This window comes from Zosterops lateralis (genome assembly GCF_965231275.1).
Source record: "Zosterops lateralis genome assembly, chromosome: 3".
In the NCBI taxonomy this organism is placed as follows: domain Eukaryota; kingdom Metazoa; phylum Chordata; class Aves; order Passeriformes; family Zosteropidae; genus Zosterops; species Zosterops lateralis.
Window position 1 is genome coordinate 36,378,799 of NC_139764.1, and position 140,023 is coordinate 36,518,821.

Here is a 140,023-nt window from a genome sequence, read left to right on the forward strand (position 1 = left end):
TTCCTTCTCCCTAGCTTCCCTATGAGCTGCAGGACATGGTGAATAAGCATTTGCACAGCGCACAGGAGGCTGCGGGCCCTGGCCAGGAGGCAGCCCACACCTTGGCTCCATCTGATGTTGTGCCCACCTCAGTCATCGCCAGAGTCTTGGAGAAACCAGAATCTCTGGTTCTGAATTCAGCAAAGTCTAGCAGTGGCAGCTGTCCCATGGCTGAGGATGTCTTTGTGCACGTGGACATGAGCGGAGCCCTTCCTGATGCCTGTAATAGTGCAGGGCAGATGGGGAAGGAGGGAGGAGATGTGGCGAAACAGCAGAACGGTGGCTGCAAGCCGCAGAGTAGTGTGGAAAGTGTGCCTGAGGAGGTGCCTGCCTTTGAGAAGCTAAGCCCATACCCTACTCCCTCACCTCCCCATCCTATGTACCCAGGGCGTAAAGTGATTGAGTTCTCTGAGGACAAGGTAAGGATCCCAAAGAACAGCCCCCTGCCCAACTGTACATATGCCACGCGCCAGGCCATCTCCCTCAGCCTGGTACAGAGTGAAGACGAGAGCTGCGACCGGCACCGGACACTCCCCAGCAGCCCTGCTTCAGAAGGGCACCGTTCAGCTTCCAGCTGTTCCTGTCAGCAGTCCCCCAAAGCAGCCAGGGCTCATGGCTCTTCCCAGAGCAGCCCATTCAGCAGCCCTCCCCAAATCCCGAGCGCCTTCGCCAGCTCTGCCAGCTCTGAGGAGGACCTGCTGGCTAACTGGCAGCGTATGTTTGTGGATAAGGCACCCCCCACCTCGGAGCGAGTGCTGATGAACCGCACGGCCTTCAGCCGTGACACAGCCCCCGAGCTCCAGAAGAGGTTCAGCCGCTCCATGCAGGAGCTGGGTAGGGCAGCCTCGGCTTACTCGGATGGTGAGGAGTCTGCACAGAGCTACAGCTGGACCGTGAGCCGGGACTCGAGCGTGGACACAGACAGCACTGAGTCCAGAGCCCGCAGGAGCCATTTCTCCTCAGACTATGGTACAGATTTCTCCCAGGATGAAGCCCAGAAGCTGTTGCTTGAAAGCGGTGGAGGCACTGCTGAGCCTGAAAGCCCCTCACCAGAGAAGCACAAGGACTATGTAGACCTCGGCTTGCCTGAGAGCCCGGCTGAGGAGAGAGAAATGCTGCTCCAGGGAAACAAGGAGAGCAGCCAAGGAGGTGTCCAAGAGGAGAGCGGAGAAGGCAGGGTCAAGCCTTCTTTGGGTCGGCCGCACCGCAGCCCTAAGAGGATGGGGGTGCATCACTTACATCGCAAGGACAGCCTGACACAAGCCCAGGAACAGGGCAACCTTCTCAGCTGAGGCAGAGCAAGAAGTAGCCACACTTAGCGGAGCTGTCGGATGCCCCGATCAGTCCACCTGAGGGAGAAGCCTCCCTTAGTACCCTCCTCCCAGGGGAAATCTGCTCTGAGATTTTATATTTATTCTCTTCTTTTGCTACCTGGAGGAGCTGGGATCTCCCTTCCCTGTCACCTCAGACCCACAGTACAAGCACATACAGTGTGCAGCAGCACACCCACTGCCCTGACACACTCGCAGCTCTCTTCACAGCCTCACACTGGTGCCTGTACCAGAGCTAGTTCTTGGTACCCCTCGTCCTGGTGCCTGTGCCTCTTTTTGCTCTCATCCCCCTTCCCACTCAGGTACCTGAGGCCCTGGGTGCTCTCCTGTTGTTTCCCTGCAGCTGCTCTGCTCTCTTTTAACCTGTGCCAACAGGGCAGAGTGCCTGTGTGGTGGTGTCTGATTCCCTGGGAGCCCCAGGGGCTGTGAGTGGGGCACAAGGACTCTCCCAGCAGATGGCTGTGTGCCATGGGGATGTGCTGGGATCGCTGATGTCTCCTTTTCCTGCTGGGTTTTGTTCTCCCCAGCTGCCTACTGGGTGGGTCTCCAGAATCTGCCTCCGCAGGTCGCTGTCGTGTGTCTCCCGGGCTGGGCTCAGCACTTTCCCCACTGGGGCAGTGCACAGGGGCCGGTGCTGCAGTGTGGGGCACGGGTGCTGCCTGCTGAGGTGGTTTGGGGAGGCAGTGCCTTCTGGGTGCTGGGGTTTGTATTTGTGTGTCTCCTCCCTCACACCTCTTCCCCTGGTCTCTGTGCTGTTGTTTTGTTTGAACAGTGCTGGTGCTTTGCTCTTGGGTGGGCTTCTTTCTTCTTTCCAAGCCTTTGGTTTTGGGGTGTATTGTTTTTTCTTTTCCCCCACCCTGCATAAACAGACACAGCGGTTGGCAGCCGGTCTGATGCCTGCACTGAGGGTGTGTTGAGGAGTCTCAGCTATCAGAGCTGTGCTTCCCTCTGATCCCAGTCTCCAGCCTGCAGAAACCCCTCCAGATTTAAGAACAAGGTCTTGCCCCAGGCAGGCAAGGCATGAAAGATGCTACTGGGCTTTTCTGGGAAGGGCTTGGTGCAGGGCCAGCAGGGATGTGAGGACAGCATGCTGAAGAGCTGCTCCCTGCAGATGCACTACCTCATGGCTCAGCAGCAGCCCTTCACCAGGGTCTCCTTGCACGCCCCCTTCTCTGGGAGGCTCCAGGATCTGGTGCCTCTCCGGGGCCTCCCTTTCTGGGTAGAGCTCTCTGCGTGTTTTTCCTAGCGTAGTGTGATATTGCGTCACTTTTCTTCTCAGTCTTGTGTGCTCAGTGTCTTGTTGGGGGGAGGGAAGGGGAGAGGTCTGTAGATGTAGGTATTTTTTTGAGGGCTTACAAAGCCCAGGCCTCCTGTTTTAATTTTGTCCTGTGCCCTTGTCTGTCTGGTGTTTCTTGGCTTCCATGGGGGTGCGGGGCAGAGAACAGCCCAGTTCCCTTCACCATACCCCCTTCAAACCCCAGCCTGCTGTCTGGTTTTTGAGTTGGGTTTGTGTTGTCCTCCCACCTACACCATGCGGGCTCTTGATTTGGTCTGGAGGAGAGCATCCTTCTCTCTAGGAGGCAACATCTGTTCATATGCTTACATCAAGATTTGCAGTCAAGAGCTGTCAGGGGGCCCTGCTCCCCTCCCCAAACCCCTGTCTCTGTAAAGGGCTTGCAGCTTGTAGCTGGGGCCAGCCAGGGCTTTCAGCTTGAGCCTGGAGGCTCCAGGGCCAGTGAAAGGGAGCTGCAGGCCTCTCTGGCAAGCTGTGTAGGTTGTTTTATGTACCCTGGGCAGAGCTGCTGCCTTACACGCTCACCTTGTTTCCCACCTGGAATAGTTGTGGATCTGGATGCCACCCTCTGGTGGGGAGGTGGGACTCAATATTTCACTGCAGTGTTTCGCTGTGCAGACAGGCTGGTGCTGAGAGTGGGAGCCTCCTCTGAGCCTGCAGAGTGTTTATCTTCCCTGTCCCAGTTGTGGAGGGGGAAGAGGTGTCCTTGTGTTTGCTGCCATCAGCCACTTCACTGCTGCATTTCTTTTGTTCTGCAGCGCTGCTGAGGGTTTGCATCTGCAGCAGCTGCCAGATCCTGCCTCACAGATGTCACCTGGGGTTGGCAGCTCACTGAGGGAGCTGCTCTGGCTCTGAGGCTGCTGGTGACCTGCAGCAGGGGAAGCATTGCCCCCCCAGGGCTCAGCCCCATCTCCCCTGAATCCTGGCATGCTGGTCAGTGGACAAAACTTTTGCTGAGGCAGCTGGTGCTGATGGTGCTGAACAGAGCTGGCCTTGCTCTGCTTTTGGTCAAGGTAGACTGAAAAGCAAAACAGTGAAGTGGAGGGGTGGCAAAGGTATGCCTAGCACCTCACCAGACACTTGTGCTTTGCAGCATTAGGCTGCTGGCAGAGCTTGAGGGGGAGTGGTGGCCTCAAGCAGCAGAGCGCTCTATTTCCCTGTGGGCAGTGTCCTCTGCACTCCTGCCCACCTCCAGCAGTATTGGCTCTGGGGCCTTGAGCCCATCCCACTTCCAGTGTCCCAACTCCAGACTGTTAATCTGTAACTAATGTGTTTTTTTCTGAGATTTTCAAACTGATGTATATTTTAAGACCAGAAATAAACTATTTTAAAATTAGATAGCAATGGCTATATTGTACTCAATACAAAATAAGACCTGGACTGTAAGGATCCTGAGCATGTGAGGGTGTAGAGCTACTCATGGTACAGTGTCTCAAGTTTGTTGAACTGTGTGTGCCACCCATTGTCTCTTCCAGGAAGAGCGATCCTGTGACCTGTAAGTGGTGCTGTACGCACCCCTCAGTGTTACTCCTAAGAAACTATATTTTGCTGGCTGTACTGGCTGATCTGTCTTGGCAGACCTCCACATTCTCATTTAGTGTAGGATATGGTGTAGCTAATCCTTTTAATAGTTGTTCTTTCTTGGAGTTCCAGCTTTTGGAGTCTGAGAGTATCACTTCAGAAACTGAGTGCCATGGGACCATGTAACATACCCCCTTTGCTGGGTTTATAATTCTAGATTCAGTATTTTGTGTGAGGAGAGAGAGGATTGGGGGTGACTGGACATACCCCAGACAGGAAGCCCTCCAAGCATGAGGCAGAGGGTTCCTGCAGGATGCTGATACAGACGATTGGAAGTGTTTCCCCTTCATGTTGAAGGGTGCTGCAGAGGTCAGCGGGCTGTGATGAGTTTTCCTCCCTGTCCCAAGTTAGGCTGCCTGTGCCTTTCTGACCCGGCTGCATGCAAGCCTAACACTGGAAAGAGTGTCTTGTTTCTTTGTCCCCGTAATTAATGATTTTATTCCTTGTTCCCTTGAGTAGCAGCTGCTGCCACAATTTAATCTTCTAGCCTAATTTGAGCCTTGAAACACGATCTTCCTCGTCAGCAGGGGACGCTTGGCCAAGCAGCGCAACCCACGGTGCTGGTGCGGGCTGAACCCTCCACCGGGGTGGGCACGGCTCGTGTCAAGCTCCTTGCAAGCTCGATTAGCTCAGCCCGCTTCCTCCCGGCCCGAGGGAGGGCCTGGGGGACAGAAAATGGGGCTGTCACTGACCTTTCCCCGTCCCCAGGGCCGGGCTGGAGTGGAGCCTCGGGAGCGCCGGGAGGCGGCGGGCGAGGGGCTGGCGCCCCCTGCCGGCGATGCCTGCCCGTGCCCGGCCTGGACGGGCCCATCCGTGCTGCCGCTCCCTGCCCTGCCCTGCCCTGCCCTGCCCTGCCCTGCCCTGCCCTGCCCTGCCCTGCCCTGCCCTGCCCTGCCCTGCCCGTGTCTGCTGCTCCCTGCCCTGCCCTGCCCTGCCCTGCCCTGCCCTGCCCTGCCCTGCCCTGCCCTGCCCGTGTCTGCTGCTCCCTGCCCTGCCCTGCCCTGCCTTGCCCTGCCCTGCCCTGCCCTGCCCTGCCCGTGTCTGCTGCTCCCTGCCCTGCCCTGCCCTGCCCTGCCCTGCCCTGCCCTGCCCTGCCCTGCCCGTGTCTGCTGCTCCCTGCCCTGCCCTGCCCTGCCTTGCCCTGCCCTGCCCTGCCCTGCCCTGCCCGTGTCTGCTGCTCCCTGCCCTGCCCTGCCCTGCCCTGCCCTGCCCTGCCCTGCCCTGCCCGTGTCTGCTGCTCCCTGCCCTGCCCTGCCCTGCCCTGCCCTGCCTGTGTCTGCTGCTCCCTGCCCTGCCCCTGCCCTGCCCTGCCCTGCCCTGCCCTGCCCGTGTCTGCTGCTCCCTGCCCTGCCCTGCCCTGCCCTGCCCTGCCCTGCCCTGCCCTGCCCTGCTCTGCTCTGCCTTGCCCTGCCCTGCCCGTGTCTGCTGCTCCCTGCCCTGCCCTGCCCTGCCCTGTGCCCTGGCCGTGACTGCTGCTCCCAGCCCTGCCCTGCCCTGCTCTGCTCTGCCCTGCCCTGCCCGTGACTGCTGCTCCCAGCCCTGCCCTGCCCTGCTCTGCTCTGCCCTGCCCTGCCCGTGACTGCTGCTCCCAGCCCTGCCCTGCCCTGCTCTGCTCTGCCCTGCCCTGCCCGTGACTGCTGCTCCCAGCCCTGCCCTGCCCTGCCCTGCCCTGCCCTGCCCGTGTCTGCTGCTCCCAGCCCTGCCCTGCCCAGCCCTACCAGCGTCGCACAGTGGCGGAGGCGGACGCTGCCGAGTGGTGCCACCACATCTGTGACCTTTATAAAAGTCTGATGGCGACAGCAGTACAAGCGATAGAAAGGACATCTCTTATACACATCTGAATAAATAGAGCCGGCGCCCCGCGGGCGCAGCCGGGCTTGGGGGTGGCAGGGCGGCGTGAGCTACACATGCGGCGACGGGGACAAGCACAAGCGGCTGGCGAGGCGTGTGAGGACACAGAGGCTGTGTGGAGATTCGCTGGGCCCAGGCTGCTGCTCGGAGCCGAGGGAGGCATCGACAGGAGGTGAGATGTGTGAGGAGAGGGCTGGGGAGCCCGGCTGGGGCTCTCCTCGGCAGAAGCAGGCAGGGTAGCCCAGCTACATCTCCGTTTCTGCTAAGAGGCTGTCACCAAGGCCGGACGTCATCAGGACCATCTGGGAGCTGGAATCTGTGTCGAGAGAGGGAGAGAACCATCAGCCATTTGGGCTGCCAGAGAGCACAGGGCTGCGCTCCAGATCCAGAGGTGAGGATAAGGAATTAAAACACCGCAGGGTGGGAAGAGCCCTGCTAAGAGAAGTGCGAGATTAAGTAGGAAGCAAGCCTGCTCTGGCCACACAGCAGAACAGAACTGATTTTTGGGGAGGGAGAGAAAGCAGAGACAGCAGCAAGAGGCCAGAGGAACACCAGGTCTAAGTACCCCAGAGGTGCAGGTGATCCTGGTTGCGCTGGCCCAGCTGTGCCCTTCCCCAGCCCTGCACAGGCCTTCAAATCTGCCCTCATCGAGAGTTTTTCAGTAGAAACAGTGTCCAGGTAGGGCAGGCTTCAGGCTGCAAGCCAGCCAACGTGACACAGGCTGGTGGTGTTGCCTTCCATGGCAGGGAATGCCGTGGGCAATCAGCCACGTTGCAGCAGCAGAGGCCTGGAAATACTGACTTTCTGCACTACATGAATGGAGGGTTTGTGCAGCCCTCCCCTGCCTGCCTTGGGGAGGTGAGGGCAGCTGGCTGGCTCTGCCGTGGCTCAAAGCAACAGCCAGGAACACTGTGATTCTCCCCACAGCAAGTGAATCAACTGCAAGGAGAATGGGCACGCATAGCGAGTAAGAAACTTAGCAGGGTACCAGCTTCCCATCTGAAAGCCTTTTGAAACTAGGAAAAAAAAAAAATCTGTTTTTTACTGGATGGGAGGGAGGAGATCTCTAGTGGCAGTCCTGCACATTCAAAACTACTGCAGTGGAATCTCTATTTCAGGAATCAGTTTCTGGAAACTAGATCCAAAACTTGGCCAAACTGTCACTAAATGATTTTTATGGGTTTAATAGATGAGGATCCAGATGTTTTGAGGCTCAAGGATTGGTTGTACTTGTCTGCTGGTAGTATGATATAAGAACTGTGAGGGGTGAAGGACAAATGAAGGTAAGAAAAGCAAACCCTCAAACCACCTGGATCACTAGGTAGGCATGACAAAATACAGTATCATATACGCAAACTACACAGAACAGGCTACTGCTATCTCCATAATACACCTCTTTTCCATTACAAGCAACAGACAGACAGTGGCACCTGGCTAACCTTTCACATGTTTGGGACGTAGAGATAGGAACAGCTGATGCTGTGCGGATTGCAGGGAGGTTCTGGAAACAGTGAGGAATGATACAAGTTTTGGCTAGGATATCTGGCAAAGGCTCCCAAGATCTTTAATATTCCTGCCCTTGAGTTTTAAGACTTTCAGATTTTGTTCCTGCAGCATCAGGAAAAATGCCTCAGAGGTACCGTTTCCACTCTTTGCAGCAGCTGCATTGTCCTTGGAGGCTGCCTTTCCAAGAGCGGTGCAGCCCAACGCTGTTTAACGTGAAGATCATGCCTGTATGTATTCCAGTTCATGGGGAGAAGGGACAGACACATTCACCAACCCCACTGCAAGAGGCCAGTGGCACTGGAAACATCCCAGATACCCCAATTCATGCCCCTCAGCTCCTGCCCCCCAGCCCAGCTCCCAGAGCTCTTACTGTTCTGGCAGATCCAGGGGTTCTTCTCCCTGGCTGTGACTTCATGGGCCTCTGTCTCCTCCTCTTCCTCACCCTCTGAGAGAAGATCAGAGATCTGCTGCTGCAGCTCGGGGCTAATGTTGTTCTCTGCCAGGATGAGTGTCCGTAGGGCTGTGGGGTAATTCTCTACCATGTCCAGCAAGGTCTGGGAGGAGAGTGAGATAAACAGGCTGACAAGCATTACAAAAGCTGAGCAGAGTGTTAGTGTCTCTCTGCAAACTCCAGCCCTCCTCTCCTTACTTCTACCTTCCCTTGGCCTTGACCTCCCTTCATCAGGCTTTATGAGAGACTGAGGACTTTCCATCTTCCTGTGGGAAGAGCCAAGCTTGGATTTTCTGGCTATATCTAAAGAAGGGACTGCTCTACACTGTTACTGTCACACATCCAGGCCCATTCCCTCTTACCACTGGAAGCTGGAGATCTGAGAGGAGAGTCTGTGGAACTGAGCCTTGACCTTTATTTGTCCACAGAGATTTACTTCTGATTCTCAGTCAAAATTCCAACCTCATTTCTTCCAAGAAAACAGCCAGGGGAGGGCAAGAACCCCCGCCCTGGGTACAGGGAGGGTGTGTGTGGACTCCAGCATGTGGTTGGAGGCAGGTGTGGGTCCTGAGGCCTCTGCAGACACCCAGACCTGTGTCCTTGAGGTGTCAGTGATGCTGTAGAGTAACTGTGGGCTCCTGTACCTGAGCTGACTGGTTGGTAAGTCCTGTTCCCTCCAAGTCCAGCACTTCGAGGGTTCGGCTGGAGGCCACAGCGACAGTGAGCATCCCGGCTACCTGGTCACCTGTGGGAGGAGCAAACCAGGGCTGTCAGCAGTGTCTGCCTCCCCTCACGTAATGCCACAAGCCCTCATGCGCCTGGGGCTGTCATGGGAACATCCTCTGTGTATTTCTGCCATCAGACAACCTTCCAAATCTGTTCCCTCATGGTGGAAAAAAAGCTGTTACCTGAGAAAAGAGACAAGGAAATGTGCACCATTTTGTGGTTATGGGTTATGGGTCACTGATTATCAGGGGGAACACAAAAGAACACTGAAATTGGTTTTATTCCCCAAGGAACCATAACTTCTCAAATCTCCTTCCTACTCAAGGAGGCAAGGTCTTTAACAGTCCCTGTAGGGCATCCCAGACACAGAATAAGAGCTGAATACTTCAGTCTAGGGAAAGGCTGGAGTCAGACAGAGGACTCTGTACCAGCTGGCAGACTGCCTCCCTGCAAAGGGGGTAGACCTTGAGGGGGGATGCAGCAGGATGAGGAGCATTGAAGATTGATATTGGTGAAGAGACAAGACTCCAGAATGTGTTCTGACATTCTCTGTCGAGTGCCACGATGCCATACAACCGTGACACCTTCCCTTGGAACAAAACCCAGACTGCTGTCAAGTAACACCCTGGGGCTTTTCCTGTCCAAGAGGTCAGCAAAGAGGGCCTGGGGGAGGCTCTGCTTGCAGACAGGTTGAGGAGGGGAGTGTCATCCTGATGCTCAGAGAGGCATGGCCCGATCTCCTCCTCACCACCTTGCAGTGGAGCGGGGAGAGAGTTTGTTTCTATGGCAACGAGTGCCAGGCTGTCTTCCTCCTCCCTGCTCCTCCAGGAAGATGAAGGGGGGAGCGTGGGGACATACTGCATCTGCCAAGCCAGCTTCAGTGCCCAGGCCTTCAGGAAGAAGGGAGACACGGAGGGTCAAACGTGACGACAAAGGCGGTGGAATGGGCAAGGCAGAGCCTCCTTTCTGCCCTTCCCCACAGGGCATGTGGTCCCCTCACACAAGCAGAGCAGTGAGGGTGGCTTCCCCTACAGCTGAAGGTGCCTGGCAGGGTGAACCTGCTGCTGGGGAACAGAGGGCACCTGTGCAAGGAACTGCCCCATCCTACTGTTGATGCTCTACCACCTTTCCAGAGCTTGGTCCTGGCCACCCACTGGTGCAAATCACACAAACACTGAGAGGCAGGAGTGCTCCTCCTCCCTGGCCCCAGCTTACCTAGGGGGTTGTAGTCCAGGTTCAGCACGCGGAGCTGTGAGCTGTGAGCCACTGCAATGGCTAGACGTCCCCAGCCTTTACTTGTGATGCCTGGGTTGGCACTCAGTGTTAGCTCTTTGAGGCCTGGAGAAGAGAGAGAAGCCAAAACAGAGCCTTAAGGTCCCCAAAGCAGTCACAGGGGACCAGAACAGCTTTGGGTTGTGTCCCCTGTACTCTGTAGGCTTAAGGGCTTGGTTTGCTCTGACAACTGTCATCACATATTTCAGCGATCAGTGAAATATTTCACTGCCTTCAGCTGTGGCCCTTCATTTAACTGTGCTGCAAATGCCCCATTTATCTGCTCTCCCAACCTGCATCCTGCCTACCCTAAATAGGAAACACAATGGAAATTAAGGGATGTGTGAGACAACTGACTGGGTGACAAAGGTGGCATGAGGTGACAGGCTGGAGAGAGGATAACAGGGACAGTAGACTCTGCACCTGAGAGGGGTGGCCAGCAGAGATAACAGCATCAGTGGCATTGTGCACACACAGAGGAGGAGGTGCTGGGAAAAGGTGGAAAGCACTTTGAGAGTCAAAAAAAAAGGAGTGGTATTACCTCAGCACATGCCAGCTCTCAGATTGAGTGGGTCACTGGCCTCACCACCAAAGACCATTCACTCCAAAGACCTGAGTCTTGGCATGAAGGCTGTGACCATACAACTACAGTGGAGTGCACCCGCAAGCAGGGACAGCTCCCAGGCACTGATAAAAAAAGCTAAGTGCTGAGGTAGGGGCACACAATATATTTATCTGTGGTGATTATCAACACACAAATGCAAAATAATAAATTCAAAGTCCAAGCTGTCCTCTCCTCCAGTTTCAAATGCTGCTGACATCAACCAGAAGCAACCTGTTAATGCCTGAGCTCCAAACTGCCAGCAGGACAGACTGGTAGCAGAAAGCCCAAACCTGCCCAAGGGAGCCCCTCATCTACTGCTTGGCTTATCTGCTTTGGTTAAGTTAGGGGAAATAAATCCTTAGCCCTGGCAAACCATAGAGCTTGCCTCCTCCAGGGCTGAGGGTTTAGTGCTGCATACATCTGATCTGTGATCTGTGTGAAAGCTCCAGCAGTCACTGAGCAGCCCACAGCCCCTGATGCTTACCAGACTTAGCCCCATCAGGCGGCAGGAGCCCACAGATAAGGTTGATGCCTTCATCACCCAGCATGCAGTCTCCTAGATCCAGAGCCACCAGCGAGGGGTGGATGGAGAGAGCAGGGTTGAGGAGTGCCAAGCCTGCGTCTGTCAGGGGACTCCCATGGAGGCTGTGCGGGCAAAAGGGAAAATTACCACAGTGCCTTCTTCCTGGGGGCTAACTAACCTGACAGGGAGGAGGAAGCAGACAAAATGAGGTGGATGACAAATATTAACCCCAAGTGGGTACGAGGCTTTGGGAAACCGCTGTCGCTGGGGTCGGCTGGCCCCGGCCGGGACGAGGGGGGCAGAGGATGGCAGCGCTGGAGGGGCAGCCCCACCACGGGCTGGGGGGCCGGGACTGAGGGGCAGGGCGGGGGCAGGGGTGGCCCCCTCCCAGCCAGGGGACGGGCAGGGGCTTATCCTCCGCAGCCTCAAGGGCATTTTCCCTCCGACAAGACTCGAATTCAGGGGCTGGCCCCGAGCTGACAGTCCCCTGAAGAGCCGGGGCCCCTCGGCACCCCCGCCCCGCTGTACTCACAAGAGGGACTGAACGGAGCGGTTGGTCTTCAGGGCCTCTGCCAGCTGCTTGACGCGGTTGATGTTGGAGACGATGCCCAGGTTGAGGTTGAGCTGCGCGAGGGAGCGGGACTCGGCCACCCCGCGGCAGACGTGCCCGAAGTCCCGCTCGGAGAGCTGGCAGCCCCGCAGCGACAGCAGCCGCACCGAGTTCTCCCGCAGGCTCTCGCAGATGTCCCGGATCTCCGCCCCCGACAGCGTCTCCCCGGAGATCTGGATGGAGCCCGGCAGCATCTTCCCCCGGCTCGGAGCGCCGCCGCTGCCGGGGCCGCCGGGGCAGAGCCGCGCTGGGGGCCGGGGCCGCCGCCGCCGCCGCCGGGCAGTCCCGGCCCGGCCCACCCGGCCCCGGGGGCGGCACCGCGCTGCCTCACCGCCCGCCGCCGGGCCCCAGGGCGGCCATCGGCGGGGCTGATCCGCACCGGGGCCGGGCCGCCCCGCCCCGCTCCGCCCGCACCTGCCGGGCCGCCCCGCCCCGAGCCCTCCGCCCCGCCCGCCCGGCGCCTCCCCGCGGGACGGAGCGCGCCTGGAGGGGCTCCGGCATCCCTCATCCCGCCCCGGCATCCCGGGCCCCGGGGCCATTCACAGCCCGCTGCCCCCAGGAGACGGCGGGGCCGGGCCGGGTCTCCAACGCTGCGGGTGCAGGAGAGGAGGGAGGGTGGAAGTGGCGCCTGGGAAAGGCTCTCGGTGCCAGCCCCGCTCCCAGCCGCGGGAAGGGGCCCGAGCCATTGGCTCACGGCGCACTCCGGGTGCTTGGGCCGGGGAACTGCGATGTTCCGTGGCTTCAGTGGCGTTTAATACTTAAACCTACTAAAGCTGAATCCTCGGCTCGTGACTTAGTGGCGAGGTCAGTCTGAGCTGCTCCTCATGGCCCAGAGCTTGCAAGAGCCAACGCTTGGAGGCAGCAGCGTGGAGGTGAAAGGTGGAGGGTTGGGGAAGGGCCACAGCCTTCCTTATCCCCGAGCACAGAGCGGTGCCCTCTGCCTGACCTGAGCTTTGTGGGGCACACCCCACGTCCTGCTAATTCACAGGTATGGATCGCAGGGATTTGTCCCCTCTCTCCCCGTTGAGTAATCCTGTGCTTGGAGAGAAATAGGAAGCAGGGCCCCTGCGTTTTCAACTTCACTGAGCCGAAAAAGGAAGGCAGTGATGTGGAAATTAGGTTAAACCGCCTAAGTAGGCAGCTTTCTGCACGTAACTAATCTGGCTGCTGCATATAGCAGTGCTCAAGTGAATTCCAGCCCAGTGGGTAACACTGGGACAAAACTAGGCTCCTCTGCTTGCTTTGCAGGCCAGGGCCTGGGAGAGGAGATGGAAAGTGAAGAGAAAAATAGGGTGTGGAGGAGGATATAGAGCAGATGAAATGGAGGAGCAGATTACCTGAGCTGAGGATGCATGTTAGGTCCTGAATGAGGCAAGGGGAGCAGCAGCTTTAAGACTTTGGCTTAAACTTCCAATGTGGGTATTACCACGCCCTTTGAGTAATCCATTGCTGTTCTTTAGAGTACCTACACCTCCTTTTTTTCCCCTGTTGCACAGAGATGCATGACCTTGATACTGTTCCTGCAAGATACACCAAGAACAGGTCACTGGCCTTGCAACTCATCTGTGCTACAATATGAGCAGCAGCTGCAAGCATCCAGCTGTGGTACAGCTGTAGCATTGTGGCTTTCAAAAAAGGAGCAGCTCATCTCTAAGGTCACATTAAAAGACCCAGGTGAGAATGGGATCCTACGTATTGCAGGATGGTGAGGGACAAAAGACTGGATTTCAATCATAGGCAGGGGGTGGCCAAGAAAGTCCCAGCTGCTGCTACTGCATGCAGGTCAACTAGAAGGCTACACTCAGACTCACCTCTCAATTACCTCCAGGCACTACTCAACCCATGCTTTTTTAAACAGACTATTATTAGAGAGGTGCTTGGAGGAGAGCCCTTGGGACATGTCCCACTTCCATAGACAGCAGCAGTCCCGAAACACTGAAGATGACCTAGTGCCTCTTCACTGCCTGTTGTCAGGACCCACAGCACATTGAGGAGACAAGTATCCCACCTACCTTAAGCTCAATTCATTGAAAAAAGAGGCACAGGAGCTAATGGTCCAAAGCTTTGGCTCACCAAACCTAATGCAGGGCTATGCAGAGGGGACTTTGGCAATGCTATTATGTGTAGAACTAGGTATTTCTTCCTTGTCATGTGCAGTTACCCAGCAGGTAGGAGGAAGGTCATTTATTGTTTACCTACTGGGGACAGAAAGTGATGCCATTGAGAGTTAACACACTGAGAGTTACATTGAGAGTAAACAGAGAAAAACAGTGGATGAATAGCAACTACAGTGAGAGTAGACACAGGAAAGCAAATAAATGGGAGAAGAAAGAGCCTACCTGTAACCCAAAATCACAGTTAAGGTGACCATTAGTGCAACAAGGATAGACTGTAAGAAGAGTTGGACTCTTGGGTACTGCATAGGAGAGGAGGAGGACATAGATGCTTTAATATTAATTTTTAGCTTTAATATACAGCTTTCTCTTTCTCATCTGACAGCTTTATATGTTTGTTCCATATTTAATAAAGAGGGGCTTCACAGAGCTGCCTTTACTCAAAAGGGGGAAATGATGAGTCGGTTGTTTCAGATTTGCTGCAAGGGAGAAGGGAGAAAATGATCTGAGATTTGCTGCAAGAGCTGTGGCAGGAAACAAAGGCAGAGATAGTGTTGCACGATAGGGTTGTAAGGCTTGTTCTGATAACTAGAGGACTTGAGTAAGCATTGAGATGCCCCCTGCCCTCCCACAAGGACTTTATTAAGCCTGCGTGCTCAGCATGCTCCCTGGAACTGCAGCATGCATGCATTTCCCTGAAAAAACATGTCCTTCTCTGTCAGTGAAAGGCAATGCTGAAGCTCTCAGCCGAGTACTGAATTTCTGGCAGTAAAGAACAGTTCAGCTTCCAGCTGCTGCTGCACAGAGAATTAATCAAGGCTGAAGAACTGGAGCAGAGCAAGCCCCACAGGTTCCAAGAGGGTGGTTGGTTGTCACCCTGATCATGTCCCCAGCTGACACAACACACAAGCTGCTCAGAGGAAGCATGAGGAGTTTGCTCACTGCTCTCCTCTGTGCTTTGAGTGAAAACACAGGGCACAACTTCACCCTTCTGGTTCAGCTGAGCGGCTCCGTGCAGGAGGGAGCACAGCTGTTCTCCAATTGTATAGTAGATCAGCAATGATGACAAACAAGTTTGGTGCAGAATGACTTTTTCTTCTCAGCTGAACTTACTCCAATGATAATTGTCTCTTTTCCTTCCCCCCCTGCCAGTACTTCCAGAGTTTGCACCAAGACAAACAGATTCATTCTAGGCTGCCAGGGCAAGAACTTGGAATTAGAAACAAACCTCCCATGGAGATATGAAGAGGGAAATACCAGAAGCAGCATTACAAACTAACACTTCCATTTTGTCACGTGTTGAACTAATAGAAATTCTAGGAGCTTAAAGTGGTTCAATTGGCCCAAAAACCTCCATGGAGACTACTAGCCAAAATAATTAACAATTCCCCCAAGTAGCTTGTTCTGAGTGCTGTTCTTCAGCCAAAATGTTTCCCAAGGAAGGGGGTCCTGAGGGGACAGGAGGGTGAGGGAACCTGTCTGCTACGCATGTCATTGTTAGCAGAGAAGCTTTTTGCTCTTGAAAGGGGAACAAATTATGAAAGTAGGAATAAGCAAATAATGGAAAGTAGGTCTGTGACTGATAATAATCAAGTCCTGTCCAGTGACATTTTTTTCAACTGAAGCAGATGACCAACCTGATTACAGTAGCTGGCACTATCTTCCTCTCTTTCATTGCACCTTGGCACTAGTCTGAATGCCACGACAGCTGCATCCTCTCCCATTAATATAAACAAGGGACCACAGAGTGCAGTTCTGACATACTGCCTTGTGCACTTGTGGACACACCAAGGAAGGGCAATATCCTGGGTTTTTTTCTGCCTGAGTTTAAAGATGAGCTTCTCTGAGGGGTGGCTCCTCTCCCCTAGACATCCAGAACTACAGGAAGAGAAAAGATGAAAGCCAGTTTAACAGCTTCTACTTGCAGACCAGTAGAAATTTGAGCAGTGAGGGAAGGCTGAACTACTCAGCTGTGAATGCAGGTAAGCCTAGACTGGGCTGCTCTGCTTACCCATCCTTACTGGAGCTTTCCTGCATCAATACACTGGAGTGTATGTCAACTGCATGCCAGCTCTGTTTCCATTACACGCTCTGCTATTTCTCTCTTTGCTAAATGGAAACACCAGAGGAAAGTTTGCCAGAGACCCTCAAGGCTCCAGGAGTCTCTTCAAAACGATGGCCTAGACTCAGGTTGAAAAGCCAGGCAGTACACAGCAGAATGGGTGTCCGGGGAACAGAATGCCACTCCTGCCCAGAGGTGACAGTCTCGTGGCTGGGAGTCATGAAGGCCAGCAGCACAAGGGTGAGCTGAACTGGCCTCCTAACAGAAATATCCACTGAAGACCATGGACAAACATGCTGCCCTACACGACCCACAGAGCGACAAGGGCAGAGGGGTGGCAGGAACAAAAGGTACAATGAAAGCATGGGGACAGATACATTTCTGACATACAGAGCAGAAGCAATGGTGAGGTGAGATAGCAGCTTGGACAAAGCGAATAGAGAGGGATCAATATGGAACATAACAAGAAAGAGCATGTGGTTAAACACTTGGCGTTCCTGAAAATCACCAGAGAAAGTGAAGTTTTGTGCCTTTTGAACTACTATACCTTTGAAAAAGGTGCCCAAAACAGGACATGTATCACACAACATCTGAAGGACAGCAGAAATTGCAAAGAATCCTGCTTTGAGTCTAGGACAGGACAGATGAAAGTGCAGAGACCCAACCACCACGCTCCCATTAGACAAGCAGGCTCAAGCATAAGACATCACTCAGCACCAACATCAATTTAATTCTTCCCTCTTCAGGACAGGAACAGGGCAGATACTCCTGGAGTTACATCAGCAAGCGGAAAGAGGGCTAAGGAACAAACTGTGCTGGGAAATCCCAGCTAAACATGCAGGCAACAGAACTGCTCCACTCAAGACAGCCCAGACCCGGATGGGGGAAGAGTGTTGCTCTTCTAAGTCACTGAGGTGCAACTCACCTCTGCTGAGTCCACTCAGCTGCCCAAAACCATAATGCAGAGGACAGGTCCAGGAAAACAAAACCAAGTTGTCTTCTTGCTGTTCTGTCCTGTTCCTAAGAGGCAGCAGGTTACTGTGGCCCTATGCAGCCCCAAAAATAGTGAAGGAAGCAAGTCCAAGTCTGTAAAACTACAGGGTCAATGCAATGGCTTTGGCTGTTGTGTTCAATACAGCATTGGAAACTACTGGAATGTCTCGGGCAACTCTCTGAAAGGGCGGCATGTTGGGTCCTTCCAGTGTGTCCAGGATACCTGCAGAACAGAAAAAAGGGGAGAGAGGCAAGAGTTAGTTCAGATGATAGCAGATAGCACATTTCGTCTTTCTTTTCTCTCTGTCCAGGCAGTGGTTGATGGTGGCAGGGCCCACAACATGGAAAGCCCCTGCAGGCAATGGGAGGAGATATCTAGCCCCAAAGACTGAACAGGAGTAAACACTTCCATCCAGAGACCACAGAGTTTGTGCTTGGGGCAGGAAAACTGCATGTTTCCAAGAGGAACAGAAATCCTTTTGCTTTTAGGGTGTCAGATTCAGTCCCCTGCCATTTGACCTGAATGCAGGTACTGCCAGAGATGTTGCTCTGCTGAGGGAAATTGATAAAATCCTGTTTCTACTTCATCCCAGCACAGATCTTGCTCTTAGATCAAGAGTCTCTGCTTTCATCCTGAGATACACTTGCAAACTCGCATCAGGAGCTGCAGCTGTACTGCAATATGCAGTTTTTGTCACTGCAATGCAAACAGACCATGCTTAGCAGTAAATACACAGACCAGTGCAAATGTTCTCAAGTCTCTGTCAATTACCCTCTTAAGACTGATAATCAGTTTTGGAGTGCCTTGAGGAAAATTGCTTGGAGTATATTTTATTCTGTTTCATCAGCCAAAAAGCTGCAGATCAGAACCTTTGCCATAAGAACAGATTAAGGAAAGAACAGGATTTATATCTAAAAGGACTTGTAATGCTATGTATAACCCCTAATTATGCAGATTTATCAGAAATATCACGAACAGGTCTGGCTGCCTAAACTCACAGAAGAGACTTGCAGAACTGCATATTTAGGTATCTGGAAACTCTCTAGAGATGGGGTGAGAGAAGAGTTTTGGTTTTGGTTTTTTTTTTTAAGGAGGTTGAGACTTTGTTAGGAGAAAACAAGAAGAGACATGGAAGGAGGACCTGAACATGCATGGCCTGGTAAACAGTACCAGCTGGGGAAGATACAGCTTCTGCTATCTGTGCTATACAGTACAAGATAAAAAAAGATGTTAAACAGAGAAGGAAAAACACTTATGACACATTTCCTGATCAGAGAAAAGCAACCTGACTTCAACAATATTCAAGAAGGGGCTGTACATCTGCATGCAAGAACAGTCAGTGCTGTTACACTTCACTTGTGGGAAGAAGGGTCCTCTCTCACAAATTGGCCCTTAGGTGCTAAAACTCTGCACAGTAACTATCCCAATGTTTACCTGCTGCCATAGTTGAACAGCTTCTTCTAAAAAAGCTAGTGGCAGTAATTTTAGAGTTGGAAACTGGCACAGATGCCCAAAGGACAGACTCAAACTGTCCATCCTTTCTCTCAGAGAGAGAGAAAAAACAACTTCTCTTCCCACAGAAATAATAGGATGTCTTTATATCTCCTGTGCTTACCTTCTACCACCTTGTGATAAGCAAAGTGCAAATAGAGGAGGAAAAGCATATGCAGAGCAGCAAGAGTCCCACACAGGATGAGCCGCTGGGTATGTCCCACGGTGCGTGACACCAACACAGCAACCTAGGAGAGAGGAGGTGATCAGAGACAGGGCAGCTGCTACCCGAGCCTCTGGCACTGCAGCCAGGAACACACAGAATAACAGGTCAAGCAGTGAGAATCTTCAGAAATCCTGCACTGAGTCTTTTTTGCAGTTTTCACCAAGAAATTTAGAGTAATTTGACGCTGTTTTGTGTAGGTAAACCTTGCCCAGTCTTGCCAAGAGTGCAGGATGCTCAGGCATGGCTCTCCACAGCACCAAGGGATGTAAGGGAGCGAATGAACCTCCTGTAGCTGTTAGAATGGGTGAGGATATTAATCCAAGCAGCACCTCCATACACCAGTGGCCAAAATATGCAGGAGCATAATTTTCTCCACAGCAGTTTGACTGGCTGTGAAATGAACCAGGCCAAGGAACAGACAGCAAACAACACTCCCCTCCCTTTTATTGTCCCAGGAAGAGGAGGATCCCAGTCTGCCTGTCCCTTACCATTCGTAGTGTAGAGAGTCCACCAACAACCAGCCAGAAGATATAGAAGAGGGAGTGGAAGTGGATATTATAGGTGACAAGGAGAGTGATGCAGTGTCCGAAAAGACCGTAGCCCTGACAAAACAAAAACGTCCATGTTATAAGCACCAGCCCCACACAAAGGGCCATTGATCAAGAGCAGGAACAGCCCATTCCTGCAACACTTCACCATACAAAGCCTCACAAACCACCCATTCACTGCCAAACAGTCAACCAGAACAACAACTTTAACAGCAGCTCACACACAGATAATCTGTCTGAAGGATTCACAGGCATGTCAGAGATTGCAGCGTGGGAAACAGAGGAAAGATCCTCCAGTCCCAGAGAAATTGAAGTCTCCTGGCTTTTTACCACCAGGTTCTCAAATCAGGAGGTGCAAAGCAGGAGACCTGCACAAAGGAACTGCCTCTTTGTACTATCACTGTGCCTGGGATGGGGCACGTCAGAAGGACATCCTGGAATTCCAGGCTGTCCCAGTGTGGTACCTGGGACCAGCAGTTTACAAAGACTTTTCCTGTTCTTTGGAAAAAGCTTGTTCTGGAGCACCATGCAGGGCATCACAGGGCAGCTCCATGAGTACATACCAACAGTGACAGCATCTGCACCATTGTGATCTGGGCATTGCACAGATATGCCAGGAAATACATGAAAGATGAGACGCCCAGCCAGTAACCGAAGCAGGTGCCGATGGCTGTGCCCATCAGTGTGCCTTCCCTCTGTGGAGACAATGTCAGGATGAAGAGAACTCAAAGGAGTGACCTGCCAGCACCCGAATTAACCCCTGAGAGTCCCAGACCCTTTGCAGGCATTATCAAATAGCTGGCCAGCAGCATTTGGGGGGCCACAGGACCTACACCCCAAGCTCGCCCAGCAGCAGAGTGTCAAGACTTTCCGGTACATCCTTCCTCCCACCCCCAAACCAACATCCTCAAATCAATCTGCTTTTCAGCAAGATGCTTATTCAGTTACAGAAGAGGTTTCCTCTCCTTTTCTGGTGTCACTACAGCAACCCAGAGCCCAGTCAAACCACCACTTATCACTGAAACTCGACGTACAATGATGGTGTCTGAGGTCTTCATTCCATGCAAAAGAATGGCCACCAGTGTGAAAACCAGCATGAGGGGCCCGTACAGCTCGCCTGCAATCTTCTACAGGAGGAGACAGGTGAGGGAAAGTTTGGTTAGAGCCCCTGAATATCAAGGTCCCCACCACAGGGGATGTGAGAAGTGCACTGGGTGGAGTTTATTGCCCAGGTTATCACCTCAGGTTAGGTGACAGCACACTGAGGTTTGGAACAACTGTGGAAAAGAGACACCAACATTTTCAGGGAGAAGAGCACCTAACAAACTCAGTCCTTAATGACATGGATTATTACAGTTTTACAAGGTGTCTGTGGGACAGTCACTTGGCCATGGAGTCTGATTCAGCAAAAGGGAACTCACCTGTGGGAAATTAATCATCTTCACAGGAATCATGGACTCCAGCAGTCTGCATCACAGGAAAGCAGGGAATGACAACAGAAGCAGGAAGAACAACAGGATAGTTAACAACAGGACAGTTAAAATGCTTCATAAGTAAAAGATCCCATACACCCATTACCAGTGTTTGCTACTGTGTTAACAGGCCTTGAGGGACAGAGGATTCTTTCTAAAGGGTGAGTCAAGGTCACTAAAGAAGGAAAACCTTACTGTCAGTGGGTTAACTTTGCTGAGGAGAGGCAGATTCAATGAAAGCGTTTAGGGATCCAACTCAGGGATGAGAGATTACTGACAGAACAGCAGGAAGAAAAGGTAACTTCACTCACAAAGGCTCACAAAACTTCGTCTTGTTGGACACAACTGTGTTGCAAACCCAACAGGAGGCACGTAAGGCAGCCAAGTATGAAGAGCCCTCTGTCCTGCCCTGAGCAGCAATGCCGGGTGACAGGGCCCCCAGCCCAAGCAGGGAACCTCACTAAGACTTGTGTGACAAGGCAGATGTGTGTGCCCACAGGGGAGCCCTCCCGCGGGGCCGACAGCCTGACTGCTGCAGCACGGAGCTGACCGCCCTCTCCCCGGCCGGGCCGCGCACCTGGCTCGCACTTGGACGGGCTCCACATCGAAGTAGGGCCGGAGGATGTCGATGTTGGCGTAGAGGCTGAAGGCCCTGGAGGCCTGTCTCTTCCCCACCTGCCACATCTGCGGAGAGAAGGGAGCGGGCAGCGGCCGAGCGGGCGGGCCGGGCCCCCGGGGCCGGGCGGGGCACAGCGCTCACCTGGTCAGCGACCTGTCGGCCCAGCTGCCCCCGCAGCCCCTTCATGCCCAGGAACTCCCCGTCCTCCTCCTCGCCGGCGCCCGCCTCGCCCTCCGCCTCCTCCTCCTCCTCCTCCTTCATGCGCTGGTGCATCTCGCCCATGTCCTCGAAGCTGGAGCCCGACGTGTCGTCCATGTTCTCCATGTCGATGACGGCGGAGCCGCCGCCCTGCGCCGGGACAGACGCGGTGTCAGCGCCCGCCGGGCCCGGCCCCGCCGCCCGCCGCCCCGGCCCGGCCCGGCCCCACCTGCATGTTGTCCTCGAAGCCGCCCCACTCGGCGGCGGGGGCCCCGCTCCTGCCGCCGCCCGCCGCCCCCGGCGCGGCCATGGTGCCTGTCCCGGCCCGGCCCGGCCCCGCCGCGCTGGCCCGGATGGGCGGGAGCGGACGTGACGGCGGCGGGGCGGGCCCGGCAGCGCCGCCATCGCCCCCATGGCGGCCCGGCGGAGCACGGACGAGATGCGGGACCGCGTGGTGCTGGGCGAGTTCGGCGTCCGCAACGTGAGCCACCCCGGCCGGGCGGGGCGGGCAGCGGGGGGCGCCCGCAGCCCCTCACGGCCCCGCCTGTGCCCTCTCCCCGCAGGTCCACACCACCGACTTCCCCGGCAACTACCCCGGATACGATGACGCCTGGGACCAGCGGCGCTTCGAGGAGGTGCGTGAGCGGCCGGGGCGCTGCGGGTGTGCGGGGCCGTGTGGGTGTGCGGGCCCGTGTGGGTGTGCGGGCCCGTGTGGGTGTGCGGGCCCGTGTGGCTGTGCTGACCCGTGTGGGTGTGCGGGCCCGTGTGGGTGTGCGGGCCCGTGTGGCTGTGCTGACCCGTGTGGGTGTGCGGGCCCGTGTGGGTGTGCGGGCCCGTGTGGGTGTGCGGGGCCGGGCCCTGTGTGGCTGTGCTGACCCGTGTGGCTGTGCTGACCCGTGTGGCTGTGCGGGGCCGGGCCCTGTGTGGCTGTGCTGACCCGCCGTGTGTGGCTCCCGCAGGCCTTCCGCGTGGACGTGATCCGTGAGGAGGAGGACACCCTGGAGTTCGACATGGTGGGCATCGATGCCGCCATCGCCAACGCCTTCCGCCGCATCCTGCTGGCCGAGGTACTGACGCTCCAAGGCTTGCTTGACAGTGTCCGGCCCCGGGTCAGCCCCTGCGGGCAGCTGCAGCCCTTGGGAGAGAAGCACACGCTCGTTCCGGCCGTGTGTCAGCAGCCCAAAGAGAATTGGGCTTTAGAGCAATACCGCCTGCTAGTCCTAGAGGGGCTGTGGTGGTGTCTGTGGGTCGGCCTCTTCCACACAGCCGTGTTGCCAACCAACAGAAGCCACATAATGCTGCCACGTACTAAAAGGTTGAGGATGCCCCAAAGCCCTTTCTCCTGCCCTTCACTTGTTGCGATTGATTGTTAAAAAAAATGGGGATGGGAGCGGGTGGGGTGTAAGGGACTATTGCATAGCCTGATTCAGCAGAAATACCCCTCAAAACAGTGTGCATGGCAGTTGTTTGTGGGAGATGAGGGACACTCGAACTGGAAAATCTCTTGGCACAGTAGTTCAACTATTGTCTTAGGCTGACTTGATCTCTTGTCTCCCTGAGGTGCCAACGATGGCTGTAGAGAAGGTCTTTGTGTACAACAACACATCCATTGTGCAGGATGAAATTCTGGCTCATCGGTTGGGCCTCATCCCTATCCGAGCTGACCCTCGGCTCTTTGAGTACAGAAACCAAGGTGAGAGTCTTGGATAGAGTAGAAATATTGAAGGGTTGTCTCAAAGCAGGAAATCAGGGTCATGTAAACTGAGCAGAAGTGTGATTTCATGTGCTTCCTCCCAGGAGATCAGGAAGGCACTGAAATTGATACTCTGCAGTTTCAGCTGAAAATCAAATGCAAACGAAACCCTCAGGCTGCCAAGGAATCATCTGATCCTGATGAACTGTATTTCAATCATAAAGGTGAGATCTCTCCTAGAAATAGGTGCAGTTTTTTCTTTTTGGTATTGGAAGACGGGACTTGGGATGTTTTCTCAGCCCTTTGTGCTCACAGGGAGAGTTGATCCATTCTGCTAAACTTACTTTTTGCTATCTCCAGTCCTGTACAGATGAGTGACCTGCTTTGAGGCAGCTGCTGGCTGATGCTTGTGGCTTCTCTTTGCAGTGTACAGTAAACACATGACATGGGTGCCCTTGGGGAATCAGACAGACCTTTTCCCAGACGCTGATTTCCGACCTGTTCACGATGACATCCTCATTGCTCTGTTGCGACCTGGACAGGAAATAGATGTGCTTATGCACTGTGTCAAGGGTATAGGTGAGTCCTGGCTCCTGGGGCAGCGGGACAGGGAATGTGAGTGCTTGGACTAGGGCACTGTGGTGTGATGGAGAAGGGTGGAGGGCTGGTTTTTCCCCTGGAACTTGAGGCTCCAGCATCCTTGTTCCCTGAGGTCTGCTCTCATCCTTGACTCTTAACTCTTCATACAGGTAAGGATCATGCCAAGTTTTCTCCTGTGGCCACAGCCAGTTACCGACTCCTTCCTGACATTACTCTCCTGCAGCCCATTGAGGATGAGGCAGCTGAGACGTTGCAGAAGTGCTTTTCTCCTGGGGTCATTGAGATCCAGAACGTCAATGGTATTTTTTCCTGTTCTAAGTGCCTCCTTCCATGCAAACTTTAGTAGAGAGTGATTGGAGGTTAGATCCAAACTTTGCAGAGACCAAACCACATTGTGATGTTGCCTTGCTGATCAGTGGTTCATGCTCTTCTGAGCCTGGTTTTATGGATGAGTGGCTGCCACGTGCAGATGTGTTGGGTGATGAACAGGGATGTCCCTGACATGCATTGGATACCTGTCCACAGAGCTCTGCAGCTGCTGACTGCAGCCTCCACTGCTGTTCAGTTGTGACACTGGGTAGTGAGCTTGCTCTTTCCAGCAGCTGTGTGGAGACTTCTTGTGTCCTTCCAGGGGTGCATGTAGGCTTCATGTTTGGGTTTTTCTCCCAGGCTGGAGTTTCATGTTGGGTTGATAGGCTGTTTTTTTATATTGGTGTCTTTCCTGCCTTTGGTGAGGGGGGAGTGCCTGTTTGAGGTAAGCACATGCTGTGACCATAAGGTACTCACTCACCTGCTGCAATCTGTCCATCTTGTTTCATCTTCCTTTTAGGAAAAAAGGTGGCAAGAGTAGCCAATGCACGGCTGGACACATTCAGCAGAGAAGTTTTCCGACATGAGGGGCTGAAAAACCTTGTGCGCCTGGCAAGAGTACGGAACCATTACATCTGTAAGTGCCCCGTTTTCCAGAGTCCCCACATGGTTTGTGTGAACTGGCCAGCACGTGTGGCTGGCTGTGCCTCTCCCCACCCTCAGCATCCATACATTCAGAATGCAGTGGGATTTGGGATTTTGCTTTGGGATTGAATCTGTTGGTGCTTTCTGCTGGCAAAGGCTGCTGCCTCTCTGGCTGTGAAGATCTGGCTTGTTGCAGTGGGATGTAAGGGAAGGTGAGGGACAGAGGCATGGAGGCTGAGGCTGCCTCGTGGCTGTGCTGACTTGTGTGTCTCTGTGCAGTTACAGTGGAGTCAACGGGTATCTTGCCTCCAGATGTGCTGGTGAGTGAAGCCATCAAGATCCTGATGGGAAAGTGTCAGCGCTTCCTCAATGAGCTGGACTCTGTGCCTATGGAGTGACCAGGCTGTAGCTGGGAAAGCAGAATCCTGCACTGCTGTTCTGGGCTTCCTGCACCTGCTTCTAGGGAGGATTCCACTTCCATAGGCAGGAGGCTTGACAGGGCTTGCTAAGAGTCTAAGGACTATCTTTTTGGATTTTCTGTTGGTAATGAGCCTCAGTGAGGAGATGCACTAAAATAAAGGCTTTCAGTTTTTTTAAAGCTGTCTCCTGTGCCATTCACAATTGTGAAACCATAGGACATGGAGAAGAAAGTGGCAGCAGGTCTAAAGATGAGTAACAGCATTTATTTTAGATGGTATGCAGTGAGGAGGGCTGATAGGGCAGTGTATTAAAGCGCTTCACAGCAGGTCAGGGAGGTTTAACTAGTTAGTATCAGAGCATGGCTGTTTTGGAGGTGTTTCAGACCAGCTCTGGCATAGTTAATATGGTAAAGGCTGTACTGTCAAGAGGAGTGGAACACCTGTCCTCTGAAGAAATTGAGAGAGCTGGGATTGTTCAGCCTGGAGAATAAGAAAGCTCCAGGGGACCCTGTTCTGACCTTTCAGTATATAAAGGGGACATGGAGAAAGACTACCAGGGTTTGTAGTGACAGGCTAAGGGCCATCAGTTTTGAACTGGAAGAAGGTAGGCTTACACTGAACATTAGATAATTTTTACAATGAGGGTAAATGGAGGTAAGTTGTCACAGGTTGCCCAGAGCTGTGAATGCCCCATCCCTGGAAGTGTTCAAGGCCAGCTTAGATGGGGCATTGAGCAACGTGTTTGAGTGATAAGAGTTGAAAATGTGTGGGAGTATTGGTGTGTCCCAGTTGCTGAAGCCAATCCCCACTATAGTGCTAGACTTTAGCAAGTAATAGAATCAAAGTTGTTTTCTTGGGGTAGAATTACTTAGAGTGTAAACATCCTGTGAGGGTGACTATACTGCAGAGAGGAGATACACTTGGCATCTTGGCTCCAACCCCAACCTGTCCCATGCCGTTCTGCAGACCCAGGCACATGCTGCATATGCATATCATGTTTGTCTGTCTGTCTGTCTATCCTTCTCTGTGCTATTTCTTCACATGCTTATGGGACAGACTCTCAAATAGCCTAAGGGCTCTGCTTTGGCAACACATACCCCTCAAGCTGTAAGCTGGGACTTAGAATTAAAATAAACTAGCAGTGAGTGACAATATACTTTAAAAATGCAATTTCCCCCCTCAATGAAACGATATAGTCTGGAATGGTTCATCCCCTCCCTGACAGTGTACTGACCACCAGCAAAGGTGCCACCTTTTTGGTAGGTGGAATAAGGACACTGAGAAATCTCCAGGCAGGCAGTCTGGCCAGACCAGAGGCCTCAGATCTTACTGAAATAGATGCAAGAATAAAAATGAAACATGACACCATGTGTATGAAACTGGAATAGCTTTACTGACATTCAGGTGTAACACAACCAGTTCAGAGACAGCTTTGGATTTAAACATTCCTACAAAAAAAGGTTTAAAATCCATTTTACAAAAACCCCTTGTGTCTAGCATGAAGTCACAGAATGTTAAAAATATCACAACACAATAAATACACCCAGCCTTTGCTAGAGCCAGGAGCCACGTTAGCTCAAGAGGTTAAAAAAGTTTGAGGCTAGGAAGAAAGTGGAGGGTGCTGGTGGAACAGCAGGGGCAGGAGAGTGAGTGGATGCCCAAGGCCTGCTCTTCCTGTCTGCACTCCCACGCCTCCCAACCACAGCCTTTTTGTCCAGTCTGTCCATGTGGAGACATCACTTCTCCAGCTACCACAGTTTATTGTTCTGTCTCCTGGATCACAAAACTGCCAGCTAGCTCTGGACAGACTCTCCCAGCTCCTGCGCTAACTCTAGGATAGATTGTGTAGTATTTGTCATGTAAGAAGAACCAGCTTTGCAGACTGGAGTGGCTTCATAAGAGTCCCACCACATCTAAAACCCAGTTTCTGACCTGCTTCCCCCCTGTAAACTGCAGTATAAAGCCCACCCCTCCTGCCCCACCATGCAATTCTCTGAGAAGTACCAGACTGCGTAAAAACGGGCTATTGTCACCTCCACTGCAACAGGGCGAGGAGATCCCTTTTAGATTGCAGGTGCTTCAGGTATTGGTCCAGATTTTATTTACCCTGCACTGGCCAAGTTCTAGTCTACAGGGCATGAGAAAATGAAAAAAAAAATTAAAAAAATATGTCCTGCTCCCCCTGAGAGATGTCCAAGAAAGGCTGGCACAAAGTAAAAGCCTTCCATTTGGCTCTGGGTAGAACAAGTTATATGATCATATCTATACATATCTATGTATATATATGACAGTGTCTGCCTCTTTCTAGAGAGCAGTTGCACCTTAGAAAGGCTGATCTCACAGGAGATCCTAGAGCACTGCTAGGCTTCCTGGCACGCAGCCCTCAGCCCAAGGCTTAGCATTCTGGAGGGAAACAGATTCAGCAGAATTCCAGTCTGCTAGGGACAAGTGCTGATAAGCATGACAGGAGTGTCCGATGTGTTCCCTACAAAGCCTGGCTACTAGCACCCAGAGGAAGATTAGGGTAGCCCCTTTTCACATGGCACACTACTCTGCCTTTTGCATTAATCCTAAACCCCAAGGGATGAAGAGGTGGAGCAAAGTGACCCGAGGCTACAAGATGTCAGGCTTTGCCCTCAAGAGGTCTATGGACTCAGCTCCCACCTTGCAGAGAAGCAGAGGTCTTACAATGCTCATCCAATGGAGGGGAAGGAGTCAGGGGAAGAGCTTACTATTGACTGGTTCAAATGCCACTGCAGGCCCCATCCCAGTGTATGTAAGAGAAGGGGACAGGACCCGTAAGGGGCTTTATTCAGATGAATGCTTGTGGAGGCGGTGACAAGGAGAATCTAATGTGCTTACTATGAGGAGAGACACTTTATAGAGTAGGGGAGGAGATGGCTGCAGCATCCCAGGCTCAAGGTTCAAAGAGTACATTGAAGCCCTCTCCATCCTCGTTTTCTAGCACATCTGTCTCCAGTGATGGCTTCACCTTTTTGAAGAGAGATGGAAGGTTCCGGATATGAACCTCCTTGCGGAACTGCTCCCCGATGGGCTTCTGCAGGGGACAGACAGGCAGGCATCAGTCATTACTGTCTCCATACCCCCACGTGGCTCAGGGGCAGCTTCCTTGCACATCAGAACCCCTGAGCAATCCAGAGCCCCTGGTTCTGAGCAATCCCTAGGCCCAGACCCTGTGCTTGCATTTTGAGGAATTTCAGGCCTGGCCTTTTCCACGTGCCGGGGCATTGAGGTTACCTAGAATACCAGCTCCCCAGCTTCTTATTCAATGTCAAAGGCTCTGCTACCACCATCCTCACTAAAATCTAATGCCCACCCAGCAGGTTCCATCAAACATTTTAACACCCTGTTTCCCCAGGCATCCTTGTGCAAGGTACCCACTGCCTCTCAGTGACAGGCCACTGCTGGAGGGGCTGCTCAGTCTGCTGGACCTCCAGGGTGAAGAGAGGCAGAACAAACATGAAGAACAAGGTGCAACAGCCTCCTGGCTGGGAAGGGGGATGGTTGGTGAGAGGCAGGCATCACTTCTGCATCATACAGCTGTGAAATTTTCCTCCAGGATATCACTTACCCCAATGCAACCTGAGATGAGGCGCTTGAAGTGATCCTTCCGGCGCTTGTCTGCCACCTTCTGCAGTGTTGGGTTGAGAAGCTTTGAATCAAACTGTTCCAAAGAGTCCAGCTGGATGTCTGGGATCTGCTCCATCACTGCCTTCAGCTCACCATAGCGAGGGCGCTGCATGGAGAAGTACCATTAACACAGCTCTGCGAGAGTAACAGCCTTGCCCTCCTTGGGGCCATTAACTCCTCTGCCCCTACCCACTGGGCATGGGATTAGTTTTCACCATCCCCCTCACATTCCTCAACCTCACATTTGGATGAAGAACAGAATTTCTCACCAAGGCCTCGTAGATCTGGAAAGCCAGGTGTACAAGAGCTGCCATGCAGCCATCATGCTGCCCATGTACCTGTAAGCCCTTCAGTACACTTGTGAAAAACCAGGACACAGCGTCGGGAAGGAGGTTTCCTGGAAGCACCTGGGGAAGAAGCACTGTCAGCACTGAAGCAAGATACTGGTACATAACCACCTTTCTGCAACAGCTTGCTCTTCCTGAGGGAGAAAGAGGCCAGGGGAGAAGCGGCCACATTTCTCACGACATTCAGAGCTTCCTCTTCCAACCCTGCCAGAACTAATCCCTTCTTCCTCCCAGAGGTACCTGTTTGAGCAGTGGCCAGCAAAGCTGTGTTGTGGTTCTTTGGCAGGACAAGGTGTCCTTCCAGGACAGGGATGTGTAGGCAGTGATCAGCACTGCAGTGCAAACATCCTGAAAAGCAGTCAGAGAGGAAAACCAGTCAGAGGAACTTTCCTATTTCTAGCATTCAAACCTGATAGGAGCCAAGAAGCAATCCAGAGAATCTGCAGGAGCTTCTGAGAATTCTGCATCTTACTGTTGCTCCAGCAGAAGGTGTTTACCCCCATCATTACCATGAGGGACCAGTGTTAACGTGCTCCCTTCATTTCCCTGGGAAAGACTCTGGAGCACTCATGGACGCCCCTCAGCTGCTACTCTCAAGTTGCTGCAAAAGCTTCTACAAGAGCTTCTGAGGCATCCACAGCAGAGAATACAGAAATAATGGGATAAAGGTACTCTGCACAATGGGTGGTATGAGCACTGTGGCTCCTGTATCACCTCAGGCAGATTTTACAGAAAAAAAAAAAGCTGGATGAAGTTCTTCCTCATGAAGACTGGGGCCCAGCATGAAGGCAGAGCCAAGGAACACCCTGGGGGCTGAATGCCCAGGGCCTCTTCCTCAGAAAGGCTGGAGCTCTGTAGCTGTATTTTATACCTGGATCCCAACCCTCATTTCCTTTGTGGCTTCTGCAAGTCCCTTAGAAGCCCTGCATGTTCCCAAGAGGTGATTCCCATATTGGGAACATTACAGCAGCCTAGATCTCTGCAGCAGTGTCTGGCTGCAGAGCAGACAAGTGTGACAAAGACTACTGAGAAAAGGTGGTGGCAGTCAGAGCACACACTCTTACCTCTTGCTTCATAAGACACTTGCCAAGCTCAGTGAGCTCTGCGTTGGCAGGGGGAGTCACCTCCGTGGCCATCGCCTCATCATCTGCAGAGCAAAGGCTGCATTGTGAACTTGGCCTCCCAAGGACTGAGGGGGACACAGGGAGGATGCAAGAACTAAGCTGGGAGCCAGGAGACAGACACAGAATCTGTCTGTGGAGGCCCAGGGGCCTGCCACCAGGAGGGATACCCTTATAGACTAGGGTGAGAAGAACTTTCTTCCCATGGGCCTTTGCAGCCACATGTTAATATTTTTTAGGTTTTGTTGTTCCATTGTTTTGTCAAGTTATGTCACCCTGGTCAGCCCCCGTTCACCATATATGCACCCCTCCTAGAATGTTCTTCCTTCTCTTCAACCCCACTGGGTTATTTTTGCCACAGTGTTCCACCTCTGTGATCTCATTAGTCCCCTTGGTTCCTAGCCACCCCTCTGCACCTTTTTCCCTATCCCTATTGGACTATGAGCCTCAAGATTGCCCATCTTCTCTGCTATATAACCCTGGATCCTTTTTGAGAGAGAGCCCCATTTTGGCTCTCGTCCCTGGAACACATTCGAGGCTTCCCCACGATGCATGCACTGACAATAAACAGCGCTCAGATTCCAGACGGGATCCCATCTCCTCACCTTTTTTGTCAGTCCTTTATTAGCAGAGCGCACCAGCCCCAAAGCGCTGGTCACTCTCAGGGACACACTGTAGCACAACGTAACAAGTGTCCTGGCACAGCTTACCCAGAACATCTCTTTTCAAGCAAAATGCACCCACCCTTTGTGGGACAGGAGGGGCATGCAACTGGCTACCTTCAGCTCTTGGGAAACCGTTCACATCCCCCTCTGCTCCTCAGCTCACTTCTCAGAACCTTAAGAACCAGCTGCTCTAATATGCCACCTGTGAACCCTACAGCACATTAGTTTCCAGGCTACACTGGGCTCTTCTGTGGGCCCCAGACATGCTGGGCAGGACAGAGCTGAAGGCTTCTTACCAAACCTATACCCCTGACACAGAACTTCCAGCATCAACCCAGCCTCCCTCTCAAGAGACAGGAAAGGAACAGCCTTTGTGTACACCAAGGGCAGGAAAGGGAAAGGTAGGCATTTACTTACCATCTCCATCTACAGCAGCAGTAGTGTTCTGTTCAACACCTTTCTTAGAAACACAGCAAACAGCTGCAAAAACAGTTGCAGGTCAGAGGAGCAGAAAAGGGAAGATGCTAGTGCAGAACATGCAGAGATTATTTTACAGACTCTGATGGGCTCACAGTTGCTTTAAGCTCCCCCAGCTCTTACAGGGAATCTGAAGAATCAGAAAGCCCAGTATAAAAGCTCAATACTGCACTACCTGGAAGGGTGTAACACCTCACCCACAGCACCTTCCCACAGTGGAACCTGCTGCACAGTGGTTGCTTCCTACTACTGAGAACCAGGAATGTGCAAAACCATCTGAAGCCCATAACCCAAGAAGAACACAGATTTAAAGTAAAAAAGCCAGTCAAGAAAGGAGACAGAAGATTGAGATCTGTAATCTCTGTGGAATCAATTTTCCCAGCCTCCCTGCACAAAACCATGCTGACACAAAAATGATGCTGGAGAAGGGGAACACAAGGGAGACTGTTTTGGGGGAGGGACTCTTTCCTTATGTCTGGTTAGACAGACATGGTAATTGCCAGCAACAAAACTGCTCTACACTTGGCTTTTCCACAAATCCATGCCCCATACTGGATTCCAAAGCACAGAATGGGAGAACCCAATTCCCTGTGCCAAAGAAACGGTGCCAAAACCATGGAGCCCTAAAAGCTAACAAAATAAAGAAATCTCTCTTCTGAAGGTTTTAAATCATCTCTCACTGGGTTTTAGCTAAGATTTTGGCAGGAGTGTCTCATATCTGCCTTTTCATGGTTATGTTATATACTACTGATGGTTATAATTAGGTTTTACTGTAAACTGGGAATTCCTGTTGTCCTCTCCAGGGAAAACTTCCCAAATATCTCAAGAGACCTAGCCTGATTTCACTTACTGGCGAGATCCATGACTTCTCGAGTCAGCAGCCTGACCAGCTGTTCCTCAAGCATCTCCTGAGACTCGGGGTTGTCATCTGCAGCATCATCCTCACTGTAGAGAACAGGTTTTAGTCTGACAGGAGCCAATGTCTGCAAGTATCCCCTCCGCCCAAATACAGGGAATGAGTCACCAGTGTGTCTTCCAGCCCCTGCTGGCACAGCTGTTCCTGGGCAAAGGGCCACGTAGAAGACCAAACCTCCATCCCATTCCCCATTTCCCTCTGTACAAAGGGGTGGAAGCTTACCAGAGCATGCTTCGCTGGTTGATCACCTGCCATTTCTGGGACAACCTCTGTTCAAGACAAAAGGAATGATTAAATCTGGACACAATGCAAGGAGACCCAAGCAGTATCTGCTGGCAGAAGCATAAGAGCTTTAAACACAGCTCTCACGCCAAGATCCATTTTGAATAGCAGGAGAACTGGTACCAAGTGTGTTGGAATGTGGATTAGCAGTCATGAAAATAAGAGGATACAGGGAAAAAACCCCATAAACAAACCCAAAAAGTCTCAGGGCTGCAGGCTGAGGAGTTCATGTCCACAGGTTTAAACTCACAGCAAGGGGTGCTGTGCAACAGCCAGGGTTCAATGAACTTTAAAGCCCACCCCTAAACACCATCAAAATCATTAAGCATAAGACTCTGCCCTTGTCTCTGCTGGCTCTGTAGAGACAGACATTCCCACATATTGCTGCCAGCTGCTACAGGGAGTCAGGGCTGTCAAGGAACCGGCACTGAACAAGCTGTATTCTTACCATGTGCAGATAGGTAAAGAGTGGTCCCAGCATGGGGCAGACAAGGGTTTCATAGTATTCTGAGGGGCAGGAAAGTACCAAGGGCTTCACAAACACACCTGCACAGACCAGTTAAGGAAGAGATCCAACACAAAGCCAGCTGCTAGGGAGTCTGCAGCACAGCGCCTGAGCCAGCCCATCCCACTGGGAGGCCAAGGGACTGATACCTGGAAGCCCATCTTTTCACAGCCCTGAATTAACAACTGACATCTCAAGAACATCAGTTATTCAGCTCTTTCCCCTGACAGTTCAGCTGAGAAAGTTAAGGGTGCTTAGCACCCATTTCCTACCTGTGAGACTAAATGTCCAGCCCTGGAAAATAGGTTAGGGAACTCACATGATCTCCCAGAGAAGCACATCAAGCTCCTCACTATCCAAGCCCCCTTGCCCCTCAGAAGGTACTACTCACTTCTTACAGTTCCTCCAGAACTGTACAAACTCTTTGCATTTATTCTGACCCCATGCACTGCTCTTTCTGCTTGTGCCCTCCTAGGCTCATACCTCATCTACACCAGGTGTATCCCCTTTGTTTACCTCCTCAATCACCCTTCTTTGTCTTGACCACACTGAAAACTATGTAGGGTTTAAATTTATGTCTTCAGAGCCTCCCAAGCTGGCCTGAGACAGTGATGGAAGGATACGGAGCATGGGGCGCAGTCTGTAATCAGGAATGTTGTTGAGGTTGTTGAAAGCAGAGCTGAGGAGCTGGGTGGCGAGACCCTCAACAGTGTAGAAATCCTGTTGCATGGAGGGGCCTGCATTTCCCAGGATGTGAAAACTTCAACAAAAACCAAGTTAGTTACAAGTCTGCTAGATAACAACTACCATGCCTCTGAGCTGCAAAGGCTACAAGTACTATCATCTTGAGACTACACAGTTGTCACACTCCTAAACAAATACTATGGAGGAATTTTAGCACAGTATCTCTTTATTTTCTGGGATATCTGCAGAGGGACAATGAATTAAGCATTTAAGCACTACAAGGTACTTTCAAATGCTAATGTACCCTGACACATAATTAGAAGTGGCAAAAGAGACAAAGCAGATCAGGGTATCAGGTAAGCGCTCCAATCTGACTACCTAACTGCAGAAGAGCTAAAAGCAGATCCCCATTTTGAGGTACTTTTTCCAGACTATTCCATGTCTGCATGGCAGGTTACAAGCACTGAATATAGGCCACCACTGCAGCTTGTACTTGGATATTACAGGACACAGCTTATATCAAAAGTCTAAGTCTAAAGGAAGTCAGGACCCCACAATAACCTACTGCTTTGGCTGTACAGTGCTGGATTGTGGTGAGAGATGTGGTGCTCTTACCAGTTGTCATAGAGGGTACAAAAGAAGCCCTGCATCCTTTCTAAGACTGTTTTGTAAACAGGAGAGTCATAAAGCTCCAACAAAGGCTGAGGGAGACCTGTGGGAAGGAATAAACTTCAGTTATATTAATGAGAGAGCATGGTGCACCTTCAGAGATACCCAACTGGCCCCGGCCAGCCTAACCACAGTAAGAAAAGCTCTTGGCAAATAGGAAGTGGTGCAGTAACCCTGGGGCAGAAAGTGAGAGGTCAGCCAGGGTCAGTGTGGCTGCACCCAGAGCAGAGGTGTTTCTACTGAGGTTGTTTTAGCTGCCTTATTTCTCGAAAGTAGAACTTACTTGAGCTATCAGATGTCACATCTACAGCTGGTCTGAAGCTGTACAGATAGATTTGGCCATAACAAGAAACCCAACTTGCCTAGCCTAGTTAAAGAATAGAAGGAAACAAGTCCCCAGGTAAGGCAATGATAGGTTAGATTCAAACTCAAACAGGGGACTCTTGCCAATCCCATTCCACTCTGAATGCAGACATGTAGCTGCCCAGTGAGCTGGGCAGTGCTGACACCTTGACCAGTGGGGTGCTCAAGCACAGGGATTTTGAACTCCCTATAAAAGGGGTGCCCATGAGTAAACGCTGGCTGTTGTCACATGACCTTCAGTGTGTTCTGTGCGTCTCCAAAACTGTGACCCCCATGTAACAATCAGAACCCAGGCAGCAACAAAGCTGACAGTTGTAGCTCTAATAGCTCATCCCTTCAGGTTTGTTTTCTCTGCCAAGATTACAAGCTACTGACGAACTATGATATTAAAGTTCAGAGCAGAGATCAAGGCCCTTCTGCTTTACATGCAAGGGATCACAGACAGTTTTTAAAGTCACAGAAATCAGGTAAAGGAAGCATGTCCTCATTTTATAGATAGGAAATGGAGAAAGAAAGGCAAAGCAACTTCCCCAAAATATTTCACTGTCTGTCAGAACCTGAAATTAAACCCTAATTTCCAAAGTCATGATCCACACTTTATCCACAAGGCCACTTTGTTTCTGGAAAGGCTTCTGTGTTCACAAACTCAAACCTGTTTTAAGAAGGTTCCAAAGGCCTCTTTCTAATACCCTGCCTAGAAACAAATGCCAGGGCCACACTTCACAAATTGGCTCTTGCCCTCCAGGACAGGCCTCTGCACCAGCACTCAGGGCTCCTTCTGAGCACTCATTCTACTCAAAGGCAGACAATTACAGCACCCTCCAGCCTCTGCAGCCTGAAATGCCATATTGCAGAAACCACCATCATCCCAGAGATGGTCTAAGCAGTTTGGTAGCATACCCTTCAATGCATGCAGAAGAAACCAAGGTGTCTGAGACCAACAACTTATTTAATGTCTTAGTTTCAGCTGGTTCAAATCACAGCTGAGTGGCAATGAAGAAGCTGGTCCTCCAGCCCTGTTTCACTTCCACTGTTATGGACACTGTCTACTGTTATGGACAGATCACTAACTCACATATCTCTAGGAATCTGCCCACACATTCCTCCTGAAGAGAAGCTTCTTACCTAGAATGGCGTTCTTCTCCACATCCAGCATGTCCAAGGCCTTGGCAAATGTATCCCCTAGCCTAGCCACCATCTCTGGCATGTAGAGGTTGTTGTGAGTCCTGAAACAGAAGAGCACTTGGTTTATACTCATGTAAATCAACTCCTTTTCGCCCTTGACAGTGGAATCCTCTCCTTCAGCTTGTGGACAGCTCTTCTGAGGCAGATGATGAGGAAGGTGAGACCACGCACATGTGCATGGGATCCCCCTTCCCCACCTGCAAAAATATTGGGGAAACTGACCCAACAGAGACATGGAGTGACTCCACCTCATGTCCTGAATCTCCTGGCTGCCCTTTCCACTTATTTCAGTTCATCCCACCCCTTGCAAGCACTGGCAGTAAAAACTCCCAGCTATTCTCCAGATGATGCTGGGAACAACTTACTAGCTTGGCCAAAGGGATCAGAGAATGCAGTTCTGAAACTGACAAGATATGGATTCTGTCATCTCAAAAGGTTTTCTGCACCTAAGGCCCCTGCAGAGGGAGGGGCTTTTTCAGCTCCAAAATACACACATTGCCCCTCAGGGATGGGTCACAGTCCCCAGAATGACAGGTGGCATTGGACAGACTCTAGTGAGAACATCAGTTTGATCAGATGTTACTCATAGCAAGCACAAGTGGCCCCTGGACAACACATCCAGCTGGGAACAATTCCACATCATAGGAAGTGGCCACTGTCAGCTACCTGCAAGGGACACCAATTCAGCCATGGGTGGCTGGTTCTTGCCATCCAGGCCAAAATGGGTCCCCTCTCTTAGCCAGGGTACTGACACTGAGAGCTGGACTCGGCAGGGGTGTCTCTCTCACCTACCTCTCTCCTTTGAGACCTCAGACCTCCACTCTGGGTGTCGCCAGCTGCACACAGCACAAATCCTGCAGCCTCCTCCAAAACTGCAATGCCATTGTACCTGCTGCTAGAGGTGATCAAGGGCAACTCAGTATCTCCCCCTCGAGCAGCGTTTCCCAAAGCAGGGGTACATGGGAATGGCTGGGGGAAGGGAGGGTGCACAGACCTCAGGATGTCCTCCAGAGTCTCAGCTTTCACTCATGTATTAATTATTGTTTTTTGGGGGTTTTCTGGGTCTGTGTTCTTAATTCTGGCAATCCTGATGCAATGACGTCTGCCTGCATTTGCAGAAAGCTCCAAAACCGCAACTATCCTGTTTCTCTCTACAAGTGTTAAATACTTCCCTGCTCAATGCACATGAGAAAGGTAAGTATGTGAACTTCGTAAGAATGAGCTACACAAATGACTTCTTAATGACTCATACTCTCATTCATGGGTTGGATCTAACACCATGCAACAGGCCTCAAAGGGGCACAGGCTGATTTTGCTTTGCCAAGAAGGGCCAGGGAAGAGCTCAGCTTCCACACTGGTTAATGTTGCTCCACTAACTCAAAAAGCTGTAAATTTCTGCTTGAGACTGTCCTGAAACCTAAAATAAAGGTTACACTAGCCACTAAAATAATCTCTTGTATGTCTCTTGCTCACTCCATGCCAGTGTTGGCTTTGCCTCATGCTGGGCAGAAGGCTAGTGGGGCACATGCAGGGACTGTGGAATTGCAAAGGTGAACCCTGAAATCACACTGCATGAACTCCAGCAGGATAGGCCAAACAGTCATATGCTGAAGGTGTGGTCACTGTCTTTGCTTGTTTCAGAGTCCTTGAAGCATTTTCTTAAGTCTGGGAGTTGGGAGGCAGATGCTCACTTACAGGGCAAGCTCTCTCAATATGTTAGCAAGTTCCCAGTGGGAATGGAAAGAAAATGGTCAACCACCCACTCCCCACGGGAGTTAAAAAGGCACCCAACAGCCCTCATGTATGATGCAGCCCCTAGACATGTTCCAGCTGAGACTTATCAGCCCTCCTGAGCACCCCACACACAGGAAAACAATAAAACTATTTTCAAGAGACATTTATGCTTTAGAAAACACAAGCAAAGGATATGGCAGGACTTGGGGAAATTTTCAGTGATGGTCACAGCTCTGCCAGAAAGAGTATCTGATGCCTAGAGAGAATGGCTTGTAAACCAGAAGATGAGTCTTTTAGGACAGTCCATGACTGAAGAATCTTTTTCTAAGGCTGGAGCTGTCTACAATGAAAATGCCTACAGCATCCATGTCTACCCAAGAATTCTTTCACCACCATCAATGCTTTGGCAATGTCAGCATCGCGTCATCAGGAGTTCCAAAAATGCTTTTGTCTAAGTAAAGCATTTGCTGAGCCTGAGCACCCAATTTGTAACAAAACATGAGCAAATCCCAGCACAATAAAGGCTGGGATTTATAATAAAAGTCCCAGCACCAACCAGGACATGCAGCTACTGACTGCAGAAATGCACCAAGGTGGCTGAAAATCACTATTTGGGTTTAAATTCAGGAGTGAATGTTTTAAGCCAGAAGCTAGAAAACACCTAAATGAAATGAGGTACCACAGAGGACAGGAGAATCATTACTCTGAAAACTGCAAGCAGTGATTAATAAAGCAACTTCAAAATAATCCATTAAATACAGCTACCAACACAGAGATAAATACAGGTAGGCACAACAAGATGCCACTCAAAACTACCTTATTTTTCCATTACCTGGACTACCTCATTCTTCTCAGTTCTCTGATCTCACCCATGACCTACCTTCAAGCTACTTACCACCCTGGCAAAGGCCCAAAGGCTTAACAGCTTCATTGCTTCTGTCTGCTAACACAGCAGCAGAATGCCACACACAGTCCAGAGAGCTGCAGACCCACCTGCTCAGCCTGAAAGCCCCCCTTTGTCAGCACACTGGTGCCTGACTTGTTGCTCAGTTCAGCTGCTCAGCAGGATCCATGCTACTGCTACCTGCAGTTCTGCTCACACAAACTAACACAGCCTGCAGGGATTTCCATACCTCTGTGCCACATAAGCATGTGGTCAACACTGGATGCTGCTTTCCCCTACAGAGAGCTGCCTAATGGCACAGATCTAAGAGGAGCATCCATCCCCACGTAGTAATGCATCCCTGAAGGCATCCTCAACACAGGCAGCTTTCCTGCCAGGCAGCCTTCTTCATATCCCTGCAACTCCTGCCTGCTGACAGGTGGCTACAGATTGCACGTTCTCCTGTGTGATCCATATTAAAGATAGCTTGAGGAAGACATACACGGAAAAGGCACCTGAAGTCAGCAAAGAACACAAGAGAAGTTCCATAGCACAAGATCCAGTTTTGCCAAAAAGATGTAAGCATTATCAACACTTGCACTGAACAAGTATGAGCTTGCTGTTGTCAAACAGAGGCCAACATATCCAGCAGCAGCAATGGGAAAATATGAACCATAAAGATCATCTGTTCTTAATACACCATTCATTAGTTCTTGTTGGAGCATCCAGCCTTAAGAAACGCCCAGATACCTCAGAGTGAAGTACACGTTTCTCCATGCATGTCACTACCATGTACATGGAAAATATTCTGGTCTGCAGGTGAGATGCTTGAATAACACAGATGCATTATCTCAAAAAAAGCCCAAACCAGCCATAGAGCCTCTTCCTTTATATACTGGATAGAGAACATAGCTCATGTGTTCTCTTGGAGGTGGTAAACAGCCAAGCACAGAGTTTCTGCTTCTTCATAGAAGTGAAGTAGTGACAGAAGTTGGATGACAGTTTCCTAAGCTTGTTGTAAAAGAGATCCCAAGTGATTTTACTAAGGCAAAAGTTCTGGCAGGAACAGTGACTGCACGAGGAAAAAAGTGTCTGTTGCAGCCTGTTCAGACCTTGGGCACTGGTTTAGTTGGTCTCACACAATATCACATGGCAGGCACTGGATAAAATGGCATGAGGCTACTGCTACTTCAGGGCAACTCTGCTCTACCAAACCCCTCCCGAAAACTCATCAGTAGGATTTTCAGCTTTCCAGGATAAAAGGCAAAAACACTTCAAGCACAATTCTGTAGGTCTACCTGGTCACTGGCTGAAGTACTACACACTCTGCTACACAGAGTTTAGTGATGAGAAACACTGCCAGCATGGGGCAAGACAGCATGTGCTCGTCCTAACAGTCCAGCACATTGCTTCTCTCTGAAAGCAGTACATTCCTGAATTTGGTGACTACTAAACATACTTGAATAGACAGAGCTCAGGTAACAGGACTCCTTCCCTTACAAACTCAGGAGCTGAAAAATCTAAGTGGACCTGAAAGTGCTCTTTCTTAAGAGGCCCCTGCCAAAGACAGAGCATCAATTTTTCAAGCATGTAACATATTATCTCACAAAACTGTCCCAAAATCTGGCAAAATCCCAGTATCATGGGTAACACTGAGAGACACTTCTCCTTTATAATTTTGGGAACTGTGTTATTCAGGATTCCCCTTTTCTGCCTTCTCTTGCCCCTTCCCCTGGCTGCCCCAGACCTATACAACACTGGTGACACACAGAGAGGCACTGCATGGTAGCAACAGCCTGAGAGTATGCATCCACTGATTTCAGGGACAGACAGTGCTCCAGGAGGCTGCTGCTCATGTTCAGCAAAACCAGTTTAATTTAACACTGAAGAGAGAACAACGTCAACAGGATGCGATGAGAGCTGGGGCTGCCCTGGTGGTGATGGGAGGGGTGGCCTTGTAGAGGCTGAGGGCAGAGCAGAGAAGTTAGCTGAGAAATCATTAACTGGGGGGCAGAACTATAGCAGTGGAGGTAGGGGAGGCAACCCCAGCACAAGCTCCCATTAGCTTTCATGGCCTCTTGTAGGCCAGGCCAATGAACATTCAGAAGGCTCCAGTTTCCCCAGTGCCATTCCCCACTGTGAACAGTCAGGAACAGTACTTGGGCACTGGCACCAGCCCATACTCCCGCTGGCTTCACTGGGTAAACATGCTTTGAGCATTCCACATATTTATCACAGTCTGGCTTTCAGAGATTTATAAGACAACACAAATGATTTCAAGTCAACTTGACCCACCTTATGAGAGCAAGTAAATTGTCAAAAAGCTTCAGGACCTGCTCAGTGCAGGGATTACGGTACATTGGAGTTCCACTGGGCAGGTATCCCAAAAAGAATCCTCCAGCTTTTGCCTCTTCAGTAGCAGCAGGCCAACGAGCTCGTTTCACAACTCCCAGAATGGTGTACACACAAAAGCTTATCTGCAGCAAGAGATGTGGAGAAACCACATCACGGTCTGAATCAACAGGCTTTCAGAGATCATGTACATGATCAGGAGACCTCGTGTGTAATCACAAGAGAAATGGGGGATGGAAGGAGGCAGGTCTCTTTCACTAATGATTACACCTCTCCTGGGAATGATACTCACTCTAGACCGGTTCAGGCCACTAGGATCGTCCAAGACTGGATCAGCAATTTTATTGTCTGCACCCACGTAGGATATAAAGGCTTCAGGATCTGAGAGGACTCTGGCAGCAAAAAAAGACAGCAGTGAGATTATTGTTTGTACCAGGGAATTTAAACAGAGCGTTGCACTGGCAATAAATATCAAACAAATAAAGAGCAGGCTACAGAGGCTAGGTAGTACTCCACCTTGTACATGGGAGTATGATTAAAAAGCATCAGAGATGTGTACACTCTCCAAACATTATCAGTTCTCTTGGGCTATGGAGATCTAGAAGATTCAAATCTCTTATGAAGATAGCCCTGCTGGGAAAACTCTTGTGCATGCCCAGCTACCCAGAGTTGCAAGGTATCTCAGCTTCCTACCTTCTCCTGGGGATGAGAAGGATGTCTTTTATTTCTCATTTTCTGCAAATGCTTTGAGCATGCTGGGCAATGTTCCTTTATTACCTTAAGCAACTCTTACCCACAATTTTTCAGCAAACAGCATTTAGTATGTTGCGAGTTTCTGAACTGTAGAACAATTATCACAATGACTGCCCACAGCACAGGAAGCCAAAAGGCAGCCCACCACCCTCCTATGGCTTGTGTGTTTCTCTACTGGGCACAGCATCACCTTCTCAATATCTTGAAGCTCCAAAGTTGGAGAAGAAATGACCAATAGAAAGAAAAATAACCCATACCTCTGCATCTCTGGGGAGAGCCACAAGCCAGCCACAGGAGCCATGAGCTCCTCCAGGAAAGCTTTCTGTCGCTCATAGTCCTTAAACTGGTTGCTGATGAGGACAAGGGCCTCCATAAGAGCACACTTCTCCATCTGTGTCAGAAGTAGCTCGTTTGACAGCAGCTGTTTCACGTGGTTGTACAACATCTCAAAGTTTGGCTAGAAAACACATCCAAATGGAAATGCATCATGCATTTGGTATGGAAAAGAGGGCCACTGAGGGAGGTAGAGAAGGGGTGCACTGTACAGCTGGAGGAGCACGTCTGTTACCTTTTCTCAAAATAGCCATCTCCTCCTCACACTCAATGTTCAGTTTACCAGAACTTCTATTTTTTCGTACCCCTCTGTCATTATCCTGCATCCATTTTACTTTAACTCTCCAGAATGACTGAAATATGAAGAGGAAAACTCTCCCTAGGCACTTATATCCATTAAAGCAGTGTCACACCTCAAAACAGTTCTAGTGCTTTTATCTGCTCACAGAAAACCACTTGCTTCTTTGGCCAGACTTAGGATTCTTCCATCTCTTTGCTTGTGTTAAGTAACAATTCAAATGGTTAGAAATGAGTGCCACAGGAATTCTTGCATTTCTTCCCTTCCTTCTCCAGTTGCCACCACATTTACCCATAATTTTGCACAAGCATTAGCAATTATCCCCATCAGCAAAATCATCTGAACATCTTTTGGGGCAACTCTGGGTCCTTGGCTCTTCCAGTGAGAATGCCTGGCTGGCCACAGGCCATGAGCTATAGCTCAAGGACCAATAAAGAGAACAAAACCCAACCCATTAGTTCTTAGCATCAATTGCAAAAGGCAGACTGGAACCTCCAAATCACCTTAATTAACATCCTTTAAAAATGTCTTTGTTTAAACTAGCAATGTCCTATGGTCCTCCCATAATCCTAGGTCTCACTCCACAGAAAACATCTAAAGAATGTTGCATGTAGAGACTGTTCACTTCAGCAAAACAAACAAAACACAGCTCATGGAATTTAAATGTATTTGTCTTCTAATCTCCTCAAACTCATCCAGAAAACAAATACTCTCCTTTTCCTCCTATATTACGCTAAGTAACAGAAGAAAATCTAGTGTCTTCAGCTAAGGAATCAACTGAGCACAGGCGATAACATGGACATTCAGCAAACATTCCCATAAAACCAGTGCTGCTTGTATCCTCCTCATCCATTTTACATTTAACCTGCTAATCTACAATTCAATTCCTCAGGCAGAAAATTTTTCAGTGAGGAAGAAGTACAGGAAATGAACCACTTTGCTGTTTGTGCAGCAGGAATGTTCCTTGTGAGGAAAGCACAGACTGTAGCCAAGGAAGCTGAAGATCCCACAAAACCCAACTGAAACTGAGGCAAGACTCTTCATGACAGTTGTAATTTACACACCAAGACAAGCTGAGGGTAATCCCGGCACATCTTTATGATTGAGGAGCACGCATGCCTTCTCACATTCTTCACTGCTCGAGTTCTAGGAGCCTGGACAGACACAACAAACTTCAATGGAACAAAACAAAAGTTCAGCCAAATGCAGGAGACAAATTCAAGAGGCAAATTCATTATACATGGATTTCTGCACTGTTGAGCACAGACGAAAAAACATTTCCATTCCTGCCCTGCTCCCTCCAAACAATCATGCAGCAACCAAATTTCCTGTGAAGTAGTAGTCAACTCGAGAGGTCCATGTTCAAACAAGCTGTACTTCAGGAGTGAGGATGCCATGGCTCTTACTCGCTATTTCAACACTCCAAGCACTCCTTAAGTAACTAGTGGGTTTACAGCCATCCTTCAGAGCCACGTATACCAAGTACTGAAAGAATACCCAGAGCTAATGAAGGGATTTCACTCTCAGGAAAGCCAGCACTTACTGGGGAACTAAGTGTACTGGCCTTAGAGCACATCTGTGGCCTTCTAAGCTTGTGAGCCAAAGCTTAGTAGGCTATGTCAACCACAGAGATCAGCCATATCTGGACTCCCCAGCTTTTTCAGAAGCAGAACTGTATCTGAGAAGCATACTTCAGCCAAGTCTTCAGACTCAGGATGCTCTCTCCACTAGAATATGATTTGTTATAGCTCATTAGTAGATAATAATTCAGACGTACCTTACTTTCTTCTACAACTTCAAAGGTAACTGAAGCAAACAGCTGTGAAAAAAGGGAGGAAAAATCAAAAACCTCATATAATTTGTTAATATTTAGCATTCCTGTCTGTTTGAGCTCAAGTAACAGGTAATAAAGATTTTAGTGCAATTTCATTGAAGTCAGTGAAGAATGCCAGAGTGAGCTGAAAGATCAATCATCAGTACAGTGAGGCCTTGAAATAAAACATGGCCAGAGCATGCACTTAATACTAAGATTTAAGGCTAGTAACTACAAAATTTGGGTTAATTGATATTAGTCTTCTTGTGACAAGCCTTGGTCTCACTTTCTCCCATCTTTAACATGAAGGATAGATAGTCCTTCCCTGACAGCAACACCAAGATTGACTCCTGCAGTTTAGTCCAAGAGCCCTGCACCACAAAAAGCCAATGTGATTTTAGCAGCGTCTGCACATACCTACCTTGGAAAGTACTTGTGGGAGGTATTCTGGTCGGTAAGTAACAAATGGAAAGAGAGCAGAGACATTGGTGAGCACACAGGACAGGATAAGAGGATCTTTTGTTTCAAAATTAAGGACAAGCTGGAGCAGATCTATGCCATCATTCACTGGGATTTCCTACAAAGGTAGGAAAAAAAGAAGGAAAGAAAAAGGGAAGCAACACTCAATACTTCAACCTGTAGTATACTTCCTACAAAACCAAGGAAAAAGGCTGAGGCAAAAAGGACAGCAGCATTGCCACTGCTGAAAGGGCACTCTTGAGACATCAATCTCTAGCCCCCATACTATTGCCTGACCTTTCCCCCTGGCAAAGGCAAATTTCCTCTCTGCCCGTCTCCCAATTCTCCTCTTGACATTGTCCAACAGATCCCATGCTTAACCAACTGAATTGACCCATATAATTACTCTACTGTGATTAGATTGATGAGTGCATGAACAGCTTAATCTAATAAAAAATCAAGTCAGTCTACATCAAACTGATCCTTCTGATTTGCCTGCTGTTGAACAGAGAGAGAATGCTTCTGATCTACTCTCTGGGCGTAAGTTTCTCTCATTTAGTTAGAAGTTAAAAAAAATTAAAAATCTAATAAAGGGATAATTAAATAAGCTCAAGAAATTTTTCCTTAAGCAATCTCTTCTCCTCTAGCAAGGCACTATGTAAAAGCATGTCACCCAAGCACTCTCCTGTGACTTCTCACCCCACAGTGTCCAAAACTAAGACATGCCAGTATGAGTTTGGTGTCATCAAAAGAGGAGTCATTATTCCTCATGGGAATGGCTCACCAAACAATCTGGGTTTTGCATGGAGATAACCAGTTACTACAAACTGCTCTAGGATAACATAACTGCAAAAATCTGGTGTCCAACCAGAAGAAGCCAGGAGAGAAGGCAGGAGCATGGGATACACATACATCTTTATCCATGGTTCGAAATATCTGGCTGACGACGCTCTCCGTGAAGAAGGTCATGGCTTCCCACTGCACAAAGGATGGAGAGAAGATGGAGCAGAGACCTTCGCCTGTCTTAGCTGAAAGGAAAAGAACACTGGAGCTCTCACTATGCTCCTCAACAGCAGCCTGGTAAGTTCCTGTGCTGCAACACCTTAGCCCTCACAAGTATTTTAAGCACACAGCTCTCCCTGCAGATGCCTGGCAGGGATGCACTGGGAGCAATTACAGTAATCTCGTGAGATTTGCTTCATTCAAGTGAAGGCTCCTGAGACAAAAGCCTTTGAGGTACTATGCAGAGCAATACGAACAAATCACAGAAGGGAAAAGAAGGGAGACCACATGCCCAGACTCAGCACTGCAGGCAAGACTGCCCTCAGTGTGACTTTGCAGAGCACCAAGTAGCCTTCCTTCCTTCACAGCAGGGAAAGCAAAGTGAATGACAAGGGATTTTCCAGATAGGCATAACTTCTCGAACAGAAGTAATCAATATGTTACAAAGATAAAATGGCCCAAATAACTATAAAATTGTAGCAGAGGGACAGAAGTACCTGTACCTGATAGCTGTACCAAATCTCTCTTCTGCAGAGAGATTTGGGGGAAGGAAAGGAGGAGCCAGAGGCTTTACATTACTTATTCCATATGCAGACTCCAAAGTGATAAATTAGAGAAGGAGTGGGTTTGACTTGGTTTTGCTTTTAACTTGCAAAAACCTTAAAGCCTGAAAATCTAGCATGAAGTCTTAGCTACCACTTAAAAAACTCCAACAACAACAACAACAAAAAAGCCAAGAAGTTTCTTCTTGGTTTTAATTAGGAAACAAATCCCATATCCCTAATATTTTTTTCAGGTAACCTACAGTTCATGGGTCCAGTATCAACAGGAGCTGTGAGTTGGTACTTCAGCCATTCACCAGCCATTTGGAAGCCAGTCAGAGGGTCCAGACGACAAGCCATCCTCATCACCTCTCCTTGCTGGGCTCGGAAAGCTGCAAGGAAAAACACACACCAAGAAACCAGCTGATGCTGCAAATTTTGCAGACCCATGAACATTACAGACTTTTGATTTGGTAACAGCTGTGTAGTGGGCACAGATACACAAACAGTAAAGCAGGTACAACAGGATGGGCAATTTCTGAAGTGATTTAAGTGGACTAAAAGAAGACGTACTAACATTTAAAATGTACAATTAAAATGCAGTAAGAATTATGAAAATCTAATCTAACCCTTATGCCTTTTCCTGGTCGTAAAAAGTTGAGAGCCAGACACAGTTAAGGGATAAGGGGTTACTTTTGTATTTTAATAAGGATTCTTACCGGTGCACCACTTCACCAAGGTGCATTGTGGCACCTTTTACCTTACCAAGAAAAAATCCCTTAACCCTTAACCATATCTGGCTCTCAATTTTTTAAGATTGGCATCAATCTTAACCAGGAAAAGGCATCAATGCAAAACCAAATTTACTACAATTAATCCTCTATTCTTCATTTAAAATATTCTTTGAACTATAAACATTTGCTGCTTACAGAGCATCTTGGGATATAGAGATAAAATACCAGCATTAGATAACTTACCACTTCCTTTAGCTAAACACACTTTTCCTAGATTATTCAACTAATGACAAACAAATCTGAACTCAAAACCCACTTGCCTTGTTTTCAATTTCAAAGATACTAAAAACAAAGTACAGAACATTTCACTTGTTCCAAAATATTCTAGTGCATGACCACACAAAAGAATCACCTCTGCTGACTACACAAATGCAACTTATATTGTTTACTAAAGTTGTGTTGCTAAGAAATTTTATTTTGTGTTTCAAATTAGTTATATTTTCTTGTATATGTAATGCCTTCGATATAACTTAACCCTCTAAAACTCTTTCAGATTCTGGCTTTGTGCATTTAGCTACTTTATAGTTTCTATCTGAACAGATTTATTACAGTAAGTGAAACTATCTAGTAAGCAATAAAAAATGCAACACTTAAAACCTTCAGACACAAATATAAAAAACTATGTAATTTATTCAATGTATCCTCCCACCCACCAAGTTAGCACCAAACTACACCAGCCAGTGAGAATCTACTTCAGTTTTAGGAAGAAAAATACAAAACAAAAGAAAAAGTAAAATCATTAATAGCCAGTGCTAGTTTAAGATCCTGATTAAATGTGGTTATTTTAACTGCTCAACTCTAGTTATTGGTACTAAACCAGAAGCTTCCTACCAGGGCCAAGACAGATTTTCTTTCTGGAATGACATCTGAAGTCTTTTGTAAGCTGTCTTCCTTTCCTAATCTGAGCATGACTTGAGGCTGCTTGATTTCCTCCTCTAGGTGACCAAAAGACACATTTGCTTTGACACCAGAATGCTATTAGGCCATTTATCTGACCAGCCAGCAAAACAACAGCAAATGGTAAAATTAAAAACATGAGCTGCCCCAGGAAAATTCTAACTTAATTTACTCCAAGATCCAGACTTAAAAAGTTGAGAAACAAATGAAAGCTGCCAAGCCAATTTAGTAGGCTCCAAGTTCAGCCAGTGACTAAAAGCAGGAAGAAAGGTGCGGACAACAGAATGCACAAGGGTCAACTTACAGTTGAAGAAGGCATTGAAGTCCTCATCACTGTCAAAATCAAAACGGGAGTATTCACAGCTGGGGCTGTCTGCTTTGGAAGGAAAGCCCACCTGGAGATAAAGTGGAAAAGGTCAGGGAGAAAGAGAAGTCACCCATCACAGCTAACACCAGCTTCAAGGAGATAAAGCCTGGAGGCAAGATACAATTGTGCTCGGCAGCCTGGAGATCATGTCTGACCACGACACAACAAAAATGTGGTTTCTTCCCCCATGACCCACAGGCCACATTCACCAGGCACCTTCTCACAACCAACTGTGATTCCCACATACCTTCACCAGGTTGGTCATAGACGCGCGGAGATACTTGGGAACAACAGCCAGCAACAAAGGGTCATGGGACAGAACTTCATGCCGAAAGAGGGCTCCCCATGTGATCTGGGTGGAAGAGCGCAGAAACTGGGGAAGAAGAGAGAAAAGAGAGGAACAGAGGAGGATTTCGGTGCTGGAATTTCCACTGGTAACATTAAGTGCTGCTATCAGAAAACAACAGCAAATTATACTATTGAGGCCAAGGCACCTTGAAGGCACACCCCAAATTCCCAGAAAGACAAAAATCTTAATACTAGGGCTGGTTGTAAATTCTGCATTTTCTACTCAGTTCTCTGTGTCAGGAACTGCTCCTGATAGGCTGGTAATGCAGTAGAAAACACTCTGCCTTCCAGGCCTTCAGCTGAAATGAAAGCCCAGAGTGCAATATTTAACAGCTGAAGCTCTGCAGTTTTCTACAGCCTAGCTCAATTATGCATTCACACACATAGACACATGTGAGACTTTAAGCCCTTTACATACCTGGCTGGGATGGGTTGTGAAGGCTAAAAATGACTCAAGGTATTTTCCAAAGTTGGCTGGTGTTTCCACATCACAATCTGAGCCCTATGAGGAACATGAAGTATTTCAGACAAAATACTAACTTTATGGCAGGCTGGGCTCACAAATGGTATGTTTCAGGGTAAAGCAGGAGCACTACATCCAAGGCCATAGACTGTAAAGGAGCAAAGACAGAAACACTGAACAACTGATTTTTTTTCTGAAACCAGTATAGCCCAAGGAACATCAAGTTCTGTTGACCAGTCTGCAGGTGCTGGAGACACCACCACCCTCATTCAAGAGTAAAGGGTGACTTCTTATATAGTGGAATTCCATTAAAACCAAATTCACAACCACTGCTGCTGCCATAAGTCACAATTTTACTCCTATTGGGTCAAACCCACACAGCAGTACCAAAGTAGTGCAATTTAAACTAAAGAATTTCACAAGAAAATGCACCCAGATAATTTTACTTGATTTTTTCCAAACATTTTGTGTATTTAACATATGGGTATCCATGACCAGTAACTTTCTCTGAAGTTGGTCAGGAAATTAAGCTTTGCCTGGAGCCATAAATTCAAGGTTTTGCTGCTTCTCACAAATTATAACATCACCTGGTGCCCTCAAGGGCCCTGAAATTGTACTGCTCAGTGCTGCCTGTCCCAAGTGAATCTGAATTAGCAAGCTCCATCTCATTACTGCATTATGGATTAACAGCTCCTACTGCTTAACAGCAAGTGGAGCCACTGCAAGTAGTAATGTATCCTGTATGCTATCCATTCTTTTTAGGGATGAATTCCCAAAGGTTGTTTTTGGTTCTTTCTTTCCCTCCCTATGAGACTTTGCTTTATCACTTTTACAGGCTGGTTCCTTCAATCTCCCCACAAACAGCATCTCTCAACAAGCCTGCCCTCCTTATTGTAGAAGCACTGAGCTGAATAGAGGGAGTGGGAGTTCAGCACCAGCAAGGCATAAACAGTACAAATGTGCACCTTCATGTCAACATTGACATGACAAAGCTGAACAAAACATGAACAGCAGGAACAAAACCTGTTTCTTCCTTCAGGTTGAGAGAGTCTTGGTAGAAGAACAGACAAGTATGCTCTCTGAGTTATTTTTATTGGGAAATTTAAAAAGCTTTCAGTAGAGTAGTAATTTCCTGGACTAGATTTTCTGTAGCAGTAGTCAGCTAAAAACCTGACCAATTTTCAGTGAAGCTCAGCATTTTACAGAGGTTATAGGAAATGGTTCTTGATGACAGCAAAGCCCTGGCATGACCCAGGGTCCCTCCAGTTTACATTCCTATGACTTGGCAGGATACAGTTAACCCACTTAAAAGCAGAGCCATTTTTGTTTTTTGAAAATGCATGGAGAAAACCCTACAGCTGCCAAATGTGCAGAGAGAACCCTGGTCCTACCTTAGATCAGGGTTGCCTCAAGCCCCAGCCCTAACAACTAGCCCTGTCAAGGCTGCTGTTGGTATTAATAAAGACTTACTAGCAACGCACATAGCTGGCTGCCCAACGCGCACAGAACTTGGCAAAGTCTCTTCAAGAAAACATAGTGCTTCTCCACCAGGCCTTCTCCATCTGCTGTCCTGGGAATGAGGGAAGGGGGGGAAACAGGATCACAGTTACTCAAGCTGTAGGTGACAGGCACACTGCTGTCTATCTTGTAGATAAAAAGAGAAGTAAAGCAATTGGATTATATCACATTGGGATTTTCCTTACTATTATCAAGAAGTACTGCTTTCCTGGCATCTAAAACCTCTGAAACTGCCTCTTTGAAAGAGTCTCTTCTCCTGATCAGTTTCAGTCTAAAACAGAAATCCAGGGAAGCTCTGATATTTACATCTCTTTTTCTTTCAATTATGGGTTTTGAAAAAAAACCCAAAACAACAAACCCTGTTTTTCCAGGTTTTGCAAAAGAAATGGTGGTTTTGTTCTCTCCTATCCAGGCCCTGCTTCCATTGCTTAAGCAGCAGTATCTTTTGCAGCCACAAAGCCATTTGTATGCAGTTTAGTGTGAAGTCACAGCAGCACCATGGTACTCACTGGGCAGCAGAGAGGATGCAGTGCATGGCAACGTCTCCAAACAAGACCATCAGAGGCTTCCGATCCTCCAGCTTACCCTACACACAAAACACACCACGTGCCTCAATTAGAACATAACACATCTACATAAATATTTATTTCCATCTGTAAGCAAAATTAGGGGAGTCATAGTTTTCTTTCCATCTGAGGAGAGGCTTAGAGTCCACGTATGATTTAAGTACAAACTTGCCAAAATTCCAAGGTATCTGATCTAACAAAAAGTCTCCAAGCAATCCCACTACAAGAACTTTAAATGGCAAAACTGACCCTGAGATATTATTTTTTATTCACAGAAGACTGGCTAGTTACTTACAGGCAGCTGATAAACACTCAGCCTTGACACTCAGCTGCTTGTGAATGAATGGGTAAAACCAGCTGTTTAGATCCTGCTGTCATTTCTCTGAGCCACCAGGTGACACAGCTGATGACATTATTTTCCACTTCGCAGTAGTAGGAAGTGGGGAGTAAAAGGTCAGTGAGAATTTCCAAGTTCAAACTGCAAGGAGAAGCGAGCACAGAATTTGGAGAGGGTTCCAATAGTTGCTCCATGTATTGTGCTGGCATGACATTCACACTCAATACCTTTAACAGGATCAGCTAAATTTTAATTTTGATTCTCATATAAAAGGGCAAAGATAACATTGCTCAGTGTGAAGAATGATATAGGAATATAGGAGAAACGTAAAAGGGTGCCAGAAGAGCCAGGGAGGAAGAACTCACTTTCCGGCTGACAGCAATCAGGAGACACTCTGCTGCTCCAACTTGGAGTTCAGGCTCATTTAGGAGCAGACACAACATCTCCAAGAGCTTGCAGTTGTCTGCTGTAATATGGCTTAGGGCTACCCAGTCAATGTAGCCAGCCAAAGTGTTGAGTGCTGCTATCCCCACACGACAGTTTGCCTGGGCCTGTGAAGAGAGGAGGCACGAGGTCAGAGCCAGAGAAAAGCACCAATTCCCATCTAAAGCCCCCCACTCCCTGAAATGACAGTACCAAGGACCCCCTCTGAGAAAGTGAGATTTGGACCCTTCTGCTGCCACTCCTCACTTGTCTCTTCTCAAGGGGTTTGTATTAAGAGTGAACATATCCATCTGCATGAAACTGCAAGCAAGAGACTCGAAAGCATGGGAAAAGCCTAGTCCTAAGTAACCTTGATCTTAAGAATTATTAATGAGCTAACTCCCATATAGGTCCACTCACCTTTGGTTCCTGAGCCAAATCAGTCTTCTGAAAAAGAAAACAAGGGAAGGTAAGTGAACAGCTACAGCATACACTTCCACCTAGCCACCAAAGGACACTCTTATCCTCAAGGACACAGCCAAAAAGGAGGCTCCATCACAGTCTCCCACACAGGACATTGTTGCAGCCAACAAAATCACCTCGGCAGCCCCGACAGGTAAGACAACAGGATTCTGAACTGCCAAGTTAAGCCACAATTCTCTTCTCATCCAAAAGGTAACACTCCAGCCAGTAAGCACCAGGGAGACAGGGGACAAGAAGAAAAGGCATTTTGGTACTTCCTGGAGGCTTCCAGGAAAGAAACTTTTGACCTTTTACGAACATCTTACACCCAAAAGCCAGACTCTGAAAAGATGCTGGTGGCTTTTAGGATTCAGGTCAGAAAGCGTGATTTGTCCACAGTCAGAAAGGCAGCTGGAGAGAGCTGAAGCAACAACTTACAACCTGACTCCCAGGCCTAAGACACTTGATAGCAACAATGCACTGCCTGTACCATTTATCTGCCTAATGCAAACAAGACCCTCAGACACTCATGTTTGTTTTTTGGATGTAAAGACATCACAAGCATTTCTTTCTACTGCGTGTTTTTGGTTTGGACTATTCATTGCACTGATTTCTTAAGTTAACCAGCTTGAATCCCAAACACTTCATATATGACCCACCTTATAAGCATGTTTATCCATTTATCCATCATACTTAAAAGCACTTTATAAGTACTGCACATAATGATGGTTTTGGGGACATGTCCATATCTCCCCCGTCTATGTGCAGACAGGTGAACACCCAACCCTCAGAAACGACCCACTGCACAAACAGCCCAAAGATCTGCTAACCTGTGGAGTGGTGAGAACTTCTTGTTCCTGGGGTGCTCCAACCTTGCCAATCAGAAAGATTCCACCATTAGCGGAAGCAGCCACACTTCAGAGCCTCAAGCATTGCAATGCAAACCTTACCTGGAAATGCATTTCAACCAGACTACAAAACACACAAGGGTCACCCTCCCGCCACCATGAACTGCACAGAAAACTGGCTGCCCTACAGGGCGGGTTGCTCAGCCTGACAGCGCATCAGAAAGGTATACACAAGTCAGGTAGAAAAAGAGTTTTTTGTTGCTTCCCGGTTTCACATTTAGTGTAACTCTGGATTTTAATTAACGGAAAAAAAGAATATGAGATATGACTAAGCAATTCATTTCTAGTTTGGTTACTTGACTGTGCTTCACTCTCAAATCTACTCCCTTTTCACAGGAATAGATGGGGGTACGGACTCTCCCCTTCATCATCCATTGTGACTGACCTGCACATCTCTGATTCTAGGTAAGAATTCAGGAAAAAAGTCAGTTCACACAAAACCAGAAGAGTATTCTTCACTACAACATCACAAAAGAAGGGTTTCCTGTCTTGAGCTCTTGGAGAAAAAGACCAGAGGCCCAGAAATACGTTGAGACATCAGAAACTCATGCCTTTTGGTGCACCACCTCAAATGCAGCACTGCAGCATGAGAGCAGACACGAGTCCTGGATGGCATCTCTTAATCACTGTATGTTACATACACCACCCCAAATTACCTGTTTCTGCCATAACCACACCTTCATTCTGCAGAGCTCCACACCCCTGCCAGCACGCACTCCAACAGTATGGATGAAGCATGCATCCACTCAAGCCATTTACACTAGCAAAATCAAAGTATCAACACTAACACTATCAGCCTTGTGTGTTCAGTCTCTCTGATCAGCACCAGCTTCCGAGGCCACAGCAGATCCCTACCTCAGAGTGGCAGCAACAGATTTCAGTTTCTGCACTTGCTTCCCAAAAAATTTGCAAGCTGCATTCCAATTCCTAAATGCCTCCAGCACAGACCAAACCCAAGGGAAGAAGAGTCTTACCATGCATCTGTACTTGTTGACGTTCTGCTGCAGGGCAGTTAGTAGGAAGCTGAAGATCTTTTCCATGTTCTGGGTGAGGGTTTGCTGGATATCTCGTCGCCGCTGGGTAGGTAGAGTTTGAAAAGTCACCACATCCTCTGCCAAACGTAGGAGGATGAACATCACCAGTTCTGTCTGAGTTTCCTGATGCCCCAAAGTGAAATACACTCCATCAGCACAGTCCAAACATTAAAATCTCTAGCTCAAAGATGTGGAAAGAAAGAAAGCATGCATGAAGACACAGATCACATGTCGAGAAAATAAACAAGCAGGATGGCCCTCTCTCTGCTAAAGTCATCTCAGGATAGCTTAATCTCACAGGGATTTCTGAGTCCATCACCAGCCTGTCTCACTTGACCATGAGTGAGTTACATTTTCCTCAGGATGATGGAAGGCTGAACCCCATACTAAGAGCAAGCAGAAGAGACTGGACAGCTGTGTTCCGTACCCCTTGCTTGGAGAGGGTATCCAGCTCCTTCAGCATGTCAGGCCAGTGCTGAGGCCATTCCCGCTTGATCATCTCCACCACAATGCGAGACAGCACATCCTTAATGTGACTTTCCTCCTCCAGGATACTTTGAGTTCCCTGTGACAAGTTACACAAAACAGCAAACATCAGGCGCTTATATCTCTGACCTGGGAAACACAGGGCTTGCAAACATTCTAAACCACAGGAACTAAAACAAAAACAATACACAACATTAGGCAGCTCTTCATTGCAGCTACCTTAGATAACAGTCCTATGCTCCCAAGCATCCATAGCTAATAAACTCTGGGAACCAGAAGGATTCTCCTCAAAAGAAAGTCACTTGGTCAAGGGAGCAATCACAACAACAGAGAAAACATGACTAAGATAATGGCTTTAGTATTTTTACAAAAGATAAGAATATCCATAGTTATTGAATGTCCTCCTAAGAAAAAAAAAAGTACCTTATATATGTTATATAAGCCTCACAACTTCCTGCCATGTGAGGTAACATGGCTATTCAACAGACAAGACAGAGAAAAGCACTGAAACAATCAGAGACACAAAATAAAAAAGCAATGAAACGCAAAACTGAATTCAGGTCCTCTGTGCTAATTAACTGAAGTATTTTTTTACTTTTGCTCTCAAATTTCAGAGAACAGCCTGGGGCGGCAGGTACTTACACTGGATATGAGGCCCATTACATTGTTCTTTAGATAAACTTTTTCTAGGCGAGGCATATTGTTCCAGCGGTATCTGTTAAAAATAAACAAACCAAAAGGAAATCAACTCAAAACATTTGTAATGGTCTTTGACTTGATTCTCAAGGAACCATTGCTCCTTTACCTGCACTAGAGACACTACAGCTCCCTGGCTCTGCCAGCACCCAATCCCTTAATAAAAAGGCTGAGTTAAAAACTGCTGCTGGCAAATGGGCGTGCCCCAGCGAGGTCAACAGACACCAGAAGCAGCAGCAAAAGCACAAAGCATCAGGTCTGTAGAGGCAGCAGAGAAAGGAATCTCAGAACTGAACTAATACAAAGCCTCTTTGTTAGCAGGAGGCCAATAACAGAACACTGCAAAGACCTACTGGTAACCCAGTGTGCTTATTTTCATCTTGTCAACGTGTCTTACAGCTCAGTGAATTCACCTTCCCAACCTGCCTGAAAGCAATTCGCTCCTCTCCTTCTTTTACAGAAAAAGAAAAAAAATCCAGAGCAGGACCACAACTGTCCTCTGCTGCAGAACAAACTCCCTTCGTCCTGAAAGTGCCTCCCTGAGGGGGGAGGTGCCGGGATGGGCACAGATCCCAGGCCAGCGCTGGGTGGCGGCAGGCCGGGACCCTTCCCAGGCTCGGCAGCACGGGACGAGCTGACTTACTTGACCACATGCTCCAGGATCTGCAGGCCGAAGTGCCGGACGATGGCCGTCTGCGTCTTCTCCGCCAGCTTCAGCCCGCAGGGCACGCAGATGGGGCACTTCTCCTTGAACTCCTCGCAGAACTAGGGGAGGGAGGGCCGGGACACGCACACGCAGTTACACACCGGGGCGGGAGGTGGCAGCCCCATCCCTGGCGGAGCACGCCGGGGGACACGCGGCAGCCCCACCGCGGCTCCCAGCGCCTCAGGGGCCGCCCGGGCCCGCCCCGCCAGGCTCTCGCTCGCCCCGGGGCCGTGCGGACGGGGCGCCCGCGTGGCCGGAGCCCGGCGCCCTCCCTCCCTCCGTCCCTCTCTGCCTCCCTTCCCGGCCGGGCGGTACCTTGAGGGCCTCCAGGCGGTACCGCTGCGTGGACGCCGGGTCCATGATGACGGTCACCGCCTTCACCAGCTGCTCGCAGAGGCCGCTCACCTGCTCGGCGGACATGGCGGCGGCGGCGGGCGCGCGCCACCGGCCACCCACGAGAGGGACGAGCGGGGCGGCCGGGACGCAGCTCCGCGCATGCGCCTCGGGGGGCACGGGGACACGGGGAGAGCGCGGGCGCCGCGCACCGTCGCGGCAGGGACACGCGCACGCCCCACCGCGCCCCGGAGAACTACGACTCCCGGCGAGCCCCGCGCGGAAAGTACGGGTGCCGCAAAGCGGCGGGCCGAGGCGGGGCTCTCCGCCCCACCGAGCGGGCGGTTATTCAATCATTCGCTCAGTCGGGCGGGAGCCGGTGGCGGCGGCGGCGGGATGTCGCGGGGCCGGGAGCGCGTGGTGGCCCTGGTAGACATGGACTGCTTCTTCATGCAGGTGGAGCAGCGCCTGGACCCGCAGCTGCGCGGCCGCCCCTGCGCCGTGGTGCAGTACACCGAGTGGCAGGGCGGCGGGTAGGTAGGCGAGCCGGCTCGGCGGCCCCGGCTCCTCGTCCCACCCCGCTCCCCGCGGGGCCGGGCCCGCCCCGCGCTTCACTTCACCTCCGTGTCTTGGCAGGATCATCGCGGTGAGCTACGAGGCGCGCGCCTTCGGCGTGTCCCGCGGCATGTGGGCGTCGGAGGCGCGGGCGCTGTGCCCCGAGCTGGCGCTGGCCCGGGTGCCGCAGGCGCGGGGCAAGGCGGACCTCACACGGTGAGAGCGGGGCCCGGGGGCGGCGGCGGCGGCGCGGGCCTGCCCGGTGTCGCGGGGCGTTGGCTGAGCCCGTGCCCGCCGCCCGGCAGGTACCGGGAGGCCAGCGCGGAGGTGATGCAGGTGCTGTCGCGGTTCGCCGCCATCGAGCGCGCCAGCATCGACGAGGCGTACCTGGACCTGACGGGCAGCGCGCGACACCGCCTGCGACAGCTGCGCGGGCGCCCCCTGCCGGCCGAGCTGCTGCCCAGCACCTTCGTGCAGGGACTGCCCGCCGAGCCCGGCGGGAACGGCCCGCGCCCCGCTGATCCCGGCGGGAAAGGTACGCACCGACCCCCGCTCTGTCTCCCCCGAGTGGAGAGCCTGGTAACGGGGTCTGTGTTTTCCGCATTAATGGCGTTGAAGGTGCTGCTTCTCCTCCCTGTGGTTGGAATGCGCTTACGGAAGGCTGCGGCTGCTGGCTGGGCCTGGCTGACACTGCGGGCCCCTTTGCTGGGCTCAGCAAGAGATGCCGTTTCCTGTCCCTTGTGACCCTTTCTGTGTCCCTTTTCCAGAGGAGCTGCGGCAGCGTGGTTTGGAGGAGTGGCTGGCGTCGCTGTCTTTCGATAACGAGGATTGTCCTGACCTGCAGCTGACCATGGGCGCCGTAATTGTGGAAGAAATTCGGGTGGCAGTGGAAGCAGCTACGGGATTCAGGTGTTCAGCTGGTATCTCGCACAACAAGGTACGGGCATAACACATCAGCCTGATTTCTTCTGGGTAGCAGAGTCAAAACACGCTGTAGATGCTCTCCTGTACTTACAAGTTTCCTGTAGAAGATGAACCAAGCTGGGAATGCAACCGTGTGTGATCATACCTTCAGAGAAATTATAAGACATCTGGAAATGGGAGGGATTGTTTCCTCAGAACTGTGGCCTGGGCAGTCAGCAATTTACTGCCTGGATTCCTGGTGTACCCTAAAGAGTGAGCTCACTAGGAACAAAAGATGTTTAAATCCTCCACAAGTGTTCTCTGTAGAAAAAACTCAAGCAATAAATGGGTAATCTTCACCTTGAGTGTCAGGCAATAGTCACTGTAGCCAGTTTTACTGACACAAATTCCCAGCAACTTGGTGGCAGAGGAACACCAGACTGGGGCACTGAGGTGAGCTGGGTTGCTTTTCCTCTTTCTGGTCAGTCGGTGTTTACCCTGCTGGCCGTGGGGATTTGGGTGATGCTCAGCCAGCTGCTGAGAGCAGCCACAGGAACTCTTGGTGCATGACAGCAGCTGCAGAAACAAACAGACTTTGATGCTATAGATGCTACAGCTACAGAGGGTTTCCTGCCGGGTGAAATGCAGGCTGATTTACTGAGAGCATCCCTTTTGTTCTGCAAAAGAAGGGTTTATTTATACAGGTATGACTTTATAAAGGTAGGCTCTTGACTGAAAAAAAAATAAAATAGAGCCTTAATTGATACTTTGGAGTTCAAGGAAGGTATATTTCATCTTAGACTGCTTCAGAAACATCTGGTACTACTGCCAGCTGTACACAGGGACTGGAACTAGTTCTCCACCGTTTCAGTTTGAAACTAGAGCAGAGTGTAAGGCAGAAATGAGCTAGCTGAGGAAGGTCACTGGTGTAGAAGTTTCCAGTGGAAGGTATGTTCAATTTGCCTCTTCGCTTTTTAATCAAGAATAACAGAGAACGTCTCTGATATTCCTAGCAGCTTCTCCCAGCTTCCATTTTCTATGCCAGCATTTTTATTTTTTTTGAGAGAGTAAGGGCATTGCAATGTACTGTGCTGTCCCTGAAGAACTGTGTATCTGTAGCAGCAAGCACAGTGCAGAGATCACCACAGCATACTTGTGGCTGTGCTTTCACAGCCAGCTCACCTCGGTGGGTACAAACATTTTCTGCAGAACAAAAGGGATGCTCTCAGTAAATCAGCCTGCATTTCACCCGGCAGGAAACCCTCTGTAGCTGTAGCATCTATAGCATCAAAGTCCGTTTGTTTCTGCAGCTGCTGTCATGCACCAAGAGTTCCTGTGGCTGCTCTCAGCAGCTGGCTGAGCATCACCCAAATCCCCACGGCCAGCAGGGTAAACACTGACTCACCAAAAAGACAAAAAGCAACCTATCTCACCTCAGTGCCCCAGTCTGGTGTTCTTCTGCCTCCAAGTCGCTGGGAATTTGTGTCAGTAAAAACCATTCTCAGGCTACAGTGACTATTGCCTGAAACTCAAGGTGAAGATTACCCATTTATTGCTTGTGTTTTTTCTACAGAAAACACTCACAAGGAACTGCTTTTCCCAATGAAGTACCTTGTTAGAGTACACCAGGAACCCAGATGATGAACAAGACCAAAAAATTTGGAATCACCTGGAGGATAACAGCATGGTTTTCTCAAGAACTACTCATGCCAAATTCATTTATGTGCTCTCTTTGACAGCATAAGTGGTCAAATGTGCAGGAAAGACTACAGCTGTGAGGTATCAACCTTAAGGTTTCTAACACACCTCACCCTGAGTTGAATAACATGATGATGACACTGTAGCAGACAACATGACTGAAGTTGTCTGAAGGGCATGCATCTAGCTGAAGGAAATATTACTGTTTCCCATAATGATTTTGTTCAGTAAGTTGGACTCAAATTGGGGTGTTTAGCATGGGATGCTGCGGGGATCTGTCTGAGGTCTGCTAAGAGCCAGTATTTTCACTGAAGCCTACAGAGAGGGAACAGCTGTTTGAATTCAGGTGTTGCAGACATGGAGCTCAGGGCCTGGGCTGTGAAAGTTCTGAGATGAAATTAGAGTTGAAAATTCTGAGCATGAAAAAGTTTAGAATCAGTCTGAAATCACCAAACAGGGCTTCTTAGGCTCCTCTTATGCTCAGTGACTGTTTTTGTGGTTTATAGAAAAAAGCAACCAGCAGGATTTTGGCTAAGTCACAGTAAGTCAGGAAGTAGCCTGGAGTTGTTGTGGACAAGCAGCAGCATGAGTCAGTAATAGAAGTGCTCTTGTAGAAGTGCCAATTCCTGTTTCAGCATGTGCAGTTTACAGAAGGTGTCAGAAAAAGTAAATGATTTCTCCCCATGAAGTCTCAGTGATTGGTTTGGCTTGTAGCACGTCACTTTATGAGGTGGGTAAACTTGGAAGTCTCCAGCCAGACAAGAAAAAGTGTTTGGACATCTGAAAAGGGATCTACTTTGTCTAAAAATGAGTTTAAATGTATGGAAGCCTGTAAAATGAGCTGTTAATAAAGATCATAGCTCAATAGGCAGGCAAGAAATTTTGCTTAGTTACAGGATGTGTGGCAAAGCAGTGAAAGAGGAAGTTATTAGAGTTGTTCAATAAAACCTCAAACACCCCGCTAAACATACCTCAAACTGGCCTGTGTATTTTTGACCCTGTGGTAACTTAGAGTGGGAAGGGAAGCTGTACAGGAGAACGTGCCTTCCAGGCTAGCAATTCTGCATTTTAAAGGTTTTTTTTTGCAGCACTATGCTGCTGCAGACCTCACAGAGAGAAAATTAAAATCGTGACATTGAGAAAACGCAAGACAAAGACAGAAAATGAAGGAAAAAGACATAGTGAGAGACATAGCCTGGGGAGGACTGTGGGCGTGCTGTGGAAGCTCTAGCATGCTTGCCTGAATGGAAAACTACAGCAACCACAGCAGATGATAGACCTTTATCTGCCTGGAGTAGGAGTCCAGCAATTCACAGAACTAAAGCCTGGAAGCAGCTTTGCTTTCAGATACCCAGCTAGTGCATGTCGAACCCTGAGGTGCATACTGCCTAAGAGCAAGCAGTGGTGCACCCTGCACGTATTCCTAGCAGCTATTCCAAAGGCAGCTTAGAGGTGGTGCAGCACAAGCTGTTAAGTAGAGTCCCATTAGGCCAGTGCACGGTGTATAATAACAGTTTCCACCCCCTTCTGTGTTACAGACACTGGCAAAACTGGCCTGTGGGTTGAACAAGCCCAACCGCCAGACCCTGGTGTCTGCACGATTTGTGCCGCAGCTCTTCAGCCAACTGCCCGTCAGCAGCATGTGAGTACCAGGGAGCTGCTGCTGCTGCTTTACTGCAGCCTGGGGCTGCTCCTGGCCACGTCACCACAGCAATTTGATGCTCTGATAGCAGCCAGCAGAAGCCAGCAAAGGCTCTCAGCTCCACTGTAACTGCTCGTCAATGCTCCTAACAAATAGAGGGAATCCTGGCAGCGATCCCTCATGGCTGTGAGTGACAATTCAGGGAGGGTGTACTTGGGAAGTTGCAGCCCTGCTGGTGAAGGGACCACAATCCAGAAGCCCACTAGCAGCCTGTGGGCATCCTTTCCCAGGGTAAGGCTGTGCTAAGCCAGAAGCAACTGTGGGCAAGGAGGCCATAGCTGTCCCCCAGTGTGAGTGACAGCTGTGCTCAAAGAGAGCAGATGTAGTTTACTTTTCAGCATCCATACTATGCACAAGTACTTTTTCTGGTGGAGGGAAGTGCCACCAGCACCGCTGCTCCAGAGGAATGGATCTCTAATCCTGCTTTCCAGACCTGCACTGCTGTTCTCTGCTTTCTGTGTCTTGCAAGGGATTGAGAGGGATGTGTGTGGGAAAGGGATGTCTGTGTAGGAGAAAGGAAGCTGTATGTGAGGTATTCTTCAGAGCATGGTTTGGGATCAGATGGAGCTGAGCGAGAAGCTGGGAGTCCCAAGAAGCAGTTCCTACATCAACTCCTATGTGTCCTCTTACTGTGAGCAGAAGAGCTGTTATGTGCCAAGTGTTCCTTTTGACTTGCTAGTTCCTAGCAGCTTCTAGTTGTTCTCGTGTAGAAACAGCTGCTGCAATGAGATGTGTCACACTCTCCACATGATGCTTCATTTGTGTTTTCTCTTTTTCTTTGTTTCTCTGCTGTAGCCGTAACCTGGGAGGCAAGCTTGGCACTGCTATCACAGACATCCTGGGAGTAGAGTACATCGGGGAGCTGACACAGTTCAGTGAGACTGAGCTCCGGACACATTTTGGAGACAAAACTGGGTAATGATGAACCACCACAACTTGGCTCTTGGCAGAAATTGAGACTTCTTTTCAGTCACAGAATCTTTTAGGTTGTTCTGCTGTGATTAGGAAGGTTGGAAGGTAAAACTTCAGTGACATCTTTGGGAAGCATTGATCTATCAGGCTCACAGCAGGTTTCCAGTCTTGCCTACTCCCGGACACCTTCCCCAGGACAAAATTTTGCTTGTTAGCCAATGTCTCAGCCTTCTTCTGCACCATCCAAGGATGGGGTCAAAGAGCTGGTTCTCTGCAGGCTGGGAAGAGGGCAGTCTAGAGAGTCTCATCACAGAGGAAATTACAAAGCTGGACGGGAGCCTGAAACATAACTTCTGGGCCCAGAACAGTGGCTGGACTGCCCTGTGCACTGGTGAACTGTTGCCACTTAAGGAGAAGAGGTGGAGGAGTTGTGCTGACAGGCAGTTGTGGCCTGAAGGAATCCTGCCTGTTCAGCTGTGGCTGCAACTGTAGAGCTGAGGATGACAGTCACAGCTTGTACTGAGTTGAAAGCAGGGCTCAGCAGGAGACTGACATGCTGCCCAGTGATGCCTGTCTGTTTGTAGCTGCCTTAATCTCATGCTTTCCCTGTGGCTTTCAGGTCTTGGCTCTATGACTTGTGCAGAGGAATTGAAGAGGAACCTGTAAAAAACCGGTACCTGCCCCAGTCTATTGGCTGCAGCAAGAACTTCCCTGGGAAGTCAGCCCTGGCCACACAGAAGGCGGTAGGAGAAGCCTACATCTAGCATAAGGCTTGGCTTTCACACTGGAGAAGATAAGAACACTAAAAACTGAGACTAGCTTGCAAAACTACTGCTTTTCTGCACAATTATGTCCTGAAACTCAGACTAGAGGCCTAGTGGGAGAAGGTGGTTTGAGCTCTGGAAGTCCCTGTTGACAGAATGTATTGAGAAACTCCTGCACAAAGAGGTCCATCCTGGTTGTAATTTCCATTAACAAAATGGTCTGTGCTGTTCAAAAGTTATTCACAGTGCCAAGCTTCAAGAGCATCGTTGCTAGAAGGAAGGTAACTAGCTCAAAGAAACGAGACAGGATGTGCTTTAGCTGTTAGCTGGGATGAGATTCCCACTGAGCTGTAGAAAGATAGAAATCCAGGACAGGGAACCTACATTACTTGGCAAAGTCTAGTAGTAACACTGCAGGGCTTGTATGGTATCTAGTGTTCTTGCCTGCAGTTTTGAATGTCACCTGGACTGATTTCTCAATGTCTGCTAGTGATATGGGGCCTTACAATAGTCTGTCCATTCCAGTCTGATCCCCCACCAGCATCCCCCAGTGTACAGAGCACTGCTCTTGTATTGGCACAATGTGAGCAGAGGCCCAACCTGTCTGTTACCCCTGCTTTGTCCAGGTGCAGCACTGGCTCCTGCAGCTGGCCTTGGAGCTGGAGTCCAGACTGGAGAAGGACAGGAGCCAGGTAAGGAGGGCACATAGTGCATTTGCACCATGAGTGGTTTGCAGGAGGCTGAGGGTGGTGTGTAGGAGGGGAGGAAATCTGCTCACCCACAGACGTGTGCCTGTGTGCTGATGTGTCCCAAGCAGAGAGGTGTGCAGGAGCATAGCCAGGCAGGATGGTTTTGCCCCAGAACACTGCAGGGTTAAGAACAATCCTTGTCCCATGCTTTAGGATGCAGGGATCTGAAAGCCACTGCACCTTTCTTCTGCTGCACTGCTGCTCCCTTGCAAGCCCTTTGCTGACACAGGTGTGCCTGTGGGCTTCTATCTCGATGGAAGGCTGCAGGCCAGGGTGGGAGCAATCCACCAGCTTTGGCACTACAGTGGGGCCAAAAAAAGCGTGGAGCTGCTTTTGAGGGAAAGCAAAGACTATCTGCTTCCCATCCTGTGTGGCACAGTTGTGCAAGCACTTGTTGTGTATCCAGTTCCTTGGTAATCAGGCCAGGCAGGACGTGTTGTCCCACCCCACCATCGGGAGATGGCGGGGGGTGGGGGGCTGGGGAGGGTTCCAGGCAGGGAACAGTCCCCTCGGCTGTTCCTGCCCCTTCTTGCAGGAGTCGCTGGAAGCACAGGTCTGTTCTCCCGGCAGAACCACCGCGTGGCCCGGCAGCTGATGGTGGTGATCCGGCAGCAAGGGGACACCCGCGTGTCACGTCTGTGTGCCCTGTCCCGCTATGATGCACAGAAAATGTGCAATGACGCCTTCACCCTCATCCAAAACTGCAACGTGGCTGGAGCTCACCAGGCAGCATGGTGAGTGTGGGACAAAGTGTGTCACCTCTGTCAGGACTGGTTCTGATGTGGGAGGTAGTGGACAAGCCACAGGCCTGTTGGAAAGGAACTAAAGCTAATTTGAGTGGCAGTAAAAGTGGTTCCTAGCACTCTTGGTAGAGTGCAGCAAACTTCTGGCACTAGGACAGCCTGGCCTCTTCTGAGCCCCACATCTGCCCCATTTCTGTACTTGGAGCTGAGGATTGCTACTGGCTGGGGTTTGTCCAGCTGGAGCAAGGCTGTCCTGGCCCTGCTGGGCTGAAGAAGTTAGCTAAGCCTTGTTGTCCTACCCTCAGGACAAAACTTTTTGTGAGGAAGCCACTGGGACAGGAAGAAAAATTAAAGTGCACAACTCCTGTCTTCAGCATTTCCTTCCTTCCTTCTGCTCTGCAGTGAAAGCAAGAAGGTCCTGTCTGTTAACCTCTGACAAGGCTGCTGCTCCCTTAGGGCTCTCTCATTTCACAGCAGCTTCAGCCTGTAGTGGACTGAAAGTCCAGGCAGGCAGTTGGCTACTCCTGCTCCAAAGCCCTTCATTTGGGAGTTGCTGCTTTGGAAAAAGGAGTTCTGCTTTGCCCAGCACAGCCTGCTATGTGTGTTCTGGAGCTAGCAATACTAACTTTGTCAAAGCAAACATCTCTCCCACCCCTTGTCAGATACTACAGTTCCCCTGTCTGTAAATGTTATGTGTTGTTTAAAGTCTTACCTCAAAAGATTTCTTGCTTTCCAGGCTGGTGACTGAGCTGATGTTGGTCTGTCCTTTGCAGGTCTCCACCACTGATTTCATTGCAACTCTCGGCAAGCAAGTTCTCGGAGCCTGTCACCCTCTCTACAGGCATTGCCACCTTCCTGACAGGTGATACTCAGCCTGATAGCACTGCCACCACCAGCCAAAACGTCACGTCTTGTGGGAGGGCTGGGGTCAAGTTCTTTAGGAGCCCAAGCAAAGAGCTCCGGCAGAAGCCAGGTAGCGCTATTGAGTCATTCTTCCAAAAGGCAGCAGAACGGCAGCTGTCACAGGCAGCTGCAGCAACCAGCTTGCCCACTGGTGCCACTGCAGGGTCAGCTGTGCCCAGCTCCCCAGAGCACCAGAAGAGAGCTGCTGTTGGCTTGCCTGTTGGACTTCCCTCTGTGCAGTGTGACCTGGAGTCCCCTGTGAAGCAGAGTCCCAGCAATGTCAGCCCTGCTTCTCCGTATGAGAGACTTCCCCGGGAGAGGTTGCCATCAGATGCTACACAAACATCCTCAACTCCACCCAGCTCCAGGACACCTCTGAAATTACCACCAGTTATGGAGGGAAATGAGCAGAATTTGCCACCCTCTCCTGAGCTCACCCTGCTGCCTCCTGCTTCTCCAAGTGACCAGCAGCGCTGTGAGAAGTGTGGCCAGCTTGTGCTGGTGTGGGAATTCCCAGAGCACATGGACTACCACTTTGCTCTGGAGCTGCAAAGCTCTTTCCTGGAGCCCACCCCTACCATGGCTCCAGAAGCAGCTCCCAATGCAAAGGCTGTGGCTTCTAGGTCTCCTGCCAAGGCAAAGAACAAGCCCAAGACTCCAGCAGGATCTAGTGCAAAACGACCCAAAGAAGGTGTGACAAGAACTTTAGATTTTTTCTTTAAGCCCTTACCTCCTTAACTCCCAACCACACTGGGTGTTTTTAAAGAATCAGTATTTTTAAAGAATCAGTGTTTTTAAAGAATGAATTTTTAAATTTGGTAAAAGTTTTTAAACTGCCTGTCAGGCTATAATGCCGAAAAGTCTAATAAATTATCTCCACCCCAAGTCTAAAAGGAATGGGAACTCATGAATTGTGTAGATGTAGCCAGTTCAGCTGGTGGCAGCTAAGCCTGCCTCTGCCTGCCTGGTGCTACTAGAAGCTGCATGGTACTCTCACCTACACTTCTTGCCACAGGTATTTCCATGGCATCATTGCTCAGTAATTCTGTTCCTCCTATAAAAGCAGCCACTCTTAAGTGCAGCAACTTATCCCAGGGAATCTCCATCTAAGCCTTGGCTTGAACCCCTGTCTAATCACTCAGCATGAAACCTTCAACTCATGGTTCTACTCTGGATGCAGCTGCAGGCCTTGCCCTTACTGTGTAATTTATATGTGGTAGCTTAGCCCTGTTCCTTTTCCCCTCCACTTGAAGACACTGATTTTTATTGCCCCCTTCCCACACCCCAGGATTTATGTTATACGTGGTTTGGCAATTCCCTTTGTGTAGCAGTCCATTGCATGATGCTTACCAGCAGCTCAGCAGCATACAAGAAAGACTGCTCCTGTCATATAAGATTTGAGGAAGCAGTAGCTGCATATGCATACTTTTTGGTGGGCTTTTTGAAAACTTTGCATTAATTAGTAATAATTGCTATTGACACATAAGCAGTCTACTGCTAGAGCCCTCGCTAGAAGGCATAGAAAACGTGCCAAGAGTCACAAAGCCCCCTGTGAAAGCTTTTGTCCAGTATAGAGTGCATAACCATGTTGTTCCTCCTTCCCAGACCGAATGATACTGGATACAACTTGCTGACAGGTACCTGTTTTGATTGTGCTCTGCCAAATAACTTGTTCAGCTCTTTGGGCCACAGGTCACAGTAAAGAGGCCACTCCAGAGCTCCACAGATTACAACAGCCAATAAAGCAGAGTATGGAGAGGACGAGCAGGCACTGAGAGAGGGTGAGAGTGGCGCCAGGGCAAGAGAAGTGTTTCCCCTCAGCTGCCCGGCAGGGCTCAGCCCTGCTGCACTCCGAGCTGCCTGGAGCTGCCAGAAGCTCTGCTGCCAATAACTTGAACGTGGCTCTTAGGGAGGGGGGAAAGAATGTGCCACGTCAAGGCGGCACTGGGTGGAGGAGTTAGGAAACACATTGCGGGGAGTTTCATCAGCTGCAGGCTTCCCTTCCTTGGGCAGGGGGGGAGAGAGCCTTTCAGGCAGCAGATAATGATGCAAACTGCAGCTCTGTATCTATGTGCTATTTTCTGAACGGCATCATCCTAAATACAGCTGTTGAGCTGCTCTCCTTCCAGCAGACAGCCTGTGCTGGTCTGCTGCTACATTACTGTCAGTGGAGTCTAATACTTAACCAGTCGTGAGATTTCAAGAACAAGAAGCTCATTCTGGTGCGTGCAGCTCTGGTAATCAGTAGAGGAAGGAATTATGGAGTCATTCCCACTAATGACAGTCCTAACATTGCAAAGTGACAGGTTTCCAAAAGTCCTCACGTGAAAAGAAACAGCAACCAGTCTGGCAGGATTGTCTCACCTCCTGTGACAGTGGCACATCTCATTTCCTAAGTGTCTTGCAGGACTGGACTATGCAGATGCCACTATCTGACACAAAAAAAAGTTTAGAAGAGGCAAATCCTTTCGGTCACAAGTCATCTCCACAGGGAAACCTTTCTGCCTCTACTTGTCCCAAGGGAACAACCTGTTCTCATGGAGACAAGGCAGTCATAAACCTCTTGATAAAGTAGAAGCTATTTTAAAAACAAATCACCAGTTAGGAGTGTGCCCTAGAAAGCGTCTCTTTAATTAGGCTCTGGGGGAATTTATGACTGTGAGAAGGCTCTCCCCGCAGCCTGCCCCGCCCACAACGCCCAAAGTGCTGTGCTCAGGGTGACGTGGCTGCCTGTGACCTCAGGCTGCACACCCAGGCTTACTCAGATAAGCCGGGAGCGCAAGACTGTAAACAAGAGTGCGTGCATTCTTTCCACACCACAGCGCGGTATTTATAGTGCTGAATGCAGGAAGCTTAGGAATGGGTGAAGGGTAGCCAGCTCCAACTGTGACCCAGCTCCAAGGGCAGCAGGGTAAGAGCCCAGCTCCACCGTCACTCATTGTACAACTCAGCCAGAAAGCTCAATAAAACATCTTTATTCTGTACATTTATATAGATGCTTGGAGAACCGGGACAATCCCCAGCATTAGAAAAATTCAAGACAACAAAACAGCAATTATGAAGAGCATGGCACCAAGAACAGTCATGCCACAGATGGCAGGGATGAGGTGAGACCAGCCATCAGCTGTTTCAGAAAGGTCACAGCACCCCCCTTTGGGGCACAAAATACCAGTGCTGCTGCAAAGAGCTGGAGTCCCCCATCCCCAGGCAGCTTTCTGTGTGACCCACTAGCACCAAAGGGAAGAGCCTGCTGGCAGCTAGAGCCTGTCCTTGCAGGCATTGGTGAAAATTGTGTCACTGGAATACCCAGCCCACTGCCAGAATGGGAAAAAAAGGGATCCTGCTTGAGCAGCATCTCCTTTCTCTCTGCTGGGATGCAGCAGTTTTCAGCTGGATCGGTGCTCCCTCCAAGGGACAGGTCACTCCTGCAACTATTAAGCTGCCTTCCCTTTATTTATGCCACCACTTGACAGGCTTCCCCTCACCTCAGCACGCTTTTGGCAGGGCGCAGCCCTCACCTTCCTGCCCTGCGATGGCCTCGCCCAGCGGAGACCACGGCCCCGCAGCAGCGCCTGTGCCAGCAGCAGAACCTGCTCTCGGGGTGCCAGAAGGGCCACTTGGGTGTCCAGGGCTATCACAGGCCCTTGCCCTTCAGTCTGGGCAAGTAGGCCACCACACCAACCAGCAGGGCTTGCTGAAGGCCTTTTGCTCACAGCACACACATTTGGTCTAACAGTCAACAATAAAACCAAAAGCCTATGTACAGCTTTACAGACCCTGCTGCACCCTCCAGGTTGAACAGCAGAGCTGCATGACAGGGAGTGGGAGACCTGTGCTCCACTCTACATACTGAGTCCTTGCTGGCAACATCAGCTTTCCTCTGACATCAAACATCAGTGGCAATGGAAAGAAGAAATTTGTGCTCCAAGAGGAATAAAAATCATGCCACTGTTAAAACAGAAGTTACCTGGTTTTGTGTAGGTAATGCAGCCTGTCCTCCTCACGCATTAAGGCAAGTGTGTGAGGAACAAGGTGGGCTGGGAACAGCCACACCAGGGAGCTCACAGCAAACCACTGCTACCAATGTGCAGATGGCACCTTCAGATGAACATCCATGGAAACAACCTGCTCACACCAGGACAGGCCTGGGCCCTGCTCTGCTCCACAGAATGGCCTCCTGTCCAGCTGCTGCAAGGAACAGATGCAAGTACAAACTCTGTCTTCATGACGTTATGTCAGGATGCTGTGCCACTCAGAGCAGCCACAGCTCCTGGGAGTCAGGAAGAGGGATGCTGAAGAAATGTGTACATGTCAGTGGGGAACAGGACATCTGTCCAACAGTAAGACACTCAGATTGGAGTAACGCAAAACCAGTGCACAAATGGACACACAGCAGATTAAAGCCAACCAAGATTCAAAAGGTTAAAAAGTGTCCAGAATGCATTCTGAGAGGTTCAGCCAAGCCCCTGCTGTGGGTAGCATGGCCTCTTCCATCCCCTGCCCACAAGGATGTGCTGAAGGATGACTTGAGAGAACACTGTTATCAACCCAGTGCTCAGAGAGCAGATGGGACCAGACCTTGTGTCAGAGATGGAAAAACATCCCTTCACTGCTTGTCCTCAAGGGTGCTGCACCTCACAACCAGCAATTTTCAAACAGTAAACAAAGTCAAAACTTGTTTTCCCAGGTCTGCAGGTACCTCTATTCTGAAGGAGAGCAGGGTAATGAACGCTGCAGGCGATGTGGAGAACATGCTTAACTTGTCCCACGTACGGCACTGAATGCAAGAAACTCTCCCATGCTCCATCTCACAGTGCAGAGGAGGGACATCCACACTAGAACGGGACAGCAGCAGCTCCAGGCATTGCTCAGAAAGCCACAGGAGCGTCCAGCCTTCTCCCCAGGTGCTGGTGATTGGATATTTCTCTGACCTACTGGTAGTCAGAAGCTCAGCTGTCCAGGCCCCAGGGACTCCTCCAGGCCGTTTTCTTTGGTGGTGATGGCTTGGAGGTCAGTGACATGTCCAATGCCTTTGGTGACTCCTTCACGGAAAAGTAGTTTGGCTCCAATCTTCAAGTATTCAGGATGCTTGATGAACCTGAAACAGACAACTGCCTTCTCTCCTGTCCGCAGCTTGTCCTGGAAAGAGAAATGGGAGAGCTTAGACCCATCTCCCAAGCTGATGCATGCAGAAAGAGGTGCATGTGGATGGTAGGAAGATGAGGCAAATGAGCAGCCTTCTTCAGACTGCATGGCTTGAGAGCCCTTCACATTACTGCATACATAACACGAGACAGGAAGACACAAGCTCTGAAAGATGGAGAGTTCACCTCTTTAACTTGTTTGGAGGAAAAGCAACCAAATGGGCAGGATAAAGGGATAGAGTCTGCTTCTAGGAAGGGACACAGCTACTCAAAATACCAGCAGCCCCCAGCTTTACTAGAGGGCATGGTGGAATCCCAACAAACCCCACAGTGAGGTCCATCTTCCTCCCCTTTCTTCCCATAGCCTACCTTTCCATGGATCTTCTCCACAATAGCTGTCTGTCGCACATTCCCCACGTGCACCGTCACCTGAAACCCCTTCCGGAAAGTTGTGGCATGGAATAACAGCACGATCTCGGCTTCAAACACTGAGCAGATGGTGGGGTTCATTTCTGGGCTCACCATGACCATGCCCTGCAGAACAACCCAAGGCTCAGACCATTTAGGGCCAGTCTCCTTGCTTCTGAACAGCCCCCAAAACCACAAATATACCTCCCCTCTGTGACTTGGGCTTGCCAAGTCTTCCCATTCTCAGCCTTGTACTCATTGTACTTTGTAACCTGGCCATTTCCTCCCCATCCAGCAAGGTTCCTGTAAACATTTCTACTTCATTCCCACCCTACCAATGGGCGATGTCCAGGGAAGCCTCCAGCCCTGCTCAGTGGACCAGTGAACAACCTGGCAATAGCAGGACTGACCTTGCGCAGCAGGGAGCGGTCGAAGGGCCCGAGGGCCAGGGTGGCTGCCTGCCCAGCCCGCAGCACGCGGCAGGCGGAGCGGTTCCGCTGGATACTGCACACTTTGAGCCGGAGAAACTTCCCATCGTCAGTGGGACCAACCACCAAGTTCTCCCCTTCTCGGCAGATCCCACTGCCCAGGGTAGAAGAGCAGCACATAGTTAATCAGGAGACAAAGACATTTCACCCTCCAAGATGAACCTGAACAAATTCCCCAAGTCTTTGGACTCTTCCCCTGGACCAACTAACAGGGGCATAAAGTTGCTGAGAACCAGGATTTCTTACAATAGGAGTGAAAGCCACACTATCACTCTTAAGAATTCCAGGTACAGACAGGGGCCACTGCACCCCCAGTGCTCTGCCACACCGCTTTGCTTCTGGTGGAGAAACGTCGGATGACACTCCTTCAGTGTGGATGTGCTGGTGGCCAAACTGCTCTGATCACTCCTGAACACGTAGGGACAGCTGCCCTTTCATGGGGCAGCATGCAGTTAACCCCTGCTGGAATCAGAGGATCTACCTTTTACATTTCCTTCCCATACCTGAGGAAGGAAGAAAGGAAGAAAGCGACTCCTTTGGATGATGCCTGACCCCTGCCAACCCTGTAGGGCTCTACTCTCACTTGGCTCACTCATCTGGCCGCAGTCAGGACTGATCCTCACACAGCTTCCACTTCTGCAGCAAGTGACTCTAACCTTGTGGGAACTCCAGCAACCATTCCCATCCACACGTGTCTGCCTAGGTACACTTACCTTGACAGAGTTCCTCCCACAACAGTCCCCACCTCTGGCACCGTATAAATTTCATCAACCTGCAGCAAGGCCAACAAGAATAGGCTGCTCAGACAGACAGCTATGAAACAGCACTCCAGAATAAGGACAAAGAGCCCACCCCTTGTGTGGAAGAAGGTGATCTCCCTGCTGGTCATCAGACACTGTCTCAGAGCTTCACCAGCTCCCACTACCTTCCCATTAGAGGAACAAACCTCTGCTTTTTAAATAGCAACCAGAGAAATTATCTTATCCCTGAGACAGACATCTCGCATGGTTAGGACAGATCCAGCCTCTCAAGCTTTTTTCAAGGACCAAGTGCTTTTTTTTCATGTTTCTCAATAGTCCAGGAGTTCACCACATCTCTACCCGTGGTGTCCAAATTCCCTAAATGTCTCTCCCATGACACAGCAATGAGTCCAGTGTCAGAACTTGAAACAAACTACCCTTACCCACCTGAAATTCTGTAAGTTGCTGCATTAATTCTTCCTGCTCTTTACTGTTGGTCAGTGGAGGGAGGATGTTGAGGAAGACTTTCAAGAGATCCAGGTTCTCCCCAGAAACGCTGGACAGTGTGAAGATTGGGGTGATGCTATCAGACACAAATAGACAGAAATAAGCAGAAGGCCACAGTGCAGCTCCAGAAGGTTTCTGGGATTCTGAATCTACTGAGACCCACAGGAAGATGGATACTACACCAGTAAGTGACTAAAGCAGGAAGGCTAAGTACAACTCCACAGTAACCTCTGCCTCAATGTTTGGTCGAGGCACCAATCCCTTGTCAACACACATTATTCTCATGAATAAGTAACTCTAATGCAGCCTTTGCTCCCAAAGCCCAGAAAAAAGTTTGGGAGGGGAAAATGCCGTCTTGGAGAACGCAAAGGTAGGAAACTTGACAAGGAGCAGAGATGTTCAAGATGTAGTCACCTCCCCTGTGTTCACCCTTCCCCAGCTCTGCTTGGCAGCCCAGTCTGAATTGCCTGCTCCCAACAGAAGAAAGGAATGGTCCCTTACTTGGGAGATTGTGCAAACTGTTGTGCTGCTGTAACAGCATCGTCGTCTGAATTCACAAGCAGGGGGAGCTTGTTGCAGCCTGGCTGCTTCAGGATTCGCTCCAGCTGCTTCACTGTCCGTTCCACAGTGGCTTTTGAACACAAGTCGACTTTGCTGATGACAATGAAGAAGGGGACCTTGAGGGCCATGGCCAAGCCCAAGTGCTCTCGTGTTGTGCCTGCTGCAGGAGACAAGTGAGAGTGTAGGTGCAGCAGCAAAACCCACCACTGTATCCTGTTTATGCTGACAGCTGTGTCCCCTGGCTATCCCACAGGCCCACTCTTAGAGATTTCACTGTTACTGCTTAGTTCATCATGCATTGAAAAAGCACAACTATTCTTTTAAACAAAACCAAACATCAGTCCAGAAAAATAAAAACCACCAAGAAATTTTGTGACTGATCTGCCTGTTTCAGAAAGATGCAGTACTTTTCATTCTTTGGCCAAAATTTGCCAGAGAACAGTCACAAAAATGTCAGAGATAGATGTGGGAGAACTCCAAATGCCTTTTTACAAGACTTTGGGATTCATCACCCCTAAGAATAAGTCAAAGTTGTTTTCTTTTCTGAGAAACACAGCCCCAGATCCCAAACAAAGCCTCTCTGTCCAGGGTACAGTTTAATGTGGTCTACAGCTGCTAAGAGGATTCCAGATCTACTCCCCTCCCAGGCACTCATAGACACTGGCTTACAAGATATCAGTAGAAGCTTACAAATTAATAAACTTTTCTGACAACCACTAACAGCTGACAAGGGCCCATTCCCCCCATTCTCCATTCCTCTTCACATATTGCAGTATGTGCAGTATCTGTGCGGGCAGGGCAACACTCACCAATGCCAGTGTTGGCGCTAACCACCAGCATGGCAAAGTCTGGGCAGTAGCTGGTGAGGCCAAAGATGGTTGTTTTCAGGTATTTGTGGTGGCCAGCCAGGTCAATGAAAGTGATCATTTTGGAAGAACTCTCACAGATCTCTTCTGCTGTCCGGGAGTCACTGTAATTTACCACCTAAGGGATAAGGAGCTTGTGAGAAAGGCGGCCCCAGCAGGCAAGTAAAGAAAACCCAGCTCTTATCTATTCACTTTGATGTCAGAATTACTAAGTAGAGATGATCCACCATGGATGCAAGAAACAGTGTCTGTTGCAGACAGACAACTGACACTCAGGGCACAGAACTCTGCCATGTCTCTTCCCTCCTGTCCCAGACAGACAACCAACACCCACGTTCAGCTCAAGGGACACAGAACTGTGCCACCTGTCTTCCCTCCTGTCCCACTCACAGTTCTAACAGGTGGGTAATCCTGTTCTCCTCCCGCTTTTTGAGTTCAGCAACACACTCTCTCACCTCTCCTTTGCTGTTGAAACCAAGGATCTCAAAGCTGATGCTTGATGTTCTTCCTGATTGGATTTCATGGAGATGCCGGAAGAGGTTGAGGCGTGCTCTGCCCCGCCCGTTGTCCAGCTCTCCTTGCGTTAGGACACCCAACAGTGTTGACTTCCCTGAGTCCACATTCCCTAGGACAGCTACTCGAAGGTCTAAGAACTACAGGAAAAAGAACAAAGAAATAATTAAATTTAACCACTGTTGCACTGAGTGCATGAGCATTACTGGACAGTGGACATGCAGCTCAGAGAGCTTCCCTACATCAGGGACACTGCTCAGTTTAATCTTGCTCAGATTCTGCTCCTGCTCCCAGCAAACCACTGCCCAGCAGTTATGATACACTCTCTAGAGTTGAGATGTGACATACTAGGCTTTGATATCACAAAAAAAGGCCATTTGCTGCAGCAGACCTCTAAATCCTTCCTTGTTTGCACACAGGTCTGCATCAGAACCACTGTCATAGAAGCGAAATAATTTTTCACCTTTGATCCAGTCAATCTCCCGCACTGACATCTGCCACAATCACAGTCTTGGAGATAAGAAACGTTATCATCAAGCCTCCCTCTGGCAGCCCTTTAAAGCATCTGCTATGGGCCAACCTATGACAAAGTGCCTCTAGGGTTTGGGCTCCTATCCCAAAAGGAAGCTGCTCGTCTCCAGCTGGAGAAGACAGCCAAACCACAGGTCCCTACCTGCTGGTTGTCAGGCACCTTTCGGACAAGCACCTCCGTTATCTTCCTTGGAACATCGCTGTCATAATCCACCTCCCTCTCCCGCAGGACCGTAATGTCAGCCCCAACCCTGCCACAAAGACAAAAGGAAGGAATGAGACACATTTGTACTTGACAGCTCTTGCACCTCTACGATAACAGCTGACAAAGCTAATGGGACAAAGGCTGGGGATGGCAGGGAAGGAGCCTCAAGCTTCCAGACAAAAGCCCTGTAACTTTCCTCACGTTTCCAGAGCCTCAGGGCTGAAGGAATGTCAGTCATGCAGGGGCTTTGCAGGATGGAGCTCAGGGAACTGCAGGGAGGAGGCCTCTCTACTGGAGGCTGTTCATGCTTGTGGGCCCTGCAGAGGAAAGGGAGCACGCACTTCTCTGCCATCCGGCGCAGCGTCTTGAGCGAGGCCCGCATCTCCTCCTCCGAGAGGCCCACCAGCAGCCCGTTATCCTCCACGCCGATCTGATAGACGGCCTCGCCCCGGCCCTCCTGCAGTCGCCACTTCATCTGTGTCACCAGGTGCTCAAAGCGATACTGCGAGGGGTTCACCAGCTTCAGCTGTTTAACAGAGGGGGAGTTCTAGTCACAGCCTGGATGCAGAGACAATCCCATTGCCCAATGCCGTGAAGCACTGCTCCCAACTCTGACCCACCTCTAGAAAGCACAACCTGTATTAGTGTCTGAACAGAAGCCAAGGGACAGGTGAGAAGGGGTTTCACAAAGGTACAAACATATGGTGTAAGAACTTCCCTGCCTCGTGACAAAGGGATCTGTACCCTGCCTGCTGCAGAGTTAAAGACAGCACTCTGGGACCAATCTGTGACCCAGGAGCCAGTAAGTGCAAATGGCAGAGCAGCCACAAGAAAGTGGAAAATAATTTCCAGAGATATCTGCATTTCTCTCTCAAGAAAAACACAGCAGGCATCATATACTAGAAGAGATTCCTAAAAATGAGTACTGAGATCAAACTTTTCCAGCTCAACATACTGGGTAAAGCTTGGCACAGAGACACAGAAGATGAATGGTAGTTCCTTAGTGCAGTGTCCACTCTTTTGTCCTTCCCTTGGCCATGTTACCCATAGGCTGTCTTTGGTGAAGTTACTCACTGCAAAATAACCCTCTGGGAGGAAGACCTCCTTCTGCAACATCAAAAGTCTCACCTTGTACTCGATGTTCCCATCTTCTGCCTGGTCAGAGAATGAAACAAGACAGAAGAGTTAGATGCTGTGCCCACATGGACTTCTACAGGCACCAGCTGCCCATATATTCTGAAGCTTGTGCTGAGGATTTCGAAGACAGGGAAAGTGGCAGAAAGAGACTGTGTTAGGTGCCAGCCTTCTGCTATTCTTTCCTACACTCAACTAGAACTTTCCTTATGGTTTGTTTGTGCTGTTGCATCCCACATCATGAACACCACAGGACAAAACTAGAGTGGGGCACAAGGGTAATACTGTCCAGGGGGGGAATTTTTTTCTGGATAGTAAAGAATAGGGCCAGCCTAACAGTCACAGAGAGAGAGAGAGTTCCAGTTTCAAAAAGGCACATGCCAGTATATGATTTAAAGTCTCCCCCGTCACTCAGACATGACCCAAAAAATGTCATCCACAGCATCCCACTCCCACCCTATCCAGCAGCTTCCATCCATCCATCCATCCATCCAATGCACACCAAAACAGGGGCCTGAGAACAAAAGTTTCTGTTTCCTCTGCTGTTCAATGATACTCTCCCTTACTCAATGAGTTTTTTATAGACTCCTTTCTACACCCTTATGTATCTTCTATCTACAAGGAAGAACTACTGACATAAAGAAGCAAGGTAATGACTCCTTTGCCAGCTAGTCACTAGCCAGAGAGTCCTGCAGAAACAGACCTGATTGGGACTGTCTGTACACAATATGCTCAGAAGTATTTTCTCAGGAAAGGCTGAAGCTAGATGGGGTCATAACAGAAAGGCCCAGGTACTCATCAAACTCACTTCAACCAAAACAGGCTCCAGCTTTCCAAAGAGAATATCTAATTTTACAATTGGATATACAACATTTAAGTATTTTTTCCCATTGATTCAGTGTAAGGATCACTAAGAAAGGGCTGGAGCCTGCAGGAAGCCACATACTCTGTTAGACTGAATGGAGCTGGCAACAGTAGGCACTTCCTTTTCCTCTGGACACCTATTTGCATGTCAGGAGAGGCAACAGCCCTCTCCTTGCCTTCCAGCTCAGCTCCTAACCACAGCGGTGCTTACAGTGGCATAAGGCCAACAGAAGTTCTCAATTGTCAGCTCAGTTCTCTGGCAGCAGAGCTGTGCCCTGAGAAGGTACTTGCAGCAGGTTTTCCTCTCTTGCCATCTACCAGCTTTCCAGTTCTAAGAAAAACCCATTCACCTACTGCACTGTCGTCTAAATAAGGAAGTGTGTCTTCTCCAAGGCACTTGACACTAGAAAAGCAACAAGCCTAGACTTGCTGGGGCACACTGCACAGGGTAGCCAGAAACAGGAAGCTGTTTTAAAACCACAGGGGCTGTCCAGCCTCCAGCTGAAAGGAACGAGAGCTAAACTGCGGCTGCAGGGCACAGTCCTTTCTGTGGAGAAGATCTAACAGTAGCAAAGCGCTGTTTTCCCATCTTCCCAAGAGTCCCACGCCTGTCTTGTGGAGGAATTGCTCCCTCCCAGCATAGGCTATTATATATTTTACAGAAATATCTCACTGACTGGGGTCGAACAATTGAGTCCGAGCCAATGTCATTCTCCCCACGGTGACAGTTCTATGAGAGCGGTGACAGCTGCCCCAGCTGAGCACACACCCATGTACTACCAGTGCCACTTCTTCCTGCTGCAAGAGACAAGTGCCTCACCCTCTGTCCACACCATCTGCAGCCCTACGTAAGGAAACAGCTGTCAAATTAGCTGGGAGAGGAGTCACCAGCACCCGTCTGGCAGCTGGAAAGGGGCTCAGACCCTCCTGATAGTCTCTCGGTGAGAGAGAGATGCAAACGCGATGTTTGGAACTAGGAGGCAAGCAGAGCTTTGTTTCCGAAGCTATTTGGGTGGCAGGCGGCAAAGCGCCGGCAGGCAGCCCCCCGGCAGAGCGATGCTGTTCACGGGCAGGGGCCGCAGGGAGCTCCCTGGCACCGGGGCGCGGGCACAGCCGGAGAGAGCCCGGGGAGGCGGGCACACGACTCCCGGGGCTGCGGGACCGCTCCTACGGCCGCTGTCAGCCCGACCCGGCACGGCCCCGCACCAGCGCCAGCCCCGGCCAGCCCCACCGCCAGCCTGCGGGGCCCAGCCTGCGGGGCCCGGCCGCGGTACCGGCCCGCTCTGGGGGGGCACCGGCCCTCCGCCCCTCCCGCCCCTCAGCGGCGGCGCCCCCCGCCCCGGGCCCGGCCCCTCCCTCCGCGGCTGAGGGGACGCGGGGCTCACTCACCTCGGGTGGCAGGTACGGGGGGTTGTTGGCCTTCCCTCCGCGGCTCCGCCCGTTCTTCTTCTTCGTCTTGGAGCCGCCGCCGCCCCCAGGCGCGGGCCCCCCGCGGCCGCGCAGCGCTGCCCCTGCCCCGCCGCCCGTCGGCCGACAGCAGCCCCCGAACAGCTCCGACACCCGCGAGTCCATGGCGGACACCGCGGCCCCCCCGCCCCGCGGCAGCGCCCGCTCTGCTCTGCTCCCCCCCGGCCCCGCCGGCCCGGCTCCGGCTCCGGCGTCACCGACCGCCGCGCGGCGCCCCGGGAAAGCGAGTCCCGCCCGCCTACAACGCCGAGAACGCGCCGCGCGCCGCCCGCTCGAAACTACACCTCCCGGCGTGCCCCGCGGCGCGACCGATAGCTCCCGTACGGGTCCTACCCGCGAGGGCTGATGGGAGTTGGAGTCCAAGGGGGAAGGCGCCGCCTGTCGGCCGCGGCCGACAAGGCGCGGGATGCCACCGCTCCCCGGGATCTGCGGACGCCCGTGGGTTACCCCTTCGGCAATCCACAGCCCCGGGCTCCCTGGCTATTGGCATCGAGCGGTCAGTCACACTGGCTCCGGGAAACTGGGGCACTTCTGAAGCTCTATTGCATTGGAGGTACCTCATGACCACGCAGAGGCAGCAGCCCGATACAGAGCGAGCCCAAGGGACGCACTAAGATCCAAGGCAGGGGGCGGCCGGAACAGCAGAAGATGCTCTAAGCCGCGCACCGCAACCCCTCGCTAAGGTTATTCCCAGTTCCCAGTTCCACGGGCACTGCGCTCTCTCTTTCCCCGCCGCACGGCTGGGAAGGCGATGCCGGATCATTGTTGGTGTACAACCGACACCCTCCGTGCCCCAGCGCACGAGCGGCCGCGGCTCCGGTACAGCAGCCCCGGAGCGGCTCCTCTCGCTATCCCGCCCTCCCCCGCCGCGCGCTGCAGGCGGCACCCAATGGGGCGGCGGGAGCAATGTTTCCAAACACGGCACTCCCCGCGAGCTCCCCGCCCTCGGCTCCCGCCGCAACGCGAGGGCAGCTCCTCCCTCAAAACACCGGAGCTGCCGGGGCGGCCAGGAGCGGGGCGGAGGGCAGCGGAGCCGCTTCCTGCAGCTCTCCCGGGACAGACCCGCAAGGAGCAACCGCAGCTCCCGGCCCGACCTGAGCCGGGCGGCCCCGGGACCGGGAGCGGGGCCGGGAGCGGGGGGCGGGGCTACACCAGACCCCGCCCCCCACCGCGCTCACCAATCGCGGCTCCGCTGCCGCCGCTGGAGGGCGCGCGCTGCGGCCCGCGCGCCGCTCCCGTGAGGCTCCGCGGCGGCGGCGGCGGCATTTAAACCCGCGGCCGTTGGGGGGGCCCGTCACTGCGCCTCGTTCTCGGGAGCGGCGGGATGAGGCCTCAGGAGGACGGGTCGGAGCCGGGCAGCCCCGCCGTGGCTGTGGCGTTCTCGAGAGCCGTGTGCCGGGGCAGCGGCTACCGCTTCGCCTGCGAGCTCCTGAAGCACGTCCTGCACCAGCGGAACCAGCTCCCACTGCCCTACGAGCAGCTGGCCTACTTCTGCCGGAGGGCGGCCCAGGTGAGGGGCGAGGGTCGCGGGGTCATCCCCGTGCTCGGAGGCGGCCCCGGGCCGGGGGATAAGGGGGGCCGTGGCCTTTGTGTTTTGCTTGCGAGCTCCTGTCCTCTCTCGGTGACTCTCACGGCAACGTGTCGTGGATTTTAAAGTAAAGCGCTTGTTGTGGCTGCATTCCTAAGTGTTACCTCTTCTCTTAAAAACGAAGCAAAGGCAGCGTTAAGTTCAGGCGGCTGAAGGTGTCGACAAATTGTTTCCTTCTTTCCGCTCAAAGCGTCTCACTGCTTCGTTTGTTATGCGAAAATCTCTAAGCAAAAAACTATTAAGTGGTTTCAGAGTGATGGCTGATCTTTGAAAGATGGTCTTCTAATTCCTATTGGAATTCATCAGTAGTGTGATTCAGATTCAAACCGAGTAGGTATTGATTGTGCTTTTGTGTTCCTTTTGCATTTCCTGGTATGGAGAGCTGTGCATCTTATTCCTTGACTCTTTGGGATGGGCCATGCTTTCTGCAGAGTATATTAGAACAAATACATGTTCATAACTAAATGTACTAATCTGAATTTTTGTTTTTCAGGACAGAGATGGAACTGAGAAGCCACTCTCCCTGGGCCTGGCAAGCAGAAAGTGCCAGCAGCTGCTGGCGGAGCTGGAGGGATTGTTCCAGCACCTGGAAGTCATGTTTAGCCTGACGCTGGTTCCTCGGGTTCTTTTCCTACTTGGAGGCAATGTCATGAACCCCAAGGAGCTCTATGAGCTGAACTTGGAGGAGTTCTGTGAGGGCACTGCTGAGGAGAGCCTCCAGACTGCGCCCTGTGTTCGCCAGCTCTTCCACCGCCTGTTTGTTGCCGATGTCTTCAGTGAACTTAAGGCTCTCCCTGTCACAGGCACTCTTGTCCTGGTCCAGGGACACCGTGACTGTGGTGTTGAGTGGTTCCGGCCCAAGCTCAACTACCGAGTGCCCACCCGAGGGAGGAAGCTGACTGTCAAGTTGTCCTGTGATGGAGACCTCCACGTTAGTGCCTCACCTCCACAGCACACAGCACCTGCCTGGGAGGACTATGTCTGGTTCCAAGCACCGGTGACCCTCAAAGGCTTTAGTGAATGAATGGTTTCCGTAGAAATTTACTTGGAATATTGATTACTTTTTTTCTTTAGGTATTAGTTTTAGCAAATGTAACCATGTATTTTTGAAGCATGCCTGTCTGAATTTTTTTTTCTTCATGGTGTCTACTGCCTTCCTGTAGCTTGCTGCGCTCATCTATTGTCCTTATTTCCTCAGTTGCTGTTGTTGCAGGCAAATCCACTTTATGGCACATTTGCTCACAGGTCCAGTGATTCTTTAGGGTCCCAGTATGTGACACAGGGTGAATTAATGTGTTGGGAGTAAAACTCTCCTGCTGTGTGCTTGCTAAGCTGGTAAATACATACGATCTCCTCCTGAGTTTTAATGTGGCCCTTTTCTGATCCTGCCTTTGCCATGTTACCCATAGGCTAGCTGAGGTGAAGTTACTTCCTGCAAAATAACTCTCTGTGAGGAAAACCTTCTGCAGTCCTTAAAAGGCTGCCCCCATAAAAAAAAAACCAGGGGGCAAAATTGGAGCAGGACACAGAGGTGATATTGTTGCACAAGAGGGATTTATTTCCAGCTAGTAAAGAATGGGACAGGATGAAGGCAGTTCCTCTGCAAAGGGCTGGAGCTGCTGGGGCTGCCGTGGAGCTGTGCAGAGATGAGTGGAGCTGCTTCCAGGGGCCCCCTGGCAACCCTGCAAGCAACAGCCTTGGCTTCCTACACTGCCTCAGCTGCTCCGGTGTGTGTCCCACTTGAGTACTCGGGTGCTTGCCCATCTATTTGATAAAATTCCACTTCCCCATAGTTCACTTTCTGTTCCTTAACATTCCAAAGTATGACTTAACAGCAACTGAAAAATCTTGTTGCTACTGTGACTTGGAGATTAAAAGAGACCAGTACAGTGGAAGCAGGGTCGCAATAAGCAATTCATACTTTTTTACTAATCGTTGCCTAACAGCCCTGACAATTGGTTAGATATAAGAGTAAGCAGTTTCTTTGCTAACTCTCTTCAGGGAGAGTTAGGAGTGCTACCCCAATAATGTAATTGTAACCAGAAGGGAGGGAGTAACTGCCTTCCCTGTTAACAAGCCAGCCGTTAAAAACCGTGTGGGGTATTGTTCCTTATCTCTGCTCAGTCTTTCATTACTCCCATGGGAATATCTTCTGTTAATGGACTATTAAAGCTCACTAATGGCATGACAAATCTCATCATCCTATTGTGAGATGTTCCATCCAAGGAGAAAGAGCCAAACCATTTCTACCTAGATAAAAACGGAGTTGTGCTTCCGTGCCAACCACGTCTGAGGCAGCTTGAACTCCTTCATAGGCAGCCAAGATCTCCTTCTCTGTGGGAGTGTAGTTGGCTTCGGAGCCTCTGTAACTTCGGCTCCAGAATCCCAATGGTCGGCCTCGAGCCTTCCCAGGCACCTTCTGCCACAGGCTCCAGGACAGACTGTTGTTCCCGGCTGCAGAGTAAAGCACATTCTTCACATCTGGTCCCGTCCTGACTGGGCCAAGGGCTACTGCGTGAGCAATCTCTTGCTCGATCTGAACAAAGGCTTGTTGCTATTCAGGGCCCCAGTGGATTACTCTCACCTGAGGAAGAAACTTAGATTTAAATGTTTCTGTAATGCATAGAAGTCAGGGGAATGTCACCAAGTTTAGCACTGTCTTTACCTGCTAAATTCCTGGTCTTAGTCAGATTGCATCACTTAGAATCAGAATCTGAGCCTGTTCTTCTGGACTGGTGTCTACTGCAGAATAGGACAGGGAGAGAAGCCCTGAGATGAGTGTGCTAGAACTAGATAGCAGCTGGAGTTGTCTTCACTAGTTGGCAATTATCTGTGCTGTAATGAGCTCAGTAGCTTCAAATAACTCCACCCCATTTGAAGGGAAATGTGAATGTAGTGGTAGTGAGGGTACTTGAAGTTACTAATGAAATATGCACAATGAGGTGGTAAAAATCCTTTGTGAGGAGGGTAAACACTTCACAATATACACTTGGTGCCTATTTTAACTTTGACCTTTTTGAATGGATTGAGATGATCGAAGTAGTAGGAACCTAATTTGATCTTTTTGAGCTTGGAGAACACTAGAACACTCTCTCTGCTGTATTATCCATTAATACCTGTTTACAATGTGCAGTCACTGCTTCTTAAGCTTGTCCTAGGGAAAAACTTAGGAGTGAAGAAAGCTGCCTTATGTGCAGCTGCCCACTTGAACATGAAATCTCAGGTCTCTTGAAGGAAATACAACTTGAATGTAGGAGTGTTTGTGCTCAGGAGATCAAAACACTTTACGCTTCCACCAAAGCTGCTTGTAACATGTTTAAGAATGCAGGTGCCTAAGTGTTAAAAGAAGCTTTTAAACAGAAGCCTTGACCAGTTCCTTTCTTCTTCAGATGAGTGCAATATTACTGCAATAAACTGTTTACATATTCTGTTATACTTGAACTATGAATGCAGCAATAATATGGTGCTGGGAATGAAAGAATACAAGATGCTTTTTGTATTTTTTTTTTTTTTCTTATGAAAACGTAGAACTTCATTTTAAAAATCAGTGCTGTAATTATCAAAATAAAATGCTGGTTTCTATATGATTATTTTGAGGGATTAAGCAAACCCAATCTAAAGGTTCTGCCACTGGTAGAATAACGTGCTTCAATTCTATGCATGTATTTCAACTGTGGCTCACAGCTGTTCCACTTTTTGGACAAACTGAATAATGTCTTGTGCCAGAAGCTTTGGTTCCTCGAAGGCAGCAAAATGCCCTCCACGTGGCATGTAAGTGTAACTGACGATGTTCTTGTAGACATCCTTTGCCCAAACTCGTGGTACATGTACAATCTCCTGAGGAAAAGCTGCGATTCCTGTGGGAACATACACGCCAATCCTAGAAGACATAAGTTAATTGCATTGATGAAACAAGTCCTGGGGGAGGTCTATAAAAACCTCTGTCTCTGGTAACACATCCAGCTGGAGAAGTTTCCCCACTTTGTGCAGTGCACCTCATGTTCTGCACTCTGCTGAGGAGCTACATTTCTATTTAGGTATCATTGGGTTTAAGAAGATTATACCTGTAGAGGTGTAAAGTAGAGCTTTGCACACAGGTTGATCTTGAAATGTTTTCCATCTTTGAGTTTAACTTTTGTAAGCTGCAGTGTTGTGCTACATGATAAGATACCACACCTCTTTGAGAAATAAGCCAGCTCCTGTTTGCTTTAGAATTTGGTACCAAATGCATAACAAATGCCTTTCTGAGGAGGAAAGGTAGGCTGGTACAGAACACACGATTGGGGATACAAGCATCATAGTCACCCTAGGACAGCTGGTTTAGTCCACAAAGAAAAAGACTCCCCCATTTGTTTAGATGATCAGCTACTTGGAGAAGTCTGCTCAGCAACATTTGTAGTCAGCCTCTCTTAGAATCATCTTAATGTACAAGCTGTCACATGGTGCTGAGTTTCAAGTACTGCTCTCCAAGTTGCTGCCCCAGGTTTGTGCTTAATTCTTGTAGTTCTTAGTTTATCTTCCAGCAAGCAGTAGCCTTCCTAATTCAGTTTAAACTTCTCTCTTAGATGTTCCTGTGATCTTTTGTTTTGTTTTTACTGAACTGGGCTACGAGTCACATTTGTCTAGTGAATAAGTATATAGACTTGTATTTTCAATGCAAGACTGTGCTTGGTGCTTTGGTAAGTCTTTGCACTGTCTTGGCTGCAAGCTACCTTGTGTGCATTATAGGTTCAAAAGAAAAGTGACCCTTAGCTATATTTATCAAAAGCAAGTAAGAATTTGGACTTTTATTTGTCTTACAACTAATTAAGTTTGCTGTTGTAAGTGATCTAACTTGATACAGGCAAATGTTTTAACCTCCTTTGCAAATCTGCCTTACAACTTGCCACATAATTACCTGTTATGAGCACATAGATCAGGGTCCTTGGCAAAGTTTTCCTTGTAGTATCGCATTGAGGACACAATGGAGGACGTCACCCAATAAATCATCACATTGGTCAAAAGCTCATCAAGAGAGTATTTGCTGTTGGGAGAGAGAGGAAGAAATTTAACTGGAAGCTGTTCCTCAGTGCTCTGTACTGAGTTCAGGCCCTGAAGAACTGCTGTCCCTCTTAATCTCCACTTATTTTCAAGCAGCAAATTAATCACCACCTGTGTGTCCAGAGCAAAACCGCCTGGTGCTGACGCAGTAGTGTGCAGGCAGTCTGCTGTAAGTTTAAACTACTGCTTTCATGTCGGCCTTTCATCCTTAAATTTCAGTTTTGACAGGCCAGTATTTTACCTGTATCCTCATATTAGTTCCGACCAGTCATTCTTTTAATGAGACTTCTCACAGAATAGCATCATAACATAACATCTTACCTTTCCAAGCCTCCATCACCTCTCTCCCGAAATGATTTGTCTGTCCAGGTTGAGAATTTCTCCAGGATATATGCAGCAAGCCCCACTGGGGAGTCATTCAGTCCACAACCTAATTGAGGAGAAGAGAAGGGCTGTTGCAGTTGCCTGGCATTGCAATACTTCAGTGCAAGTTAAACAGGACTTTCATGAAGTGTTCAAAGTTTTCTAGAGAATTTGATATAGAGTGTGTATTTATCTATCACTTATAGTACTTTATTTGTGAACAAATTCCCTGCAAAGGAATTCTGGCTGTAACTGAGAGCACTACAAATTCAGGTAATTTCTATATAAAAGAAGCTGAGAGATAAGGAAGTTCCACTGGCTTCTTGGTGATGTGTGGCAAAAGTAGCAAATCCAGATGCAGAGAGATGACACTCTGAAAAGAAATTTCAGATAAAATATTTGGGAGCACTGTCCTGATTAGGATGGGATGTATTCTTCTGATTCTAAGATATATTTATGAAACAGGGCTAACAGGAATGCAACAGATACAAAATATCATGGATTCTGTGTCTTTGCTTTTTTTTTTTTTTTTTTTTTAGTTTGAGTTTGAGTTTGCAAAATTTGCCCTAATCAAAGCTGCCCTTGATCCAGCTGACTTTTTAGAGCACTACCTTTGACTCATGGATTCTTTCACGTGGCAGCAGCCAAATTTGAACCCATTGTGATTTTCTTCCTCTGCTTAAACTGCTTTGGACTTTGTTGATATCACTTTTTATTGGCTGGTTTTATCAACCAGTCATTTATAAACCAAAGCTTGGATAGCTTTCAATTTTGCATCTAATTATTAACTTTTATTCCTAGAGAAATTAGGATCTTGTTGAAGGGTATAGATGTCAGCCCAGATTTTTGTGATTCTCTCTCTCCCCTGGAACTTGCTGATTCATTCCTGAGCTTGGAATAAAAATCTTCATTTTTTTCTGTGGATACCTTCACTTTTTGGCCCTTAAAAACACCCAAGCAACCAGAAACACCACCACCATAATTCCCTCCCACCTGGTATATTGTTTATCTTCTTTCATTTCTTTGGATTTGTGATCTCTTCAAGCAATAGTCTAGGCATTTGTTGACATTCCAATTTGATCTTCTTCATCTCCTTTAATGGATTGCTGGGAGGGGGGGCTGTTTGTTCTCTGATCTCCAAATCTGTCACCAGCCTGAGACAGCTCTGCTGTCTTTCCTGATGAGGGATTATTTCAATAAAGCAATACCTCAGAATCCTCTCTAGTGGGAGCTGATGCAAAGAATTCCTTTAAGCATTATGAAATGGCCATATCTTTCTTCATAGTCCTAATCCACTGGCCCCAGGATATCAGCATTCTGGCTTTTCAGGTGTTTGAGCTTTGTCTACCTTTCTGCAACTTTCACATGGCACCTCCTTGCTTGTGATATTTTCCTTGTTTTCAGCCCCATTTACTTCTCAAAGCTTAAATTTCGTGACCCTATGTTTTACTTTTGAGAAACTCAAAGGGGTTTGTTCTCAAGAAAACTGGCATGCTAGTTAAAAGACCTTGAAAAGTTATACTTGAAATCTCTGTCTTTTTTTGAGTGGTTCCTTTTAACTTCATTTTACACAGGTCTCATCCCTATCAACTCACTGCCCACATGAGTCTTGTACTCAGTCACCAGAATTCATTGCTTCTCAAATTTGGCTGGCCTTTGTTTTCATGTACCACGAGTGATTAGTGTACCATGTTCACAGGGATACAGAGGAGGTACATTACCTGCAGTGTCAGGTTTGGTGGCTTGGATGTGTAAGTATCCAGACTCTTGCAGGACGTCATATACGTTCTTCTGCATGAAAGGGTAGAACCGTCGAGCGTCTTCCCTAGTGAAGCCTACAAGCCATGGTACATAAGCCCCAAGCATTGTACAAATCATCCTTCTCAAACTTTGTCCGGCGATGAAAATGAGATTCAGATGAAGCCCTTTCACAGATCTAAAAGTAAATTAAGGAATAGAGGGTTAAATCAAGCAATTTTCTGTCTCCAAGTTTTCTAGAAAACAACTCAGACTGCAGCTGTGAGATAAGCACTAGACTGAATCAAATACACAAAGCCTATCAGGTTCATCATGATTAAAAAAAAAAAATACAATAAAAAGCATATGAATGCAATTGAATATGCAGGATGGGGTATCCCCGGAGCAAACAAAGCAGAAGGAGATGAGAAAGAGGGCAAACCAAAGGTAGGACTATGGAGCTGGAAGGTAGGGTAGGAACTGGAGGCAGATTTTCTGCACTGATTCCCTTTGCTACTTACTGTGGCAGCATCTGGGCCATGTTTGTGGTAATACGAGATCCCCAGTCTCCTCCCTGTATGTAGTATTCCCTGAAGCCCAATCTGCTCATCAGCTTATGAAATATGCGAGCAGTTGCTACGGAGTCAAACTCTGTAGGTAGAGAGAAACAAAGGAGACCTGTTTGTCCTAGTGTCCCTCCCCTGGCCAAAGACTGTGACCTGACCAAGGCACACGTGTGTGGAGCTGTGGGAAGGGACAGTGTGCAATGCTGATCTGCCTCACTCCTTGGGAAGAAAGTGGACACAAGATGAAAGAAATTCAGTAGAAAGCTAAATCAGACCTGACTTCCAGTTACCATTGTGTTGCAAATCTCCACAGCCAGCCCCAGAGCCTCAGACACATGGGTCTTAGTGAAGAGCCAGGCATCTGCACTTACAAACTGCCAGGGATGGTTGAGATTTTACTCCAAAAACTGCAATTCCAACAGAGCCTTTTCATTGCTTACCTTTCTGGTGAGGGGCCTCTGAGAAGCCATATCCTGGGATGGAGGGGCAGATGACCTCAAACACCACATCACCCTCATTCAGGCCGTGCTTGGCTGGCTCCATGAGCAGAGGGATGATCTTGTAGAACTCATAGAAGGAGCCGGGCCAGCCGTGGACCAGCAGCAGAGGTCGAACAGCTTGACCATGTGGAACATAGGATGGCTTCACATGGATAAAATGGATATTAATCCCTGCCACACATCCAAAAAAGAAAAATTAAAATTCTGGAACCATCATAGTTGCTGCTCTGCATTCTGTAGAAGGAGGGCAGCAAAACTGTAATTACCAGCTGGAGCAGCAGTTCCACAATCAGCCCACTGCAAGCAGATGCCTGGCTGAAAGGGGATGCCTGGCATAGTATCTGCTGTCTCATCTTTTACATACAGACAGAGATATTGACCCCAGCCACACATATTGGGGTCACTGGAGATTAGTATCCATCTCCTGAGAAACTGGTCTCAGAGTATATAATAGAGCTGCACTTGAATGAATAGCATAATGTGAGTAAGATACATGCAAAAACATTACAGTAGTTAAAAGTGAAACATGAAAAAGGGCAAGATAGAAATCTAACCTAGAGATCACTTACGTAAAGTCTGACTAAGCTCACCTGGCTAAACTACTGGATGGTAGGGAGGGATTTTCCAGCCTCAGTCTGGCTAAATTTTGCAGTTTTCAAATGTGGTTTCAAGGCAACAGCTGAAGAGCACCTCAGCATTAGTTAGCACGGGTTCAGAGCCACATGAAACCCATCTTGAAGCAGACCTAATCTTATGGCCACTGCGTAGTAGTCTTGATTCCTCTAAGGCTATTAATAATAGAGGCTCCACTAGTTATATTCCACTCATATCACTAAGCTGTTATGCAGATTATCTCAAATATTGTCACCTCTTACATCTCCCCTTCTCACTGTGCATTTCCAAGTGAGACCTGTTCAAGCCACAGAGGCCCCCTCACCTTCAATGGTGGTGTGGAAGTGGGGATATTTGTTCAGCTCTTCCACTTGCTTGCGCCAGTCAAACTGATTCCTCCAGTAATCCACCACCTTCCGCAGGTAGGTGGAGTTGAAGCCATACTGGAAGGCAGCTCCTTCCACGTGCGGTGTGAAGCGGAACTGATCCAAGCGTCGGTGCAGATCCTATGGAAGGAAGCCCTTCTTGCCAGGCTGGCCAGCTCCTGGCATGTGCCCTGTGCCAGAGCAGCCACAGACAGGCTCCTCTGGCATTTGTATTGCTCTCTGGGACACCACAAGCCCTCCTGAAGAGGTGCCATATTCTACCATGACCGCCTGAATTGTTTATATGAGGAATACAATTTTCTACAGGTTATAAGTTCCCCATGGGCACCCAGGAGTACTGGGTCCTACTCTTGGCTTGCTGCTAACTCCAGGGTTTTTGGTGCTTGGAGCTTGGCAGTGCTGCTGGCTAGGAGAATAAGAATCTCACCTTGAGCTCCTGGCTGCTTGTTGGGAGTTAGGTTTGATCCTTTTTTATTTTAAACAATTTTTTCCCCATAAGTTACCAAGGAGACTAAGTGTTGGATACTTAAGAGTACTTGACCAAAACAAAGAGGTGGCCAAAGCTCGGCTGGGGAGATTTTTCTTTATCTGTTGTCACTCCAGAGGGGAGAGGGTAACTGCTTTCTCTGATAACAAGCCAGCTGTTAAAAACCAGGTGGGGTATTGTTTCTTATCTCTGCTCAGTCTTCCACTGCCTCCCAAGCCAGCTGTTATCTCTGTTCACTCTTCCACTACCCCCATGGGAATATCTTCTGTTAATGGACTATTAAAGCTCACCAGTGGCATGACACATTTCATCATCCTATTGTGAGATGCTCCATCCAAGGAGAAAGAGCCAAACCATTTCTACCTAGATAAAAAGGAGCCACAGGTGTCCCCGGGCACTCTGGTGTTCCCACAGGACTCCCAAAAGAAGACCAGACCCACCTCTAGACCCTTGGCTCCACAGGACCATCTCTGCCTCTAACAGGACCACATCTGCCACTCCAGGAGGGCTGACTTTTGGACTGTTTCCAACGCCCTGACTAACAGGGCATCAGGTTGTATTTCTGACTCTGTCAGAGTTTTCTAGGATTTCTTGTTTGTTTGTTTGCTTATTCTTTTCTACTACAACATTTGTATTTTTTGTTATCCCTAGTAAAGAACTGCTATACCTATTCCCAAAATCTTTGCCTGACAGCCTTTTAATTGCAAATTTATAATAATTTAGAAAAGAGGGAGGAGGCTTACATTCCAAAGGTGACTGCAATCTTTCCTAGCAGATACCTGTCTATCTAAACCAAGACAGTGCTACATAGTCAGATAATTAGAGACAGGCATGCAGGGATGGAGAAGCTACAACTCAGTCAAGATGCCTTCCCTCTTCAGCCCTACAGCCCTTTCCTCTGTAGAAGCCCCTCCATCCTGTCCTACTGGTGCCACTGCTGTCCCAATGCCCTCCTGCCCTGCTCCCTCATTCACAGACCCTGCTGCTCAAAGTGTGGCCTTTCTGCAGGAGAAGCCCCAGCTTGCACATAGGGGCTGTTGTCTCAGAAAGTCTTTAGGGGACATTGCAATGGATTGGAGCTCACACCCCCTTCATAAAGAATGGTGAGCCAGAGCATCATCTAATGGAGCTGGGTAGCTGCCCTAGCACATGGAAGTGCCCTGGTGTCACCCCCACGGCATCACCTCAAAGCAGTGAGGTGGGTGAGGGACTGCCCCCCCCTTGCAGCTTTCTGCCCCTCCTTACCCCCCCAGCCAGCAGTACCTCAATTTCTTTGTCAGATGTTTCAATCTTGAAGGGACGGATGGTTGCATCTTCTTTCCCTTTGAAGCGCTTTTCACTTGGGCCCCACCACCCATCGCCCATGTCAAGAGTCTCCCTCCTGCGTCCAGATCTGAGCCAGTAAAGCAGCATCCCTCCAACCCCCAGGGCGGCCGCGGGGACCAGGACTGCATTCTTCTCAGAGTATTCAAAAGACCTGGGGAGGCACAAAATTGCCTGTGTTCAACAACAGCAGTGTCAAAGGGACTTAGGCTGAGGCTTGTTTGCACATCCATTGGTCTGAGCAGGGACAAATGCCTACAAATCCCAGGCAGTCAGGAGGGACTGGGCATTTCTGTTATTTCTGAAGATCACAGCTAAGATTTGGGGTAGGGTTCTATCTACCAAGGCTTCTTAGGGGTCTCAAGTCATTGCTGATCAGAACTTGCTGATCACAAGTCTTCCTCATCCCTTTCCTTGTGAATCAGGATGCCCAGGGGGAGAAAGTTCAATAGGATATGGGCCAATCTACTTTGAGGCAGGTACTGCAGTGTGATGAGACAGTAGCAGCTGGACTTGTCCAGGAATAAAAACTGCATGGGCAGAGTGGGCTGAGGAGTAGAAGGAGAGACAAAAGTCTTCAGTGGCTGAAAAGAGCTGGATGTGCTGGACATGCTCCTCTTGCCAGTGCTTCATACACAACCCCTCTACAGACTGAATCATCTCTTAGGGCAATCCTGGCTCTCCTCCACAGCTGTCAAGTAAGGAGTGTCTGCTGGTGCCTGTTTCTGTTCTAGACAGCAAGGTCCCAGACTTGAGATGTGGGAACTAAGTTACCAGAGCTGGAGTTGACAGGCATGCAGTCCTAAATGTAGTGTACTTTCCCATGCCTCTGACTTGTGTTTCGAGGTCTCCAGCTTTCCTTGGGGATTAATAAGGGTGTCTGGGGCTCCTGCAGGGGGCTGCAAGGGGGCTGTGAGTGAAGATTTTGTTGCTGCTGTCATCCAGAATATGGAAGGGATGATGGGCACTATCCAAAAGAGGCGATCAGGGCACTAACCAAAAGAGGATACCACAGCACAGAACAGCTCTTCCACTCACCTGATCCGGGACAAGACGCTCTCCCTACAAAAGGGGAAAAAACAGAAAGATCCTTATAATATGAGGTGTAAAGAATGTGCTCCACCAGCACCACTCATTGCCCAGGGATGTAATCACAAGCTGTTTATCATCTGCCATTATTTTTCCTGTTCTTTGGATAGGATGGGCAGAGAGGGGCTCACAAAGCATTGCCCCTGTACAAAGAGACAGTGTTTCTGGACTGTGCTTTAGCTAGATAATTTGTTGCCATAATATTCTCCCCTCCAGCACAATTTAGATAAAAGGCAGTAAAACAACTGCATAGGTGTTCTTGCAGTGTTTCATCCCGTGAGCAGCTGTGTAACTGCAGCCAAGAAAATCGTTTACTTTGACTTCTGTGTTGCAATAAGTGCACGGCCTCACCAGGGCAATTCCAAGCTCCAGGGTTATTCTGCTGCCAGCCATGTGGTGCTGTGCTGATCGTGCTGCAGGCGATCTCTGACCAGCAGAGGCTTGAGGGACCCTTCCCTGCGCAGAATTTAATGAGCTGCTCTACCTTTGACACTTCTAGTCACCCCTGACTGGATATCAAGCCTTTAGGTCTCCCCTGCCTGCTAGAAAAAGAAAGTATCCTCGTCAGTTCCCTTTAAGCCTAGTAGATTCTGGTACAAAAACACAATCTAAAACCGAGCAACAACAGAAGCAAGTCTTGTTACTCTGCCTTGTGGGACGCAGCAACATTAGGGAGTATTTGGTATAATAATTATAGTACTTTGAGAAACAAATCAAAACAAATGCCAAAAAAGAAAAGGACTTGCTAATCCATGAAAAACCCAGTCCGGTGGGTGTTTGTAGTCACCTAGAATTGTTTCCCTCTGCTGTCTGAAGTGCAGACCCTGGAGCCTGTACTGGGTACCCCAGTAGCCTCCAGGGCAATTTGCTAACCCTTGCTCAGACAGTGTCACTACGTGTGATTTTTTTTTTCCTTAAATCACTTCCAGACATGAAAGAACAGGGCTCCTAAGAACAAATAGCTTATGCAACAGGTAGGAATATGTCCGTGCACTTACATCCCGGAGGTGGTGAGCAGAGCTGTGAAACCAGATACCGAGGCAGTAGCACACCCCCTGCCCTGCTGACAAAACAAGGCTGTCCCAGGAGCCACGGGACAGGCTGTGAGGGACACAAATCATGGCTCAGCCGGTGAACACCTCCTCCGCACTGAGGAGAGCTCGGCTGCCTGCTGTCACTCCCCGGTGACCCGGTGCCCCTCCCGGGCTCTCTGTCCCCCCCAGCCCCGGGAGCCCAGCCCGGGTCCCTCCTCCCCGAGCCGAGGAGATCTCACCATGCGTTTGGAAGGACCTCCCGCCACATGTCTGCTCGTCCTTGCCTGCCCGCCGCTCCGAGTGAGGACACAATCCCAGCTCCTCCTCTGGCGCCTTTCCCTTCTGCAGTGACGTTTTCTCGGGCACGAGGCAAACTACATCGTCCATCGGTGCCACCTATTGCCTGAGCCCGCAGCTGCAAATTGATCTCGGCAGCGGCCAAGTCCCGCCCGCAGCAGGGATGGCCCTGCGCTCCGGCTCCGTGCCCAGTGCACACAAGGGCTGCCCTCAGGGCCTCGCCACAACACCCGGCCTTACAGCAAACACCGGCTGGGCCATACAGAGCCTCATAGCGGGACCTTCAGCCAGCAGCCCGAGGGAAGGGACTCCTCACTCTCTCCACTGCCTCTGAGACCACATCTGGGTGGCCACAGGCACTCCTGGCCCTGCTGGTAGGAGACAGACTGGAGTGGGCCCAGGCCTGGAGTGCAGGGCCACCAAGCGCTGCCGGGCTGGGCCTCTGGTGTACAAGGAAAGTGAAGAATCTTCTTCATCCTGGAGAGGAAAGGATAAGGGGAGAGATCTTAGTGCTGTCTACAGTTAATAGTGAAAAGCTGAGGGGAAATGGACCCAGAGTCATCCTGGAGGAGCAGCAGGTGAAGGACAAAATGCAAGGACACAAACTGTAGTAACAGAAGTTAAGGTTAGATATGAGGAGAAATTACTCCTCCATTGAGGTATTCAGACGCTGGGACGGGCTCCAGAGAGGATGTGGGATTTTCATCCTTGGGGGCATTCCAAATTTGATAGGAATGAGGCACTAAGCAATCTGACACATCTGAACCTGTTCTGAGCAGGTGTTGGGATGAGCTCTCCTTCAGGTGTCTCTTGCAACCTGCATATCACTTTCCTGTATTACATGTGCACCCACGGTTTGCAGCAGCCAAAACATAAAGGAAAAGTTAAGTTTTTAATTTTCTACAGAAATCAGTGCTATGTTTTAGTTCAGATGACTAGATTTCATTTTCCTTGTAGCTGGTAAAAAAAGTCCTGGATGAAGGTTTCTCCTTCACAGGAATTCGACAGCTTGGGTAAATGAGAATTCAAAGCCTAAGGAGTATTGGGAGACGGGAAAGTGAGCAGAAGAGCAGTATGGAAAAAAGAATACATACATGAAAGAGGAAGGTGAATCACTGACATATTATGCACTATGTTCAGTATTTTGCCTTTTACATTTTCAACAAAAACATGTACTTCACTAAGGACTATTCTCCTTGCTTCCATGAATGGCAGAGTAGTGGCAGGGAGACTGTCACCAGGGTTTTATTTGATTTCAGTCAAGAAAGACTGATATTCATCCTTCTGTTACTTTGTTCTGCCTCTCAGAAGCCTCTAGTTAAAGATTCTTTTCCACTGTGCTGTCTCTGTTATTAAAGCTTCCACATAAAATACATTAGTGGAAGGCTTTATAAGCAAAAAAAGGAATTACAAGAGTAGGAGGAACAAAAATGAAACACAGCTTCCTAGCTTTTTTATGTTGACAACTTCTGTTGCCAGACAGGTATGTAGTAAAAGAAGCATTTACACTGCATCAAATCCACAATAACCCTGTGGGTATCCTAAATAGAAATGCTGTTAAGTGACTCACATATGTGCCTTCAGTTATTTACCAATGTTTATGGATCCAGGCCCCATGGCAAAAAGCACTTGAAACACTCCAATGACCTCCACATTCAGGAGTCAACAATGGTTCAAAATGAAATATTTACTAAGTTCTTCCATGTAAACAGTTACCTCTGATTATCCAGCCAGCTACTAGAGCTGGTGATTACTACCTCTTGGTGCTAGCTTGCTCCCATTTTGTCATTTTGTGCTGCAGCCCCTGAGTACTGTGCAGCTTGCCTGCCTCTCCTTCCATGGCAGTGCAGCAACTCCGAGACTGGATGTACCCAGGTGTCCTTTCTGCTGCAACTTCTGTGACTTCTCTGGCTTCAGGACATGAGTTTGGATTTGAACAACCACATTGTCATCAGGATGTGTCTGGATGGCATTGGATACAAATATTTCAGATGTGAAGGGGTGCCATTCTGCCTTCTGCCATGAACAGGTATCACTTTGCCATTATTACTCAGAGTCTCACTCTGAGGTGCCATGTGAAACTTGACTGGTTACTGACCAATTTGGGGTGGTCACAGCTTCTATGCAGAATAGCATTTTAGGTGTGCATAGCCACTCTCCAAGCTATTTTCATTCAAACAGCACACAGGAATTTTTTAGCATGTGGTTGATTTATCATTATTGATTTTACAACCATTAGGTGCCCTTGGACACTCACACTCAGCCCTGCCCTTTTGTTAAGGAATTAGCATATCAAACCGCAGAGCTGAAGGTGATAACACCACACCCTGCAACAGAGTTAAAGTTACAAGGACAGAAACTTTTTGAAAATTTTACTGGGGAAATGAAATAAAGCTTTCTGAAGAGAAAACACGTGGTAAAGGACTCTAGTCTTTTAACCGTACTGTTTCATACTGCTGCATGAAAGTTTTAAACTTGTGAGAGGGAGGAGAACTGATCCCTCTCCCTGCTCCAACATGTGATAAAAGTACTGGGAGTGTGTGGGAAGTGGTGGCCTTCCTAACAGTAACCAAGAAGGAACTGATATACTGTCGGGCTTCTCCAAAATTTTTGTTATTCATTCCAAAATTTAAAGGTCAGGCCTGAGACAAAAAACTCTTGGAACCACCCCCAGCTTACAAGTTCAAATATCGAAAATAGTTGTGTAAATTATCTAATATTAAGGTAATGTTAAACTTCACAGAAGGAAAGTGTCCCCTCCAAGAACACAGTGGAAATCATGGATGATCTGCTTGACTCTCGGGTGCTGAAAGATTGCTGCATGAACTTTCCCCCAGAGCCCGATTGTCCTTTGGACAGTTTTTGGACTCAAGAGGTGCTGGGGGGAATGAACTTCATAAAGGGATATTAACTAGATTTTTGAATAGCAGTTGCCCCTTACAGGAGTTTCAGCATGCTTTCCTCTTTTTTCCTTTCTACTCTGCCTGCTAGATGGGATCAGGAGATGAAAGGTACCTTGATTAGATCAAAAAATGTAAGGTCCTATGCAGTGGTTCTGGTCAATGTCCTGAGATCCAGGATCATTGTCAGGGACTTGATAAGTTTAGTGTCTTGAGATATTTTTGGGACACTTGGAATGCCTGCTTATATGCTGCTCTGTGAGGTGGTGCCCTGCCCTGCCCCCAGACTCCCCCCCAGACCTGGCAGAGCTATCAATCCATCAATGACATGGAGGGGCTGGTGCTAACTCAGCCCCTGGCTGGCCAAGCAACTGGAAGTCTCTCCTTAGGGAAAAGGCTCATGGAGGCTTAATAGATGGAGCACAGGGGCAGCACATAGTCTTGACCCTGCCAGCTTCCTGGGGTTCCTCTCTCACCCACAATGGAATTGTAGGAGGTGGGAGCTCTACATGTGTTTTTCTAAATCTCTTCTGTCTTTCTGTCTTTCTCTGTCTCTCTTATCGTAGTTCTCTTTTCCTGGAACTTTGTGGGTAACACAAGATCTCATAGGTTTAAAGGTTACTAGGTGAAATGGGCTAAGTAAGTGCCAAGTACTAAATTAATACTAAGTAATGCTATGATAAGTGGTTTTATCTTGAATATGGTGTAATATTTAATCCCATTGCCAAAGTCCCTTTATTTTCTATGTTTTTGCCAGTAAACTTTTGTGTGATTTTTCACCTCTTGAGAGTATCTGGTTGAGATTTCTCTTTGAGCCAACTACTGTAAAGGAACCTTCAATTTAATTCCTAGATTTAAGTACTTTGGGGTGTAATAGAGTTGTAGTAGGAGCCTTACAGCTGCTGTCACATGTAACCATGGTTGACTCACACAGGTACAACACAGATACTCTGACAGACAGCAGCAATTGATCAGCTTGGCTATTGCTTTGCAATAGCTACTTACACTCAGCCAGTAGTGGTATTTATTTAGGATTCCTATGAATTATCACATAATTTTGAAAACCAGTCATATAACCATAATTGGAACGTTGTTGCTGTCACAGGGACTGCTTTCCAGAAAAAATAGCCTGCATCCAGATTCAGTGGGAAAGCCACTGCATTCTTGATCCAAGAAACAAAACCAGGAATTCGGACAAAACCAGGCTTTGATGGCTGGGCACAGTCCAGTCCCTAAGAGGTGACTCCATATTGGACAAATCTGTCTTCTCTTGGCAGACCAGATGTCCTCCAACTTCAGCCTAGGGAGGAAAAGAGAGTATAAAGTAACTCCTCTAGAAAAGGGGACACTAGGCTTGCAAACAGCAAAATACTGGCAGGAATAATATTGTAGCTCCAAAGGCTTTAAAATGTGACAGATACAAGGACTGTAGAGAGAGAAAGTATTTTATTAGACCTGCTGGAGTAAAAGAATTGGGGGGGGGAAACCCACTTGTGTCTAAGCATCCAGGCCATGCTCTTGGTCTGAAGATTGACCAGTCGTGGATATGAGTACATCCCCAGGTCACTGTGAGATCAATTACACACACAGAAATGGAACTTTCCTGATTATCCACTTCCTCGACAAAAATAATTTAACTGTTTTGATGCTGTTTCTTAAAATGCAGGCATAGCAGGATATGAATACCCATGTCTGATGATGTTTGACTCTATCAATGAACACACTGCCCACAGTCTCCAAGTCCAGGCAGTATATTAGAGGCTTTGCCTCAGCTGAGTGGGATATTCACAACACTGGGCTAGTATGAATAAGATATTAACTTATACAATTTTCCTGTTATTCGGGTTGACTCTGTGAGTTAAGAAAAAAATGCTGTGTATACCTCAGTTCTTAGGCTTCATGCAGAAATGTTGAGCTTCTGAAACTATTTATGAGCCTTGAAAGTCCAAATTATGTGCATTTACCTGCTTATAGTTGAAGTTGGATTAATTTTAGGCCACAGTTATCTATGCTTCCCAAAGTAAATTCACTACAAAATTAATGTTTTTTAACACTTCCATGCATGAATTCAGGGTGAATATATATTCCTATCAAGGAACTTCAGGCTAAACATTTTCTGTATCATATTGCAAAAATCTGGAAAGACTTCAAGGTTTTTGCTAAGTTGGTATCAGTAAGCACTTTCATGAGAGAAGCATATTTCAGTGGCCTGTTAGACTGAAAGAGCAACTTTTGCTTCCAAGGATATTGCTACAGGTACTTTTTTTCCTGCTGTGTGTAAGAAGTGCATACAATTCAATTTAGGAATGTATGTTTTGTTCAGCCCTGCTACCTTCCTTTGCAAAATAAATAACTCATGCAAAGCTCCACTGTACTTTAAGAAATGTCATACTACTTTGACCAAAGTGGACTGTTCATTAAGGAAGTAACAAAACAGGACAGAGTGAAACCTAATTTATTTAATTTTGCAAAACAAAGCTGCCTGTGAGCAATACAAGCTAAGGTCACCCTGCTGAAAACAGAAAGGACAACACAACCAAAATTCTTATAATAATAAGTCACATATTTCAACAGTTAGAGAAATACTAGAAATGTTTGTTTTCTTCCTGTTCACCTAAATGAGAAAGACATCCTTCAGAATGCACTGTAAAATGACATAGACTACAGGACATGTACTAACTAAAGAACACTTGCTGCAAAATGCAGCAGTACAGATCTGAAAGCTGCAGGAGGAATGTAACTGTTACATTGCAGCCTAGTCAATGTCCTAGTTTTGGCTTAGACAGAGTTAATTTTCTTCTTAATAGCTGGTGCAGTGCTGTGTTTTAGGTTTAATATCAGAATAACGATTATAACACATTGATATTTTGGTTGTTGCTAAGTAGAGCTTACTCGAACTCAAGGATTTTTCAGTTTCCCCTTCTCTGCCAGTGAGGAGGTACATAAGAAGCTGGGCAGAACCATGGCTAGAACAGCTGACCTGGCCTGGCCACAGGGATATTCCATTCTAAAGAACAACATACTTATTGCATTCACTGGATGGAATAAGTAATAGAATAAGAATGGAATTAGTCCCACTAATTGCTGCTGAGGGACATCCCCACCAAAGAAAGGATGAGGGAATGAGTGAGCAGCCACATGGTACTTAGTTTCTGGCTGTGGTAAAACCATGACACTGAAGAATAATTTTGATATGTTGCTATTTCCTTTACCTGCAGACTCTACAGGAGATGACACTTATAGCCAGCTGTTACCAGATGTGGTGGATGTAGCTGGGCCAGTGTTTTGTTCGACCACGCCAGGGGAGGCATTCAGGGCAGGCTCTTGGGTATGGTCATCACACCTCTTGAGATTGCAGTACTCCCAAACCGTGTTGGGGTCCGTGGTGAAACACCATGGGCTGCTGTCACCATCTGGGTTTCTACAGTAGTTGTCCCTCAAATCCCTGCACAAATAAAAGTCAACAGTTGTGCCGCACAATACTGAAAGTAAGCATAGGAATATATGGACAAAAAGATGTCCTATGTACATAGGACATATTTGTACATAGTACAAATAAATGGATTTCTTGTTGGTTTTACTTATAGGATACTTATAGATATCCTAGTACCAGCAAACACATCTGTGGTTGTGATGCTAGTGAAGAGTTGTATTTCACATGAGCATTAGAGTCTTGAATATATTTATGCATAAGGAGACAATTCAACTACTGGCTTATACTTGGGCTGTAATTTTTCAATGTACTGAGTACCTAAACAATTGTCCCACCCATATAGCAATTATTTTAATTTACAAGTAGGTGTGTGTAAGCACACACAATTGTCAGAATGTGTGATTTAGTAATAAATATGCAGGAAGATTCATACTATGGGGGGGGGACTTTCGCTTTTCCAAAATTTAAAAAAATGTCATAAGGTTCTTTCTCATATTCAGAAGAATGGCAAACAAATGCTTATGCAATTGATCCCCCTTACATCCCCCAAACCCCATTTCTACTGACTTCAGTGAGACCACTCCTGTGTCTGTACTGGCTGAGGCGTAGGGAGTAGAATTTCTCTTTTTAATAATTTGCAGAGTTGCAGTATTTTCCCATCCTGAATCACAGCACAGTCTCAGAAGAGAAAAACAGAAATGCTTTTTCTCTGAATATGACAGAACACATGAATTCCACATTTTCCCAACTTGGTTTTAATTTTTTAAATGTTTTTGAAAGATACCATCCCCTCTGAGGATGTTCCAGTTTTTGATTCCAAAATATAACTGAAAATTTCAAATTATTTAGAGTGACAGCATAAAAAGGGCAAAAAATTAGAAAAGTATCAACCTTCCTGCTTATAATCCACTAAGCGTGATGGATTTCCTCACAATTGCTTCTGTAATTGTGATCCTGTTGCTCTCCTGCCCTTATTAAAAATTGGCACATTAGTGATTTTGGTTAGCTTATCACAGATCCAGTCATTCCTGGTCCAGTTTTGTTAATCTCAAGAAGATAAATCAAGCGGAAATCTCAGTGTATGCAATTCTGGGTGCCCAATTCCAACTGCAAAGAACACATAGTTGGTATTTCTAAGCATGACATATCTGACTGCATGTTTTGTATCATAAATGCTGTGTCCTCCCCAGATTAAATCATTAGAAAGACCACAGCAAAAAGTCTCAAATTCATAAACAAAACATGCATTTCAGTAGATGCCTTGTCTCTAGATGCAAATCTCCTGGTGTTGGTTGCAGAAGATCAGATTAAGAGTAAGGGACACAGCTGTATTTTTCCCCAGAATTTTGATAACAAGAAAACACAATTCTTACAAATGAGACTAACAGAAAACATTCTTAGAAAAGTTGTCTTTTATCAATATATTCCCTAGCAGTTTTTTAAAGCACAGCTGTGCAAAGAGAATACAACCAGCAACAGTTTTTGCCATAGAGAGCGAGAAAAAAGTGAGATAAACGTACGCGTCTGGGAACAGGTCTGGGGTTTTTCTGTGCCTATGCGGGAACATGGAGCTCCAGGCCTGGCACTTCTTTCCCGATGCAGTGACAGAAGTTGTGCCACGGTAACTCTGGCCTTTGTCTCGGTAGCACTCCTCTGTTAGGGGACCTTGTACAGGCACATCTGCGGAGAACAACAGAAACTGGTCTTTGGCATTGTGATTTTAATGTTCTTACCGAGCAGGCACAAGAAAGCCTCAAACACACAGGGTGACAAAAATGAATGACTCGTTTATGCAGATAGTGTCCAGTGAAGTCATCAGTCCTGCAGCAGAAGGACATTTCCAAAGATACTGCAAAAACTATCACAGTTTTAACATCTTATGTTAGATATTTTTCAGTGAAGGGTTCACCAGTTAGTTTCATTTTGGTATAAGTGAACACGTCAGAATTAAAGAAAAGAAAGTTCTCATGCAAAATCCTCAGAGATTAGATACTGGTGATTTTGCTCATGATATTTCTCAAACAGACATTATGTTAAACTTCAGTCTTTCTATTAGCCTTTTGATTATGCTAAGACTTTCTTGTTAATTTTGTACTTAGATAAATGAGTGTTTCAATGTGATTTTTAATTACATTGAAAACTCATGTCCTCTCATTTGTGCCTAACTTCCAAAAATAGGAGTTAATTTTATTTAGCAATTTTGCATCTCTTTAAACCTTTTCATTTTTCAATGAGCTTGCTATAATTGGCCTACCTTTGGGAAGAAAGGAATACAAAAACATAAATATCTTTCATCCTGTAATTCTTCTGTTGAGTCAGCTCATGTTATGCATCCTTCACTGTATTTCCTTAACCAGTGAAAGTTTGATATTTGAAAGATTTTGCAACATGCCAGGCAGACAAACATTAAGAGTGAAAAAGTGACTGAAAAAAGAAGATTTAATACATTTCCAATATGAAACAATAAATCTTTCACTGTTTTAAAGGCCTTATCTCAAGTATAGTCCACTATTCATACCAGCAATCCCTTGTTCTGTCCTGTCACAGGGAGGAATTGTGCAATATTCCCATCTAATGCTGCTGTTGGTGGTGTAGCACCAAGGCTTCTTCTCTCCATCAGGATTTCTACAGTAGTTTTCCTGTAAGCCCCTTAAAACAGGAAACAGGAACACTGACTTTAAACTACTCATAAAAGTCCAGAAGAGTTGTGTGTATGACTATTCACAGCTACTGCACGCAGAATTCAACTCAGTGGTGTATTTATTATTTTTGGAAATTGATCAATGCATGCATCACTCCTTTGGGACTAATCAATGATCTTCGACTTCACAGTCTAAATGCTGAAGATATAGGAAAATGGTTTTTTCCAACCTGGAAAAGCCATTTTCCACCTGTCTAGTTAGTGTGCCAGTAGATGCTTGGCCAATTCCAGAAGAAATCCAGAGTGTACCATTCAAGGTACACTCGCAATATCATCCACATGGGATCTCTGGTCCACAGTAGATGCATGGGACTAGTGAGTTCCTCATCTTCCCAAGGCATCTCATGAACCTGAAGAATTAGAAATCCTTAGTTCTGTAAACATGAATTTTGTGCTAAATTTAATTATACAGGGAAAAATCAAGCTTTAGTCAAAGATGTTTCTCCTTACCACTCTACATACAAAAATCAGACTAAGTGGTGTAATCATACTTCTTCAGTTCAATCTGCATTTAATGATATCCCCTTTTCCAATGCTTACACTTTCTGCTCTTGTTGTTGAGGTCAAAATGCAGCAGTAAGAGCTGACTTCAAAACTGCAGGCACTGATATCCCTGAGATTACAGTAAGAACCAGGCAAGGCTGGATGTGACAGACTGGAAGTGTGTAAATAGGAGCACTGGTGCACGCTGCTCTCTGCCCTGTGAGAGTGGACAGGGTTTCACCTCCCCAGGAAAACTCACAGGATCAAACTACAGAGCCATAAGCCAGGTCAGTCCCAGCTATTCCTGCACATCGGTAATGCTCTGCAAACCCAGTTCCTCTGACCTTGGAGCTCAAGGATGTATTGGAGTTTGTTGTCCTTGGAGCATCACTCTTCGGAAGAGTAATGCATTGAAAATATGCCAAAACACAGCCAAGGATTTTTAACATAAAAGTAGTGAACTACTTATAGCTCTGCTGTGGGATGTGGAGGAGACAAGTGAGAAAAATATATGAGAATAAACAGGGAGGCAGAAAAAAAAATGAAGAGCAAGATCTGAACAGAAGTAATGAGCACCAACAAACTGAGAATTAAAAACATGAAGGAGGAAAGCCTGTCCTCCTCTTGCCTCTGCATCTGGATTGATAGGGAATAACTGTTCTTTGGTATTTGTTAGGATGATGAGGCTCAGCGTACTTGCAGGGATATCTGTCAGGAATCCAGCCATGTTTGTGAGGAAGCTGTGTGTTCCAGTGTTGACAGGCATTTCCTGATTCCGTGATGGCTATCCTTCCTCGATAGTCTTCTCCTTTCCCTGAAAGACACTGGGAGTCTGGGCTAGAGACTGGTGGGGGTGTAGCTGTAACAGGAAAAGAAAAAAAAGAAAAGGAGAGGGAAGGGGAGGGCAGGGGAGGGCAGAGGAGGGGAGAAAAACTATGGTAAGTAGTGCTGTCAAAAATATATAAACCTCTTTGTTTCTGTAATGTTGAAGGTGCATTTTTTTTTTCTTTCAGTAGAGGTTACACTGGTTAAAAGCAATGTCAAAATCAAAGGGGACATTTTTTTGTGGGCCTCCAGACTGCCAGATGGATGTCCTGTGTCTGCCCTTTTACAGCAGCCAGTAAATAACTTTGCTGGTTTGATCCAGACTCTGTGCCTGCAGTCCCCTGAGAGCAGAACAGGAAAGGCAGTAAGTAGTCTTGTACAGTCTTGTAAACCCAAGTGAGATGGAGTACAGTAATATAAAACACACAGGTACCGTGGAAGGGCAGAAAGGACCCAAAAGAAACAGTGAGAGAAAGCAGAGCAGCCTTTGGAGCTGAGCCTCTGGAGTCAGTGAATTGGGGAAGAGGGACAGAAGGAATGAAAAAAGAAAGAAAGTGAAATGGTCTGCCATGTGGGGAACAGCAAAGAAAATAAGAGTAATGATCAGAGGCATAGAACCTGCAGAAGGCAAATGAAAAATTAATTTACAGCACATGCCTATAATATATAGCATTTCCCAAGGACATGTGTATGACCCTAAAAGGTTGGTATGTTCCTTAAACTTTAAGTTTTAAGCACAGGATGGAAATGCTATGGTAACTGTCACAATTTATCATATGAAAGTCTATAAATAGTCATTCTGCCCTCTGTAATTAGGCATGCTGAAGAGAACTACATTTAGCAAACACACACCACTGCTTAGAGCACTGGCAAGTGCAGATACATAAGAAGAGAGAAAAAACACACTTATATTTTTTTTTTCTCAAAGTGCAATCCACTTCTACAACTGGGAATGTTACCCCTTAATTCAGTGCCTTGGAAATATCCATATTTAGTGTGCTCAGATTAATGGGTTAAGCTAGCTGGCTGATAAGTCAGGTTTTACTCCTGAGGCTTGAATTTGTTTCTCAGGATTCATCCCTTGCTAAGAAAAAGTCAGTGCTGGCTGTGCAGATCAGACCCAGATAAAATACCACAGTATGTTCACGTGGTAATTTAGATTATTTCCTTGAGTTAACAGATCAGTAGTAAACTACCACCTGATTTAACCTTAATGTCTTGCCTCCCAGGTAAGTTGAGAAGTAAAGTGGTTAAAGGCAAATTATGGTTTACCATAACATCTTTGGCTGTTTTGCACTTTGTGACACCTTCATCCTCACTGACCATGCATGATTATACATAATAGAAGTTTAATGAGAGATTCTGCTTATTAATGTGCACTTTCCCTGCTTCACAGAGATACCTCGAGGTTACTCAGAACTGTGGTTTCTTGTCTTTTCCTACCCTCCACAATTTTAGTGAGCTACCCTCTGGAGTGATCTCAGGAAATCAGACTCACTGCAACGAGGAATGTTGCAATATTCCCAGCGTTTATTCGGGTTGGTAGTGAAACACCAGGGCCGAAGTTCACCATCAGGATTGCGGCAATAATTCATCCTCAGATCCTTCTCTGGATAGCTGCACATTGAAAATTAAGGAGAAACTTATGAGTCAGCAAGGGTCATGTGTGTGTGTAGCAATGAGGCTGGCTGCAGGCAGGCTCTCCCAGGCTCTGTGGGAATTAATTTGGTGCTGAGCTTCACTCACTGTTTCAGGATAAATCCATGCATATGAGGCTCTTGGGCATCCCAGCGCTGGCACTCAAGTCCAGACTCTGTTCTTGAAACTTCCCCATGGTAATCCTCGCCGTTACACTGCATGCACTCCCCTGTAGGCCCTAGGCAGAGGGAAAACAAAGCAAGGAACGCACCAGCCTGTCCATGGAAGATTATGCTGAAAGGACAAGCAGGGTTTGCTCCAGCTAGCAATGAAAGGAATTCAGAAAACCATACATTGCAGCCTGGCCAGATTAATAATGCTTCAGGAATATGTTTCATTTGCAGGGAGGAATTTGTCATGTATCCGTATGTACTGTTAGCAATGGGAGTCCAGTGTGTTACACAGCACTTGGGTCAGTCTTTACTCTTGTTACAATTAAATAAATTACTGATGTAAAAGCAATTTAGTCCTTATCCAGATCATTGCAGTTCTCTGCCAGTAGAGTCAAAAGTAACAAGACAGATGAAGATAAAGCAAACAATATCAGCAAATGATTAAAAAAATTTAGTTCTTCCATATTTACAAAATAACTTTGATAATTCAAGCTAATTAGAAAAAACAATCTCTCTGTTGAGAAGTACTTAAGTTTGATTTAAATTCTAATTTGAAAAAATCCGTAAAAATAAAACTCAAAAATGTAGCAGGAATAATATTACCTACTTGGACATCCTTTCTCTTAAAAGTAAATATACCTTCTCCAGTGTGCATGACGTGGTCCTCACACTCTGGGATGGCACAGTAATCATATCTCTTAGCAGGATCTGTTGTGTAACACCAGGGTCCATTTTCATCTGCATCAGGATTTCTGCAGTAATTTTCTTCCAACCCTGCATTGGGGTATTTTTCAGGTGTATAACTGTAATAGTATTAAAATTCTGTTTTAATGCCAATGCTTTAGTGGCACAGAAGGGAAATGTCCAACTTGCTCAGCTAGCTGTGAATTTTATTCATTCACAGTAAAAGTGAGAGAAACAGATTTCCCATTGTAAGCCATAAATGAAAACTGAAAAGTCATTCCTAACTAAAATTATTAGTAGCTTTCTCCCTAGCCCCATCTGCCAATAAGAAGTGAGCTTACAGCCTGTAAGGACAATGACAGTCCCAAAGGACAATTGTTTTTAATATGTGCGTCCACTTGATCTAACCAGCTTACTACAACCTGTGGCTCTGTCATGTGTTTCTCTTAAAGGAGCTCCTTCAAAATCTGTGTATTTCTGGAGACTATTCACCAAACACAACTAGGTCTCACAGAGATCTGAAGCAAGATCTAGGCTTCTTCCTACAGTAATCTTCCCAGAGAAAACTAAATTACTTTTAAATTATCTGAACAAGTGCATTCAAGTGTATTTAATTAGAATAACAACAAAATAATTTTTAAAATAAAGCTTCAACATAGATCAGAGGAAATAGGACCTCTGCTTCCTCACTTGCTTCAATGAGCCCAATGGCAGCCAGCCCTGAGAAGACTCTACCTAGCTAGATCCATTTGGCCCTTGAATACTTTTATCAATTTTTTTTTTTTTTTTTTTTTTTTTATTTTTTTTTTTATTTTTTTTTTTTTACTAACTGTATGGCAGGTAGGGGGGCTAAAGTTGAACAGCTATCACTTTATAAGAGGAGAGCAATTATGAACCCACTGTTACCAATAGCAAAAATCTTCATCATGTTGAGAGAGGGAGCATTTAATCTGCTTAAGACACCTCACATTTAGACACAACTTCTCTAGCTGACAATGTGTCCTTTCCTTATTGAGATCATCACAGTTCTCTGCTAGTAGAGTCTAAAGTAACAAGACAGATGAAGATAAAGCTGTTTTTAAAAGTCACCTGACAACAGGACTTGATAATTTTCACTATAAATCTGTATATATATATGAAGATGAGAAAACTTGGAAAAAGTTCAGAACAACAAAAAGAAATGTAAATGGGGACATACTTTGGTTTGTGGGGCATTTTTTCTGCCCACTTCTGGCATGGAACACCCCTCTGAGTTTTGGCTTCTGTTCCTCTGTAGTCTGTCCCAATCCCTCTTTTACACTGCATAAGGTAAACTGAAATGGAAACAAATTTGTTAATTCAGTAGTGTCACAACATTCATTTCCTGCTACTGAAAATCTGCAAATATAACAGCAGCTCATCCATACATGATGAACCATGTTTTACTCGTGCTTTGAACCTCTTGTGCCTGCAACATTCTGTAATGTATTTTAAAAGAAATTAGTTACAGCTACTAGGCATCTAAAGAGAAAAAATTCTGAAGCATTGTTATAAAACTATAAAATCAAGTCAAGAGAACAGCTATATCAAGTTTTTGATATGCGAAAAAATGTTTGCCTGTACTATCATAATACTGGAATCAATAGGAGTGTCTTTCACCAGCAGCTGGAGATTCTTGGAAAAGCACTGTTCATAAGCACATTTGCAGTGTGGGTGTCATCCAGCTAGCCCTTTAAGCCAGAAAATACTTAGTTATCAAAATACACTTGTCACATAAGTGGCATCCAAACCTTTGATTCATCTTAGCCTCATCTCTCCCAGGTATTTTTCTAGTGGGATTCCAAGACAGAGAATGCAAATCATGTTGATGGTGCTGTTATTGGCAACAGACACTGAAAAATTTCCAGTTATTGAGGCCAATGATCTTGATTTCCCCTTCCTTTCCCCCTTTCATATTTGTACAGGAAGAATCTCCCCAAACCTCAAAAGATGAAATGGAAATGTTAGAGCAAGCACAGAAGACCAATCTGCTAGGAAAAAATAGGTTCCTCCTAAATTGTTTTAGCCTGTTTAAATAATAAAGCTGGACACATCTGACACCCGGGGAGAGGAGGTAAAGACTATATAACTGTGCCTGGGAGGAAGACAAGTAACTTCCCAGCTGAAATGGCACATGGAGACTGCCATGGATCTAGGCCTCCGTATTCAATCCTTCCTGAACAGCATTTTTAGTAATGTGGCTTCTTTCTGTTTGGCTCCCATTTTCTCAATTGGTTTTCTGCCCTACAGAGGAATGTGCTCCAGCACTGCAGCAGAGAACAGAAGGATGCCATTAGGATAGGCTTGATGAGCAAATATGTAACATCTTACTGTACACATACTTCTCTTCTCATAAAGAACTGTGTCCGTGCTGGGGAATGACACTGTCATTTTAGCATTTTCAGCCAGTGTTAAACACTGTAGCTTTTTCCTGGTGAATAGGAAAGCCCTGTTGAAATTGAGAAGGAAGCAAAGTTGACATAGAAAGCAATATTTTAAATTCAATTCAAATGATTAAACTCATAATTATTTTTATATAAATTATTAATTTGCTAGCACTGTCTTATAATAATTTTTATCTTTCAGATACTGCACTCAGTATTTTAGACACTGCATTAGAGGTGAGCATTATCTACTACTCTCAAGTGGCTCATTTATTCAGGATATATGACTACTTGAATAAATTATTGCGTGGGGAGCTAGAAACTAGAAATTGGCAAAACATTATCAAGAGCATCCTAGCTGCTCAGGTTAGTGTCTGTCCCTACAGTGAATTAGAAACTTTGCACTCTTGTGAAACAAAGCAGCATCCACCTAAAGAGGCTCAAGCAGCTTTCCATGTAATGTTGGATAAGAATGGGAACTCAAACACTTACTATAAATTGAGTAGTATGTTGTAAATCCACTCTTTACTTCATCTTGTGGTTACTTATGGGTGCAGATAAGTCACAAGCTAAAGGCACAGGCATGGGAGACACTGCTGTAGGCAGAGCTGCAGCAGAATGGGGATGTTGGTTCTGAGTAGAGGTAGGAATATATCACTGATATGCAGACACCCACAATGGAACAGTTTTAAGATTCAACAGAAATTACCTGCAGGTAAAATTTCTTTCAGCTTCACATTTCTCCGCACATTCTTTTTCATTATTTGTCTTGTAAAACTGTTTGTTTCGAGTAAGTATCCAAAGACCATCTGTTCTTAAATAGTCATCCAGTATATCTCCTTTCACTAGAAGGGAAAGAAAGGAACCAGGCATTACAAATGAGAATTCTGCAATTAAGATCTCTGGATTTCAGTCCCATTTTCCATGTAGCTCAGACAGGTAAAGACACAATTTATTTTGCATAATTCTGGGTAAAAGGTGATAAACTCTGAGGTAATTTCTGTCTCCTGACAGAACCACAGCTGAAAGACTGCAACATGTCATGGGAAAAAAGAGGCAGAAGAAAGATGCAGAGGCAGTTCTGATTAGAGTTATGCATGAGTTCAAAGCTAAAAGCAAAACATGTGAAACAAAAGTGAGGGGGAACAGAGAGAGAGACTAAGTTGTCAACCAGAGAAAGAGAAAGGGAAGTGATACCCATATCAAGGTTTTAGAGAAGCATGAGTTAGGTGGGTGGGAGATTATGACCTGTCATGTGGGTTATGCGATCTCTGCAGCTTCATTGGTCACTGCCTAGTTGTTTGTCCCAAGATGTCCTGCCCTAGAGCAAGAAACCTCAATCACAAAGCTACTATATAGCCTTTTACAATGCCCACAATTGTTTTATTGTAATGGATTGAGCAGATTTAGTAATGAAATTGTCAGACTACATCTCTATTGCAACAAATTAACTCAAGATTTTATATTGGTAAATCAGTTAGCATTATTAGATCTGAAAGTTACATATGCATAAGATTTATATTATGTACCTGCTAATACGTCTAACACACCTCTAAAATACTGTTGCTCACAATGGAGCTTACCATCAAATTGATTTTCTTTCTTTTTCTGTCTATAAAGATTCTGTGTTTCTATGTTTCTAAGAGTTTATTCTATTATTATTTCTACAAGAGTTTATTTCCATCTCCAGCATCAGGTTATAATGTCGCACAAGTGATATGGTTTAATTATTTCATTTTTTCAATCTAGATTATTATTGACACATGCAGGAAGTTCATAATTTTGTATAGCATGCTCACAGGAAATGTTGTGAATCATTTGTGCACTCATATTAGGGCTGAATTCACTGCAACATCACTCCAGTGTTACTAATTCCCATGACATATGGGCCATTCATCACCTATCTCCATATGACACAGATTCACACCAAATAAAAAATGTTTGGGCCACTAATGAAAGTAAGATTATTAATTGCCTGAGGGCATTTTCTGTGTCTCTTTGCAGAATTGGCTCAATGCTATAAAACCTGCATGTCTTAAGAAATTCCTGACACTGAGGTTTCCCATATCTAGTCCTATTGTTACAGCAGGACTATGCAGAGCACCAATAGCCTAGTCTACTAATTTCTCCTGATGGATTCAGTCCATCCCTTCCTGAATTTTTTCCTAAGTTAACTGAGGCCACTGTCCAGGGGACTAGAAAAAGAAAATACTCCTTTCCAAACTTTATTTACTCATCTTAAAACTCTGTGTTTCTTCGGAGAGCTCTACTTTGGCTATTATTCCTTTTCAGTGATTGTAAGAAAAAAAATGATTACAGTTGGATTAAGAATGAATACATGGGAATCTGGATGATATGCATAAATTAAAAAGAACATAGATTGGCAGGAACTTAGATAATTGAAAAGAAAAGGTGATGCTGGTTGTCTGAAAAACACTGCAAAGTGTAAACTTAAGAAAATAATATAAGAGATTTTAAATGCATCAGGGAATATATTAGTCTGACTAAAATCTATATAAACCCAGATATTGCACAGGATAACAGAATATTCAAATACATGTGAACAAACAAATTTCTTCATTTCCATATGCATCTTTCCAGATTTGACCAGTACTAAACCAGAAAACATAAAAATTTGCTTTAAGGCAGTTGTGGACCATCACTTTTGAGCAAGTCACGTAGAGCTGATACCAATGAACAATGAACAAATAAAACCTCCCTCTTTCTCAGTCTTTTATAACCCGATACAATCATACAATGATATGTCCCTGGTATTCTGACCTTAAGTGTCTGAACTATTAAAAACTCATAAAAACTGTACTGATATATATTTATCAGTAGTTTAAAAAAGTAATTTAAGTGCCATGCAATTATATGTAATTTCAAAGTACAAGAGAGTATGGTATCTGATTGAAATCTGATTGGAATATATACTACACGTGGAATATTTACTTACAGAATTGGTATATAAGCTTGAAATCCATATATTACCATCAGTGGAACACCTATCTTCTTGTGGAGTAGTAAGAAAGAATTCTGGACATATTCCTGGAGCAGGGGATCTAGGTTACTGGGGAGTAAATTTCTACCTACTGCCCTCAGGAAAACGAGGGAGAACATTTTATTGTAGATGTTTGTCAACAGAAAATGTGAAATTGCTGGAATATAAAGGAGTCTGTTAATTTTTCATTTTGTTTTAAATATTTCATTTCAAAGCTTTAAAACTCCTATCATAAAGGATGAAAATCAGTATCACTGTGCTTAACAATACTTGTCAGTAACCACAGCTTTACCTTTAGCATTTGATCCAAAGCCTGCTGAAATTAGAGATAACTTCTCACTTGCTGCTATGGGTTTTGTACAAGCCTTTGACAGGCTGCTTCCCAAGGGTGCCCCAATCTCTGGGCATGGGAAATGTTTGCCTGGGGCCATTAGTTGCCCATGCAGATACCAAGGCTGCTGCTCTTCTGGTGTTGAACACAGCTCTGGGACAGCCACAGCTCTCGCTTTATTCGACAGCAGCTCTTTCTGACTAGCAAGGTACAAATCCATCATTGTCCAGGAAATGAGGGACACATTGACTTAGGGACCTACCTTCACCACATGGAGCTTGCTAGTGTTTGGCCCCAGTCTCACCTAGGCAAGCAGAAGGCAAAGGACTCTTACCTGAGCTGAGAAAGAAAATAAAGAGAAAGGCAGCTTTGCTAATCCCCATTTTGGCCCAGCGGGCGGCTGCTGGAAGTTGTATGTGCCCAAAGTTTTATTGACTCGCACTGGAATGAGGTAGCATCAAACAAACAAGGCAGGAGGATTAAGTTAATCATTTTCCCATGCTGTGCCCCCCCTTGCCATGGTGTGGCTATCAAAACAACCTTGAATTGGACGGATTACCAAATCAGGCTCAATAATTTCTACTGGATACTGGGAAATGTGAAGGCACTTTCTTCTTTTGTGGGTCATGTTTGGTTTTTTCCCTCACATTTCTTGACATCACTTTGTTAAGGTAAAGATGAGGATCATAGTGGTGGAAAGTATAGGAACAAGACACATCCACACACCTAATTCTGTATAGTTCTGGGTATTCAGTTGTAGGCCCTAATAGTATTTGCAGTCAGAGACTTGGACTTTAGGTTGGAACTGCTGCTGATTTATGCTCCTGTGTAAGTCAGTCCCCCAAAAGAGACCCCCGATAATGCTAACTTTGTATCAGAGTTGTTTTTAACAGCCTCCAAATCCCTTTCTGGAGGAAAGAAAATTACCTCCCTTCAGCTTTTTTCTGTTTCTGGTTTAGCTTTTTGTTGTTCATGACTTGGGAGGCATCATTCATTTGGTTCAGTGTATGATGTGCCTTTGACATCCAGGCAAAGCTGCTGATATCTCAAGTCTGTCCAGACCCAACATCTGTCATGTCTGTCAACCCCATGGGGCTCAGCTAAGGCAAGCCAGGCATTCCCAGCCATAGTGCCTTCAGAATTTTCAGCTGGTTTGTCTGGCCTGTCAGGGTAGCCTTTAGCTGGGATTGGGAGGGCAGATGAGAATGACAGATGGGAGGAAGGTGACAGTCCTGTGTATTCCCCTCGTGCCAGGCGTCACTTAGGATAAAGGCAGCAGTCAAAAGGTATATGCCTCCAGGGCAATGAACAAATAAAACCAAATGCACCCTGGGCTGAGGAGGCAGTGGAGAAGTGGCTTTTTTGTGGGCTTTTTGCCTCAGCTTTGTCACACTGCAGAAGGCTCTTGGTGGGTAGCCAATGTGTAACCTGTAGTGAGAGTAGGCAGGAGTGACACTACTAGGAAAACAAGTCTTTGGTCGTAAGTGTTTTGTGGTGAGATGTGTCTATCTGCCAACACCTCCACAGCTCATCTGCATCCCAACCTACACAGTCAGTGTTTGAGCATATCATTCAACCTGTATCATATCTGGCAGAAGGATATTCCTACAGGGATGTTCCTACAAGGCTTCAGAAAATCAGTGGCTGAACAGAGAAAAGAACCCAAAATTTCCACAAAGACACTCATGGTGGAAGCAATCACCACTCATTTCTCCTTGACCTGCCAACAGGTCTGTACACTCCAGCCAGCATGTCAGCACATGCATAGGTGAATCCTGGGGACACATGGCTGTGGAAGAGGCAAGCTGTCCTCATGGAAGCCAGAAGCAACTCACAGAGACATTATGGGGACATGAATATGAGGAAGCAGGACTAGAGGACCATTTTGGGGAGGTGGGTAGAAGGGCATGCAGGACCTGAAGATTTCCCAGTTTAATACAGCAGAGAAGTGGGGTCACCAAGAGATGCAGTGGGACACGATGAGCAGGGATATGAACTACGGGGAGCCAAGCCTCGCTTTTTCCGTCATTGACAGCACTACCTGTCTGTGCTCAGATAGCAAATGCCAGAGACTACAGATGCAGAAGTCTGAAACCAGTCCAGATTTGCTAGCAAATAGCATGGAAACATCTTTTCTCTTGGATTTAATTTAAATCTTAGAACAATAAAAAGCAAAGAGATTTTTATTCCCATGTTCTATTAGCAACAAATAAAATCACATCTTTGCTGAAGGAAACTACACTGTAATCCCACTTTACGTTGCGTGAGATTTCTGGAGAACTGTGCTGTGCTGACAGTGTCCAGAAGGGTGCAGCAGACGATAGTTTTTGGGAAAAGTGAGTGACATTACATCCCCAGCATGGAGAAAAGTGTCAGATCATACTCAGGATAGGTTGTCAGGCGATGTTTGTCCACAAGCTAGCTCAAATTGCAGCTAAAGCTTATAAGGAAATTTGTCGTATGCAAATATGCTTTGCTTTTCTTTCTCAGTTTCCTATTTTCTTTCCTACCCTAATACAACAAGTTTCAAGTTGATAGGTTTGAACTTATATAAATAAAGGTTATGTAAAATATAAAATTATATAAAATAAAGGTTCATACCCTTTATTTTCTCAATGCAATGCTCCATGTAGGAAAGACAGCATACGAGTGTGAAATACAGATTGAAAACAGAATGAGAAATAGTGAGGGGAAAAAAGCCAAATGTAATATTGTCACTGTAAGGTACTGAAAAACATAATAAAGGTTATGATGCAGTGAAAAATACAGTCATCTCTTTGGAGCAGGGAAAACCCTACAATTTTGTGAAAAAATAGCACAGATTTAATCAAAATTAGGAAAATTAGAAGAAGGAATTACTTGATTGAAAAGAAAAATAAATATTGATAAATAACTGAGAGTAAGCTCAAAATAATATTCTTAAAATTAATTTGGAATAACACAGATAAAGAGCTGAACAGTAATGAAAACATACCAAAAAAAGAAAATTTGAATGTCCAGTATCAAATTATAAAATACTTTCATTAGGCTTTCAGCTTGGAGAAAGAAAGATTTGTACTTGCTTACTCATTCTATACTTTTGCTAGAGAATGTCATGCAGCTCTGCTGCACTGGAGTGTGTATTTTCTTTTAGAGTTGAGCAGAGGACTTGTTATTTAATCACAGTGCTACTTCCAGCCATTGATTCACTCAATTCTGTCAGTGGAATCAGAGGGCTTTTAGACAAGCCTTGTATAAGTTTTAATCACCCTGTACTCGGCACTGGTGAGGTCACACCTCAAGTGCTGTGTCCAGCTCTGGGCCCCTCACTACAAGGAGGACACTGAGGTGCTGCAGCAAGTCCAGAGAAGGGCAACAGAGCTGGGGAAGAGTCTGGGACACAAGTCCTGTGAGAAGTGGGTGAGGGAGCTGGGGGTGTTTAGCCTGCAGAAAAGGAGGCTCAGGGAAGACCTGAAATTTTGCCTGGGGAGATTTTCGGATCTTCATGACTAGAAACTTTCGAAACAGGTTTGATAAGCATCTGACATCCAGATGTTTATCAAACGTGTTTCAGATGTTTACAGACATTTTAGATCTGTACATTTTCTTACACCATGATGGTTGAACTCAATAATCCTTTTCATTGTCTTTTTCTTCTCATTCTGTGAATTAGATTTGTGATACCTAAACAATTCCTCAGCATAGCTATAGAGCAACTACCCACAAGCCATTACCAATAATGCTTCTTTCTGTGTAGAATGGCTTTTGCACCTTCTGTCTTCCTCCTCCACTGATACACTCTCAGCTTACATGGAGAGAAGAAATGCATTTCCAGAACTCCAGACACATTCACTTAAGAGTTGGGCTTGATGACCCTTGTGGGTCCATTCCAACTCAGAATATTCTGTGATTCTTGAAATACTCATGTTCCCACAGCACTGTGCCCATCACCTGCCTTGGTTATATCTACATGCCCTGCTCAGCTGGCAGGCTGCAGTTCTGTGCTGTGGGTCACCTCTTAGAGCACTTTGGTTTCCTTTGGGAAAAGTACAGCACACTGAATCCTTGCCCCAGGAAGACTGACTGATCAGAATAACTCCCTTCAAAGAAAGAAAAATCTTTTCCAAATCACTCTGGGAACACACAGAAATCTCCTTTCTCAAGACATCTCCAGTATGAGCCTAGAAGCAACATCATTTCATTTAAGTGACAGCTTCCTCTGCCCCGGGGGCACACCAAGCACAGTTGGTTTGCCCCTGCTTTTCACAACATAATTGCAACTTCTGGAGTTGCCTCACCTTGACAGCTCTGTTGTTTTCAGCTGGGGTGCCCCCCAGCTATGATGAGAAACGAAAGTCAAACTTGTTTAGGCCTGATCCCGGTCCTCTGCCAGTTCTGCAGCTGATGAGGGAGACTTTGTGTCCTGCTGGCATCCACCAAACTGGGCTCTGGCTCCTACCCAGCAGCTGCTTTCGTGCCTCAGGCTCTCACACACCCAGCTGCTCAGCACCAGCACCACAGGCATTACCAGCACACTCCCAACACTGCTGAAAGCTCTTTGCTTGGATTAGCTGGATAATGAATTACCAGATAATAAAATGATTTAGGAAAACATCTTGACTAAAATGACCTTGCTAAATAAGAGACTGATATTCACTTTAGTTTATATGACCCTAACTTTGGTATATGAATGAGATCCACCCAAAGGACTAGAGTATTCTCATGGAGTGTACTCAGAGGAATGATGCCCTTGTCCACAATCATAAACAGCTGGTTGTCCAGGCCTAACTCCTTCCAAAACTGAACATCTCTATAGCTTTTTAGCTTTGAGGAAGGTTTGAGATGCAGGCCTAGAGCTCATTTTCTCCTGCCATTGTTTGTTCCCGTATTTTCTTCCTCTGCATGTGGATACCAACAACTGAATCTTTTATTTGAAAGGTAGTGCATATACCGAGGTTTTTGCCCTTTCCTATACCAATTGAGGTAGAAATGAGCCCCCAGAAGCCACCTAATCACTCTTCCTTCCCTTAAGCAGAGTCAACTCTATGATATCCTTCCTGACTGCTGCTTGAACAACCTCAAGTTAAAAACCTCCCAGGACACCCTTCTCGGGAAAGCAGCTAACTATTATCCTTACTGTTAAAGGTTTTCCTATGGCTAACCTAAAGGGTTTTGCCTTAGTATAGTTCTTTTATTTTTACTATATGTGGGAAATTAGCAAGGCAACAAATAGTAGAATTGCAAAAAAATAACCCAGAATACTACAAGCCTCATAGTTCCTACTAGTTCCTCTGCATAAATGGGCTAGGTTTACATAATATAGCAAATATAATGGCTGTCTTTTTTGAAATGCATTCAGACTAATGCATATAGGATGCAATACTAAGTTTGAAGTATATTCAGAACATCTCAAGTAAAACACACATAAATAATACACATATTTAGTATTCATATAAATTATTCAATTATTATAAACATTAATGCCATATTGATGATAAATATCAGCATTGCTAAAGCAAGCAGGCATATGATGGTAGTGCCTCAAAAAGCTGTTTAATAACAAGTATCTGAGCTGACATTATTGTGATGATCACTCAGTGTGTCTCACAGCCCTCTGCAGAGCCACAGTCTAATGGCCACTCCTGAGACATGGGGCTGGAGAATCTTCACTTGTGCTCCAGTTGTACAGCCATGCTGCTCCTTATCCCAGCAGAGCTTTCACACAAGCAATGCAAGAAGGGCTGCCAGAGCTGCATCCCTGATGTTCACTGTGTCTTTCTTGTCTATCCTTCTCCCACAAGTGTCCTCAAGCATCTCCATTGTAGCTGCAGACAAAGCCAGAGACGTGCTAGTGCTCTGACATGTTAGATGATAAATGCCCTCCTGGCAGATGGTAAACCTTGGGCTAAGGGCTCACTCCAGAAATTCAGTCCATAAAAAAGCCTGTCCCAGGATGACTTTACACAAGCAGGTCTCCCACCCCTGCTGTGACATGTCCTCAGACAGGGAGCGTGGCAGTTCCTGCAGAGTCTCTGTGGCCGTGCTGGGGACTGCCTGAACCAGACAGGCAGTCCTTGTGCTCTGGCTCCTGCACTCTCCCTGCTGCTGGGATCACTGGCTGGAGACAACCAAGGTGGGAGCAGGGAATCAAACAGGAAGGCACAAACCCTTTCTTGATGCAAGGACCGTGGAGAAAACAGTTTTGTTCCCTAAGGAACTCCCCATGGGCCTGTCTCACCTCTAATAGGAGCGAGAACTGGGAGACACCAGGGCAGCCCCAGCATCAGGCGTTTGGCACGTCCCTGGGGATGGGCTGAGGCCATGCAGGTGGGCCTGGCTTTGTGGGGCCCATGGCTGGTCAGGGCTGTGGGAACTAGAGACCAGCCCTGCTGCAGCACTGTGTGTCAGCTAGAGCTGACAGTGTCCTGGACCAAGGGGGAGCCCTGTGTGCCTGGGCGGGGACAGCCAGGGCCCGTGGTGCCTGACAGCTACAGGACTGGGACTGAGGAAACAGGAGCTTATTTCTCTCCCTCTTGCATCCGTGCCATCACTCAATCATCCCTCTCCTCTGCACTTCTCCTGGACTGATCTGCCACTCTGTAGGAGAGTCCAAGGTCAGAGGCATTTCTGTAGAGAAAAATCTGCCAATGCAGTTTCATTCAGCAGAGAAACTGAAAGTTCAGAACATCTGACTGCCTCTTACCTTTACTCACACAACTGCATCCCCAACAAGGACCTTTTCTACTGATTTTTCCCATGCTTATGTCTACTGTGACTTTTCCTGAATGGTGCTGGGCAAGGAGCTGGACTGCCACAGGGAAAACTGGCGCAATCACCTCTTTCAGCCCTCGGGAAGAACTTACTCATTTTGTGGAGACATTTCACTGAGCAAAGAGATAAAAATCTGCTATGACATCTATTAGAATGTGTTTTATTTGGTTTCAAGTAAATGTAAGACTGTAAGACCAGAAGAACAAAACAAGCTACAATGGTGGACAATATTTTACATGTACATTTTATAGGCCACATAGCTCTACCTTCACCTTGTTTCTTTTGTATTTCTCAGGTATTATATTGCAGTTTATTTTTCTGTCCTAAACTAAGCTTCCCTGTGAGGGAAATCTTGTTCCTTCTCATCTGAGAAGAAGGCTTCCCATCCAAACCTCTCCTTTCTCCCTGACAGACGTGGTAGTGATCAGCTGTGCATGCTGTCACAGGTCACTTGCAGGTGACTGTGATTCACCAGCACAAAATAAATACCAAACAAGTACAATGGCAACATACTTTTAACTTAATGGACTGCCAGCAGTCACCTGAGTGCAGAGGTAGGAGCTAATGTTGTCTGGCAAAATGAAGACAATATACTGTTTGTCCAATTGTAACTAAGAGTGAAAGGATGTCTGATGTCTTCAGCTTCTGCTCTCCAGCAAATCTGAGACTTAGCTTGTGTTGTTGGCAACTAGACTTTCTAGAAAAAAAAAATAGTACTCTCTTTCCTGTAAAGGATATGTTTTTAGAAAATCACAAGAGCCGAAACTCTTTCACTTTCAAAACCACTCTAGAATACATGCTTTTAGATATAGTTCCTTTTAATAACAGTCTTATTTTCCTTGGAAACAACTTTATTTGACAATAAATTCCTACAGCAGAAGCTACTGCCCTTTATATTAGGACATGCTGGCCAATCTGTGCTGTAATGAGCTATTTTTATACTCTTCTCTTTTCTGACGTAAGGTCATGCCACGTTCTTCCCTGATGAGTTAGCAAACAACTTCTTCGAACCACGATCCTCTGTCCTCCATGCAGCTGTTGCCCAGTTCCCCTCTTGCTTCTCCTCTGCTTCTGGACTTTCAGACGGTCAGATTATGCAGATTTGTTTCTTGAGACACTGTGCTTTTTTTCACAGCAGAGACTGGAACAATACAGTCCTTAGCTCTGTTGCTTCTTGGCTAGAGACACTAGGAGGAGGTGTTTGTGTATAAAAGGGTCTAAATTGGCTGCCTGTTGTGAGAGTGAAGAGAGACTAACCTACCTAAAGGTAGGACAGGTTCAGAAAATGTCCCTTTGGATAGTTACAGAAAATGTTTTCCTTTCCTCTTCCTCTGCAATCAAACCTCCACGTGTGAGAACACATCCAGGGACAGAGTGCTCAGTAAATGATAAAGAAAGCACTGCAACCCCTCAACCATCTGCAAAACTTGCAGATTTAGGGACTTGCAAATGCCTTTTTAAGATTTAGCCCAACATTTGCAAATTCAATGCATACTTAGGTACCCGGGGAAAGAGGCCTTGATGTTCAGAGACATTGTACAAATTTGATTTCTATTCTGCAGCCGAGCTTCACATTAACAATGCAAAACAAGCCCACTTGATCTGGTGAGCTAGAAATGAATTTAGCTGCCCATCTTGGGAATCCTTCCAGAAACCATATTAGCTTTAATCACCCTTTTCACTGGGAGATAAACTCTTACTTATGTTTGAAAAATATCTTTCCTTTAAGAACCTTACCTACTGCTAGAAGAAGGGAGAAAAGAGGGCTGCTACTAAAGCAGCATCTATACTTTTGTTCACAGTCAAGGGTATTTGGTATTGCTATGATAATATGTCTGGCAAATAGAGCATGCAGCTGGATCTGAAGACTATTTAAAATTCAACAGCTCAGCTGTGTGGCTTGTTCAACAAACTGTTCCTCACACTGAGCAAAAACTGGGTTTTTTCATCCACTTTTATTGTACACACTTTTAGTGGTCAGATTAGCAATTTATCTATGTACATCTTAAGCAAAAAGTCACAGATAAGCTATGGCCAGATCTTCTTTGGAAAGCTTAGATACCCAACATCAGTAAAAACATCCCTAAAATCAGGGCTTTAGTAGTAAAGGATGTACATAGAAGTGCAGCTTATGCTGGGCAGAGCACAGCCAGCAACTGCATTACTGTGAACTCCTCTGTAACTACATCTACTTTTGGGTATTTTTGTCACCTTAACTGCATGAGAACAATGAAGGTGGAAAAAAAACCTATCCATTCAGTTATCTTCTGAAGATGTGGGAATCATTTTGAGGAATGAGAATCCTTTGATTTTCAGGGTTCAACCCCTTGCAAATAAAGCTGGAAAAGACTTTTTATTTGCTTGTTTGTGCTATAATGGTGGTCTAAGGACATGGGCAAGACAAGATTTATAGGTGGGTGGACTTAATATTTTTCTCTTAGATCAGCTATTACAGTTGAAAAAATGAGACAAGTTTTGTGCACACAAGTCCTTCTTTGGGCCTTAAAGCTCATCTAATTTTTACAGCCATGCCAGCTGTAAATATAGGTTGGGCCAATAAATGAAGTAGCAGGAGAGTCAAGAGATACACAGGGGTGAGAGAGAGCAGATTGGTTCACACACACTGTAAGAGCTTATTATTTGCTTTGAAGAAAGTCTTTTTGTACTGGCTTAGTCAGAATTCTAAAATATGACCTAGCTAACCAATTCCATTTTACAATAAATATGCAGAGATCAATATGTTTTATATTATCCTGGAATTATACATAATCTAGAAGTATTGAAATATTGTTTTAATTTTTTTTTTCATTAATCCTCTGAGAAAAGCAGGACTGGTAACAGGTTCTTATTTTCTTCCTAATGCAAGGGATCTCACATACAGAACACCAAACTGCTGACTGGACTTAATGCAATTTTTAAAAAAAGAGCATCTGGCTAATCCCACAAAATTTCTGTTTAAGAGCAAAACAGGATTTTGAACAATTTTTTGACTCTTGTACAGTAGCTGGTATAAAGAAATCTGGGTGGGTTTTTTTTAAAGTTTGATTATATTAAAAGCCACCACCAACTTTTGAAAATGATTATTGAAAATGTTTGTACCTTTCACATTTAAAATAATGATAAATTAGAAAACTTAGTTCAAATTAGTTTTCAATTAGAAAACTCAGGCAAGGGTGAGATTGACAATGCAGCAAATGAGTTGAAGAATTAATAATTAAACTAGTTACTGATATAGTATCTGTGCCCCTACCATAGAGAAAGGTTTTTATAGGAAGGTATAAAATCCTTAATATATTATCTGACATGAGAGATATTTCTGACTAGAGATCAACAACTATAAATTTATGCAACCTATGCCTTCTAAACCAGTGTATATCAGAGAAGTATGTAGGCTATTACAGCAGAGTGCACCATCCCTGAAGACAAAACAGAGTACAAAAAATCACAGAAACTCAAATCAGATTAGTAGTCTTAAACTAATCTAATTTTCTACTGAATTGTAAATACTGATAATAAAAACTGCCTGGGTAAAGAAATAATTCTTTATCAAATTCTTCTGGTTTTCAAAGTATTTTTTGTTTATTTGAGTTGTTTGGGTTTTTATCCCTCTGTCCTCTAGCTCCCCATTTTATAGGCTTTTCATATGAGAAGTAAAAAGGAATATCTATGCCCTGTTAGTCTTTGTTATTTAGAATAAGTCTTTTAGTAAAAATGACAGGGAAAATCAACATAGAAACAAGGCAAGTTTTTGAAAGACCTAGTTAAAAGTTTTATCAGGTTCTGTTATGTACATGTAGGGTTATTAAGGACAGCACGAGTGAAACCATAGACACTAAGTGCATAGTAATTAAGATGAAAGAATAGTGATATTTTTAGGGGAGTGATATAGATATTTAATTTTGTAGTGCCTGAATGCTTTGAGTTTGAAAGCTTTGTAAGTCAAGTCATAAGAGAACTTTTAGTCTTGCATCTTTTTGAGATAATGAAGTCAAGACACTTGCAAAATTCATGTTGAATTACTGTTACGCTTCTAATAATAGGAGTCCTGAAAGTACAGTATTATCCAATCAAATAAGATAATGAAAGTCTCCTGGGTATATCCTCTAATGCATATTACATATGTAAATTGGAATCTTTAATGATAAAACCTGCAAGTTTGGTGTTCAGTTAGAAAGTGAACTGTTGCACTGGTGTTCTCTCTGATACATAACATCTGCTTAGCTCCTGCCAAGATGTTAACACCTGTTAGGCTTTTATTCTCTTCGAAAACTATTCTAGATATTAATACCTGTCCTATGCTTTTCTAGTCTACAAGTGTGCATTTATTATAACAAATAACCACTATACATATTTTTAGGGAGTAGCTATTCAATTGCTCTTTTTCATCTGTACAGAACATGCAATGTGGGAAATAACCAAAGCATTTGCTCAAAAGCTTTTTCAGCTCTACTGAACTGAAGCAGAAGTAGCAAATGAGGACACTGGATAAAAGACAGCAACCTCTTAACTGATAATATTGTACAGCTAATCTGGCTTTAGAACTGCAATGAAACAGTGCACTTTTGTCCATACTCGTCATTGTAAGCAATGCAAATTTGGCCATCAGAATTTACAAATCAGATGTTGAAGAATTAAAAAAGGAATCAGGCTGGCTTTTGATATCTTTGTTGATTCTACTGAGGAATTAACAGAAAAAGCTTTTTTAAAATAGTAAATTAATGTTACAAACAGCAAAATTCACCTCTCAGTAAAAAGTTTTAAAAAAATTATTTTTAACTATGTTGTGTTTTCCAAGGAGACGATCAAGAGGATGAAAGTCTTGTGCAATGGATATTTGAATCTAGTCCAGAGTAGTAGTTACTTAAACATAGGGTGAAAATTACTCCTGGGGCTATGAATGCAGATGATTTTTTTGGGCATATTAACATTTCTAGATAGTTTGTCAGTCTTCTTAAAGATGATGCTTCATTATGTTCTCAGAAAAAAAAGCAATGCTCATTGTGATGCATTCTGGGAGAGGTATTGTTTGTATACAGGGACAACTGTCATTGGAATAAGGCACTGAAAAATGAATGTGCCAGTGCAAAGCAAAATATTACAATAACTAAACTGATATTTGATGGTTTTCTAGTATTACACCGCATGGCAAAGACTCAAATGCATTATAGCTTCTTTGCTTTCTTTCCCTCTGTTGCATGTCTTAAATTATGGAGAAATAAAACCTATTTATGTATCTTAAAAGATAATGGAACAACCTTTCATAGCCTCACTGTGATATAAATTATTTCCGCATAGGGCGGAAGATTTACAGCTGGCATGTGATTTGTTTAAGCAAAGTATCTATTACTATTTTAGACTCACTAAGGAATTCTCATGGGACTCTAACTGCCACTTGAGAAAGAGCTGGGTCTCCTACATATCCTGTAACTTTTCCACTGGCAAGAACATGAAGATTTCTAAATGACCCTAATCATCTATTTTTGGGTAGTTAAATCCTACCTCTTGGGTAGTTAAATCCTACCCAAATGGGTACTAAGGATCCAAAACCATTTTTACTTTGCACTGTAACTGTTTGTCCACAACAGTGCTGAAGATTTGCCTCAACCTGCCCAATGAAGAAATCTTTGGGCTGGACACCTCATCTGTTACTGGATCTTGTGTCCTTCAGTGCTGAGACTCAGGGACAGTTCTGCATTTGCTCTACATGAAACTGAAGAAAAAGTCCCTTCCACTTCCACTGAATCAGACCCTGAAAAAATCACACCTCAAGCACAAGAAACTTCTAAGTCAGAAGACTTTTTCACTGACTATTTCCTTTTGCCTGCATGGCATCTGGAGGGGAAAATGTTGGCAATTGCTGTGATGGCTGTTAGGTAAGTTCCAGAGGATGGAGACTACCAAAGCCATGCACTGCTGTCTAAAAGGCATCCACAGCCAAAGCCTGCCAATGGAGAACCTCTCTCCCATAATTTAGCTTGATGTCTTCACAGCCTGTGGGAGTTCCTGAAAAAAAAACTGGAAGTATGGCCATTAATAATACAGGAAGTCAGTGAAAAGGTTGGGAGCATAAGGGACCCAGAGCAAATACAACCCATATGAGAGCTTGAAAAAGGTGTGAGATTCAGCTGCACAGAGAAGGGGATGTTTCAAATGAATGCCTCATCTGTTTTTATTGTAGAATGCACTGAAATACAGAGCATACTGGAAGGGGGGAACAAGCCATCCCTTTGGCTAATTATTGGAATGTTAGTTTATTTTAATTTGTAAGGGATGATATTTTTCCTTAGATTCTAATGTAAATTTTTTTTTTGTAGCAGTTGAAATCCTGTATTTTAAATATGCATACTGCTTTCCAGGAGAGGGCAGTGCATTCTCAGGATCAGTTGGCTCCCACGACATTAATCCAAGAAGTGTCCAAAGACAGGAAGTATTTTTGGCAGGGCACAACCAAAACCCCAAGATGTGGCTGCATTTTATACAAAGCTGTCTTGGATAAGAAAAGCTGAAGCTTCCCCATTGTCTTCCTGAAGAAGAAAGAATGCAAATATGCTGGTGGAAGTCCATCAGTAACCAGTAACGTGCAAAAAGGAGCCACAGAAGTGGAATGAATGTATAACCACAGCTGTACAAGGGCTAATGAATCCAGAACTCTGGCCAGGGAAGAGTTCTCTCTATAACACAGTTATTATAAGTTTAACAAGGGCAAGTGCCAGATTCTGCACGTGTGACAGGGCAACCCAGGTTGTGTGTATAGACTGGGGAATGAGAAACTGGAGAGCAGTGCTGTGGAAAGGGACCTGGAGGTCCTGGTCAATGGCAAGATGAACATGAATCAGCAATGCCTTGGCAGCCAGGAGGCCAACCCTGTCCTGGGGGGCATCAGGCACAGCATGGCCAGCTGGGCAAGGGAGGAGATTATCCTGCTCTGCTCTGAGCTGGGGCAGCCTCACCTCCAGTGCTGGGGGCAGGTTTGGGTGCCATAATATAAAAATGACATTAAACTATTGGGGAGTGTCTGAAGAAGGGCCACGAGGATGCTGAAGGGCCTCGAGGGGAAGACTTATGAGGAACAGCTGAGATCACTTGTTTCATTGAGTCTGGAGGAGACTGAGGGAAGGCCTTGCTTTGTTCTTTAGTATCCTCACAAGGGAAAGAGGAGGGGCAGCTACAGATCTCTTTCCTATGGTGACCAGTGACAAGACTCATGGGAATGGTTTGAAACTGAATTGGAGAGGTTTAGGCTGGATATGAGGAAAAAATTTTTCACTCAGAGGGTGGCTGGGCACTGGAACAGGCTCTCCAGGGATATGGTCACTGCACTAAGCTTGGCAGAGCTCAAGAAGGGTTTGGACCACACTCTCAGGGCCCGTGGTGAGACTCTTGGGGTGTCTTGCACTGGGCCACAAGTTTGACTCAGTGATCCTGCTGGATCCCTTCCAACTCAGCATATTTTATGATTCCTTTATTTTATAAGGGCATAAAAGCTCTAGACGCAGACAGGAGCTAAGCCTGGACTTTCATTTAATGTAATTTCATTTGCCAATCAATTTAATTACTTTTCATATTTTTATAGAACACTGTCAGGTTTTTTTTTTCTGAAAAAACAATGTATTGAGTCAGACTGTGTTTCTTCCCTTACAATCGTGCCTATGATCCTTCTACTTGTCTCTGCCAAGTATGTGATTCACCCAAGAGAGCTTTGAAGTCTGCTCTGGAGTAAAAAGCAGGGTAGCCACATCAACAAGATACAGCAGCTAAAGTAATTAGCCCTAACAGCGTCTGGAAGAGACACTCCCGAGCTTGTCTGAGATAGTATGTTCCTGTTATTGTATTTCATGGTTACTGACATCCACAGACGATACTGACATCCACAGAAGATACTGATTCCTGAGCTGGTGCCACAGCACTAGGGAGGTGCTCAGCAGGAGTTAGTGAGTGCTCTGGTGGCACTGCATTGTGACCTGCACTGCAGGATGTAATAAATATAACTTATAAATGTAATAAAACTCAAGAAGGACAAGGCAATTTCTTCCACAAAATGTCAAAGGAATTGATTTTATCCCTTCAAACTCATTCTCTCATGAACTCCATTTGCTCCTGCTCCTACACACACAGGCACTTGAAGCACCTCTTGACCTGGACCTCTGCATCCAGGTGGTCTGCCCAGGATCACTGGTAAGGAACAAGGGATTCTGGCTCCGGAGTCCTCATCATGTCTCTAGGGTTAATTTTGATTTGCAATGGATAAAAAGTTTATGGACAGATATTTTACATCACTGAAGAGTCAGGGATGTAATGGGGCAGTTTTTCTGCAGCCTGTCTTCCTGACCAGTTACAGGAAAAGGAATGGCACAATGGGGTGTGCAGTCATGTAGTTCAAGTGCTATAAAAGGAAGGTTGAGACACAGTACATGCCTTTCAGCTCTTATATTTTAGTTGGAGGCTAAAGCATGTATCACCTGAGTATCTAAGAACTGAATTGTAAAGACTAGCAGAATATTTTGATTTGCTTGGAGAATCAAACAGAAACTTGAAATACAGTCATAAATAATAGTGTAGCAAATCAGTGAATATTTTAACAGGACCAAATAATTAGAAAAATAAATTTCTAAGAGCAATGTACTTTCTACAGGCTTGCAATAAGGATAGAACAAGATAATCATAGTCAGTGGGTTAGGGTGAAAAGCTTCATGCTACAGACATGAAGAACAGAGGAATTCATTGCCAGAGAAGCATACTGGTTGTTTTTATCAGGAAGAAACTATCAGGTTAGGAACATATGAAACTTTGAATTTAATCTCAGTTCACTACATTATCTGGAAATCAGACCTAGATATATCCTAAATTATTTATACTGCATTTGCTACCTCACCATCTACCCATATTACAGTCAAATCCACTTTCTACAAGCTCCTTCAGAGTCTGAGACAGGTGCTGAAGGTGTGTTTGGTAGGGAGAGAATGTATCCTCCAAAGGGCAGCAATCACTATAGCACAGTCTCTGTTCCCTCCTACTCTTCAGGGATACCGTGTATTGTCTAGGAGGGCAATTATAAATAATTATGCCTAAAAATAAGTGTGGATAAAAAAAGATTAAGTCTGAGAAGTTTTTTCTTTTGCAGTACACAAAGGGAATTTTTTGTTAGCTGAATTTTCCTTTTCCAGAGAATTTTACCTTCCTCTTCCCTTTCATTGAGAGTTTTAATGCTGTGAACTTGAGGAAGCACTAGGGTTTCTGTCTGTTTCTGAATTTGCTTTCATTAATCTGTGGTTGTGCCTTGTGACATTTCCCTTGCCCTAGCCCACTCCCCAATCCTAAACCATCTTCCATTCTTCCAGGTATAACCTGCCACAGTGGCAGGACAGGATCATACTTTCTCTTGCTGATTCAGATAATTGCACAAATGACCATCTTCTCCTCAGCAGCAACGTCTGCAGCCCATCTCAGAGGGTGATCTGTGTCCATGCCCAGAACTGGGTGCACCACTAACTCCCTAGATAAATATGTGTAGTCTTTTCATTGTGCTTCACTCATCTCAACACTGGAATGTTCATGCAATGATCCTTCTCCTCCCAGTCCAATTGGTAATGACTTCAGTATCAGGATGTCCTTTGTTGAAGAGGGGACAAAGACTACGTCTATCCTAGTAAACGAAATGTGACCAGAGCCTGGACCTGCACACTGTCCCATGATGGTGCAAGCTGTTCAAACACATTCCCTGGCACAGCTCTGGCCCATGCTGGCCAGCATGGTCTCACAGAGTGCCAAGACCTAGTTTGGGAGCTGACAGAGTCTGGGGGGTTTTTCAGTGAGCAGGGCAACTGTCCATTCCTTTTTTGATAAAACCCAGCAGTGTTTGTAGAGTCTTACCTACGGTCTGTACAAACATTCTGACTGGAGAAGTGATGCCCCATGATGTAGCATTTCTGCTTATTGATGTTCATGAGAACATAGATGTAACTGTAGAAACAATTTCCCTCTTTTTTTTCTTTAAATTCCCATTTAAATTGGAACATTTCTTTCACAAGTAAGATGTTACTTTAAAACAAAAAGGTTGTGTTCTTTATCAGAAATTGAGAAAACAAAAGGTAAGTCCTGTATAATTTTTAGGTTGAAGGGCACATGAGCAAATATGCATGTGAATTTGAGTGAGGACTCTCAATCAACAATAATAATGAATTCAGTGAGAATTTCCCCGCTTAAGAGCTTGCACTGTGATGACTGGATAGGACCAGAGAGATCACAGCATGGGACACTGAGGGGAATGGTTTTTCTCTCCCCAAGAATTTAAAAGAGCTCAATTAACTTTTGCATCCTGAGTCAGAACAGCAACAAGATCTCCAACAGTTTCAAAAACAGAATCATTTCACACACACAAAAAAATTGTTGATCAGAAAAGTGTTATTTAGGATGGAACATAAAATAAGAGATGAGTTGTTGGCAGGCTTGAGCAGAGATTTATGTGGGAAGAAGTCGCAATACACTGGGAGGATTTGGGGAAAAAAGACTGATGAGAAAGCTGAAAAAGAGTCAGTTAAACTAACAGTATTTGTCTTATGGTTGCCATTGCAGTTTACAGCTAATGGTAGCCTTTCCACAAACTGTCAATTCTTTGCCATATCAAACACAGTCCAGGCCACCGATGAATGACAAGCTGTTCAATTTTTCCATCTATTGCTCTCTAAAGCACTTTAAAGGCTATTGCAGTTCTCACAAATATTTATAAAGAGATGGATTTGGAAAGCAGACAGCTATTTTGCCATATGTCTGAATTGCTGTTTTTCAATATGTTCTTGAAGAGTAATGACAACTCTTAAATTTTCAAGGGCAATTTAAAGGGATCCTCTTCACTTACATTTAGTCCAGAATTTGAATTTTGTGAAAAAATGACTGAAGGGTCATATTTAATATTTGGAAACATGATTTTTTTTTTTTTTTAAATCCAGCACATTTTCTTCCACTTTTAAATACTGCAATTGTGTCAAAAGTTGAGCAGCTGGCTGACATAACACAAAAAATGCAAACCAAACATACGCATTTGAGAAACCCTTTACTGTTCTGTTGTGACAATGTGGCATCACCAAACTCCAGGCTTGCCATTTCTTTCCTGTGAAAGAAACTGATCCATGGTAATTCAAACTTCTGCATTGGCATATCAGCATGTGTAATGAAAAGCAGAAATCAGTCCCTTAATTTCATTTATTGCTTAAATTTAAAAATTCCTCCCCCCTCCAGCACATTAGGAAATACGTAAAAGTGAGTTAGACAGATTAGTAAGCAGTCACAGGAATGATTGAGAACAGAGAGCAGAAGGCATTTTTAAGGTTGTCTGGAACAACTTCATGCAACAGATGGTACTTGGTAGGAGCAGTTGCATTTCAATTTCACTTTGGCATGCTGCATTTGTTTGTATGCAAAGCCTTCACATACAGCTCAGAAATTTCTTGAAATATAATTTTTTCATGAGTAAGATTTAGGAGATTAATGTCCAGGATTAAAAAAAAAAAAAAAAAAAAAAAAGATTGTTATAATTTCCTTTTTTTTCTTGCCTCATTTTCACTTTCCTCCCACCTATATGAAATAAGAAATGTGGAGTCCACCAGTTTAATTTTACCACCTATCTTTTAGTTGTGTTTTTTTTGATATATTCCTATATTTTCTTATAGGTAAAAGGAAAATTAGAAATCTCTAATTTGTCAATCAGCAGACTTAAAATCTTCAGTGTCAGATCCCATAGTGATCAAAAGTCTCTATTTTCTACCCCTGGCTGAGAAAGATTTTCAGCATGCACACAAGATTATTAAACAATTGAGGGTGCTGAGGGGAGTTTTAGTAGAGACTTTTACATGATCCCACTCCACCAGGCTCAGAAGTGTAGTATTAGGGAGGTTGAATGAGAGACTGAAACATAAAATGTAAAAAGTCGGCTGGAAAAGCAAAACTGGAGAGAGCAGGAAGAAGTGAGAATAAGAGACAAGAAAAAAGTCTGATGAAAAGCACTACAGGCTACAGAAGTAGAAGTTCCACCCTTAGGGGAATCCAAACCTAAGTCCTTTTTTCTATGCATAGTAACTGGACTTTGTCAAACTACATTTTAGTTATTCATATGACTAAAGCCAGTCTTAATAAGAAAAATGCTCTAAAATTCACATGTAAGGCAAATACCTGATTCAAAAAACACAGAAGGAACTGAATGTTGTTTCATATTTAAATATATCTTACTCTCACAGTTTACAGTCTGGGATGCCACAGTAATTCAGTGTGGTGTCAGGACCAATTGTGAAACACCATGATCTATTTTCATTTCCATCAGGTTTCCTGCAGTAGTTTTTTTCAAACCTACCATGAGTAAAATTTTAATCTCTAAAGCTGTAATAGAAAGGAAAATATCATTACAGAATAAGTGAAGATTTTTTGGTTTTATTTTTTCCAAATGTTTGTGGCTCAGTTTATGCAACCTGAAAGCCAAGAAAATGGGTACTCCCTTTGTGGATCTGATGTGTTTGCCTGAATATTTTTCCACAAGATAATTGTCATAAAAAGTATCTCCATTGCCCTGGAAGAACCACCAGACACATATCGACAGTTTACAGGGAATTCAACAGTCTCAAAGGGCAACAGTACTCCTCTGTATTTTCGTGCAGCTTCAGCTATCTGACTTTTATTGCCATATCTATTGTTCTAACCTACAAGGTTTAAAAGAGGTTCACATAAAGAACTGTTGACTTTTTTTTTTAAGATATAGAGAGGACACTGAACAACAGAAGTCTTCCAGTAACACACATCATACCTGTTTGAATCCACCTGAAGAGCAAACATGCTTCTCATATAGTAACATCAACATATTAGCAGAAAAAGGTGTATCAATCTAATGATGCTATTTCAGTTTCATTTCTCACATACTGTCTGTTACCTAACAAAAAAAAAAAATCCTGTCTCCATTTAATGATGTGTAAGTGAGTGGTATTTTTTCCAAATGCATGTTTTGCCTGAACAAGAAGCACAAAACTGGAATGGGATATGGAATGGAATATGGGATGGGATGTCAAAATGGGATGAACAACACAGTGTCTTAAAAGCATATTTGTCTTGCTTACTTTTGTGGTAAGAGATAAAAGTCAGAGTGAGAGATATGTGGAAGAAATTATTCACTATAAATTAACCTCAGCAAAAAGTAACTGTCTTTAATAATCCATGGTACAGTATTGCCTAAAGTATGCTATTAATAGATATTTCAGAAATGATCACTCATAATATTTAGACAAATATGACAAGATCAAACATTGATGTGTAGATTGTGCTACCCACCCAGTTCTGGTATAGCACCCTCTTCAGAGTTCTGTCTTTTGTTTCTCTATAATATCCTGCCCCATCCTTTATTTTTTTTTTTTCACTCTAGAAGATAAACTGAAACAAAATACACCACTGATGAATCAGTATCACTTTATATATGCCTTACCTAACTGATATTCTGCACTTCTTGTAACACTTCTAGCAAATTTCAAACCCCGGTCCTACAAAAACATGCATGGTATTCCACCACCATCAATAAAGTAAAATTAGAGATATTAACAGAGTACTTATAAAGGGAAACTCATTAAAGTTGTCCTGTTTTCAACAGGAAGGCCCTGTTGAAGCCAAAAGAGGAAAACACATGAAGGTCAATAGGCTGTTTTGTTCAAGCTGTTCTGCTACACTTTCTGACAGCATGTGACTTTATCTCCAGCTTCCGATGCAGCATTTGCATTCAAATGGTTTTTCTTTCATTTGCATTAATGGTGATTTGCATTAATGAATAAAGCTCATTTTCCTGGGAGTGGTACAGGGTAATGTTGTAGAGTAGGTAGTGAGGAACACAGGAGAAGGCAGGGCAAAGACAGAGCCTTTAGCAGTACATTTTGCTTCTGAAGATGAATATTAGCTTAGTGCACAGCAGAGAGTTCTTCCCAATCAAAGCCTTGACAAATTAACATTTCATGAGCATAGACATGCAAGAGAAAGACAGCTTTCCTAATCCCTATTTTGGTCCAGCTGGCTGGGCTTGGAGCTGTGTGTGTGGGTGCATAAATTTTTATTGATTCCCACTAGAGTTACGCATCAGCAAACAAATGTGGTAAACGAAGTTAATAATTTCCTCTGTTCCAATCTCCATTTTTTAATCTCCAAACATGGCCTCGAATGTAAGATGTTACAAAACAACATTTAAATGTTTGTACTAGGTGTTGGGAAAGGTAAAAGATGCTTTTGTCTTACTAAATATGCTTATTTCTTTTAGCTAAAATGTAGGTAATATTGCTGAAAATCATGGACAGTATCTCTGAGCAGAATCCTGGTCTCTGCATGTTCAAGCCCAACTGTCTGTACTATGAAAGGGCTACCTGCATGACAAGGAATAAAGCACTGAGAAGGACCTTCAATCTATTTCTCTGCAATTGGAGAGTTGTATCATGCCATCACACATAAAAAATTATCAAAGTTCATTGTAAAAATTTTTATGTTGAAATCTTATCTCCTACATACTATTCCAACCAAGAAGGATGCTTTTAACTCTTACAGACCTGGTAAAAAGATAAAAGCAAGGACTGAGGTAAACTGGGAAGCAGTCTCTAGCTTAAACTTCTCTAATAGGATCTCCTAACAGAAGTCTGTGTGCTGAAAACTGTTTGAAAGTGCCTGCAAAGCCTAGTACTGCATGATCTCCATAGAGACAGGCTCTCCGTGGAGTACTAGTGGCTTATTTAAAATTACTTTCACTGGTGAAAGTTCCTATCTCCATGAACAGAGTGGAATGGACCCCTAGATCTTTAGTCTAGGGAGGTAAGTGCCACCTGGAGACCAAGCTCATGGCAGATGGGGAAAACCAGTTCAACAGAGGGAGAAAAAGCAGCACATAAGGTTTAGTTCTCCTTTGGCTTGTCAATTGCTATGCAACTGCAGTTTTCTAGAAAGAAGGACTGAAAACACTGCAAAATGCACAATAGTCCCATCATCTGGTCTCAGTGGTCAAATTTCTTTACCAGCTGGGCTCTCAAGCACTTAGGGTCTCCTTGGATCGGGTGTATGATGAAATAATTAACATTGATCACAAGCTTGACCATGTTCAGGTACACTCAAAGACAGAAATAGCATTCCATACTATCTTGACAAACTGGAGGAGCAGCCAGGCAAAAAAAGGGGCAGTGTAAGGCCTTAATTTTATCCAGATAAAATAATTATGGAAAAGGTAGTGGGAAACAGGTAGATTATAGGAAATGTGTGAAAAGGAGACTCATCACTCTGATCGCTCACAAGCTGAAGAAGGGAAGAAGGGTTAGTACCAAGATCATCCAGTTTTGACGTAGCATTTCCAAAGGCAGTGTGAGAGAGGACACTAAGAATGGTCAATAATCTTGACGTATTTTTTGTGAAAAAAGCCTGGAACAGGCTCCCCAGGGAAGTGGTCACAGCACCAGCCTGACAGAGTTCAAGAAGTGTTTGGACAATACTCTTGGGTCCCTGGTGACTCTTTGGGGTGGTGCTGTGCAGGGCCAGGAGATTGACTGGATGATCCTTGTGGGTCACTTCCAACTCAGCACGTTCTCTGACTCTGTGATCTGTCATGGCACAAAAAGAAAGTTCTGAATCAAATCAGCTGAAAAGATGTCTTAAGGACAGGTTACAAACCTCTCATAGGACTGATGTAGAAAAGGTTGCACTGTTGTAGGAGAGAAGGATAGAACAGGTGGACTTGAGTTTTGGAATGGATAACCAAAATAAGAATTTTAAAAATTATTATTATACTTACCAAGTTCAAATAGTGAAACCTGGGAATCCTAGAGAGGAAACATTACCCAAAATGAAGAGGAGGATGAAAGGACTGTCCAAAAGACAGATTAATAGAGGGAGTTTCTGAAACTCAGTACCTCTCCCCTGAGCCCCAGGATTCAGACAGGTAAAATGACAGCAGCACCTGGGAATATACAGTAAAATCTTTTAGTGTTGTACTAAAAAAGAAATGTAGAGTATAGTTCAATCCACTTAACTTTAGATAAAGTTAAGATATTAGATAAATACTGATTTCTAACATGTCTGTAACTAATTAGTCATAATTCAGATTCCCTTTCCAACCAGCTGAGGAATAGATATTTGGAAACAATTTGTCTGACTAAACATATATGTCTACTTTGGAATGAACCACATCCTGGGAATTCTCATTTCTTTCATTGACTACAAAGGGAATTTAGTGTGATGAACTTGTCAGGAGACATCTACACGGCAGATCTCTGTATTTGATCAGATAAATCCACCTACAGTGTACATAGTTGCATTGAAGGAAAGCTTGCTTCATTTCCATTTGTTCCCAAGAATATGCTGAGCAAGTTCTCCTTCTACTTCAACAGGCTCACCACATCACCATTAATGAGGTGGGAAGAGTTGAGAACCTTTGGCCATTTTAATTTACTTTTTTTTTTTTTTCTGAGATACTAGGTGAAAGAACTGATTTCTCATCAAATTGGTTGGAGCGGATCACAGCTGATCCTTTCTTTGAATTAGGCAGTCAAGAAGAGTCTCTTCTACCAAAATGCAAGATTTTATATATGGCTACAGAATCTTATGTGTGCTACCTTTCTATTTCTATTGACATTTCTTCTTTCTTATAACTAAGTAGCCTAATGTTTCAGCCATTTCATTAAGTTTGGGGGCCAAGTACTGACAATCATGTGACAAAAGATAGCTGGGGAAACAAAAAGGTGAAATACTTTCCTTGCCTGGAAAAGGAAGAGACTCTGAGGAGGGGATATTTACAGGAGTGAGAGAGATTTTACATTATAGGCAGGAGTCAGCTGGCTTTGAAGATCCTCAGAAGCTGCCAAAGTTTCAGCATTTGGACATTTTCTTGAAACAGGACAGTACATGCCTGAGGTGTTTTTTTGTGATGACCTGTGAGGTACTGTGGTGCAGACTATTACTTATGATGATTGCAATATCTAAGCAGCTTTGCCACTCAAAGCCTTTAGTCAAGATGTAAAATCGATACAGCATTCATTTGTGCAGTTTCCCATAGCAGTAGCCCTCATACACACTCTGAAAACATTTCCTTATTTTCTGTATTACAGACATGTTCATACTATCAAAACAGGTTTTTGACATTTCCATGTGTTAAGCTTATCCTTAACTGGTCTATTCTTTTTATTATTTAGCTTTTTATTTTTATTCTTTTTATTATTTACTGGTGAGATATTCTTACCTCTGCACAAACCAAAATAAAAAAGCAAACAGGCAAATTAATGAACTACTGCTGTATTTCATTCAATGTGCACATTAAAATGAGAAGATCAAAGTGCTGCTGCAATCAAGCGGAATTGTCACAGACTTCAATGGAGTCAAAATATCATCACTGGCAATATGTACAGACAACTGACCACACTTTAAAATGTGTGTAAAGAAGAGAAACTGAATAATAGTTGGTCTATTTGCAGGATTTTATCAATATTTTCACTTCAAAGTGACATAACTTTTTTTTGTGTACTTCTTCTAAGGCATTGTTATGAGTTTAACAAAAAGATTCTCTGCAGAATGTATCTGCTTAAGGTATGGCATCCAAGTCTAAACTCATGCACACTTGTAAAACTCCTAGTTCACTGACATATTTTGGATGTAATCATCCATCATTTATTTCCTTAAAATAAGTGTACACTGCTACTGTTGAGAATATATATGCTGATATTAAAAAAGTTAGAATATTATTAATATTTCTGTTTGTGGATGAATTCAGTTCATGTTTCAAGATATCTTGAGTCAAACTTCACAAATAAATGTCTGTTTTACTCTACACGCAGGATACTGTACTGAGAAATGACATAAATCTTTCTGAAGTTCTCACAATTCCTCATCCAGGAATAATGTCTGAGGACAAAGAATAACGTAAGAAAGTATTTTTTTTTTTCATTGGAAGGACACACACACACACAGAGGCATCACATGTTCAGCTTTTTTTCTGTTGCAGGCAGCATGTGAAACTATAAAGAAGAAGAGCATCTTCTTTCAAGGAATCAAGAGAGCTCTCAGTTGAAGGCTGCACAAGTATTATAGTAACACTGACTTGCTGACTTCCCCTGATACTCTTTCATTTCAATAGTTGTGCCTGTTTTTTAACTATATCACTTTGTCATCATGCTCACTGTATTTCAGTGTGTTACTTCAGTTTGTTACTGAAGACAGTGATAACTGAAAATTGCCACTCAGGAATGTGCAACACCAATGAAAATTTCTCTCTTCTCCACTGATTGTTTTTATTTCCTGAGGGAAAAAGCAAAAATAGGAGTAAAATGCATACCTTCCATCTACATTCTAATTGGTCTACCTGCAATTTACAAAATATTTTACTGTGGTTGCAATTAATGAGCATTCTATAAGAAAAGTGGGAGGCAGCCTTTTGTCCTTAGGCAGCAAAAAGACATACAGTGTAAGTACAGACATGTGATCTGAAATCATACTGCAGTTTGGGCAGAAGATAGTACTGAAATGTTTTTTTGCTACTGAATCTGCCTTAGTCTTTGGACCAGCCAAAGGGATGGAAGTTAGAGTAAGCTTTGCTTTTAAAGGCACTGAAACTGAATTTTTGCTGATCCAACCCACCCTTTGATCTTACTACATATCTGCATAAGTTTTCCTTAAAAAAGGACTGCTCTGTGGATGCATGGAATAGTGCTGCTTATGAGTTTTTATTTGGAAAAAAGGCATTAACAGGACAAGTTCAAAAATTATAAAGATCCTAGTAACCACAACGTCGCATGTAGGCAGGAGGTATTTGGTTTCTGAGTTAATTTCCAGCTCCGTTGCTATTTCCTAGCCCATTCCACTGAGCTAAATTTAAATGGAAACTTGACTCTAGTCCCTTCTCTTTTCCCTTCACTTCTTTCTCCCTTGTTGAAATGATTAAAAGGATCAGACAGGAAAAAAAAGAATGAACTCAAGATCAAAATGTCAGTGCTGATGGAGAGGAGAGCTGTGCAATGGAGAACTTAAACATGATACCCAGAGAGAGATTTTCACCTGTTTTTGTTTGCAAAGTCACAGAAACATTGCAGAGCACGGTTGCTGTTATTTCCAGAGCTGGATGGCTCCCATAATACGAGTGGCGTCTTGCTGATCTGAACTGGCCTCAACGATAAACGGAGTAACATCAAGGAAGGTATGGGTAAAGGTTAGAAAATTCAAGGTCTTGCAGCTTGTGAGACAGATAACTACATCACTAGCCCTTTCCTTCTCTTCCCAGGAAAGTAACTGCTTATTGAAGTAAGGATAGCCCGCAATAGCTTTGCCTTGAATATATGCTGCTCTTGAAAGTGCAAAGGTTTGACCCTGGCAAGTGTATTGACGGATTCCTGCGTCATAAAAACCAGGTGAAAAAGGAGGTCCAGACATGAAATAAAAAGCAAAAGACTCAGCACTTGAGAAGTCAGTGACAGAAATATTGGCAATAAAAGGACAATAAGAGACAAAGCTATGAAAATGCTATGAAATGCATGAAATAGCAAGACAAAAATCAAGGTTTCACATCCTCTTGATCTAGAAGAACTCAGTATCCAGTAATTATAAAAGCCTTAACATTTTATTTAATGTGCAAACATATTTTAGAGAAAAAACCTGTACACAAAGCATGTACACCACCTACACACACTGACATGCATACTCACACACCATGTACACTCACTGCTCTCTCAGCCAGTATGACCTGTGGTTTCACTCCCTTACTGCACTTAAACCTCCTTACACATATGCACACAAAATAGAATGTCACCCAGAAAAGCAGAAATTGAGTTTTGTAAGGTGCTGGATAGAGTCACAAGAGTAAAAGTGAGAAAACTTGTGGGCTGAGATAAAGACAGTTTGACAAGTAAAATTACACATGGAAGCAAAGCAAAATAAGGAATTTATTCACCACTCCCCATGGGCAGGCAGGTGTGCAGCCACCCCTAGGAAAGCAGGGCTCTGTCACATGTAGCAATCATTTGGGAATACCATTACTCTGAATGTTGCCTCTTGCTCCTTCTTCCCCAGCTTTAGAGAGGACACCATATGATATGGGATATCCCTGTGGTCAGTTGGGGTCAGCTCTCCTGACAGTGTCCCCTCCCAACTCCTTGTGCACCCCCAGCCCACTCAGTGGTGGAGTGGGGTGACAGGCAGAAAAGGCCTCAGCTCTGTGTAAGCTGTGCTCAGCAATTACCAAAACATCCCTGTGTTATCAGCACTGTTTCCAGCACAAGTCCAAACCACAGCCCCACACCAGCTACTGGGAAGAAAATCAACTCTATCCCAGTCAAAACCAGCAGTGGAAGAAAGCAAGTGTAGAGAACACGAAAGGAAACAATAGTTTTTATTAGACAAGTAAATGGAAAATTAGACACACAGCTTCTATTTTAAATGTATTTTATTAGGGTAGGAAAAATCATTTCAATACCCAGTTCTTCATATATTCTCAGGCTGACATTATATGGAGCCAGCAGCAAGTCATGGTCTCCATGAAGTGCAAGTACCTGCACAGTTCCTTCCACCATGCACACGTAGGCAAAGCTATTTCCTTTGCTACTCTGCACTTTTTTCCTCTGATATCAGATGTTTCACAGCACTCCTCTGACAAATATATTGCAATGACAGTGGAAAAGGAGTAGAACAGCCCTCATGGGGAGTGGTGTAACAGACAGTAGGCACAGTGTTGTTCACAGTATCGCAGTGTTCACTTGTTTTCCAAAGTGAGTGAGCTTGGTGACCTTTAAATCTGTTTCGG

General features: G+C 46.4%; 10 protein-coding genes across 15 annotated transcripts in view; 4 read left to right on the forward strand and 6 right to left on the reverse strand.

Annotated features, from left to right (window-relative positions):
* TJAP1 (tight junction associated protein 1) overlaps positions 1-3,981 on the forward strand; it is a 17,256-nt gene extending 13,275 nt beyond the window's left edge. The window contains exon 9 of the mRNA XM_083856390.1: positions 15-3,981. Coding sequence (XP_083712516.1) covers positions 15-1,331 — 1,317 coding nt within the window. The 3' untranslated portion in view covers positions 1,332-3,981. The remainder of the gene's footprint in view (positions 1-14) is intronic.
* A 2,031-nt stretch (positions 3,982-6,012) lies between these two features.
* On the reverse strand, positions 6,013-11,982 carry LRRC73 (leucine rich repeat containing 73; the record flags this gene model as incomplete). Its single annotated transcript, XM_083858331.1, has 6 exons — positions 6,013-6,412; positions 7,973-8,156; positions 8,698-8,798; positions 9,995-10,117; positions 11,140-11,300; positions 11,711-11,982. The coding sequence occupies 6 exons, from the start codon at positions 11,980-11,982 to the stop codon at positions 6,342-6,344; spliced, it is 912 nt and encodes a 303-aa protein (XP_083714457.1). The 3' UTR covers positions 6,013-6,341.
* Positions 11,983-16,674: 4,692 nt separating this feature from the next.
* YIPF3 (Yip1 domain family member 3) lies at positions 16,675-21,850 on the reverse strand. The gene is made up of 9 exons (XM_083857469.1): positions 21,742-21,850; positions 21,456-21,662; positions 21,273-21,379; positions 20,645-20,690; positions 20,258-20,350; positions 19,787-19,918; positions 19,164-19,277; positions 18,574-18,697; positions 16,675-17,180 (listed from the first exon to the last, which is right to left on the reverse strand). Exons 1-9 carry the CDS (start codon positions 21,820-21,822, stop codon positions 17,059-17,061), a joined length of 1,026 nt encoding a protein of 341 aa, XP_083713595.1. The 5' UTR covers positions 21,823-21,850; the 3' UTR covers positions 16,675-17,058.
* A 56-nt stretch (positions 21,851-21,906) lies between these two features.
* POLR1C (RNA polymerase I and III subunit C) lies at positions 21,907-25,357 on the forward strand. The gene is made up of 9 exons (XM_083856107.1): positions 21,907-21,993; positions 22,076-22,147; positions 22,472-22,579; positions 23,073-23,205; positions 23,310-23,429; positions 23,632-23,784; positions 23,955-24,104; positions 24,635-24,751; positions 25,039-25,357. The coding sequence occupies exons 1-9, from the start codon at positions 21,925-21,927 to the stop codon at positions 25,155-25,157; spliced, it is 1,041 nt and encodes a 346-aa protein (XP_083712233.1). The 5' UTR covers positions 21,907-21,924; the 3' UTR covers positions 25,158-25,357.
* A 1,206-nt stretch (positions 25,358-26,563) lies between these two features.
* On the reverse strand, positions 26,564-56,637 carry XPO5 (exportin 5; the record flags this gene model as incomplete). 4 transcript variants are annotated; one of them, XM_083855963.1, is made up of 33 exons in its annotated part: positions 26,564-28,236; positions 28,771-28,935; positions 29,099-29,236; positions 29,417-29,524; positions 30,241-30,323; positions 31,380-31,442; positions 32,290-32,384; positions 32,578-32,624; positions 33,086-33,183; positions 33,766-33,902; positions 34,442-34,538; positions 35,984-36,084; positions 40,956-41,137; positions 41,305-41,404; positions 42,023-42,222; positions 43,461-43,550; positions 44,174-44,215; positions 44,631-44,786; positions 45,581-45,696; positions 46,476-46,604; positions 48,208-48,298; positions 48,518-48,643; positions 49,037-49,120; positions 50,552-50,651; positions 51,109-51,185; positions 51,868-52,053; positions 52,346-52,372; positions 53,218-53,259; positions 54,270-54,452; positions 54,757-54,894; positions 55,458-55,530; positions 56,155-56,276; positions 56,533-56,637. In XM_083855963.1, the coding sequence occupies 33 exons, from the start codon at positions 56,635-56,637 to the stop codon at positions 28,096-28,098; spliced, it is 3,642 nt and encodes a 1,213-aa protein (XP_083712089.1). In that variant the 3' UTR covers positions 26,564-28,095. The 4 variants fall into 4 exon arrangements, with proteins under 4 accessions (XP_083712089.1, XP_083712088.1, XP_083712091.1 ...); XM_083855962.1 differs by having other exon boundaries at positions 43,461-43,568; XM_083855965.1 differs by lacking the exon at positions 53,218-53,259.
* Positions 56,636-66,372, forward strand: POLH (DNA polymerase eta). The gene is made up of 10 exons (XM_083855966.1): positions 56,636-57,083; positions 57,187-57,321; positions 57,411-57,640; positions 57,873-58,042; positions 61,245-61,348; positions 62,204-62,323; positions 62,940-63,063; positions 63,711-63,776; positions 64,404-64,567; positions 65,350-66,372. Exons 1-10 carry the CDS (start codon positions 56,713-56,715, stop codon positions 66,215-66,217), a joined length of 2,352 nt encoding a protein of 783 aa, XP_083712092.1. The 5' UTR covers positions 56,636-56,712; the 3' UTR covers positions 66,218-66,372.
* A 2,066-nt stretch (positions 66,373-68,438) lies between these two features.
* On the reverse strand, positions 68,439-79,012 carry GTPBP2 (GTP binding protein 2; the record flags this gene model as incomplete). 3 transcript variants are annotated; one of them, XM_083856858.1, is made up of 13 exons in its annotated part: positions 68,439-70,314; positions 70,415-70,618; positions 70,993-71,157; positions 71,442-71,613; positions 72,233-72,291; positions 72,707-72,842; positions 73,268-73,487; positions 74,137-74,311; positions 74,649-74,846; positions 75,380-75,488; positions 75,784-75,968; positions 76,571-76,597; positions 78,830-79,012. In XM_083856858.1, 12 exons carry the CDS (start codon positions 79,010-79,012, stop codon positions 70,421-70,423), a joined length of 1,827 nt encoding a protein of 608 aa, XP_083712984.1. In that variant the 3' UTR covers positions 68,439-70,314; positions 70,415-70,420. The 3 variants fall into 3 exon arrangements, with proteins under 3 accessions (XP_083712984.1, XP_083712983.1, XP_083712982.1); XM_083856857.1 differs by having other exon boundaries at positions 70,411-70,618; XM_083856856.1 differs by having other exon boundaries at positions 68,439-70,618.
* Positions 79,013-80,231: 1,219 nt separating this feature from the next.
* On the forward strand, positions 80,232-81,897 carry MAD2L1BP (MAD2L1 binding protein; the record flags this gene model as incomplete). Its single annotated transcript, XM_083857264.1, has 2 exons — positions 80,232-80,417; positions 80,989-81,897. 2 exons carry the CDS (start codon positions 80,232-80,234, stop codon positions 81,517-81,519), a joined length of 717 nt encoding a protein of 238 aa, XP_083713390.1. The 3' UTR covers positions 81,520-81,897.
* A 1,069-nt stretch (positions 81,898-82,966) lies between these two features.
* LOC310907242 (epoxide hydrolase 1-like) lies at positions 82,967-94,051 on the reverse strand. Its single transcript, XM_083857263.1, has 11 exons — positions 93,872-94,051; positions 92,548-92,571; positions 91,450-91,663; positions 89,639-89,819; positions 88,642-88,872; positions 88,157-88,286; positions 87,620-87,834; positions 85,857-85,965; positions 85,393-85,518; positions 83,161-84,375; positions 82,967-83,079 (listed from the first exon to the last, which is right to left on the reverse strand). Exons 1-10 carry the CDS (start codon positions 93,898-93,900, stop codon positions 84,174-84,176), a joined length of 1,461 nt encoding a protein of 486 aa, XP_083713389.1. The 5' UTR covers positions 93,901-94,051; the 3' UTR covers positions 82,967-83,079; positions 83,161-84,173.
* A 3,745-nt stretch (positions 94,052-97,796) lies between these two features.
* Positions 97,797-112,950, reverse strand: LOC310907509 (plasminogen-like). The gene is made up of 12 exons (XM_083857768.1): positions 112,835-112,950; positions 109,878-110,013; positions 109,127-109,233; positions 107,965-108,079; positions 106,722-106,885; positions 106,018-106,147; positions 105,770-105,888; positions 104,143-104,305; positions 102,781-102,911; positions 101,783-101,942; positions 100,042-100,274; positions 97,797-98,129 (listed from the first exon to the last, which is right to left on the reverse strand). Exons 1-11 carry the CDS (start codon positions 112,881-112,883, stop codon positions 100,067-100,069), a joined length of 1,482 nt encoding a protein of 493 aa, XP_083713894.1. The 5' UTR covers positions 112,884-112,950; the 3' UTR covers positions 97,797-98,129; positions 100,042-100,066.
* Positions 112,951-140,023: the final 27,073 nt, after the last annotated feature.

Coding starts and splice junctions, on each gene's coding strand:
- POLH (XM_083855966.1), top strand. CDS start 56,713: ATGCGCCTCGGGGGGCACGGGGACACGGGGAGAGCGCGGGCGCCGCGC. Junction 57,084..57,186: donor ACCGAGTGGCAGGGCGGCGG/GTAGGTAGGCGA, acceptor GTGTCTTGGCAG/GATCATCGCGGTGAGCTACG. Junction 64,568..65,349: donor GGAGCTCACCAGGCAGCATG/GTGAGTGTGGGA, acceptor TGTCCTTTGCAG/GTCTCCACCACTGATTTCAT.
- YIPF3 (XM_083857469.1), bottom strand. CDS start 21,822: ATGGCCGCGCCGGGGGCGGCGGGCGGCGGCAGGAGCGGGGCCCCCGCC. Junction 20,691..21,272: donor CCCGTCCAAGTGCGAGCCAG/GTGCGCGGCCCG, acceptor CCTGTGATGCAG/ACTGCTGGAGTCCATGATTC. Junction 19,278..19,786: donor TGCAGATGCTGTCACTGTTG/GTATGTACTCAT, acceptor TTGTTTTGTCAG/GGCTACGGTCTTTTCGGACA.
- LOC310907509 (XM_083857768.1), bottom strand. CDS start 112,883: ATGGGGATTAGCAAAGCTGCCTTTCTCTTTATTTTCTTTCTCAGCTCA. Junction 110,014..112,834: donor TATTTTCTTTCTCAGCTCAG/GTAAGAGTCCTT, acceptor TTTCCCTTCTAG/TGAAAGGAGATATACTGGAT. Junction 109,234..109,877: donor GAAAGAAATTTTACCTGCAG/GTAATTTCTGTT, acceptor CAATTTCAACAG/GGCTTTCCTATTCACCAGGA.
- POLR1C (XM_083856107.1), top strand. CDS start 21,925: ATGGCGGCCCGGCGGAGCACGGACGAGATGCGGGACCGCGTGGTGCTG. Junction 22,148..22,471: donor ACCAGCGGCGCTTCGAGGAG/GTGCGTGAGCGG, acceptor TGGCTCCCGCAG/GCCTTCCGCGTGGACGTGAT. Junction 23,785..23,954: donor GCACTGTGTCAAGGGTATAG/GTGAGTCCTGGC, acceptor CTCTTCATACAG/GTAAGGATCATGCCAAGTTT.
- LOC310907242 (XM_083857263.1), bottom strand. CDS start 93,900: ATGTGGCGGGAGGTCCTTCCAAACGCATG. Junction 88,287..88,641: donor AGAGGCCCCTCACCAGAAAG/GTAAGCAATGAA, acceptor CTCTACCTACAG/AGTTTGACTCCGTAGCAACT. Junction 85,966..87,619: donor CACCAAACCTGACACTGCAG/GTAATGTACCTC, acceptor CTCCTCAATTAG/GTTGTGGACTGAATGACTCC.